This window comes from Myxine glutinosa, chromosome 5 (assembly GCF_964187855.1).
Source record: "Myxine glutinosa chromosome 5, kmMyxGlut1.1, whole genome shotgun sequence".
Classification (NCBI taxonomy): domain Eukaryota; kingdom Metazoa; phylum Chordata; class Myxini; order Myxiniformes; family Myxinidae; genus Myxine; species Myxine glutinosa.
In genome coordinates, this window is record NC_136265.1 from 207,597,069 (window position 1) to 207,718,996 (window position 121,928).

General features: G+C 46.2%; 3 protein-coding genes across 5 annotated transcripts; 2 read left to right on the forward strand and 1 right to left on the reverse strand.

The window, feature by feature from the left end:
* Positions 1 to 8,595: 8,595 nt before the first annotated feature.
* LOC137426451 (fos-related antigen 1) lies at positions 8,596 to 13,939 on the reverse strand. 3 transcript variants are annotated; one of them, XM_068114999.2, is made up of 3 exons: positions 13,511 to 13,939; positions 13,243 to 13,380; positions 8,596 to 10,490 (listed from the first exon to the last, which is right to left on the reverse strand). In XM_068114999.2, the coding sequence occupies exons 1-3, from the start codon at positions 13,637 to 13,639 to the stop codon at positions 9,789 to 9,791; spliced, it is 969 nt and encodes a 322-aa protein (XP_067971100.2). In that variant the 5' UTR covers positions 13,640 to 13,939; the 3' UTR covers positions 8,596 to 9,788. The 3 variants fall into 3 exon arrangements, with proteins under 3 accessions (XP_067971100.2, XP_067971099.2, XP_067971101.2); XM_068114998.2 differs by having other exon boundaries at positions 13,243 to 13,413; positions 13,511 to 13,719; XM_068115000.2 differs by having other exon boundaries at positions 13,520 to 13,718.
* Positions 13,940 to 19,060: 5,121 nt separating this feature from the next.
* Positions 19,061 to 98,416, forward strand: RBKS (ribokinase). Its single transcript, XM_068114997.2, has 8 exons — positions 19,061 to 19,236; positions 52,813 to 52,945; positions 57,921 to 57,984; positions 68,455 to 68,517; positions 69,107 to 69,271; positions 92,475 to 92,566; positions 92,761 to 92,949; positions 98,124 to 98,416. The coding sequence occupies exons 1-8, from the start codon at positions 19,172 to 19,174 to the stop codon at positions 98,295 to 98,297; spliced, it is 945 nt and encodes a 314-aa protein (XP_067971098.2). The 5' UTR covers positions 19,061 to 19,171; the 3' UTR covers positions 98,298 to 98,416.
* Positions 98,417 to 98,563: 147 nt separating this feature from the next.
* Positions 98,564 to 121,318, forward strand: LOC144892459 (uncharacterized). The gene is made up of 4 exons (XM_078779421.1): positions 98,564 to 99,302; positions 99,549 to 99,707; positions 111,985 to 112,078; positions 119,044 to 121,318. The coding sequence occupies exons 1-4, from the start codon at positions 99,172 to 99,174 to the stop codon at positions 119,053 to 119,055; spliced, it is 396 nt and encodes a 131-aa protein (XP_078635547.1). The 5' UTR covers positions 98,564 to 99,171; the 3' UTR covers positions 119,056 to 121,318.
* The last annotated feature ends 610 nt before the right edge of the window (positions 121,319 to 121,928 follow it).

The window sequence follows — 121,928 nt, forward strand, 5'->3', positions numbered from 1 at the left end:
TGGTGTCGTCCATTTTGTCCGGCTTTATCGTGAGAGCATAGCTCCACAACATGACCCACAGGGAACAATAAAACTGTTTGCTATTTTGTTGTTGTTGTTGTTGTTGTTGTATAGCCCCGGAGATTTCTCTTGAACAAGCCTGCGGCACGGAGACAGCCAATTGATCTCCCAGGAGCGACCCAGAAATCTCCCACATCAAGGATGGGGTACCCCGCCTTCACAAATTCAGCGCCACGGCAGAGCTAGAGGGAGAGGGAGAGGGAGAGGGAGAGGGAGAGGGAGAGAGAGAGAGACTTTGACTTTTGACGTCCTTTTATTCCAAAAATTATAAAGTGCATGGATGTACAGTGTATAAAATCACCAAAGCCAAAAGCAAGAGAAAACGATGAAGCGAGGAAACAATACAGATATATGCGTTGATCAGATCAACTTTTACCGAAAACAAATGCAATCTTCTGCAGCAATACTATGAATTGTAGAAATTATGAACAATCAAGAGAAAAATAATACCAACTCGTTTTGGTGGACTTCACAGACACTTTTCAAACACCATTTTTCCACAAATCCATCAATTTCGCCCATGCTCTTGGAAAACTCAAACTCATGTTTTAGCCTTGCAGCACACAGCGCATTGAAAAACGTCATGACCTTGCATTGATGAATGGGCTTACCAATCCGCTTCTCCTTTCTGGACAGGTAAGTAACAAGCTTTGCTGTAGCTACAAAAAAGCACAGCAGTTCATATTCCTTGTTGTGTTGCCGTCTCTTTTTGAGCCCAAAAATAAAGGATCGAAAAGTAAATCTGAAATTCATTTTGAACGACACAAAGTCTAACCATTCAAATAAAGGAAAAAGTCTTTCACAACCAATAAAAAAATGAAAAACATCCTCATTTACAGAACAAAAGGGGCAACATGCAGATATTGGGGCAAAATTCCATACATATGTATTACATGGGATGATCCAGTGGGCAAGGCGCCACTGAAGATCACCTGTTCTTTTGTTGATCAGCTTGCTATACATTGATTCCCATACAGGTTCACTGGGGGGCCTGGCAGGGAGTAGCCTCTTCCATCGTGCTACTCCATTTAGCGGAGGAATACCAAGAACTTGAGATAACCACCACCTATACAGGCTCTTGCTGCTCTCAGCATGCAATACACTTGTCCCTGTGCTAACAGGTGGAAGTTCCTTGGGAAAGCAGTCAAAAATCAGTTTCGGAAACGGGGACTCGTTGGGGTGTCCAAAAGTATTCCAAGTCCAAAGTTTCTGTAGCTGATGACGTTTTTGAACAACTTTCCTCAAAATCGTTCCAATTGTCCTCTTGGACCGAATCGCCATCAAGGTTGAAATTTCCTCCACATTCCTCCACCCGACACCGGAGTTTGGCCGAAGGTGCCATACTTTGTTTATGCCTGCCTCAATAAAGCGTTGGCACAAATGACGACTCTTGAGAACATCAGGGAAGAGAGGATTGAAGAACAGGGGTTCAACCTCGAACATCCCTGGGGAGTAAGTGTCCGCTTTACGGCTCACGGAAAGTCTTTCCCAGGCACTGAGAAGGCTCTGGTAAAATATGGGGAGCGTTGATGTATTCACGTACTTGAGGTGAGTCAGGAATACTTCGAGACCATAGCCGAGTCTACCCGCCTGCTGTAAAATATGGCAAGCCAAGGCATGGTTTGGCAGGTTTTCACCAAATAGGAGGCGTTGAATGGAGCACAGGCGAAAAGCCATGAGACGGGATCTCACGTGAACAAGGCTCTGACCACCTTCAGATGAAGTAAGGCATATTACACTTGGCCGCAGCCAATGATGGCCTCCCCAAAAAGTCCACAAGTTTGGCCTGTATCCTGTCCAGCAGCACTTCTGGTGGTTGCAGGCAAATAAAGCGATGCCACAACGTTGTAGCAACCAAGTTGTTTGCCACTAAGACTCGGCCCTTAAATGAGAGGTGCGGTAGAGCTCTTTTCCAGAGGTTCAGCCTCCTGTCTATTTCTCCAGTCACACCTTCCCAATTCCTTTTCTCAAATTGTGTAGAGCCCAGGGACACACCAAGGTAATCAACACCATCTGTTTTCCACTCCAAGTTTTCTGGAAGAGCAGGCAGATGTGTTGAGACAGGTAGGCAGCTATTAAGGTATGGCACCCAAAGAGCTTTGCTTTTCGTCCAATTAACCTTCAGAGATGAAGCCATGAAAAAGGTTCTTAAGGACTTTACAAGAGCAACAATGTCTTGGTGGTTTTTTATAATGACGCAAACATCATCTGCATAGGCCGATATAGTCATTGGTGGGCTTCCAGGAAAACAGGTCAGGCCAGAGATATTCTTTCTCAGTGTGCAAAGAAATGGCTCCATTGCTAACGCAAAAAGCAAACCTGAGACTGGGCAACCCTGCCGTACCCCCCTCTGAACCTTTATGGGGGGAACCAGTTCATTGTTCACCTTAATTACACTGGAGATGTCAGTGTACAATAAAGTTATAAAGGCCCTGAAAATTACCCCAAACCCACATGCTTCAAGAACATGGCACAAGAAAACATGGTCAATGCTGTCAAAGGCTTTTTCAAAGTCTAGAAAACATATTCCAAAATCATTTTGGTCATGGCGAGCATACATTAAATCCCGCACGAAAAAAATGTTGTCGTAAATCGAACGACTGGGGATGCAGAATGTCTGATCAGGTGAAACCAGATCACCAATGACTTTTTTTAAACGATTTGCCATTGCTTTCGAAAACAATTTATAGTCAGTACACATTATTGAAACCGGTCTCCAATTCTCCATCCGCCGGAGGTCTCCTGACTTTGGGAGAAGACTCACCACTGCTCTCCTTAGGCTTAGTGGCATTACACCTTTTCGCAAGGATTCTTGGATTACAATCAATAGTTCTGGGCCCAAAATGTCCCAAAATTCCATGTAAAACTCAGCTGGCAGGCCATCAATTCCTGGAGCCTTTCCAGATTCCATTCCAACCAGGGCACGCTGTAATTCATCAAGGCTTAAAGACACATCCAGCTCCAGGCGTTGAGTCTCAGTTAGGGTTGGGAGATGGGAGGTAAAACATTTTATTTTATCCTCATATATATCTTTTTTAGCAAATAGTTCAGAATAATACTTTCTAATAGTGATTTTTACCCCATCAGAACTTGTAATTTCATTCCCACTGGGGTCCTTAACTGATAAAATAAGCTGGGGAGGCTTCGTTTCAGCTTCTAAGTGAAAGAAGGCTTTGCTAGGACTATCTGATACTTTAATGCCTTTTACTCTCAGTCTAACTAGTAGTCCTGCAGCCTTCCCCTGTAATAGTTCCCGGAGTTGGGTCCTTTTTTCAAGGAGCAATTTATAATTTGTCTCATTTTCTTGCTCTGCCATTTTGTTTTGCAGTTTTAGAATTTCGGTTTCCAACCGTGCCAATGTGATTTGATTTTCATGAGTGATGTGGGAATTAAACTGTTGACAAAACAGTCGTATATGAGTTTTCATATTATCCCACCAAAGGTTAGTGGAAGCAAAGAGGGGCTTTTTTCCAACTATTGCTATCCATAGGATGCGAAAGGCTTCCTTAAACAGGGTATCATCCAAAAGACTTGTATTGAATTTCCAATAGGCGCTCCTCCGTTTGAATTGTGGGAAAGATAGGCCCATCGTGACCATGTGGTGGTCAGAGAAGATGGAAGGGGTAATAGTTGAGGAGGTTACAATATTCCTTAATCGTGGGGTGATGTACCAGCGGTCAAGCCTCGCTAAGGATACTTGGCCATTGGAGCATCGACACCATGTAAACTGCCGGTCATTTGGGTGCATCAATCGCCATACATCCAAAAAAGCCCCACCTGAAAGGAACTGGGAGAGGTCACCATGGGACTCGGGATGTGGTTCCGGTGAATTTCTGTCTATTTTGGGCTCTAGCGTACAATTGAAATCTCCCCCCATGCATATGCACTGATTTGGGTCAAACAAATTTAAATGGTTTATCACTTCAGTAAAGAAGGCTTTACGGTCAGTACTCTCGCTTGGTGCATATACATTAAAAATAATAAGCTTCAGGCTATTGATGACCAATTCTAGGGAGGCAAAACGTCCCCGAATCACCTCCTGAAAGAGGCAAGATTCAGGTACAAGTCCTGGTTTTAGCAAAAACCCCACTCCAGCAGATACAGATGACATATTACTGAAGAAACATTTACCTTTGAACATGCTGCTCACGTCATGTTCAACCTTCTCAATAATATGAGTTTCTTGCAGTAATATTACATCGACTTGTTTCCTTTTGAATAAACTATTCACTTGGATCTGGCGGACGTGACTGGCCCCACCACCATTTATATTGAGTGTTGCAAGATTAAGCGTCTTCATCACTCATTAGTAAATTTTGTCTGACACTGTGAGTACTCACTCTTTGCCTTTGTTATGATTTTCTTTAGTCGATGAAACTGCGATTTTGTTATGTTTAGTTCCTCAGATTTTTTTATGACTAGTTTTGCAGCCTGAATAAAGGGAGCCAAATCAGGGAAATGATCCCCAATGATGACATTTCGCTGTCTATACGTTTCATTGAGGAATGAGAGAACAATATGGGGAGGGGTTGGGGGTTGATCTGGCATTAATTGTGATAATGCTGTTACCTCCACCTCCTCTTCCGATTCTGATAAATCAGAAAGTGGTCCAATGGGGTCTGGGTCAATACCGTTTTCTTCTCCTGCTATGCAACCTAGCCTTCCCTTGTCTGGGGGGTCCACGCAGTGCTGTGTTTGGGAAACATCAGCACATTGATTACTGATTTCCTCAATTGGCATGAAATCGTTATTCCCACATTCCTGTGGATTTATGTTTCCGCCCTTTTCTGCTATATTGGCAGATTTATTATGGAAGTCAGCCTGTTCGGCGACATTCGCTTGGATCAATGATGCGCCATTCACGGTATCGTGGCCTGAATTATTTACATCATTAACGTCGTCTGTGTGAGTAATGGAAGCGCGTTGTTTTAGCGGCTGAACCCTGCTGCTCTTTTCTGGGTTTTCCTCTTTATTTATTTGGTCCGCGCTTTGCAGAGAGATTCCAGGTGCATCCTGAAGAGTTTTTTCACTAACAGCCTGCAAATCGAGCACAACCTTTTTACCTGCTCCAGATGAGTCACTATCATCCGGAGCCCTTCGTTTACTCGTCCCCACTTTGCTATCAGTGTCCATTTCAACATTTTGCTGAGGAGGAATAAATACGTTCACGCTTGGAACACTGGATTCACCCTCATTAGGAATTTTAGGCGGTGGCAATGCGATAACCTCCCCCCCACTGGGAATCTCAATTAGTGGAGCAACGTTAACCTCCCTCCCACTGGGAGTATTCATTAGTGGAGCAGCGTTTACCTCCCTCCCACTGGGCGTATTCATTAGCAGAGCAACCTCCTCCTTACAAACTATGGCAGTGTGACCTGTCTTGCCACACCTGACACACGAGGCTTTGGGACAAGAACGTTTTAAATGTCCATACGCTCCACACTGAAAGCATGTTAAGGTGGTGGACGATGCGTATAGCTGGAAATTTGCCTCTTCAAAATTAATTTTGAAAGTGATGTTGAGGCCTGTGTCGTCCCCACGGTCTGGAAGGACCATATACACCTGTCTGCGGAAGCTCATTACGTGCTTAACACGTTCATTCCGACACCCAAGAGGGATTGTTGAAATCCTCGATACCATTTTACCGTACCGTGATAGCACGGTCATTAACTTGTCGTTTGGGATAAATGGTGGTACGTTAGAAATAACCACTCTCGTCGCGGGAGTTAATAGCGGCGATGCCATCATAAAGTGACCGCTTTCCGTGGTTATTCCCGCACTTACCACGTCATGGACGAGTTCCTCGTCCGAAACGAACACCACCACTTTCTGGTTCATACGCGAAGCTGCACGTATATTTTCATCCCCTACAATGCTCCCCACAGCGAGGATGATGTCCTCGACAGGGACTCCATCCGGAGGCACGCACACAAACGCGTGCTTCCTGGTTAAGCCTTCAAAGTCATCGCGACGAGAGCGTGCATTCGCCATACCGGCGAAAATACCCCCCCCCCCTCCCCCCGCTTGTCCGAGCCGGACACGAGGGTATCAAACCTAAATAAACGAACTAAAGTAAAAAATAAACGTGCATTATAAGCACAGAAATGGCTTACAACGCGCCGTCAATGCCAGTAGGCCGCACCCAAAATGGGCCCGCTCTCAATCCTCTCTCTCTCGAAGGCAAAGGTGTAGAACAGATGAAAACAAATGCCAAGGCACACAGGGTGGAAAAGGAGAGGGAGGGGGGCAGGGGAGGGCAGGAGAGGGGGGAAACCTCACGACGGACTCACCAAAACACAGAGCAGTTGCTCACAGCCGCCATGACGCTACACCCAACGCACCGACGGCCGATAGGTGGCGCCAGAGAGAGAGAGAGAGAGAGAGAGACAAGAGGGAAAGGGCCGGTCCATGGGGACCGATCGGCACTCTGACCGTGACCGCGCTGCCCTGACAAATCCGGGCAGCATGGAAGAATGGGGAAGATTTGGCACCCGACTTGCATTTGGGGGGAGGGAGGGGGCAAAAACCACCACAAAGAGGCATTCCCGATAGTTGTCTGCTATTTTGTTGAAATATTGTTTGAAGATGTGGAACTTCTTTTAATTTCATCAAGTTGAAAATCATTTGAATCGACACCACACTGTATATAATAGGGTTACCGTACATCCGGTTTTTCCCGGACACGTCCTCTTTTTTGGTCCTGCGCCCTCTGGAGTCCACTATCCAGGAGGCGGTAATTGCGCGGTAAATTTGAATGCGGTTAGAGCCGATAAATTCGGCTTGTAGACATTTCGGCGCATGCGTGAAGCCGATAGAATCGGCTTGTAGACTCCAGAGGGTTAAATCTCCGTGCAGCCGGGTTTTTAATATCTAAAAATGTCTGGGATTTTGCCATGTTTCTGCTTTTGCATTTGCAAAGGGATACATTTTAAGATTTGGGATATATTTTTTACCTTATTTAAACGGTTAAACCACTTTTGTAAAAACTTGGCTGTTCGTCTTTTCTGGATAAAATCCAGTTTTGTAATGTTTGGATTTGGTCACTTTGGTACAAGTCTGTATCACTCCATCATGGCGTAATGGACGTGTTTGAACATTGACACTCACGCGTCCACTTCCTGTCCAACCTCACAATGAGAGAGTCCAGTGGAGTGCTCCGTCCGTGAGTCAGTATCTTTTCTGAGTCCGCACCGTACACACTTGTTTGATTCTCTTCAAGAGCTTTTAATTTGATTTAATATTTTACTGCTCCCAAACACAATGCCAAAACAAAAGTGTAAATTCACTGCAGAACTAAAGACAAAAGTTACGTGTTTTCAAAGTGGTCGAGAAGAGTGGCAAGCCGAGTGCTTGATACGTGGAGCTGGTACTTACATCTCTGTGGCAAATAGAGGTGCTATTCATTTACAATCTCATGTGTGCTCGGACAAGCACAATATTTCCAGTAATAATTCAGTATTTTGACTGGAAGAACGGCGGTTTGCAGTCAAAATTAATCGAGGTCTGGAACACACCTAACGAGACTGCTGATATGATTGCTCAATACCTAAAGAAAACCTTTGAAAAGTGTCATCTTTTTTCGGAGTGTCCCTCTCCGGAGTGACCTCTTTTTTGACAGTTCATATACGGTAACCCATATATATATAATTGAGGGAAAGTATGCTTGTTGTATCGACTCCTCAGAGGATTTGACCAAGGAAGCTGAAACTGATGGATTACTCATGACACCCTGAAGGTGTGTTTGCTGAAGTTTAGCTTGATTCCATAAAGTTTTGAAAAAACAACAACAATTTTCTGCCCATTTTGGCATTTTCTTCCTTTTGGTGGAGGTGGTGCAATTGGAATTATCTGAACTATATAACCATGATGTATTATATATGCGCATAAGCAGTATGCATGTGTTTGCTTCATGATGTAACTGGGGTTATTTTTATTTTCGGGAGCAATCGAGGCAGTGGTCTGTTGCAAATACACCGCCCAAATAACGGGATGCGTCCGAAGAATGTGTTGCAAGCGTGGAATAAGATCGCCCATAGGTTGGGTACTCTGCTATAGTATTAATAATAAGATAATAACATGACCTCCTCCCTCCCCTCTCACTCTGGCCGCTCCTTTGGGGAGAGGGGGCTTTTAGGTAATAGAACCACCTTAAGAGGCCATTTTTCCCCGCAGAGCAGATGTTGGCCTTGTTTGGGCACCGTGGTCCCCTTTTTGAAGCAATGTTTTATGGCCGGATGCCCTTCCTGCCGCCAACCCTGTTAGTCGCCTCTTACGACACACAGGGAATTACCAGTGAACTGGTGCTCAATTTGCCGACCTCGGAAGGATGACAGGCCGAGTCAACCCCCCTGGCGTTAATTCAGCGATCGCCCGGGATTTGAACCCAGGATCCTGGGATGGTTTGTTGCTTTTAAGTAATGTAATACAATATAGGTTCAGTTATTAAAATGGTTTGTTGCCGGAACAAGAAAGTGATTTTTTGTTAAACAATGAGAGAAAATGTGGTTTTGCACATATGACTCCAAACACATGAAAAAGCATTTCCACGTTTATTGGGAATGACAAGTTTTTGTGGCAACAGACTCAATACCAAACAGTGTTGACAATATTCCAGATATCTAAACTCATGCTAGACCTGAATGACAGACAGAGAAACTGAGTTGTCCTACAAAAGGAAGGAACAGACACGCAGGCAGCACAAGTATGGACATACAGACAGGAGGTAATTGAGTAGACAAGGAACATATAAGCAGACGCGAAAAAGCGACAAACAGGGTAAATGTGGAAAAGTGTGGACAGCAGGAGGGGAGTGTCAATGAGGAACTGGAATTGTGGATGGCTCACCATTTAAGGTCGTGGAGAGAAGAACATGATTGGAAATTTTCGTTGTAAAATGGCATCCAATCAGGAAGAACTAAAACATTACATCCAAGGTAAAGTGAAGAACATCCATATACGTGCATTTTTCGCCACCAAGCAATGTATCAGAAACTTGTTCCGTCTTCGTATTATTAAGTGATGATTATATTCATATTAGAGGCTAAAATACTGCATATACCACGAGTTTTTTTTTAATGTATATTATTTTGCTCCATGAATATCATAAGAAAATGGTGCGTAATAAGAAAGACAAGTGCTGGTTAGTTTCACAACCATAAACCTAAATCTGTTTGGTAATAGCAGCTTTTTCTTGATAACATTTTATCCATAAATAAACATTCTTTAAGTCGAAGTAAATCATTTACAGTATAATGTAAAATATGATATAACCCTCCTAAAATCCCCCCGTTTTAGTGTGACAATTGGAATCCTTGATCCATCTGGACACAATATCTCAGGTTAAAAAACATAAAATATAAAATGTGCATAATAACAGTGCTACATCAGACAATAACTAATGCACAGCATCGTAACACTAACTGCTTGAAAATAAACAGTCTTTCATGGACCCGCCTTCTCTTCCTCTTCTTCCCCAGCTCACCCCCACCCAAATAGCAAGCAGGGCTTTGGGTTCAAAACCAACAGGTAAGGCTGCTGTGTTGAACATCATCGGTTATTGGTTATTTCAATCCATGATATGACCAGAGCAAAGCTGAGCTAACATGTTAAAAATGAAATTGGTGGGCCCACAACAATGTGTAGGTACACTCATCAAGTGTTCACCATCGAGGTCTGTCTGCAGGTAAAGCAAGACCTGTCTGCAGGTAAAGCATAAAAAGTAAAGACTTTCACAGCGAAATGAATGCTGGGGAAACACCCGACTCGCCCGATAAGTCACCGCTGCTGCCGCTGCTGTAACGGCGATGTGCCGACGAGCAGGACAGGTCAGACATGCTTGGGTAGGTGAATGCCAGGGATGCAGACGTGCCTGTAGGAGTGAAGGTGGATGGAGTTTTTGTCACCACTGGGGTGTTGAGGGCATCTGACAGATCCAGGTTCTCCACGTTGAGGGAAGATGGACCAGGCAAACTAAGTTTCTCGGCAGGTGTTCTCGTGGAGACACCGGCACCCATTCCCTGGTCTTGTTCCAAAATTTCCCAGCTGAAGTCTTGAATTGTTAATGATGTCGGTTGTGGTTCCTCAAAGATTGTCAATGATGAATGTAACGACTCCACAACCTCTGTTGAAGTGGTAGCCTTGTGTACTGGTGGTGTTGCCTGCTCTAGCTCTGTAGCTGTAGGGACATTCTGTTCGTCTTTATCAGGTAGACAGCAGATGTGTGCATGGGTTGTAAGCAGGAATTCGAGTTGGTCTTTGACACGGGAAAGGCTCTGTATCTCAGACCTCATCTTCTCCTGTTCCATGGCGAGTTTCTGCGTCTCGTCGTCCAATTCTTCCGTCAGTTCTCGTCGACGATTCCGGCACTTGGCAGCTGCCTGTCGGTTTCTTTCTCTCCGTATCCTCCGCCTTTCTTCTTCCTCTGGTGTCAGCTGAAGAACAAAAAATTAGGGGCAATGATAATTCAGCCGAGGCCATTTATTTGTGAAACACCCTGCAAACTGTGCTTGCAGAAAACGGACTCTTTGGAACGCCGGCCGCATTTTCCATCCAATTATCATGCAACTTTGTTGAAAAAAAAATAATCCATGGTAGGTGCTCCTACGCTCAAGTGGTTGTGGAGAAAACGAATTTTAAATCGAATAAAGGTGAAAAAGTGAGGGCGGAAGAAAAAAAAGTGAGGGTGGAAGAAAAAAAAAGTGCGGAAGAAAAAAAAAGTGAGGGTGGAAGGAAAAACAAGGAGGGCCGAAGAAAACAAAAGGAGGGCAGAAGAAAAAAAAACAGTGAGGGTGGAAGGAAAAAAACGTGAGGGTGGAAGGGAAAAAAAAATGAGGGCAGAAAAAAAAGGAGGGCGGGAGAAAAAAAAAGGAGGGCGGAAGAAAAAACAGAAAAAAAAGAGGGCCTTGGCCGACGTTCAACATGGTCAAGGATGGTTGTGGACCCTATTACTATATCTTGTCCTACACTGAAGTGAAATCAATATTTTATTTCTGGCGAAAATGTTATTTATTGCAGCGAAAAATATAGTTATTTATTTCTTTATTTACAATGAAACCTACATGAATGTCATTGTCATTGCAATACGGGGCCTGCATGTATGGGTGGCCAACCCACCACTGAAAACCCCATGTTGCACCAAAGTAAACCCCCACCACCCCCATACCGAATGTGGAACTCTGTCTCCACAATTTAATAGCAACATGCCAGAGCATTCTCTACAGTTATGAAAGGGTACACCAGGAATAGATGTCCCCTAATAACAGAAGTGTGTTGCATAACAGATTTTTTTTAATTACAAAAAAAAGGATACCTGCATTCCCACAGGTGGAAATGAATACAATCTTCTTTCATACGCAGCACAAGGCTGTGGGGTATCATCATTGCAGGGTAGCATCGTGGCTGTGCCGCTAATGCAATGCCCTCTGCTGGTTATGGCAGGAATTGGTCATTTATTTATATTCTTCCCGAGGGACACCGTGGGATTTTTAACGGTCACCAACTAATGTCAGCAGACGGAACCCCGTTTATCGTCCATCTGAGGGTCGGCACACACATCGATGAATCACCCTGCCTGTGAAACACAGGGATGGTCGGGATTCAAACCCAGTGGGTCGGGACTCAAACCCAGTGGGTCGGGATTCAAACCCAGTGGGTCGGGACTCAAACCCAGTGGGTCGGGATTCAAACCCAGTGGGTTGGGATTCAAACCCAGTGGGTCGGGATTCAAACCCAGTGGGTCGGGACTCAAACCCAGTGGGTCGGGATTCAAACCCAGTGGGTCGGGATTCAAACCCAGTGGGTCGGGATTCAAACCTAGGCTCGACAGCTTAGAGGCGAGTCTTGGCCATCCTGCCAGCCCAATGGATACAATGGATATTGTTTTAATGTGACTGCTCACCGAGAATAGATGCGATGTGATAAAAAGAACACGTCACAGCTCCTAGCCTTCAATTTGGCGCATCACACCGCATTGCCTCATCTTTCAAAGTCGATTTCCATCCTTCTTGCTCTTCAGTCTCCGGACACTATAGAGTGCGGAGTGCTCGTGTCGTCGTTAAGACGTGACACTGCCAAAAAAATTCTTTCAAGTGATGGAATAATTTAGTGTCTTCAATGTGCGATTCTCAGTGACGAATCTTAAATGTAGGACAGGCAGATGTGCTTTTTCTCCACTGGCTGGTGTTCAACTCAGTAGCATATCCCGTGGTACTTTAAAATACCCAACACTTTCTCAGGAGCTCATTTGAATCCAATATGGTATGAAAACTTAAAATGGCGGCGATTCATAAGTACGCTGCCCACCCAACGCAAAAAAATAATGCACCCTGACCGTCAAGACCATGTGCGACCCGGCCTCGCGGTGCTTGCACCGCTCCACCCCGACCTCACTTTCCTAACCAACCTTTCCTAAGATAGGTGGGTGGTTCGTGTGCAGCCACCTGGCAGCTGGCTGCATCATTTTCAGTGGGTGCGTCTGCCGCTGATGCAAAGCCTCTCGATAACCAGTTATCTGGTACTCATTTTGCCGACCTCGGAAGGATGACAGGTCGAGTCAACCCACCTAGTGTTAGTTCAACGGGCTTCAAACTCAGGACCTTGGGATCCCAAGCCCACCGCCCTAACCATTAGGCAAACACCAGGTATCTTAGATCGGTAACTTGCGTCATAAATAGACGCTCTCTTTTTTATTTTGATGGCAGTGTCGGAGTTATCAGCACCAGAAAAACCAAAGTAGTGTCTTAACATGTTCCCATATTGGAACTTTATGAACCCGACCAATTCAGAAAAGATTGCGCAATAGGGTCGAATGATCACTTGGCCCTATATACATCAAAATCCAAATGAAAGATTTTTTTAGGATGGGGAGCGATCTCGAGTGAAATGAGCACGCGATCGATTCAGGGGACTTATTGCCATACCGGATTCCCGGTTCTTTCCCCCCATGGAATTCCTAAAGTACTGGCAGGAGGCCACGTGACGCGATATTAATCACGACTTCACGTGCTTCGTGAATCAGCGCCTCCGGGATGGCCACGGTCCAAGCGTCAATAAAAGCGTGTTCGAGGGGCCAAGCCCGAACCCACCCGATCCTTTTATCCCGGGACGGTCCACGACATACATCGCACGTGACGATAGAATCGCCGACGAAGTTTAGAGTATGGTACATTTTGAAGGAAAACTCACCCGTTCGTCGGAACCTCTGCGCCGGGCATGTGCCCTGCCGGACCCTGAGCGCTCGACGTGGCTCACGGTTTCACCTGCGGTCCAGGTAGTAACACCGGATGCGAGTTCCTGTGCGGCGGACACTCTGGAATCGGGATCCTGGGCACAAGAATTCGGAGAGGTAAAAACACCCTTTAAAATGATTAAAAAGGGGAAAAAGAGGCAAAATTGGTGTCAACATGCTTATATATATATATACACTGTATTTAATTAAATATATAAAACTTACTGTGCTTACTCCATGTGTCCAAGGGCTGGAAACTTCGGAAATGTTTACAGGATACTGGTACTCCAACCCGACTGAGGGTTCGACACGTTGAGGAGCTTCCCCCGTCTCCTGCTGGTCAGCTGGGTACATAGCACGTGCTCCGGCTCCTGTCGCACAGTCCAAGCGAAGACTCCTGCACTGCCCACGGCCGATACTTATATAAACGTATTACCCTAGGGGGCGGAGCTACGCACTTTCACTCGGGGGACGTCGGCCCCGCCCCCTCCAGCGGCTTCGTCGGATTTCCCTCGCAAATGGCGCCGTGTTCGGCCGAAAGCTGCTCGTGTGACCGTCTACGGCGACGACGTCGACCCCGAAAGCCCTCGGGCGAATCTCATCGGAGAATGGGCGAGGGCATCCCGGCACAGGGCTTTTCCGCCGTGGAACCTCGTGACTTGCGTGACGTAGGTGACCATTTCTGGAGTTGTTGATTCGTTTCTACGCAACGCGGTGACGCAATTATTTCCCATATTAGGAATTCCGTCTTCCGTGGGAAGTCTTGGAAGCGCTCGGCGTTGCCAGATTTTCATCACGTGCCTCAGTTGTTCGGTTGCCCTGGATTAAAATAACACGACGCCTTATATAATAATCGCTATTTACATGAGTCGGTATTGTCCATTACATCTTTTTTTAACAGTTTCAAACTATTTATATCGGGAATTCTTTTCCAATGACATTTCAGGAATGCATCAATTAAGCAGTCTAATATTAAAATGCCGAGTGCTGTAACTTTGATTTGAAAATGGTTTTGAAAAATATCCAATTTTATTTTTAATTCTCCAAAAAGTTTTGCAATATCAACACAACGTCTTATTATGTGTTCTTCTTCCTCCTCTTTCTTATTCAGCACAAGGCTGTGTGTGTCCTTGTGTCTATCTGGGCCGTAACTTTTTTTTACCGTTTAAGATATTTTCATCATATTTTGACCAAAGCTTTATTATGATAATATGGAGAAGACAAATTACGAATTTTGTCAAAAGGTGAAAAGGGTAAAGGTCAGCATCCCCAAAACCATCAATTTTTATCCAATTCACCTGAATTTTCAATTTACCATTTGAGTTTTGTCATCAAATTTTCAACACGGCCTTATTATGATAATAAGATGGCAATTTCATAATTTTGTCAAAAGGTCAAAAGGCTAAAGGTCAGCGTCCCTAAAATCCTCAATTTTCATCCAATTCACCTGCAATTAAAATTTACAATTTGAGTTTTGTCATCAAATTTTCAACAAAGCTTTATTATGAGAATATGGAGAAGTTAAATTAATAACTTGGTCAAAAGGTCAAAGGTCAGCATCCCTAAAATCATCAATTTTCATCTAATTGACCTGAAATTTAAATTTACCATTTGAGTTTTGTCATCATATTGTCAACAAAGCTTTATTATGAGAATATGGAGAAGTTAAATTAATAACTTGGCCAAAAGCTCAAAGGTCAGCATCCCTAAAATCATCAATTTTCATCCAATTGACCTGAAATTTAAATTTACAATTTGAGTTTTGTCATCAAATTTTCAACAAAGCTTTATTATGAGAATATGGAGAAGTTAAATTAATAACTTGGCCAAAAGCTCAAAGGTCAGCGTCCCTAAAATCATCAATTTTCATCCAATTGACCTGAAATTTAAATTTGCCATTTGAGTTTTGTCATCATATTGTCAACAAAGCTTTACTATGAGAATATGGAGAAGAAAAATAAATAATTTGGTCAAAAGCTCAAAGGTCAGCGTCCCTAAAATCATCAATTTTCATTTGATTTGCCTGAAATTTTAAGAATTTGCATATTTGGTCAATGAATTGGTTCACCAATCAAAAGCTAGAAGCTGATTGCTTTATTTTAGATCAAAAGGTCAAAGGTGAAGGTTGCGTAAAATCGCCAATTTTCATTTTTGGTTCACGAGTTATCAAACAGAGTGACCACTATATTCGTCATGGGTGTGTGTCTGTCTGTCTGTCCGCAGCATAACTACCCGATGATATCATCCGGTCTTGATGAAACTTGGGTGGGAGGTTGATATCATGATCTAGTTGTGTCCTGCCTAGAGTGGACATATTGCGCCCATTGTGGGCGGAGCCACGCCCTAAAAATATGTCTAGAGTGGACGTATTGCGCCCATTGTGGGCGGAGCCACGCCCTAAAAAAGATGTCTTTTTAGGGGGTAATTGAGGTCAAGCTACATCTTCTCCGAGGGAGTTGGTGGAATCTAACAGGAGTTTCGGTATTTGGTTAGGCCAATGTCATGTATCTAGCCCCACGGAGCTCGATTTTGCATTTTCGCCCCAAGGTCAAGGTCACAAGGTGACGAAATTTAGAAAAGTCGATTTTTGATGGTTTTATTACATTGTTCGCTTCCTGATAGGGTGAAATGTCGTACATGATCTTATATTATCACATACATCATGAAATACAAGTTTTCCAACAAATTTCAGAATCTTCAACCTTTGACCTTTAAAGGTCACAAAGGTCAAATTTTCAAAGTTGTCGGAGTCGAACCGAATTTTCGGTATTGTGTAGCTACCTACCCTCATAACTGATTATACATTATTTTCTATCTCATTTCAAGGTCAGTAACCTTCGTTTTGACATTTCAAGGCCAGTACCACACACAATTACGTACAGCTGGCTCTTAAAGGCCTGCGCACGCAGTGCATTGGGGCCCTTTGTAAATAGGCATGTACACCGCATGTCGGGGGCCGACACCTGCCACGTGGGCCCCCGACCCGCCAGTCCGGGCCTGTTTCGGTTGTAGTCCGTCCTTTGTCATTGAATACCACTCGCTCATGAACCATCGTCGTCTCCTGACTTGTGTATTTTTTTTCTTCTTGTTTTGGTTTTTTTATTTTTTGTATACAAGATCGAGGCTCATTTAAGAGCTAGCACATTAAACACACATTAGCACATAAAACACAAAAAACATAAATGGACACCTAAAACAATAAAGGGAGGGGGAGACAAGATGGGGAGAGAGAGGGAAGCACACAAGCACAGCAGTAGAGAACAGGCACATCGGAAGATCTGTGGAAGGCAGAGGGCTGGGGGTGAGGAGGGGGAGGGAAGGGGTACACGGTATAAAACAAATTGCATGAGAGAGAGCAACAAATTGACACTACTAGGAATTTCAGGCATGAAGTCGGAGATTGAAAGAGGTGGATTTGGGGTGTATTAACGGGGGTAGAAAAGATCAAGGTTTTGGATGGGGGAGGATGAGAGATGGTGGTGAACAGCTTTTTTAAAGACCTGGAGGGAGGAGAGAGATTGAAGAGAGTGTGGGAGTTTGTTCCAGAGGCGGGAGAAAAGAGGAATAAAAGAGTGAAGGTGAGCAGAGTCTTGATTTTGGCAGTTTCACCAGAAGAGGGTTGCTGGCAGTTCTTGTGCATCCTGCAGGAATAATTGGGGGAAAGAGCAGAGAGAGAGCTGGGGGAGCAAGGCAGGAGAGGAGTCGGTATAAGACAGAAAGACCACCAACCTACCTGCGGTGAGAGAGAGAAAGGCCCTCACAATCAGCTTCATCGCGGGAGATTCCAATGATTCTGAATGCTTTGGTTTCAACAGCGTGAAGACGAGCTAGGTGTGAGGCAGGAGCACCAGCCCAGAGGGGAGAGCAGTACTCCATTGAGCTGCGGATGAAAGCCTTGTATGTGGTGAGGAGCTCAGGTGTGCCTAGGAAGGATTTCGCACGACGGAGGATGCCCAGTCGGTGACCTGTTTTTTTGAACATACGGAAGAAGAAGAAGAAGAAGACTGAATACAAACGGACACACATTTTCTGATACTTTCTAGTTCAAATTATCTTAACAAATTTTCAGCATTTAAACGAAAGATTGGCAATTTCAGGGTGGTTAACCGTAATTGTTCTGTTCCTGAATGCAAATCGGACTCACGTAAATATAGGAAATACAGGAAATATCCTTGAATGAGAGGTGGTGAGTTCCTATCATTTCCTGTTAATCCAAGTGAGTGGTCACTGTGGATATATATATATATATATATATATATATATATATATATATATATATATATATATATATACCTGCAGATGCTGACCAGGATGCTGACTATGTTGACCTGCAGATGCTATTTGACCTTGACCTTTAACCCAAAGGGTTAACCTGTATCTTGGATCCGCTTGGGACATTCGGAATGAAATTGTGCATCAATAATGGGAATAAAAAGTATCCGGGGTTGACGATTTTTTTGACCTTGACCTAATTTCAAGGTCATGACCCAATTACAGACATTTTAACATTTTCAACAAAACACGACTAAAGTTTGTTTCCTCCTCGATTGTGACTACCACTTTGATCGTAGTGGGGAGGCTTGCGTGCTCCTGCGACCCTTTGGGCTATACTGGTGGGAGCTTTGCTCCTGGTAGGTCTTACCTAGCCAGGCAGGTCAATGGGTTGGAGCCAGACTAAGAGTAGTGACACATTTTTGGGGGTAGGAAAAAGTTTATTTTTCCGCCTGGCCAAGTCACCCCCACCTTCTCAGTGGTCCCGTGAAGAGGGTTTTTCCTGGTTTCAGGACTGGGTGAATTGCACCGGCCAGTCTTCTTCTTCTTCTCATTCCCTCTGTCCTTATGTTTTTCTAACCTTCTCTTAGTCCCTACTGAAGATGAGTATATTGAAGACTGAGGTGATGTGGGTTTTGACTGAGAAGCAAAAACTATAGCACTTAGGTGGAATTTGTTTCGAAAGTCATTAATTAGATGTATTGGCCGATGTATATTCCAAGTTTTTTCAGCTAGTTTCAATGTATATCCCTTGAGATATGAGCGCCAACACATTTTGGGCAGATGGACGGACGAACACCAACGTGATGTCGAGCGTTTGAAAAAGGCGAAGAAGAAGAAGAAGAAGTGTTATGGCCCGTTTTACAATCTGCCGATTTAAATAATTCAGCGATCTACTCTGGCGTCTTTATAAGACTGCGTGGAGTAAGTAATCTATGAATAGCATCTATATATAGTTTTGTAAGGTTTGGAAAATACCACGAAAATATTAGGCCTATTAGAAAACATTGCATACTTTAATTAAACGTTTAAAAAAAAATTCCACGTTTATGATATTAATTTGTAATATTATTATAACGTGTAAAATGAATGTTGTTTGATAGCGTTTTCCTCAAATAAATGAAGCCATTTGGCCTCATTACCATAGGCATGGAGATTGCCGTGCTGCACTCCGGGGTTAATTTTTGCTCCGACTCATCAACGATAAACACAATATTCTTATTGAATATTGAAGCTTCACTGAAGTCTAAATAACCAGCCATGATCGGGTGAACCGACGTTTGCTTTTATTCTCAAACACAAAATCATATATGTAATTATTTGATGCTTCCTTTTCCTACGTAATATTTTTTACTTTCCCCTCATAGATAATTGGGCGGTGTATGTCTCCGGCCCATTCCAAAATACGTTTTTTTTCATGCACCATTCATATCGGGTATCATTGCTTGGCATGCAAACATTACATGGTCGGATTATGTTAAAACGTACTTAGATGAAATAAACGAACCAATGACGAATACTTCTGAGGTGTACAAGTGATTCATGTGCGTAAACTGTAAATTAATTAATTAAAGGAGCGCCTTTCTGAGTCTGTATATTCAGGTGGATTGTCGGATGGCGGCCCGGAGCGGCGTGCTCGATGTGTTTGTGGTGGGTTCGTGCATGATGGATCTTGTGAGGTGAAGTATGATAAGTTGATTCGACGCTTTATGGCTCCCCTTCCTTCAGCTCCCTGTTCTTGCTGCTCCACTTTCTTTGCATGACGTCATTATCGACGTGCAGTGTTTGCTCCAGTGCTAGACCATGGTGCTTTGCGGGCAGACCACGAGAGAGTTTGGGGAAAGAAGGAAGCAGATAGATAGGCTTAGATCTGATGACTACGAATAAAAAGGAAGTTCTCCGTGGTGGTGATTAAGGGGGTATAATTCCATGAGCGAGATATGGAATTATACCCCCTTATGCCTTTGGTATTTACAAATCAAATGCCTCACAAGATTGGTGAGAGCTTTGGTATTTACAAAATTTACCTTATGCCTCACAAGACCCACCTTATGCCTCACAAGATCCCCTATGCCCATGGTATTTTTTTCTCCACATGCCTATGGTATTTTACCCTCTCCGTATGCCTATGGTATCCCCTCCCCCAATCCCCATTCCAATGGTATTTACCCCACACTCGACCCCCACACCGATGGTATTTACCCCCCCCCCCAATCCTCATGCCTATGGTATTTACCCCCCCCAATCCTCATGCCTATGGTATTTACCCCCCCCCCCAATCCCCATGCCTATGGTATTTACCCCCCCAATCCCCATGCCTATGGTATTTACCCCCCCAATCCCCATGCCTATGGTATTTACCCCCCCAATCCCCATGCCTATGGTATTTACCCCCCCAATCCCCATGCCTATGGTATTTACCCCACCCAATCCCCATGCCTATGGTATTTACCCCCCGCAATCCCCATGCCTATGGTATTTACCCCCCCCCACCCCAAATCCCCATTCCAATGGTATTTACCCCACCCTCAACCCCCACGCCGATAGTATTTACCCCAGCCCCCCCAATCCCCATGCCTATGGTATTCCCCCCCCCCCCAATCCCCAAGCCTATGGTATTTACCCCACCCCCCCCGATACCCATACCTATGGTATTTACCCCACGCCCCATCCCCAAGGCTATGGTATTTACCCCACCCCCCATCCCCAAGGCTATGGTATTTACCCCCCCAATCCCCATGCCTATGGTATTTACCCCACCCCTCCCCCAATTCCTATGCCTATGGTATTTACCCCACCCCCCCAATCCCCAAGCCTATGGTATTTACCCCCCCCCCCCAATCCTCATGCCTATGGTATTTACCCCACCCCCCCCCCCCAAAAATCATGCCTATAGTATTTACCCAACCCCCCCCAATACCCATACCTATGGTATTTACCCCACCCCCCATCCCCAAGGCTATGGTATTTACCCCACCCCCAAGGCTATGGTATTGACCCCCCCCAATCCCCATGCCTATGGTATTTACCCCCCCTCCCCCATCCCCATGCCTATGGTATTTACCCCCCCCCAATCCCCATGCCTATGGTATTTACCCCCCCTCCCCCATCCCCATGCCTATGGTATTTACCCCCCCCCCAATCCCCATGCCTATGGTATTTACCCCCCCCCCCCAATCCCCATCCCTATGGTATTTACCCCCCCCCCAATCCCCATCCCTATGGTATTTACCCCACCCCTCCCCCAATTCCTATGCCTATGGTATTTACCCCACCCCCCCAATCCCCAAGCCTATGGTATTTACCCCCCCCCCAATCCTCATGCCTATGGTATTTACCCCCCCCCCCCAAAAATCATGCCTATAGTATTTACCCAACCCCCCCCAATACCCATACCTATGGTATTTACCCCACCCCCCCCATCCCCAAGGCTATGGTATTGACCCCCCCCAATCCCCATGCCTATGGTATTTACCCCCCCTCCCCCATCCCCATGCCTATGGTATTTACCCCCCCCCCCCAATCCCCATGCCTATGGTATTTACCCCCCCTCCCCCATCCCCATGCCTATGGTATTTACCCCCCCCCCCAATCCCCATGCCTATGGTATTTACCCCCCCCCCCAATCCCCATCCCTATGGTATTTACCCCCCCCCCAATCCCCATCCCTATGGTATTTACCCCACCCCTCCCCCAATTCCTATGCCTATGGTATTTACCCCACCCCCCCAATCCCCAAGCCTATGGTATTTACCCCCCCCCCAAATCCTCATGCCTATGGTATTTACCCCCCCCCCCCCAAAATCATGCCTATAGTATTTACCCAACCCCCCCCAATACCCATACCTATGGTATTTACCCCACCCCCCCCCCCATCCCCAAGGCTATGGTATTGACCCCCCCCCCCCCAATCCCCATGCCTATGGTATTTACCCCCCCTCCCCCATCCCCATGCCTATGGTATTTACCCCCCCCCCCAATCCCCATCCCTATGGTATTTACCCACCCCTCCCCCATCCCTATGGTATTTACCCACCCCTCCCCCATCCCCATGCCCATGCCTATGGTATTTTGTAAGGTCCATCACCCAGAATGGTTAAAAAAATAGTTTTTGTCCGATACAGATGACGTTGACCTCTTTTTCTTTTTTCTTTTATTTATTTATTTATTTATTTATTTATTGTCGATGAAGTGATGGCAGTGGTTAAAGCAGAATGACGTCACTAACGAGTTTGTGAATGTTACTGCCAAGCTGTTTCACTGGCCAGAATTTATATGTGTTGAAACCACAAAATGTGGTTAGAACGTTTTGCACACGAGGAGGGACGTCTTTGTTGATGTAGCGAGGTGTCCCAGGTACGTTTTGCACACTAGGAGGGATGGCTTTGTTGTAGCTAGGTGTCCCAGGTACGTTTTGCACACTAGGAGGGATGGCTTTGTTGTTGTAGCGAGGTGTCCCAGGTACGTTTTGCACACGAGGAGGGACGACTTTGTTGATGTAGCGAGGTGTCCCAGGTACGTTTTGCACACTAGGAGGGATGGCTTTGTTGTTGTAGCTAGGTGTCCCAGGTACGTTTTGCACACTAGGAGGGATGGCTTTGTTGTTGTAGCTAGGTGTCCCAGGTACGTTTTGCACACTAGGAGGGATGGCTTTGTTGTTGTAGCTAGGTGTCCCAGGTACGTTTTGCACACTAGGAGGGATGGCTTTGTTGTTGTAGCTAGGTGTCCCAGGTACGTTTTGCACACTAGGAGGGATGGCTTTGTTGTTGTAGCTAGGTGTCCCAGGTACGTTTTGCACACTAGGAGGGATGGCTTTGTTGTTGTAGCTAGGTGTCCCAGGTACGTTTTGCACACGGAGGGATGGCTTTGTTGATGTAGCTAGGTGTCCCAGGTACGTTTTGCACACTAGGAGGGATCGGCTTTGTTGATGTAGCTAGGTGTCCCAGGTACGTTTTGCACACTAGGAGGGACGGCTTTGTTGATGTAGCTAGGTGTCCCAGGTCAGAATCTCGCAGTTCAGTATTCAAAATAGAGTTGGGAATAAAGCTGTGCCTGTGACCTTTTGGGCTTTGTGATACTTGCAATTGTCCGTTAACAAGAATGACCACACTGTGGTCACAACAACAACAACAACAACAACAACAACAGGCATTTTAACGCCATTTTCCCTGCTAGAGCGGGGGTTTGCCTTGCGGTCCCCATGACGATCTTCTCCATTTTGCCCTATTTTCTGCATCTCTCCTTGTTAACCCTCTTGCCCGCATTTCTTCTTCCACCATCTTTAGCCAAGTTTTTCTCGGTCTTCCCCGTCCTCGACTTCCTTCTACATTCATTTCCATCACTCTTCTCAACCAGTCACTTTCATCCTTCCTCAACACATGACCAAACCATCTCAACCTGTTTCTCTTCACAGCATCCATCACAGGTAGTGGGGCGGCTTAGCCCAAATATTCAAAAGAATTGTGCATTTTGTGATACAAGCACCAAATTTGGCACAAATGTACATTAATATGTTGCGAACATTTTCAGATATTGGGCCACTTGAAATTCCGTAATTTTTTTTTTCAAATTTTTTCAAATTTCGTAATTTCAAATTTTTCGGGTGACACCGTCACAATTTCGGTCTTCGAGGCCGGCCGATAGGCAAAGTGTGACCGGAAGGGACGAGGTTCTCCTGACCACGTGGCTCTCGATCTGGGAAGCGAGAGGCGTTCCATTAGTGGACGCGCCCCTCACGCCCGACTTTTGGGCGGCCCCGGCAGGCCGTTTGTTTTGACGTTCCGTGACAGGCCCCGCACCCCCACCTCCGGGCCCACCGGAAGCTTGTGCTGAGTACATCATACCTGAACAACTCAGTGAGGCAGAACACAGCAGTGCACACCAGGGTGACCCCTTCAGTGCATAAACCAATTAACCTGTCCACTGCAGGGCATATAGAAATGAAGTTATTTTCTGCATATAATAATAATATAAGTTCAGTTCTATATAACAATTTCTGTTATCACCACTACCACTACAACTACCACTACTACAAGCTTTGTCTGGAATTTTGTGGACTAACAGACAAACAGACATACAGACAAGCTGGGATCAAAACATTACCTCCTTCCACCATTGAGTGTAGAGGTAAACATCATGGAAATTATATCATGCCCTAGATTTAATTCATGCTTACCCGTGTATTTGCTTCACTGGTTCACAAGGTCTTTTGCATACATGTAATTCAGACTCTCGTCTTCATTGCTGACCACACAATGTTCGCAACATATTAATGTACTTTTGTGCCAAATTTGGTGCTTGTATCACAAAATGCACAATTCTTTTGAATATTTGGGCTAAGCCGCCCCACTATATCGGCCGGCCTCGAAGACCGAAATTGTGACGGTGTCACCCGAAAAATTTGAAATTACGAAATTTGAAAAAATTTGAAAAAAAAAATTACGGAATTTCAAGTGGCCCAATATCTGAAAATGTTCGCAACATATTAATGTACATTTGTGCCAAATTTGGTGCTTGTATCACAAAATGCACAACAGGTTTGCTATGCTGCTACACTAAGGCTCTATTCCCATCATCTTTCGCAATTCATCATTTGTCTTCCTCTCTCTCAACGATACTCCGCACATCCACCGAACCATTCGCATTTCCACCCTTTCCAGCCTTCGTTGCTGCTCTACGTTCATTACCCATGTCTCACTCCCATAAATCATAACACTTCTCACACATGCAGCATACACCTTTCCCTTTAGCTTCAACGACACTCCCCTCCTCGTCAGCACGCCACTCAGTTCCCGAAACTTCTTCCATGCACATCTCACTCTAGCAACCGTTGCCGAGTCTGATCCACCTTCTCCATTCAGCATGTCTCCGAGGTAGCAAAATGTTTTCACACCTTTCAGCTTCACGCCGTCTCCAAGATCCAACCCAACATTTCCTCCATCTGCAGCTCCCTCTGTGCACACCTTACATTTGAATGGAGCTGCCACACTGGTTAATGACCCTCTCAGACCACTACATTTTTGATGAACCCACTCAGCGCACATTGTATATTGAATGGAGTTCACTCCGACACCCTTCCTACACACAGCACACGGCCACTTCCCAGTTCTTTCCACCTCACCACATGCTTTACCACTTGCCATCACCTTCGTCTTTCCGATATTCACCTTCAGACCTTTTGTCTCCATACATTCCTTCCACTTGTTCATCTTTTCCTTCAGTCCATCCATACTTTCCGCAATCAACACCAGATCATCTGCATACAACAACTCCCACGGTAAACCCTCCTTTACGTTCCGAGCCAGCACCTCCATCACAGCTACAAATAGTAGTCGACTTAGTACCGACCCCCTGATGGTCACAACCTGCGACAAAATTCGTTAACGTCCAATTCGGAAACACGCATTTAAAGCGCTCTTAAAAGATTAACTCGACACCTTTTTATCCATGTAGTCCTGCAGCGTAATCTGATATTTCAGATCAATTGTTCAAATTTGCATAAAAGCACCAAAATCGGCACACATGTAGAATAATGTATTCCGAACAATTCCAGATATGGAGCCACCCGAGATTGTGCCTTGGACAGCTACGGCGGCCATTTTCCAAAATGGCCGCCATTCTACTTTAGCGAAATGGGCTATACTTATTTTCTTATTGTATTGGTGGTAGATATAAGGAACGTGTAAAATTCAGTAAACTGACCATGAAAAAGGCGTATTCAAATATTATGAGCCAGTATTTTCGATAAAAAAGCCATTATTTGATTTGTAAATGGCTGCTTTCCTGAAACTTTTCGCTGAAAAGTACCCATTATTGGAGAACATGAGTCAAATGATATTCATCACATTCAATGGGTTTGGAGTCAACAAAAATTGCATTATAGATCACATACTTTACTCTATTTTTAAAAGGGAACTGATAATCGTGATAATGACAAACTCAGAAAATGTAGTCAAATTATTGCACACTTACTTGACTTTGAAGCGGCTACGGCCTGTGTCTACTGGCATTCTCCTTCACAAGCACACAGTCCAGTGCATTGCAGATTAGCCTTCTTGCATTTGCAGCGGTTTCTACAGCCTTTTTTGCAGCCGCACGACACCAGCTCGAAGCAGCTTTTTGAAGCCTCGGAGTGTGGTCCAGAGCGGACCAAGGTCAGGGTTCCCAGTTTGTGTTGGATGGGCCAACAGACGCACGGTCCATGCAAGAATGCGCTAGCTGGATCTTCTTTGACATGGTCATGATTATCACTCAATATTCTGCAAAGACACAAAACACCTTGTTAACACACTAATACTACTACTACTACACCACTATTACCAATTACAACACCACTTCCACCACTACCACCACCACAACAAAATACTTCTGAACCTGTCACCGATGCTGTGTGCGAAAATGGATTTTCCCATAAAAATCACCATTTTTTCCCCCAATACAATGGTTGGAACTATATTAAATCAACACAAATGACATGTGTATTGTTTTTATTTGGAATTGCACATCACATGGAGTATTTATCACCTCTAAGAAACCTGCAAAGCGAATAACAATGACAGATATCCCATGTTGTTAAAGTAGAATGGCGGCCATTTTGAAAATGGCCGCCAAAGCTGACCAAGGCACAATCTCGAGTGGTTCCATATCCAGAATTGTTCAGAATACATTAGTCAACCTGTGTACCAGTTTTGGTGCTTTTATGAAAAGTTGAACAATTGGTTCGCTATGCTGCAGTACTAATGTCACCCTCTGCCACGGTTATATCAGAACGAGCGCATTTGTCACAGTCACGGATTGCTTAACCCCAATATGGGGCCATACAAAACGTACACATCCCTACTGTTTTTTTTAATTATTATTATTATTTTTTAGCAATTTGCATAACATAACACTGTATTACCTGTGCATTCTGATGGAACCACGCCTTCTGGTGGGCTCAATTAAATCTTGCTATTTTTCGCCATTGATTAGATTTTTCGGGGTACCTCATTGGGAATAGACGCTCGACCCAAACAAAGCCAATGGAAATCTGATGCAACAATCCCGGGCAGTATATAATCGGCAGAGGCCTACTGCCCACAGGCTTAATGTGTTAGGCCCACCTGAAAATCAAGATTGCCACCATATACATTTATGGAGGGTGGAGTCAAGTGACAGATGTGGGTGTAGTTTCAAAAATCGACCCCCCAACAAAGACTGACTGACAGGATGGCCTTGAGGTATGCAGACGTCATTTCTTCGAAGCTGTCTTGCCTGGGTTTGAATCCCGACCCAGCTATAACCTGTCATCCTGGTGTTCCATCAATGTGTGTGTCGTCCCTCGGATGTTCGTTAAACTGGGTGTCCCGTCTGCTGACATTACTTGGTGGACGTTAAAGATTCCACGGTGTCCTTCGGAAAGAGTAGGGGAGCTTCGCTATGCTGCTGAGCTTATGGCGAAGCTTTGATCTCTTTCATATACCCCCCAATATAAATTCTTCACTATGCCAGTACCTGTGGGGAGCTAGATTTGACCTTTGGCCCCAGGTGCTACAAACCCTAACAATGCCACTGTATTCAGTACATCATTATTCAAAGGGATTGGCAAACTCACGATGCTGAAAGTGTAGTGGTGACAAAATTTTTTAATTCCACCATATCATAAGCTGCTCATGGCTGATGTTATATTTAGTAATTTCATTTGTAGCATCAACAGGAGAGGGACAAAAGGTTGGCAAAAGGTGTGTGCGTGTGGTCGACATGACCTGGGAGGGGTTGAATTCCAGATTATCTGTCATTCTCAAGGAATTGGCAAAAGAACTCTCCTGGCACAGATTGGTATCTGATACATCCAGTATCCAGTATCCAGTATTCATGATTCTTACCATGATTACTACAATGAAAGGGACGAATAGAGGAATTTAAAACAAAGATAACAATTTCAAAGGGAACCACAGGTGGGTGGGTCGACTGTCAGCAATAGCACGTGAGTATGTACAATCTGGCCAATAATTTTATCTGGGATCCAGGTGTCCTTTATGTCATGCCACAGAGATTGGTTTTTGACGCATCGTATGCCATATTCCGGAAGAATGGTCAATCGATACAATACAAGCATGGGATGGTCTCGAGGCCACGCCACTCATACACCACCTCAAAATCCCATCATGCTTTGCCTGCTGGCTACCTCACCACACTATTGCCACGCACACTCGCTTATGAACCATGCCTGCTTGCTAACTATTACCTGACTTTCAAAAGGGTGGCAATTTCAAAATGGTTAACATAAGTGTTCTGTTCCTGAATGCAAATCGGACTCACGGAAGTGTTGTGTAGTTAAACGAGAAATATCCGTGGATGAGAGGTCTGGTTCATACCATTACTTAGTACAAATGAGCAGCAGCAGTGTATATATACTGAAACGCAAAAGAAACTTACCACCTTTGAAACCTCTAAATATCAACAATAACACTGCGTGTAGTAAATGTGTGAACTTATTTGTGGACAATAGTGTCCTCACTGTCAGACAAAACGGTCACGGATGGTCACTTGAACCTTCAATGGTCACTTCATAGCACAGCTGTTGAACAGCCGTTTTGACTGTCGGTGATTAGCCAAGGGGTACAGGATGATTTTAATGAGCTGCACGTGATGTCTTGATATTGGCTTTAAAAAGGCCAGTGCAAAATGGGCATTTCAATCAATATGCCACGATTGTCAAGGGATCAACGGCAGCGTGCCCTGGGCATGCTGCAAGGTGGACTGAGCTACCGTGAGGTGGCACGTCGCCTTGGCTGTTCACACCAGACGATATCGGCCCTGGTGGACAGAGACACCCTCCACAACTCTGCAGATGACAGACCTCGATCAGGGAGGCCAAGAGTCACCACTGCAAGGCAGGACAGGCAGATGGTCCGAAGTCACCTGCGGGATCGATTCCGTCCAGCATCCCTCACTGCGGCACAAACTCCGGGGCGTGCAAACCCACGGATCTCCAATGATACTGCACGAAGACGACTGCATGACTATGGTCTGACTGCCAGAAGACCATACAGAGGCCCCGTGATGACGGCTGCCCATCGCCGCAACCGACAGAGATGGTGCCAGCAGCATCAGCGGTGGACCTTGGCGCAAACCACTTGTTTGAAATGTAATAAAATTGTAACCGTTCAAAATAAAACAAACCAACAATTGCTAATTGAAACATTGGCATTTTATTGATGACATGTCAAGTTTTTGACCAAGATACACCATCTCATCAGTTTGTTCTACAGTACAGAACAGCACAGGGTGCAATGTCAGTCCCCTTTCAATAGCGTGTGTGGCCACCATTGTTTTGGATACAGGCAGTGCATCGTCGGCGTATACTACCTACCAGTCTTTGGATGGATTGCTGCTGCGCCAAGGCACCACTGCGCCAAGGTCCACCGCTGATGCTGCTGGCACCATCTCTGTTGGTTGCGGCGATGGGCAGCCGTCATCACGGGGCCTCTGTATGGTCTTCTGGCAGTCAGACCATAGTCATGCAGTCGTCTTCGTGCAGTATCATTGGAGATCCGTGGGTTTGCACGCCCCGGAGTTTCTGCCGCAGTGCGGGATGCTGGACGGAATCGATCCCGCAGGTGACTTCGGACCATCTGCCTGTCCTGCCTTGCAGTGGTGACTCTTGGCCTCCCTGATCGAGGTCTGTCATCTGCCGAGTTGTGGAGGGTGTCTCTGTCCACCAGGGCCGATATCGTCTGGTGTGAACAGCCAAGGCGACATGCCACCTCACGGTAGGTCAGTCCGCCTTGCAGCATGCCCAGGCACGCTGCCGTTGATCCCTTGACAATCGTGGCATGTTGATTGAAATGCCCATTTTGCACTGGCCTTTTTAAAGCCAATATCAAGACATCACGTGCAGCTCATTAAAATCATCCCGTACCCCTTGGCTAATCACTGACAGTCAAAACGGCTGTTCAACAGCTGTGCTATGAAGTGACCATTGAAGGTTCAAGTGACCATCCATGACCGTTTTGTCTGACAGTGAGGACACTATTGTCCACAAATAAGTTCACACATTTACTACACGCAGTGTTATTGTTGATATTTAAAGGTTTCAAAGGTGGTAAGTTTCTTTTGCGTTTCAGTATATATATATATATATATATATATATATATATATATATATATATATATATATATATATATATATATATATATATATATTGTAACGGTTTTGAGAAGTGTGTAACGAATTTGAGAAGTGTAATGGTTTTTGAGAAGTGTAACAATTTTGGAGGAAGTGTAACGAATGTAAAAAGTATGGTTTTGTTATGTGTAACACCCTGTTAATGTAAATAATGGTCGCAGCCGTCCTCCTAGTTAATTCCATGAAACTTACACGCAGGTCACGATATATCTTTTTAAATAGTGTATTTCCTTATTCTATGTAGGCTAAATATGTGTTTCCCACTAGATTGACTTTGCATTGTATCAAACAAAATAAGAGTAGGCCCTTGCAATTTCCCCAAACATCTCCGCTCTCCAAAGTTCCTTTCAAAAGGGTGCGAGTTGTGTTCAATCCCGCAAGCCGCCATTGCCCATGTGCTAATCTCGGAGAAGAAAGGCGTGTCTCCACCTCGTCATAGAGGGGAGGAGTGAGCCAGAGGGTCGCATGGCCAATCAGCACCGCGGTGAGCGAACCGGTAGGCGTGCCCTCGCAGCCGGCGGCTTGATTCCGCCCCGAGTTATAAAAGCGACTGTAAGGGACTGCTTTACGAGATGACCTGGGAGATGAGCGAAGAGGCGACACCAGGAGGAGCGTTGAGATGCGAAACGCTCCAAGCCAAAGAGGAGAGGTACTCGGAAAGGAAACCAGCTTTGGAGAGACGCGCTGAAAGGAGGGAGACGGCTCCACCAGAAGAAGAGGAGCAGGTGTGCCGAGCCAGCGCGTGACGTCTACAGCAGCGGATACGCGACGGAGGGTTTTCCCGCCAAAAACCGCGAGGAATTGAGAGCTGCTGCCTCCGACCTTGCCTCCCTCTCAAGCAATCCACCTCAAGCCCTACCTGCCTGCAATATCCCCTGTGTAAGTGTGAACGTCCTGTCCTACTCGTTGTCTTGGGATTAAGTAAATTGAATAGAACTAGGGCATGCCCGTACTATATATATAGGACGTGCCCGTAAGTGCGTGATGTTACCGTACAATGAATGTATCGTCCCGACGCCGCAGCTCGGATGGCGCTGCAGTTAATCGGGCCCCCAAATTCCTCATCGACGATAACTAAACAATATATTATATGAATCGCACCGTACATACCTCCTTCTAGATCTTGTTCTTGTCTTGATATACTCACTCAGGCTCACTCTATCACGACTGAGTCCTCCCAGCTCCTCCAAATGGCGCCCGCTAGCCGCTACGTATGTCCGGAAGTGACGTCCTCATTTGACTGTCCGGAAGGTCGCAAATCGCAGTTACGATGAATCGCAAATTAGTTTTAATTAGTTTTAAAACATAGTTTAACGGCAACATAGTTTGCCGACGGGAAATAAATGAATACGCTCTCAAATGTGCCATCCGAGGCAGAGTCTGTTCGCCACGTTCGGCACACGTGATAGCTCGCTGCTCTCTGATTGGTTGAATCGTTTTTTGGACATAGCTCGGTAACTACTTCTGCGATTAATTTAAAACCTTGAAAAGGCACATCCTCGGGTCCCCAGCAATATACCTGGCAAGTTTCAAGTATATCGGACCGGTAGTTGTCGAGAAACAGCGGTCACAGACAAACAAACAAACAAACAAACATACACACAGAGATTACTGGAATTATAGATAGATAAGTTAACGATTCGCTGTGTGACTGTTTCTTCCATCCATTGCTTGTGTGTGTATAATAAATCTGTTCTTCCTCCGTACTCTGTCTTCTTCTCTTTTCCTTCTCTTTCGGTCGCTTTAGAGGTTTCCCGATTGAATATCTGCGGTGCGATCTGGTCAACGTCGGGTGGAATCGGGTTCTAATCGGGGAGTAACTGTTCGGACGCGGTAATACCAACCGCTCGGTAAAATAACATCTTTAACCGCGTCTGTAACAATTGGTGTCTGGGAGTGGGATTCGAGGCCCGAACCAAATTTTTAAAACGTCTAGAAAAAATTTGGTCAAAATTACGAGCTGCCGAAATTTTGTTGTTTTATAAAACCCTGGTGTTGGGCTAGCGGCTAGGGTGCCGGCTTAGGATCCTAGGATCCTGGGTTCGAATCCCGGTCGATCGCTGAATTAACGCCAGGGGGGTTGACTCAGCCTGTCATCCTTCCGAGGTCGGCTAATTGAGTACCAGTTCACTGGTAATTCCCTGTTTGTCGTTAAAGGCGGCAAAAAGGGTTGGCGTCAGGAAGGGCATCCGGCTGTAAAACATTGCTTCAAAAAGGGGACCAAAAAACCAACAACAACCACGGTTCCCGAAAAAGTCCAACCCCCACTTTGCGGGGAAAAATGGCCTCTAAAGGTGGTTTTTTTTTGTTTTTTTTATAAAACCCGAATTTTGAGATCGCGCCATGGACAATCAAGGCGATCGGATGCCGGTGGGAGAGATAGACGGGGTAGAATCGACCCAGGACCTCGGGGAAATGTATGTGGAAGAAGGAGAGGAGGAGAACATTGGTTATGTGGTTGAGGGGGTATCAGGTGCACAAAACGGCGTCTTCGCGCACGTGGGTGTAGCGGCACCAAATTTAGCCGCAGCCGAGCCAGAGATGCCAATGAATTTGGACCTGTTTATGAAACAGATGATGGCCTTTATGGTAAAAACAGACGATAATTTCAAAGGGATGGAAAACAGGATAGGGGGCCAAATGGGGGTAATGAGGGACGAAGCGAGGGCTCAGAGTGAGCAATTGGGGGTAATGAGGGACGAAGCGAGGGGTACCGGTGAGGGGTTAGACAAGAAATTTGGGAAGTTAGACAATAATTTTGAGGGGTTAGACAACGGGATAAAAGAGGTGAAAAATGGGTTAACGGGGGTAGAAAACAGAATGGCTGCCCAGGAGAATCAGATAGAGGGGATGAAAAATGGGTTAATGGGGCTAGAAGATAGGATGGAGGACAAATTGCGGGAGATAGGGGAGCAATCCGCCAGAGAAATTAAACAAATGGGAGAGCAGATAGAGGAGGTAAAAATCGGGGTAGAAACCAAACTGGATGCTCAGAGGGATGAATTTGGACAGATGAGGGCGGCATCTACAAAAGAAAGGGAGGAGATGAAGGAGGAGATACAACGAGGTGTGGGTGAGGAGGTTTCGGGGCTACGCGAGGAGGTAAAGCGAGGTGAGAAGCGTATGGAGAAAGAAGTGAGGAATAATACGGCTAGGTTACAGGGGGGCATAGAGGGTCTGACGAAGGGAGTAGAACAGCTGACAGTGGGACAAAAGGAACTTGTGGACCAAGTGGAAAAGAACACTGCAATAATCGGGGGGTTAAAAGCGACACAAAAGGACATAAAAAATGAATTAATAGCGACACAGAAGGAATGTCAGATGGTACATGAGGGGTTGACGAAGAAGTTGGAAGAGGTGACAGAAGTAATAGAGACGAAGGACCGAGAGGTGAGGACGCACATAGAAACGGTTAAAGTGGCGTTAGAGGGGGCGCACAGGGAGATGAAGGAGGTAAAGGAAAAATTAGAGGAGGTGGAAGAGGGGGTGAGTGAAATTAAGAAGAGACGGAGGGAAACTAAGAGGGAGATAAAGGAGGAAGTCATGGAATATGTACAAGGTCTGTGTTCAAATCATGATGAGGTGCTCACTAACCAAATAAAAAGTTTGCAGGTGGCAGAGGAGGTGCGACGACGAGGTACGGAGGTGAGTGGCAATGTATATGATGTGAGGGGAGATTCAGTCGGCTTGGGGGGTGGTGTAGACCCGGGTGTTCGTGAGGGACCAATGGTAAGATGTATGACTGGTCCGGAGTGGATGGACAGGGGAGGTGTGCAAGGAGGTGTGGCTATGGGGAGTGAGGGGGGTGCTGGTGAGCAAGGATGTGGGGGTATGGCGTGGGTAGCGGGTTGCGGAGGGGCGACCCAGGCATCGACACCAGGAGGGGTAGTGTTTGGAGGGACGGGGGACGCGCGGGAGCCTCCCGGGAATAGCATACTGTGGGAGCCCGAACGGGTTGGTCCCGCGTTGATCCCGCAAGGAGTGACGCGCGGGGTCCGACCTTCGGGCGCCCACAAGGTCCCACTCGCGCCGTATGATGGCAAGAGTGATTTGAGGGCGTACCTGGCGCAGTTTGAGTACGTGTGTAAAGGCAACGGTTGGAATCCGGACGAAGGTGGAGTACACCTGGTGGGGGCACTGCGCGGTGCGGCGGCGGAGGTGCTGACGGCTTTACCACCGGGTGCTCTCACCCTGCCAGCTCTCCGTGCGGCATTAATTAATCGGTTCGGCATTGAACAGCAAAGCGAGCTTGTTAAAGTCCAACTTGCGCAGCGAAAACGCAAGCCCCAGGAGACCATCGGGGAACTTGCTCACGATATTCGCCGCGTGGTCGGGATTGCACACGCGGACATGGCAGCGAGTTCCCAGGAAAGCCTGGCGCTGGATCACTTTATTCAGGCCCTTCCGGATCTGGAGCTCCGGCAACAGCTCGCCATGTGGCGCCCGCAAACCATGAGTCAGGCGGCCGACGCTGCAGCCCGTTGGGAAGCAGCGAGGCCCCTGGCCCGGGGAGGCGAGCGCCACGCAGTGGCGGTGCGTCAGATGGGGCCCGTGATGGGGGGCGGCCCCCCAAGGGGGCCCGCCCCCGACGGGGGCCCTGACCTGGAGAGCATGGTCCAGAGGTTAGTGGATCGGCGCGGGACCTGGACCATGGCAGGCGGCCCCAGCGGTGGCAGTCCCCGACACCGACACCGACATGGTGGTCGGTAGTCCCCGACAGAGTACCCCAATTCGGACATACAGGGGGGGGAATTTGGAATACCGGAGGCAAGCACCTTACCAGGTGAGGTGCTATAATTGTGCTCGGATGGGTCACCGTGCATGGGAGTGTCGAGCTCCGCGCCGGGACGTTTCCCGCCAACCGATGCCCTCAACTCCGCCCCGTATAGATCGGCCTAGCCGACCTCAGACACCCCCCCGCCAGGGCCCGGGAAACTAGAACGTGCCGGGCATGCAGGGCGGTGTTCGGCAGTAGGGGATGGGGAGAAGCCCTCGTTGACGCGACAGGTCATTCATTGTGGCCGAATTGGGACGGGTAGTTTGACAATTCGGTGCAAAATTGCCGGCGTGGGGGTAGACGCCGTGGTGGACACGGGAGCCAGCGCCACGATCATCAGCCCCGTGGTCCTTAATTCGAGTGCAGACGGCTGGGGTAAAATCCAGCGTCTGGAAAATCATAGTTTGCAGTTGGCTACCGGGGCAACGGCTCCGATCATAGGGCGTGGTTTTGTGACCCTCAAGTTGGGATCGGTAAAGCAAGAGATAGAGGTTTGGGTGGCGGAGGTGTGCGACCCATGCTTAATAGGGTTGGATTTGTTGACTGCCAGCGGTTGTAAAATCGACTTGAGTCGGGGGATCCTGCGATGGGGAGTGGAGGAGCTACCATTGGAGGGGGTGAGCACGGCCGAGAGGGTGGAGCTGGAGGCTCCTGAGGCCGTGACCATCCCTCCAGGGGCCGAGGCCATCGTGCCGGCCCGATGGTCAGCTCGCCCGACATGGCAGGAATCCTGCGGCCTGGTCGAACCGGTGGCAGCGCTATCCATACCTGGTTTAATCGTGGGCCGTACCCTTGTAAAAACGGACGGGCCGGTGGTGGCCGTCCGAGTAATTAATATTAGCACAGAACCACGCACTATAGTGAGGGGCACGAAGGTAGCTGGCTGCACCCCAGTTAGAGAAGTCGCGTCAGTGAGGGGCGAGAACGTCCAGCCGAGCCGGCCCCAGGGGGAGCCTTCAATAAGTTCTAGGAATTGGCCCGATCCCATTTGCGAGATGGTAAATCGTAGTAGTGTAGAGTTGGGAGGTACCCAGAGGGAGGCCTTACACAAACTGGTTGGGTCCCATTTGGACCTCTTCTCCTTGTCCACCGAGGATATTGGACGTACTGGCCTGGTGAAACATCAGATCCACACCGGTGAGGCCCGGCCTATTCGTCAGGCCGCCCGACGGCTCCCTTGGAGCAAGAGGGCGGAAGCTGACGAGCAGGTTGAAAAAATGCTCGACGCAGGTGTGATCGAGCCCTCGGGAAGTCCTTGGATGTCACCTGTTGTGCTGGTCAAAAAGAAGGATGGGACCACGCGGTTCTGCGTGGACTATCGCCAGCTAAACAACGTGACACAAGGACTCATATCCCCTGCCAAGAATTGATGACACCCTCGATGCCGTTGCGGGCTCAAATTGGTTCTCGACTTTGGACCTCAAGAGTGGGTATTGGCAGGTGGAGATGGATAGGGCAGGGAAGGAGAAAACGGCATTTTCCACAGGTAAGGGACTGTATCAGTTTACTGTGATGCCGTTTGGTTTGTGTAACGCCCCCGCCACCTTTGAAAGATTGATGGAGCATGTACTAGGCGGCATGCCATGGCAATCATGCCTGGTGTACCTGGATGACGTCCTAGTACATGCCAAAACGTTCCCCCAGGCAGTAGCTAATTTGGACCAGGTGTTCGGGTGCCTCAGACAGGCAGGGTTGAAGCTGAACCCGAGTAAGTGCACTTTGTTTGCAAGAGAGGTGGCCTATCTAGGTCACGTGATCGGCCGCGAGGGGGTAAAAACGGACCCAGACAAAATTAAAGCGGTAGAGGAGTGGCCCGCACCACGTACCATCAAGGAGGTGCGGGGATTTTTGGGACTCTGCTCCTACTACCGGCGCTTTGTGGCGAAATTTGCGGAGTTGGCCCGTCCCCTCCACCGGCTTACGGAGAAGGGGACGCGATTTAATTGGACACGGGAGTGCCACGAGGCCTTCCAAAAATTGAAGGGGTGTCTAACATCCGCACCCCTTCTAGCTTACCCCACTAGTGACGGGGCATTTACCCTGGACACGGATGCAAGCCAGGAAGGATTGGGCGCAGTTTTGTCTCAGACACAGGAGGGCATGGAGAGAGTGATTGGTTACTATAGTCGGGCCTTAAGTAGGCCCGAGCGAAATTATTGCGTCACTCGCAAAGAGTTATTGGCTATGCTGGCTGCCATGAACCATTTCCACCCGTACCTGTACGGGCGGAAATTTTTGGTTAGAACTGACCATTCCTCCTTGCAATGGCTCCTTCGGTTCAAGGAACCGGAGGGCCAAATTGCAAGGTGGTTGGAAAAGTTGCAGCAGTACAATTTTGATGTGGCCCATAGGGCCGGGAAGGCCCATGGTAATGCGGACGCACTCTCTCGGCGTCCTTGTCTGGGGGAAAACTGTAAATTTTGTGCGAGACACGAGGAGAGGGAGCAATTGGGCGATTCCGCCCCGATTCTCGTCGTCCGGGCAACCCGGGTGAGAGGGCCAATTTTGCCACTAACCGCGGACGATTAATTTGGAGAGTTGGCTTGGAGCACGGCCCAGCAGGAGGATCCTGTTCTGGGGCCGGTGTTCCAATGGGTCAAATTGGGGCAAAGACCAAAGGGGGAAGAGGTCACCCCCCTCGGGGCGCAAACAAAGGCGTATTGGGCTCAGTGGCAGACCCTGGAATTGAAAGGCAGCATCTTGTATCGCAAGTGGGTGGAGGTTCCCTCTGATAGAACTTCCTGGCTGGTGATAGTCCCTGACAAATTCAAGAACGTCATATTGCAACAGGTGCATGGTACCCGCTCCGGCGGCCATTTGGGCAGGACAAAGACAATATCTCGGGTCCGCCGGAGGTTCTATTGGGTGAATATGGGGCGCGACATACAGGACTGGTGTCGGAGTTGCGACGCCTGTTCTGCCAAAAAGGGACCAGCACGGAGGATGAGGGCCCCCCTTCAATTACATCAGGTGGGGGCCCCCCTTGAGCGGGTGGCTATGGATATTCTAGGACCGCTGCCCCGCACCCGCCAAGGTAATAAGTATATCCTCGTTGTAATGGACTATTTCACCAAGTGGCCGGAGGCCTATGCCCTCCCCAACCAAGAAGCAGGGGTGGTAGCACAGGCCTTCGTAGAAGGATTTGTATGTCGGCACGGGATTCCACAGGAGCTGCACACCGATCAGGGTCGAAATTTTGAGAGCCAATTACTAAAAGATGTGTGCAGACTCCTGTCAATTCGGAAAACAAGAACCACGCCCTTGCGGCCACAATCTGACGGGATGGTGGAACGGTTCAACAGAACATTGATACAACAACTGGCATTGTTCACCACCACCCGTCAGGATGACTGGGACGAACATCTCCCGTACCTGTTGATGGCCTACCGAACTAGCCAGCACGGGGCCACCGCATGCAGTCCAGCGTTGCTTATGTATGGGCGGGAGTTACGGGCTCCCGCCGACTTGCTATGCGGTCCCGTGCCAGACACCACGGATACACCGCTGAGGGAGGGTTACGCACGTCACCTGGAGGAAGGCATGGAGCGGGTCCATGCCTTCGCCCGCCGCCAGCTCCATCTGGCGGGGGCCAAGATGAAGCGTAGATACGACGACCGGAGCCAGGGGAGTCAATACGCTCCGGGGATGAAGATTTGGTTCTTTAATCCCCGGAGGCGGAAGGGCAGGTGCCCGAAACTCACCTCCCCCTGGCAAGGCCCGGGAGTCGTCCTGTCGCAAATCTGTGACGTGGTCATTAAAATCAAAATGGGGCCACGGGCCCCCCCTCGGATCGTCCATGCCGACCGGATAAGACCTTATGCCGGCGAGCAGGCGCCCTCATGGATCGCCTCGGCTCTAGATGCCGAGGCAGGACCCAGTACCTCTTGCGACGGGGGCTCGTAGCGTCAGAGGACTGGGGGGGATGATAGTGGGAACGCCCCCATGTGGTGGGATGGCAACTCTGTCATCCCTCACAGAGTGGGGGCAAATGCGCAATAGTTTATGGGGTGGCTATGACAACCGAGCCAGGGAGGGCTTGGTTATATTGATAGGGATCTAGCGAAGATGACATTAGGTAACGTTAAGGTTAGTTAGTGACTGATACCTGTAGTGGGGATGCAGGTAGTTTAGTGTGGATGATAATGACGTGGGAGCGCAATAGTTTAAAGGGACGACTGGGAAGCGCAAGTTTCAGAAGGGAGTAGTTAGCTGAGATGATGCCGTGTGTGTGAAGATTGAACAGGTGAGAACTGAACAGGTGAATGGAGCAGTGTATGAGGGAGTAGTGGTGATTGCGTGTTGTGTTGACCAAATGGTCCAGGAAGAAAGGAGGGTGCAGGTGGCACCAGGTGTGAGGGCACAGGTGTGCAACAACAGGTGTATGTGGCTGTGTGGAATAAATGGTAGTGTGGACTATCTGGAGTATTGGAATGGATGGTCGTGGAGTGAGTATGGTGGAAATTGTGGAGTGGAGTGGATGGTGCGAAGGTGTGAATGGGGGAAGAGTGGACCCCCATCACGGATACCCGGGGCGGGTAGTGTAAGTGTTAGGTAGAGGGTACAGGTAAATTGTGGTTGGATATTGGCATCTGTGGTGCGGGTGAAAGAATGGTCTTTGGATGGGTGCATTAGTGTTGTGGAAATGGCTGGGCGTGTAGCCTGTTAGTGTGTGTAGTTGGTTGGGCGCTCCACCACTGTGAGGATGTCGGCCAGGTGAGGCCGCAGGTGGGTTCTGGGAGCCGGTAGTAGTTGTTGTGGATGGGGCCCGAGGATCCGGAGGACGGACCCGGGTAGCCCAGTGCCAGAGGGCACCAAGGGGTGACAGAGCCAAGAGAGGGCCTTCCCCAGTTAGTTAGGTTAGGGTGAGGAGCTAGGTAAGCTCGGGTGGCAACTGCAGTGGTGGAGGTGTGCAGGTGGGTAGACCTGCTGGGAGAGCTACACGTCGCAGCCCAGAAATTGTGCGAAGGCACCGGGAGATGAATCGGGGGAGTGAGACCCCAAATTGAGAAGCACCACAGTTTGGTCAATGGGAATTGGTTTTTAGAACCCATAGTGTAAGTGGCCAATGGATTGGCAGGGAAAGACCCCGGGTAGTGTAAAGTGTGTTAAAATCATTTAGAGGATAGTTAGGATGAAGGATCTCCTCGCACCATCTGCATCCACTCACCTGAGGTGACAGGTACTCCACACCATGCCATGTTTTATTATTTTTCATTAATGCAAATGTTTTGGATTGTGAGACGCATCATGACGTGGGTGTGACATTGTGCGTAATTCCATCTCTGCCTCCTTATGAGGATTGATGATGAATTTGGTGATGGCAAATTTTGAAGTAGAGGGATTGTGGAGACGAATTTGGTATAGGGGAAATATGGGGAAGACGTGACAGTAGTGACGAATTTGTAAATGGGTAGATTTTGTAAATATGGGGTAAGGGCAAGGGTAGTGTAGGTGACAGGGGGGTGACGTATGGTAGGGACGAGCTTTCTCACTTCGCCCTCCGTACGCATTTCGCCTTGCATTGCCTTATTGACGTGTACCCTTGTGACCTTACCCCTCGCTCAATTGTCTTTCTTGTGTCTCCCACATGACCTGTGCGCCATTGGGTGCCGAGGGGAGCGTGCGTGAGGTGGCCATTGTGCGCCCGAGATTCCCAGAACCAGCATGCATTGCGTTGATGTACCACTTTATGGACCGCTGTTCTGCGGCCAAGTACCACTTGATGGACCCCAGGTTCTGGGGCAGGGCACCTCTGTTGGAGACCGGCCATAGTGGCCAGGGAATCTTGCTTGCGGACCTCGGTAAGGTGGCACCTATGCCAAACAGGTGGACCACCCTTAGTTGGCCCCTGAGGCCCTAAATAAAAACGAACACAAGTTGTGCTTTTTATTATGTCCAAATAGGCCGCATGAAGCCAGAAGACGTCGGGAAGAACATCGGCCCAGCAGAGAAAGTGAAGACCACCACCAGTTGTTTTGTTGTGTTTATTAAGGACCATGGTGACTGCGCACCGAGTGGTGCTTTTGGTGCTTTGTGGTGCTTTTGGGTGCTTTGGTGGTATTGGTACTGGTGCATCGATGCAATGCGTGCTGTCTCCTCCCTCCCAACAGGAATTTCTTTTTCTTGTTCCCTAAGAAAAAAAAAAAAACACAGGTCCTGGGTTGCGTTGTAAATAAGAAATCACGTCATTGTAAATAATGCTCCCCACCGTAAATGTATAGTTTGAGAATAATTCCGTAATTCGGTTAGCTGTGGGCTTGAGTCTGTTAGACAGGGTGCAATGCAATAGGGGGACATACTTATTTGTGTTTTAAGATTGTCACACTCAGGGTCAGGTTAATTGTAGAGGGAATTACACCTACGTGTCGCACTAAGTTAAAGTTTTGTAGGCCCGAGCACGGGCCTGAAGAAAGGAGGGTGCAGTGTAACGGTTTTGAGAAGTGTGTAACGAATTTGAGAAGTGTAACGGTTTTTGAGAAGTGTAACAATTTTGGAGGAAGTGTAACGAATGTAAAAAGTATGGTTTTGTTATGTGTAACACCCTGTTAATGTAAATAATGGTCGCAGCCGTCCTCCTAGTTAATTCCATGAAACTTACACGCAGGTCACGATATATCTTTTTAAATAGTGTATTTCCTTATTCTATGTAGGCTAAATATGTGTTTCCCACTAGATTGACTTTGCATTGTATCAAACAAAATAAGAGTAGGCCCTTGCAATTTCCCCAAACATCTCCGCTCTCCAAAGTTCCTTTCAAAAGGGTGCGAGTTGTGTTCAATCCCGCAAGCCGCCATTGCCCATGTGCTAATCTCGGAGAAGAAAGGCGTGTCTCCACCTCGTCATAGAGGGGAGGAGTGAGCCAGAGGGTCGCATGGCCAATCAGCACCGCGGTGAGCGAACCGGTAGGCGTACCCTCGCAGCCGGCGGCTTGATTCCGCCCCGAGTTATAAAAGCGACTGTAAGGGACTGCTTTACGAGATGACCTGGGAGATGAGCGAAGAGGCGACACCAGGAGGAGCGGTGAGATGCGAAACGCTCCAAGCCAAAGAGGAGAGGTACTCGGAAAGGAAACCAGCTTTGGAGAGACGCGCTGAAAGGAGGGAGACGGCTCCACCAGAAGAAGAGGAGCAGGTGTGCCGAGCCAGCGCGTGACGTCTACAGCAGCAGATACGCGACGGAGGGGTTTCCCGCCAAAAACCGCGAGGAATTGAGAGCTGCTGCCTCCGACCTTGCCTCCCTCTCAAGCAATCCACCTCAAGCCCTACCTGCCTGCAATATCCCCTGTGTAAGTGTGAACGTCCTGTCCTACTCGTTGTCTTGGGATTAAGTAAATTGAATAGAATAAGTTAACGATTCGCTGTGTGACTGTTTCTTCCATCCATTGCTTGTGTGTGTATAATAAATCTGTTCTTCCTCCGTACTCTGTCTTCTTCTCTTTTCCTTCTCTTTCGGTCGCTTTAGAGGTTTCCCGATTGAATATCTGCGGTGCGATCTGGTCAACGTCGGGTGGAATCGGGGAGTAACTGTTCGGACGCGGTAATACCAACCGCTCGGTAAAATAACATCTTTAACCGCGTCTGTAACAATATATATATATATATATATATATATATATATATATATATATATATATAACACACACACACACACACACACACACACACACACACACACACACAATATGCAGGGTGTTTCAAAAAGATTGATACAACTTTGACTTCCTGCCATTTCTTTGTTTTTTGACCTATCCCGTTTTCCTTTTCAGGGTTTGGTGGTGTTATCCTGGTATTTGGTCCCTGGGATTTCTAGCTCCGTAGTTCAACTATGCTATTGACAATGGAGCAGAAGACAAAAGTGGTGGCTCTGTGGTATGAGACTAAATCAACAACCACAACAACATTTTCTGGAGGGCAGAACCACCTGAGGAAATCACTGAGAGTTACCTGAAAGGGCCTAATGTCACATTCTTCAGTGCCTTCAATGCCAGATGGGGAATGTTAGGGCCTTACTGGTTTGAGAATGACAACAGCAGGATGGTGATGATCAACGGTGAGCACTACCTGGCTATGCTTCAGAACTTCCATGATCGTAACCCAAGAGGTCACCCCAAACCAGCTCGGCATGACCTGGTTTATGCAGGATGGTGCACCCCCGCATACAGCTGGTGACACCATCACTTTCCTGCAGCAGCTCTTCAGAACTTCCTCGTTGCCCTCGGTATCGCTCTGTCTACGTCAACCGCCCTGCTACACTGGATGATCTGAAGCAGGAGGTGTCACATGACACCTACAGGAAACTTGGACAGAACTTTGGAGTCAGGATCAATGACTGTCTGAACCGCGGAGGGGCACACATCGAGAACGTCTATTACAAGGATTTTGCGTAAATACCAATTTCAGACCTTGGGCTCTCACTAACCCTAGCAGTGACTTACTGCAATAGCAATGAGTGATATAAAATACCATGCCATAAGCTTTCAATAAATGTTTGGTTCCTGTTCCTGAGGTTTCTGTTTCTATGTAAATAAATGTTTAAAGTTGTATCACTCTTTTTGAAGCACCCTGTATGTATATATATATATATATATATATATATATATATATATATATATATATATATATATATATATATATATATATATATGCAAAGATTTGCGGTTGGGAGTAAATCCAAATGACTCCATGGTAAGATCTCCAACCTTTAATTGAACAAACAATGACAACGTTTTGATTAACAACATGTGAAGCCACACGCCTCCGTTAATCTTTGGTCAATAACGTCTCCGTTCACGAGAGCGGTGTGATACGGTTTCATTGGCTGTCCAGCTTTGCCCACCCCACTTTGCATATACCCCGCCCACTTTGCATATAAGGGGATGTTGAGATGATTTTATCACTCTTGAGGAAGATTAACGGAGGCGTGTGGCTTCACATGTTGTTAATCGAAACGTTGAGTCATTGTTTGTTCAATTAAAGGTTGGAGATCTTACCATGGTCATATATATATATATATATATATATATATATATATATATATATATATATATATATATATATATATATATCCACGATATCCATTTTTCCGTTCTCCAACCTATAGCTTTGTCTTTAAAAACTCAACGTTTCGGCCAGCAACCCAGCGTGCGCCGAGCCTCCACTAGCCTTCATCAAGAAGCTTCTAGCTCTCTTGATGAAGGCTAGTGGAGGCTCGGCGCACGCTGGGTTGCTGGCCGAAACGTTGAGTTTTTAAAGACAAAGCTATAGGTTGGAGAACGGAAAAATGGATATCGTGGATATAATTCCCAACCGCCGTTCATTACTTGATATAGATATATATATATATATATATATGTATATATATATATATATATATATATTGTTGCGAATATGGAATTTGGCCTCCATATCCGCTTGTAAATATTCCCCTATTTTCTCCAATACTCCCCAACTTTCCCCGATCCCCCATTCCCTAGTCCCATTGCATGTAAATAACAATCAGTAGAGCCGACCTTCCCCTTATTCCCCCATTAAATGTCGTGCCCAGGTCCACCGCACCACACGTAGACAACTTTCGGACATCTTCCTAGTTATTCTTATTCTATGTCAGTTAAGGCCTCGTCTCCATTAATTATGACTCTTCGTTGCACCAGAATGTGATTATATGGCATCAGTAGTGAGTTTAGGACCTTTCCCATACCTCCTTCCATCTTCTTCCCCAACAATTACAACAACAACAGAGGAGATGGCGGCGGAGCGGGGGAGGATGCGTCCTCACACCGGCTCGATTAGCGCCATAGACCATGCGCTCCACGGGGTTACCACGAAGGGGCTCCTTGTCAGCTCCTCGTCAAGGGCGGAGCCTGGTAAACCCCCCGCACGCACCCAATGAGAAGCAACGTGCCGATTCCACGAGGCGGAGCTAACGAGCCGAGGGCGTGTCACTCCCCGCCGGATATACGCGGCCCCGCGCCGGATGTGACGAGAGATGCGCACCCAGCTTGGAGAAGGAAAGCCACCTGCGAGCGCTGAGTCAGATGCGCCCCCAGCTTGAGCAGACAAGACGCCATCCGAGCGCTGCGACCTCCCCGCATCTCTGGACCGGACCGAGTCGATTCTGACCTTTGAGCCCAGGTGCACCTGGAGCCATCGCTACCCGCCTGTCCTTTCCATCAACCCCCGTGTGAGTCAGCCTTGTCCCGTTTACCTGTCGTCTGTCCGGGGTTAATATAAGAGTGTGTCTAAGTGCTTGTCTTTCTATGCTGTCCCTCTTGTAGTTGTAATCTAACCTTCCGCCTTAATATAACCTCCTCCGGAGGTCTTGAGAACTGAACCCCTGGTGTCGTATTGTGTTATTGTAATCCAGCCGGGTGTCTTCTTTTTCTTATTGAGCCAGCATAGCGCGACTAGTCAACGTTCGGGCACAATCGGGTAACTTGTGCAGACGTGGTCATACCAATAAACCGCTCGGTAAATAACATCCAAGCCACGTCTGTAACAATTGGTGTCGAGGAGTGGAATTCGAACCCGGGACTAAATTAGTTAGGCCCAAATTTTGGGAGGGAAAATCGGTTCGGAGCGCGTACTGCGCTCGACAAAATCGAGCCGGAGCGCGTTTCCCGCGCGAAATTATAACGGCGAAATTTGTATTTGTTTTACGAAACTCGAATTTTGCAAGTCGCGCTATGGCGGATCAACACGGCTGGGGTCCGGTTAGGGAGAGTGAAGCAGGGTCGGTCCAGGACCAAATTGAGGGACATGAGGGACATGAGGAGAGCGAAACAGCGGGGGTAGCAGACGCGCGAAATGGCGCCTCGCACATAGCTACGGCGGCCGCACCCGCTGCACAAGTGGGAGGGATGGCCCAGATGCAGGTCCTCATGGAGCAATTTATGGCGCAAATGCAGGCGTCCCTCAAACTGCAGAGTAACCAATTGGGGAACCGGATGGATGCTCAGGGTGAGCGATTGGAGGGCCAAATGAGGGTTGATAGTGGGCGAATGGAGGGCCAAATGGGGGTAATGGGAAACCAAATGGGGGTAATGAGGGACGAAGCGAGGGGTACCAGTGAGAAGTTAGACAATAATTTTGAGGGGTTAGACAACGGGATAAAAGAAGTGAAAAATGGGTTAACGGGGGTAGAAAACAGAATGGCCGCTCAAGAGAATCAAATGGAAGGGATGCAAAAGGGGTTAGAGGGGGTAGAAAATAGAATGGCTGCCCAGGAGAATCAGATAGAGGGAGTGAAAAATGGGTTAGAGGGGTTAGAAAACAGTATGGAAGGCAAATTGAGGGACATGAGGGACCAAGCGGAAAGGGAAGTTAAACAAATGGAGCAGCAGATAGAGGGGGTCAGAATGGGGGTAGAAACCAAACTGGATGCTCACAGGGAGGAAATGGAGCAGATGAGGGTGGCATCTGGGCAGGAGATGCAAGTGATGGGAGAGGAGATCAGAAGAGGAGTGAGTGAGGAGGTCGGAGGAGTGCGCGAGGAGGTGAGGCACTGTGAGGAGCACATGGAAAAGGAGGTGAGAAAGGGGACTGTAAAGTTACAAGGGGGCATAGAGGACCTGACGCAGGAGGTGGAGCAGCTGACGGTGGGACAGACGGAGTTAGTGGAGCAGGTTCAAAGGAACACTGCGGTATTAGGAGGTTTAAAGGCGACACAGAAAGAACTAAAAGATGACTTGGTAGCGACGAAGAGGGAATGTCAGATGGTACGTGAGGGACTGACAACGAGGTTGGACGAGGTGATAGAGGTAATGGAGACGAAGGACCGGCAGGTGAGGACGCACATGGAAACGGTCAAGGTAGCCTTGGAGGACGAGCTTGAGGAGACGTACCGGGGAATAAAAGAGGTGAGGCACAAATTAGAAGAAGTGGAAGAAGGGGTGAGCGAAATTAAGAAGCGACGGAGAGGGGATAACAAAGAGATAAAAGAGGAGATAAAAGAATTGGTCCAAAGTCTGTGTTTGGATCGTGATGTGCTCGTTAACCGGATGAGGGATTCGCAGGTGATGGAGGAGAAGCGAAGAGGAAGAGGACCCGGTGTAAGTGGTGACCAATATGGTCGTGCGTATGATGCGCCAGGGGATTTAAGAAGCTTGGGGGTCGAGATAGACCCGGGTGTTCGTGAGAGGCCGTTGGTGAAGTGTGCGACAGGTCTGGTGTGCGAAAGAGGAGGTGTGCGAGAAAGTCCGACTCTGGGGTGTGTGAGGAAAAAGTGTGTACCAAGGAGTGAGTGTGCTGGCGAGAGTGAGTCGGTCGTAGCGCGTGTGCGAGGAAGCACGTGGAAGCGCGGTGTGGTGAGTGTTACAGAGGGTGTGACGGGAGAGTGTGCGCAAGAGTATGCGCGAGAAAGGTGTGTGACGGACAGGTGCATGAGGAAAGAGTGCGCTGTCAGAAGTAAGGAAGAGTGTCCACCTGTGGTGAGTGTTACAGAGGGTGTAACGGGAGAGTGTGCGCGAGAAAGGTGTGTAACGGACAGGGGCATGAGGAAAGAGTGCGCTGTCAAGAGTAAGGGTGAGTGCGTTGTCAAGAGTGGTGGTGAGAGTATTGAGAGTGACAAGGAGAGTGAGTTAGTTGTGACAGGTGAGCGAGGATGTACACCTGGGATGGAAGGATGCACACCTGGAATGGTAGAGCGTGAGTGGGAATGCACGCTGGAATTAGTGGTGAGGCACGTGGTTGGGTGTGCGAATGAGAGCACACCTGTGATTGTCACAGAGGAGGTGACTGAGGAGGGGGCGCGAAGAAGTGTGTTGGTGAGGTGTGCTACCAACGAATGTGTGCCAAAGTGTTCGGTGGTCAGGTGTGTGACCAAGGCTGTGAGTGGAATGAGGTTACCTGGGTGTGTAAGGAAAGGTACGAGGAGCATGGGCACGGCTGGATGTGTGAGCAAGGAACGGGCTGCGGGGTGTAAGCATGCAGGTGAAGCATCGACGTTACACGGGTTAGAGGTTAGAGCGACTTATAGCCGAATCGGGCCCTCGGTGCGTGCCGGGCCTCGCTTTGAACGGCCGCGTCCAGGCTCCACTAGGTGGAGCGGGCAGCTGGATAGGAAGGGTCGTCATGGCGACCACGTTTTGTGGAGACGTGCCGGCAGGTCGAGATCGGGACATTGGATGGCTCCACGCCGAGGGGGTGCGTGGGATCTCGGCCCGGGTAAGCCCCCGTCCCTGTCCCGAATGCCGGACGCATCCAGCCGCAGGCACAAAACAACCAGCATCCATTGCTTGGCTTTACGAAGCCGGGCTTTGGACAGGAATTGGCGCACCGAGAGGCAGTAGTGAGTAGACTGGGTGATGAGGTTAGTGTTTTGGACCCAAAATTAGAGAAGAACAAAATTTGATGATTGGCAAGGGATTGGCAGTAGTGATTGGCAGATGATGGGTAGTGATTGGCAAATTTTTAATTTGTTGGAATTTGATGTGCGAAATTGGTAGTGAGAGACCCCCGATGTGGTGGGATGGCAAATCCACCATCCTTCCCATGGGGGGGCAAAGGAGCAATAGTTTATGGGGTGTATGGCAGTGAAAACTAGCCCGGGTGGGTTAGGTTATATTGATAGGGATCTAGCGAAGATGACATTAGGTGACGATAAGGTTAGGTAGTGACTGATACCTGTAGTGGGGACGCAGGTAGATTAGTGTGGATGATAATGACGTGGGAGCGCAATAGTTTAAAGGGACGACTGGGAAGCGCAAGTTTCAGAAGGGAGTAGTTAGCTGAGATGATGCCGTGTGTGTGAGGATGGAACAGGTGTGATTGCACAGGTGTGCAACTGGACAGGTGTGTGGAGCAGTGTGTGAGTAGTGAGTGTGTGGATCAGCTCGAATGCGCTTGGGGAGAGAAGGGTGCAGGTGGCACCAGGTGTGAGAGCACAGGTGTGCAGGTACAGGTGTGTGGAGAGAGTTGGAGTAAGTGGTACGGAGTGGTGTGCATGGTGCGAAGGTGTGGATGGGGGAAGAGTGGACCCCTTTCACGAGTACCCGGGGCGGGTAGTGTAAGTGTTAGGTAGAGGGTATAGGTAAATTGTGGTTGGATATTGGCATTTGTGGTGCGGTTGCAGAATGGTGTTGTGGATGGGTGCATTAGTGTTGTGGAAATGGCTGGGCGTGTAGCCTGTTAGTGTGTGTAGTTGGTTGGGCACTCCACCACTGTGAGGATGTCGGCCAGGTGAGGCCGCAGGTGGGCTCTGGGAGCCGGTAGTTGTGAGTGGGTGCCTGAGGATCCCGGGTGTGGATCGGGCAGCCCAGTGCCAGAGAGGGCACCGAGTGGGGAGAGCGCCAGAGGGCCTTCCCCAGGTAGTTAGGTTAGGGTAAGGAGCAGGTAAGCTCGGAGGCAACTGCAGTGGTGGATGTGTGCAGGTGGGTAGACCCGCTGGGAGAGGTACACGCCACAGCCCAGAAATTGTGCGAGGGCACCGGGAGATGAATCGGGGGAGTGAGACCCCAAATTGAAAAGCACCACAGTTTGGCCAATGGGAATTGGTTTTTAGAACCCATAGTGTAAGAGGGCCAATGGTTTGGCAGGGAAAGACCCCGGGTAGTGTAAAGTTGTTAAAGTCATTTAGGAAATAGTTAGGATTGATGAACCTGTCGCACCATACGCAGCCACTTACCTGTGGTGATGATGATGACTCCACACCTGTGTTTTCTTTGTTTTGTTGCAGGAGATGAATCGCTGTGTGGATTTGTGAGACGCATCACGACGTGGATGAGACATTGGAGTGATTCCATCTCTCCCTCCCTAGGAGGGACTGATGATGAATTGGTGATGGCAAATTATGATGTTGAGTTGGAGATGGCAAATTTTGATGAGAGTTGAAAATGGCAAATTTGATTGGTTAGGAGGGAGAGAAGACGAATTTGGTATATGGGAGGAACGGGGAAGACAGTAGGGATGTTTGTTGATTTGTAAAGTAGATGTTTATGGGTAGTGTTGTGTTTTGTGGATACAGTAAGGGGTAAGGGAGGGGCCATGTAGGTTACCTGGTGGGGGGGGGGGGGGGGGGCGTACGATAGGAACGTACCTGTCTCACCTGGTTCCCATGTGCCCCCAGTGTGCATCACCTTACATTGCGTGCACTTTTGCGCCCTTACCACCTTACTCACTTGTCTGCTTCTTTTGTCTCCCACCTCCGAGGATCTGGCTTTGGGGTAGAGAGAGAGGAGAGAGAGGTGCTGGCTGCGCAGTTGTGGGCCTGCACTTTCGCTGTTTGCTGCCGGGATCGATACACCATATGGACCGCAATGTTTGTGGCCACCCACAATGGACCGCAGTTCGTTTGCGGCCAAGCACCACCCGGGGATGGACCTATGGGTCAACGTGGCACCTATGCCATACAGGTGAACCACTAATAGTTAACACCACCAAGTGCACCACAAGAAGAGCAAGAGACACCTGCAGGGTTAGGGGTTGTCGAATTTATTTTTATTCCAATGAACAATGGTGACTGCACCGATTGGTGGTGGGGTGGTGCTGTTGATGCTCGGGAAGGGTGCTCTGCACGTTATTAAAGGCCGTCGGCCACAGAGCACTCGTGGGTTGGTGTATCGATGTTGGCAAGCGCGCTCTCTCTATGCATAACATCTGCATGTGTTCCTCCAAAAACAGGTCCTGGATCGTAGTGTAAATAGCAGCGTAGTCTTGTAAATAATGCTCCCTACCGGCTGTATGTTTAGTTTGAGAATTCTTTCCGGATTCGGTTATCCTGTGGGTGTGTTTCTGTGAGGAGAAGGGTGCAACGTCGCAGGGGGACATATTTACTCATTTGTGAATATCTGTAAAACTGTCGCACTCAGGGTAGAGTTAATAGTAGAGGGAACTACATTGCGTGCCACACTAAAGTAGGTAAAAATTTATTGGGTCGGGACGCCCCGAGGGTAGAGAAGGGTGCAATGTTGCGAATATGGAATTTGGCCTCCATATCCGCTTGTAAATATTCCCCTATTTTCTCCAATACTCCCCAACTTTCCCCGATCCCCCATTCCCTAGTCCCATTGCATGTAAATAACAATCAGTAGAGCCGACCTTCCCCTTATTCCCCCATTAAATGTCGTGCCCAGGTCCACCGCACCACACGTAGACAACTTTCGGACATCTTCCTAGTTATTCTTATTCTATGTCAGTTAAGGCCTCGTCTCCATTAATTATGACTCTTCGTTGCACCAGAATGTGATTATATGGCATCAGTAGTGAGTTTAGGACCTTTCCCATACCTCCTTCCATCTTCTTCCCCAACAATTACAACAACAACAGAGGAGATGGCGGCGGAGCGGGGGAGGATGCGTCCTCACACCGGCTCGATTAGCGCCATAGACCATGCGCTCCACGGGGTTACCACGAAGGGGCTCCTTGTCAGCTCCTCATCAAGGGCGGAGCCTGGTAAACCCCCCGCACGCACCCAATGAGAAGCAACGTGCCGATTCCACGAGGCGGAGCTAACGAGCCGAGGGCGTGTCACTCCCCGCCGGATATACGCGGCCCCGCGCCGGATGTGACGAGAGATGCGCACCCAGCTTGGAGAAGGAAAGCCACCTGCGAGCGCTGAGTCAGATGCGCCCCCAGCTTGAGCAGACAAGACGCCATCCGAGCGCTGCGACCTCCCCGCATCTCTGGACCGGACCGAGTCGATTCTGACCTTTGAGCCCAGGTGCACCTGGAGCCATCGCTACCCGCCTGTCCTTTCCATCAACCCCCGTGTGAGTCAGCCTTGTCCCGTTTACCTGTCGTCTGTCCGGGGTTAATATAAGAGTGTGTCTAAGTGCTTGTCTTTCTATGCTGTCCCTCTTGTAGTTGTAATCTAACCTTCCGCCTTAATATAACCTCCTCCGGAGGTCTTGAGAACTGAACCCCTGGTGTCGTATTGTGTTATTGTAATCCAGCCGGGTGTCTTCTTTTTCTTATTGAGCCAGCATAGCGCGACTAGTCAACGTTCGGGCACAATCGGGTAACTTGTGCAGACGTGGTCATACCAATAAACCGCTCGGTAAATAACATCCAAGCCACGTCTGTAACAATATATATACGTATATATATGTATATATACATATATATATATATATATATGTATATATACATATATATTTACATATATATATACATATATATATATACATATATATATACATATATATATACATATATATATACATATATATATACATATATATATATATACACATACACACACACATCTTTTCGTAATAAATGCAAAAATCTGGGACATCATACAAAACTGGGACATCTGGGAACCAAACAAATAATATACAGTATGTTTATAACAGCCCTCACAGCTCCCATAGTTCCCACCACCCCAAACATGATTAATAGTAAATATCATTTAAAACTTATCATGCACATTCATTTCTCTCTGTACTCAGCAGGGCAATGAAGGAGAAATTTCCTCCTCCCAATGGGGTTTATTCATGCTCTATCCACTAAATGCTGAACGTCAGGCAAGGAACTTTGGTATGAGTCTTTGGTGTGGTGCGACTCAGCCGGGGTCAGAAATGAACAACCACCTTCCCTGACTAGAGCGAACACTTTAGCCATAATGTCTGGTTCCAGTGGAGCTAAAGCTAGAACAAGAATTATGATTCAAGCAGACTGCTAACCATTTGTTGCAATAATATTGACCATTTTCTTACTTGCAAAATCGAAGATTTTTTCAGGTATATTGGTTGGCCTTGTGCATTATGCTGTGTGTTTGTCTATCTGTCTGTCAATCACCTACAGGTCACAATTTTATACCGAACTTCACAAAACTTCACCAGATGGTAGAGTTGGTCACAAGGAAGAAGCCTGTTGATTTTGAGGTCAAAGGTCATCTTGAGGTCAAATTTCTAAAATTCATTTTCATCAAATTGAACAGCATTTGTATATTGAGACATTAAATTGGGAAACAAACTATTTTTGAGGTCAAAAGGTGAACTCAAGGTCAAACTTCTAAAAACATCAATTTTCATTATATTATCTTGAAGATGAAATAGCAAGTGCATAGAGCATCGCTGAATTTGGAAAACAACTATTTTTGAGGCCAAAAGGTCAAAGGTCAACTCGAGGTCAAATTTCTAATGTCAATTTTAATCTGAAAAATCATCAGTTTTAATCCGATTGACCTGAGCTTTGATTAAGATCGTCAACTATAATCTTAATGAAATGGGCAATTTTATGTATCCATGGTAACTTTTTATTTTGGGGAGGTGTAGATTTTGCAAGTATCGTGCTCTGCATGACGTCTTCTTGTTTTGTTTATTTTTATTTATTTATTATTATTATTTATGTACTTTCATTGCCTTTCCCTTAGCTTTACCCCACGACTTCCAAGACCTGGAGAAACAATCCATGGAAATCGATTCATTACTGGGTTTGGGGGCAAGGGAGCCAATCAATGTGTACAGGCTTCCCGTCTTGGTGCTACGACTGCAATTTTGGCCAAGGTATGCAGTCAGCAATTTGCATTACAAATGTGCTGCACAGTTTAAGAACTTGAGATTTCGCCTCTGTATCCTTGACCCTGGTGTTGGGCTAGCGGCTAGGGTGCCGGCTTAGGATCCAAGGATCCTGGGTTCGAATCCCGGTCGATCGCTGAATTAACGCCAGGGGGGTTGACTCAGCCTGTCATCCTTCCGTGGTCGGCTAATTGAGTACCAGTTCACTGGTAATTCCCTGTTTGTCGTTAAAGGCGGCAAAAAGGGTTGGCGTCAGGAAGGGCATCCGGCCGTAAAACATTGCTTCAAAAAGGGGACCGAAAAACAACAACAACCACGGTTCCTGAAAAAGGCCAACCCCTGCTTTGCAGGGAAAAATGGCCTCTAAAGGTGGTTATTTATTATATATATATATCCTGAGAAAAGATCCACTGCAATATTTCAAACCTGCCTTCTAGGCAAACTAGGTATTTTATACGCAATTCTTTTTTTTTTCTTTTTTTTTTCTTTTTGCAAACTAGTGCAATTTTATGTCTCAAAATATATGATTTTCAATTGCGCTCACAAAGCAAAAAGCGGTATTAAGCATTCAGTTACGTACGTGTGCCGTGTGCTGTACGAGTCTGCATTTTACAAATTCATTTTTTCGGCAAACGTTAGTCCTATTGACATGAAAATTTCACGATAGGAGGACCTCCTCCTGCAGAATATTTTAATGATTATTATGACGTCATAGCTCACGTGGTACAGGCGCCATCTTGGAAAAACCTCGCACTTCTATCTCTGAAACCACTAATTGGAAAAAAAAATTGAGACCTGGCTCATTGTCAAGTTCTCCCCATGGGGAATAAGATATGTTAATGATGTCATCAGTGCCTTCGTTATGACGTCATAATCAGACAAGTACAACACTTATCCTATCATTATTAAAAAAAATTCAGCAACTGTTGGTCTGATGGACGCAACATTTTCACCATAGGAGCATTTCCTCCCTTAGAATATTTTAATAATAATCATGATGTCATAGGTCATGTGGTACAGGCGCCATCTTGGAAAAACCCAAAAATGTTGCACCTCTATCTCCAAAACCGCTGCATGGAAAAAATTGAACCATGGCTCATTGTAAAGAACTCAATATGGGGAATAGGTGTTAACGATGACGTCATTGGTGCCATAATGATGTCATAATTCGACATAGAGGGGTCGATGTATGGTTGAACCCCCCAAAAATTTATTCAAAAGGTTTTTCAATGGATTCTGGTACTATTGGGCATGCTAAATAACATACTAAAAATCTAGTAACATCTGACTTCCGGAAAGGGGTCATTTTCAAGATGGCGTCCAAGATGGCCGCCGGGAGCTTAAAATGGCCATATCTCAATTATTATTCAACCTAGAAAGGTGGTTTTGGTGTCTAACCCTGGGTTTTAGGGCCCAAGGAATCCAATTGAATCAATAAAATTACCATCAGTTAATTATTTATTGATAATTAACTGTCCTCACAAATTTTATTGAGATATTGATGAAAATTACCATCAGTTAATTATTTATTGATAATTTTAATTGATAATTAAAATTGATAATGACAAGTCCAAGATGGCATCCCAAGGTGACATCCTGATCCACTAAAATGGCTCTGTCGAATAGTAGTCAACCTAGAGAGATATTTTCAGTGTGTATACCTAGGTTTAAGGCATCCAGGAAATCATCAAAATTACTTAAATAAGCACAAAGTAATCAGATAATCCAGTAAGCCAGGTTTACCAGCCCATTAGGCATTTGTTGTCTTATACAGTTAGTCGCTATTCATCGTCGTCCTCCGACTCACCAGCTAATGAACCAAGTGTGTGTTTCAGATTGGAGATAAGAGTGTAATGTGTCTACACCACTGCCACCTGTGACTCCAGTCCACAGTATTCAGTGATCATTACAGACAAAGGTTTGTACAAAGCTGGGTGCTAGGTCCAAGACAAGTCAATTGTGGCTGAATTACCAAAGCATGGTAAAAGTTGCTATGTCACTGATAAAGGCAGATCGAACAGGTTCTTGGCTGATGCACCTACGTGCCGTTTCTGACTGCATTCCGATATTCGCCGCAGCTGGGCATTACAGTTACCTGAAATCAGCATACGTCTATGTCCAAGAGATGGGTCAGCTTGATATCAACCACCCAGACATATTCAGAAAATTCGAAAAGGGTTTTCATGTTATCCATCGCAGCAGCCAGTTATGGGCAGGCCTCAGTTCAGATCTTGTCATTGAGCAGATGTTGATGAGGTCGTTGAAGACCACTGGAGGTCTGACACGCGGAAGCGGAATGTCTGAAGAGCAGAGAGCCCTTTGGACCATGTCAAGCCCCATAACATCAGAGTACAATATCGCAATGCAGGAGTTCACAAACCTGTCATACACGACATCTGAACAGCACAAGGATTTGACGGAGTCAAGGATGAAAAGGGACGCTGCTGACCTGGAGGAGATCAGTTCAAAACTTGTGCTCACCTTGTGCTCACCTAGGATGCTCACCTTTCTCGCCAGACTCTTCATTAAGGAACATTGTCACTGGTGTTGTGGCTCAGGAAGGTGTGAATGTGCATGAATATGAATATGAGTCTGTTGAATGCAAAATCATGCACAAAATGATTGGACAGTATGCATTCACATTCTCATTCAGTAGAAAGGATAAAGCCAGAACCCTTGGACAAACATCAGCTATAAAGGTCGCTCCTGATCGAACCATTGATTCTGCACTTCTTTTTCAACGTTTCCTGGTAGTCTCCCAAACTGGAGAGCTATCATTGCAGGAGGTTATGAGTTATGAGCTCAGTCCTTTCCCTCCTGCCCTCTTTGAAGCCAGAAACGTCTTCCGAAAGGCTGATAAGCCACAACTAGCTCACGCGATCTGTGATCATGCAAGTGATGCCATCCTAGATTCTGTACCAGAAACGGAGATCCACGTCCTTGATGGAGGTTCACTCCTTCACAGAATACCATGGAAGAGTGGAGAAAGCTATGGTGAAATAGCGCAGTCGTATGCTGACTTCACCATCCAGCATTATGGTTCAGCTACGACCATTGTCTTTGATGGCTATGAGGAAGGGCCGTCCATTAAAGACAACACGCATCAGAGAAGAGGACACAATATTCATCCCATTGTCAGCTTCACTGCTGAGACAAAGTTCTCAGGCAAGAAGGAGGAGGTCCTGTCAAGAGATATCAATAAACAGAGACTGATCGGGATGATAAGTGATGAACTGAGAGAAAGGTATTGCACTGTGGTCAATGCACCTGGAGATGCTGACGTAGATATAGTAAAGGCTGCAGTGGAGGCATCTCTTCTACACACCACTACACTGATTGGAGAAGATACTGATCTCCTTGTCTTACTCCTTTACTATGCGCAGGGAGACAGTAAGAGCCTTTATTTCAGATCAGACAAGTCCAAAGCTAATGGCAGTTTTAAAGTGTATGACATCAACCGTCTAAAATAAATCCTCGGACATGACGTGTTCTCAGTTGATATTCATCCATGCCATGACTGGTTGTGACACGACTTCTCGGATTTTTGGTGTTGGCAAAAAGACTGCTTTCCAGAAGCTTGTAAAAGGAGACCCTGTCCTTCAGTCTTGTGCCAACACATTCACCATCCCAAACCAGACCACAGAGGTGATCGATGACTTTGGATGCCGAGTAATGGCTATCCTCTTTGGTGGCAAGTGCAAAGATTCCCTTGCAACAATGCGATATAACACCTTCAGCAAGAAGGTTGTCTCTGCTTCGTCTTTTGTAACACCCGAACGTCTGCCCCCAACTGAATCTGCTACCAAACTTCACTGTCGTAGAGCGTACTACCAGATCATGGTGTGGATGGGAAAAGAAGAGGGTATGGATGCCATGAAATGGGGGTGGAGCCTGCAGGATAATCAGTTTGTCCCACTTATGTCAAGAATGAACGCTGCTCCAGACAGTCTCTTGAAGGTCATTCATTGTAACTGCTCCACTGCCTGCAAGACACTCCGCTGCTCTTGTAAACGATATGGACTACCATGTACTACTGCCTGTGGACCGTGCCAACTTGAAGAATGTGACAATCCACATAAGTTTCTTCCAGAGGAGTTGGAGGATGACGATGAATAGCGACTAACTGTATAAGACAACAAATGCCTAATGGGCTGGTAAACCTGGCTTACTGGATTACCTGATTACTTTGTGCTTATTTAAGTAATTTTGATGATTTCCTGGGTGCCTTAAACCTAGGTATACACACTGAAAAAATCTCTCTAGGTTGACTACTATTCGACAGAGCCATTTTAGTGGATCAGGATGTCACCTTGGGATGCCATCTTGGACTTGTCAATAAATAATTAACTGATGGTAATTTTATTGATTCAATTGGATTCCTTGGGCCCTAAAACCTAGGGTTAGACACCAAAACCACCTTTCTGGGTTGAATAATAATTGAGATATGGCCATTTTAAGCTCCCGGCGGCCATCTTGGACGCCATCTTGAAAATGACCCCTTTCCGGAAGTCAGATGTTACTAGATTTTTAGTATGTTATTTAGCATGCCCAATGGTACCAGAATCCATTAAAAAAGCTTTTGTATCAATTTTTTTGTGGTTAGGTGAGTTTTTTTTCGTATATTGACCCTACTAACAGGGACAACGCTTAGTCTGATCAGTTTGAAATGTATTGAGCGTGATCCATGTAACAATTATATTAGAGAATACAAATTTATGATGTCATCGGTCACGTGGTCTGGCAGCCATATCGGATCAAAAAATGTTTTTTTGTTAAAAAACAAGAGTTGGCTCACAACAAGTTGACTGCGCAGGGTAAGTATTCTATAAATACCATCTAGTTGAGATAATGTAGTTAAATAAAACAGCTGCTTCATTCTCCACATTCCAAGGTTCAATTCACCTTTGAGAGGTTGCAATTCATGTTGTTCTTATTCCGTGTTTTGTTTTTACTGGATCACCAGGTTGGGCAAGATAATTTTGGTGAAAGCTACATCAAGAATTTAAAAGAAAACAATGTCAATACAGGTGAGATCACCTTTGGAAAAATATATCATTTAAAAATCCTTGCTTTTGTCCCCCCTCCTTCTTTTATGGCTGCCTGAAAGACTCTTGGTGGCAGAAACTCAAATTCATTCCTTTTTGGTAATTCTGGAGGTGTATGGATCTGAATCGGTGGCATAATGGTTTGAGCGTCTACTCTGAGTCTGGGAGTCGGTGGTTCAAACTCCAGCTGAGTAGTATCAAAAAATAATAATGTGCTGCTTCCTTGGTTAACACGCAGCATTTATCAGGAGAGAGCATGGACAAAACGACGCTGGGAAGGCAATGACAAACCACCCAGTGTAATCCTTGCCAATAAACTGCTTCAGCAGCACCACTGTGCTTTAAAGAGTACTAGGGCATGCCCGTACTATATATAAGCTAGGACGTGCCCGTACGTGGGTGCCCGTTCCTTGCCAAAAAAAAAAAAAAAAAAAATTTGTGTAGGGGTGTGTGTGTGTAAACATCCTAGGGCGTGCCCGTACGTGGGTGCAAAAAAACATGCGTGCAAACAACAACAACAAAAAAAAACTTTGAAACCACGTGGCAGTAACGACCACAGAACCCCCCCCCCCTCTATTTACATGAATGGTTTGGTCCATTCGCAACGACCACAGAACCCCCCCCCCTCTATTTACATGAAATGGTTTGGTCCAAAGCGAACGGCTTGCGGTGTTTGGTAAAGAAATCGCCATAGCTCGGTAACTACTTGTCCGATTAATTTCAAACCTTGAAAAGGCACATCCTCGGGTCCCCAGCAATATACCTGGCAAGTTTCAAGTATATCGGACCGGTAGTTGTCGAGAAACAGCGGTCACAGACAAACATACACACATACACACATACAAACACACATACACACAGAGATTAATGGAATTATAGATAGATGGCATAGGTTTTTTGGAAATAGGCATGAAGCTGATTGTGAGCATGAATATTGCACTGATTGTGAGAACCCAAAGTTAAAACCCTATGTCCTACAAATTAATCTACACGTCCTACAAAATAATCTACACGTCCTACAAAATAATCTACATGTCCAGTTCTATGTCCATCATAACAGGCCAAATGGACGATAAGGCTGCAATATTAGTTGCAAATACGTATATTATAGTTGTGCGTGTGTATGTATAATGTGTATATATATATATATATATATATATATATATATATATATATATATATATATATATTAGGGTGGTCCTCAAATGTACGCCAAAAAATAAAATTGGACTTTTTTCAAGTGCTTGTTGCTAAAGTTGTTCCTTATTGTGAAAAAATGAAATGTGCCAAAGATGGTTTCCATACGACTTTATTTACTACTGTCACACATGGGTTGAAAATTACAATGTTTCAGTATCGACACACAAAATTGTTTTAAATAAACTAACACTCAGATGTAATCCCAAATCAGTAAGAATGTATGACAATCATCATAAACACAGAGTAAGAGTCCTCCAGACCATTGATTCCTCATTAATAAGTTCTGTGGTAAATTATTTCCTCCTTATCATCTTTGCGTCGGGGAACTGATGGCGATGCCACTCAACAACTTGCAACAGGTACTGGCGCTGCTGTTCATCCTTTGTCAAGACTTGATTGTAGTCCTGTATTAATGCTACACCACGTTCTGCAAAGTCGTTGACAGTGGCAATACCGCGCAAGACTTGCTGTGATGACTGAAATGATGGGTCATCGGCCCACTCACCAGGGTCCTTTTCTAGGAAGTCAGTATTGACTTTGAATGCAGTAAAAATTCGCAGTGAGGCAGAAGTAACAAAATCTGCAACAGTCTTGGCAGCGATGGCTTCTTTTGCTGTAAGATCCACATGTACCCGTGGTTGAGGATTCTCTTGGCATTCTTCTTTAAGAGCAGCTACTATCATTCGCTTGACATCAAGCTCAACACTATCGTCAAACAGAGCAAGTCCTGCCAGTTCTTCGCTGAGGTACCACAAGTGATTGGAAAGCTTTTTGCTGGTGGCTTTGGCAATCACTGAATCAGGATAGAAAATGAGTGCTTTTAAGAGAGCTAGGTCTCCAGCGGGAGCACCAATGGCAGATGGAGCGCTGAACCAGGCTTTGGTATACACTGCTCCAACAAATGCTGTAAAACGCTTTATGCCAGCGATTTCTTTGGGGTCAGTCGAAACTGATCACGGAACAAGTAGATCTTGATTCCATAAATCACACGGGCCATCCATCTTGCCCGATGCATGGATCCTGGCTGCATGAACCTGAATCCTCTCGGAGGACGCTCACCAAACAGAATAATAGTCAACTCAAGAAGTTCACAGTAGTCATCTCGTAGTTGGCCCGATTCCAGTTTCTGGATGCAGAATGAAATGACATCTTCTTTGCAACTTAAAAATACACCTGAAACTACAGAGTCCAGGTCATCAGGCATCATTGGCTTAAACTTGCTTTGGTCAATGGAATTCCAGTTTGACTGGAAACGCTTGAAGACGGCTATCTCAGGTCCTTTTGATGGATCAAGAAATGGTTTGAATGCTGCCATTGCTGCCTCTACCACTAGTTCCAGAATGTGATGCCGGCATGCAAAATGTAATAGTGGTCGTCCAAGCTTTTGCTGCAAAATAGTGCATGCACCAAGTGCTGAACCAGTGTTGCTGGCTGTCGTGTCAAAGCTCATACCTGCCACCATGTCTTGCAAATGCCATTCTTCGAGGCATTGCATAACAGCAGCAGCTGCTGCTAGTCCAGTTCCTGCTGGCAGCTTTGGCACACCCAGAAGCTTTCCAGTTCCTTGTGGGCCACTGACAATGACAGGAAGGCGATCAACTTTTTTAGTCCCATCGTCTGGAAGGAGCTTGCCATCCCAATGAACCACCAGACTTGTGTTTGGAGCATAGGATGCCTGAATGTCACCTGCAATTGTCTTCCGTTGGATCCGCCTGGATTTTCTGATCGATGTGTGGTTGATGGCCAACTCTGAAGGGTCGTGTCCCAGAGCAGAGGCTGCTCTGACAAGATGTGAACAGCTGATCGATCGCTAACCTTGGTGCAGTCGAGAGCTGCTGTTAGGTCCGGTGTAACAATGCTACTTGCACGCTTTCGGCTCTGCCTCTTTGAAGCAGATAGAACAGCAGAGTCGTCATGATCACTGGCTTCAGCACTGCTGTCTGTTTATGATGCTAGCTCAAGAGTCTCCTCTCGGGCTGCTTGCTTCTCTTTTTCATGCTGCTCTCTTTCAGTCAACACCTTGTCGCGTTGATGTGTCCGCTCCTCTTTTCCTGCTAGCACCTTGTCAACACCAACCATAAAGCCCGGTCGACCTGGCTCCCGTTGTGCCTTAAGGAATTCACGGTCCTCTGGTATTTTGATCAGATCAAGGACATCAACATGAGCAATGTCAAATAAGTCACGTAGACCGGTTTGAAACTGCTCTTATTTCTTTATCTGAGGGACAGATCGCCGGCTCTTTCCTTTCAGGATGGATCTGTATTGTTCTACTTTTCTCTCTAGTTTTGAAATGATATTCCGCTCATCTGCAGTGGGGATCCGTGCTTTCTCCCAGATGCATAATGTCTCACGAACAACAGTTGTTGCGGCACTGCTTATGTCCAATTTCTCAGCATGATGTAGCTTAAAGTATCGCTGCAGAATCTCTTGCCAAGATGGGAGCCGAGTTTCTGGTAGTTTTTCAATATGGCAGCCTATCAGCCACACATGGTTCTTTTTTCTGGTTGCTCTTCTTGAAGTACTTGCACTCGCCATCATAACTGAAACAAACCGAAATAATTTCTGAATAGTGCTGATTAGCAGATTAGCAGGGGCCATGTGACAGTGGTAAAAGTTTTCAAAATGAAATGAAATTTTACCCAATTTGTTCTCTCTACAGGTGTAATAAAAAAATGGAAAAGCACTTTAGAAAAGTTAATGTTTACATTTGAGGACCACCCTTATATATATACTGAAACGCAAAAGAAACTTACCACCTTTGAAACCTTTAAATATCAACAATAACACTACGTGTAGTAAATGTGTGAACTTATTTGTGGACAATAGTGTCCTCACTGTCAGACAAAATGGTCACGGATGGTCACTTGAACCTTCAATGGTCACTTCATAGCACAGCTGTTGAACAGCCGTTTTGACTGTCAGTGATTAGCCAAGGGGTACGGGATGATTTTAATGAGCTGCACGTGATGTCTTGATATTGGCTTTAAAAAGGCCAGTGCAAAATGGGCATTTTGACCGAAAAATTTGACCATTTTGACCAACTTCAAAAAGACCGAAAACGCAAAAGAAACTTACCACCTTTGAAACCTTTAAATATCAACAATAACACTGCGTGTAGTAAATGTGTGAACTTATTTGTGGACAATAGTGTCCTCACTGTCAGACAAAACGGTCACGGATGGTCACTTGAACCTTCAATGGTCACTTCATAGCACAGCTGTTGAACAGCCGTTTTGACTGTCAGTGATTAGCCAAGGGGTACGGGATGATTTTAATGAGCTGCACGTGATGTCTTGATATTGGCTTTAAAAAGGCCAGTGCAAAATGGGCATTTCAATCAACATGCCACGATTGTCAAGGGATAAACGGCAGCGTGCCCTGGGCATGCTGCAAGGCGGACTGAGCTACCGTGAGGTGGCACGTCGCCTTGGCTGTTCACACCAGACGATATCGGCCCTGGTGGACAGAGACACCCTCCACAACTCTGCAGATGACAGACCTCGATCGGGGAGGCCAAGAGTCACCACTGCAAGGCAGGACAGGCAGATGGTCCGAAGTCACCTGCGGGATCGATTCCGTCCAGCATCCCGCACTGCGGCAGAAACTCCGGGGCATGCAAACCACGGATCTCCAATGATACTGCACGAAGACGACTGCATGACTATGGTCTGACTGCCAGAAGACCATACAGAGGCCCTGTGATGATGGCTGCCCATCGCCGCAACCGACAGAGATGGTGCCAGCAGCATCAGCGGTGGACCTTGGCGCAGTGGAACGAGGTCGCTTTCAGCGATGAGTCAAGGTTCTGTGTGGACAGTCCTGATGGGCGTGAGCCTGTCTGGAGAAGAACTGGCGAGTGATATGCCGATTGTTGCGTGCGTCAAGCCAACAGGTGGGGTGGCCCAAGTGTGATGGTGTGGGCCGCCATATCAGGCCGGTGCAGGACGCCACTGGTGGTTGTGGATGGGAATCTTAACACCCAGCGGTATGTGGATAACATCCTGCGACCTCATCTGCTGCCATTCCTGCTAGACCACCCAGAACTGAGAACCTTTCAGCATGACAACGCTCGTCCCCATGCTGCTCGCTTTACCACTGCATTTCTCCAAGGCGAGAACATCAACACCATGCAGTGGCCTGCGTTCTCCCCTGACCTGAATCCCATAGAGCACCTGTGGGATGAGCTTGGGAGACGCGTAGTTGGCAGGGCCAGGACATGGGCAGAGCTGCTTCAGACATTGAGGACTGAGTGGGACAGAATCCAGCAGCAATCCATCCAAAGACTGGTAGGCAGTATACGCCGACGATGCACTGCCTGTATCCAAAACAATGGTGGCCACACACGCTATTGAAAGGGGACTGACATTGCACCCTGTGCTGTTCTGTACTGTAGAACAAACTGATGAGATGGTGTATCTTGGTCAAAAACTTGACATGTCATCAATAAAATGCCAATGTTTCAATTAGCAATTGTTGGTTTGTTTTATTTTGAACTGTTACAATTTTATTACATTTCAAACAAGTGATAAGTTTCTTTTGCGTTTTCGGTCTTTTTGAAGTTGGTCAAAATGGTCATTTTTTGGTCAAAATGCCCATTTTGCACTGGCCTTTTTAAAGCCAATAGCAAGACATCACGTGCAGCTCATTAAAATCATCCCATACCCCTTGGCTAATCACTGACAGTCAAAACGGCTGTTCAACAGCTGTGCTATGAAGTGACCATTGAAGGTTCAAGTGACCATCCATGACCATTTTGTCTGACAGTGAGGACACTATTGTCCACAAATAAGTTCACACATTTACTACACGCAGTGTTATTGTTGATATTTAAAGGTTTCAAAGGTGGTAAGTTTCTTTTGCGTTTCAGTATATATATATATATATATATATATATATATATATATATATATATATATATATATATATATATATATATATATATATATATATATATATATATATATATAATTATATATCTATATATAATTATATATCTATATATATATATATATATACTACCGGTCAAAAGTTTTAGAACACCTCAATTTTTCCAGGTTTTATTGAAATTTACGCAGTTTAATGTCTCGATGTTCTCTGAAATTAAACATAGAACAAATAAACAATTGGAGATAAAAAAGAAATCATAGAATCATTTTGTTCCACAAAACTTAATTTAAATTTTTGACTCGGCAAAGTAGCAACGTTTTGCAGATATAACCGCCGAACACACCTGTGGCATTCTTTCTACAATGGAAATCAAATATTGTTCGGGAAGTTCTTCCCAACACTGTTGCAGAAGTTCCCACAAATGTGTTGCACTTGTAGGTTGTTTTGCTTTCACCCTTCTGTCCAGTTCATCCCAAACCAGCTTGATGGGATTTAGGTCTGTAGACTGTGCTGGCCATTCCATGATTTGAAGCCTACCGTCTTGTTCTTTTCCTCGAAGGTAGTTTTTACATAGCCTGGAGGTGTGTTTAGGGTCATTATCTTGCTGTAGGATGAACTCCTGACCAACTAGGCGTATACCAGTGGGTATTGCATGGCGCTGCAAAATGCTGTGCTAGCCCTTTTGGTTCAGGGTGAGAGTCACTCTATGCAAGTCGCCGACTCCGGATCCAGCAAAAGAGCACCAGACCATCACGCTTCCCCCTCAATGTTTGACAGTCTGTGTCACATACTGAGGAACCATCCTTTTGTCGACTCGACGGCGTACAAAAACCCTGCGTGATGAACCAAAGATTTCAAATTTTGATTCATCGGTCCGTAAGACCTTCCAGTCTTCAGTAGTCCACTGGCGGTGCTTCATGGCCCAGGCAAGCCTCTTTTTCTTATTTTAAGCCTCTTTTTCTTATTTTGCCATCTTCGCAATGGCTTTCTTACTGCCACTCGACCTGTCAAACCTGCAGCTCGAAGTCTTCTCTTCACAGCTGAAACTGAGACTTGCTTACTTCGACCAGTGTTAAGCTGTGCTTGAAGCTGTTGTCCTGTGAGCCGCCTATCACGCAAGCTGTTGACTCTCAGAAACTTGTCTTCTGATTCTGTTGTGGCTTTGGGTCTGCCAGACCTCTTCCTGTCAGTGTCCTCCAGTTTCCAAGTGCCTTTTGATGGTGGGGGAAACTGTACTCACTGACACCTTGGCTTTCTTTGCAATTTCTCTAAAGGAAAGACCTACACTTTGAAGGGTTATAATGGTCTGTCTGTCTTCTTTTGTTAATTGCCTTTTTCTCGCCATTATAATAACAATATACTACTTCCTGCAGTGCAATATTGTCCAAATAATGCTTCAGAGGGTGTAATAACAGTCTGTTCCAATACTGCTTTTATACAGACAGGGGGGTTGTAATCAAGTAATCAGCAGAGGTTGGGACACCTGTAGGAATTGTTTGCATCAACTCCCAAGGCTTAATTTACTTACATTGCTGCAGAACAGCTGTAAGTTGTTAACCCATTACTTGTTCCCTGAAGAAGGCCTTTTTTTTTTTTAACATTATAACTGTGCAATTTACATTATTTTCCTGTTTTTGCTAACCTAAACTTTTTTTTGAACCTCGAGCAGTTTACTGCTTACCTTTGTACCATTTCAGGTTATTCACTGGACTTGAATTGCTTGAATTGCTTAAATTTCAATAAAAACTGAAAAAAATGGAGGTGTTCTAAAACGTTTGAGTGTGTGTGTGTGTGTGTGTGTGTGTGTGTGTGTGTGTGTGTGTGTGTGTGTGTGTGTGTGTGTGTGTGTGTGTGTGTGTGTATAAACAGTCGTTGCCCAAAAATATTGGCACCCTTGTACTTTTTTCAAATAATGCACCATTTCTTTCAGAAAAATGTTGAAATGAAAAAAATATTTTGGTATCCATAAATGTATTTCCTTGGTTTTCAGTGGAACAAAGCAAAAAAACTGAAAAAATTACTACATTTTAGCTTATTCCAGACAGAAATCCTAAAATGGCCCGGACGATATTATTGGTACCTTTTAGAAGTTGTTAGAAATAATTAGATTTCAAGCAGGTGATTCTCCTTCACTTCGGAATTAAACTCACCTGTGGTGAGTTGCAGGTGCCTGCAATATAAAAATCACTCGTTCAACCAGTTTGAATGGAGAAAAGGAGTTATTCTGCTGTTTTGTGTCATTGTGTACCGCAATGAGCATAGAGAATAGAATGAAAACCCGAGAATTGTCTGAGGTCAGACCCAAGATTGTAGCCGAGCATTGACAATCTCAAGGCTACAAGTCCATCTCCAGGGACCTTGATGTTCCTGTGTCGACCGTACGCAATGTTATCAGGAAGTTTAAGGCTCATGGTTCTGTCGCCAACCTCCTTGGACGTGGCCGCAAGAGAAAAGTTGATTGAATATTGCAGTGAATGATTGTTCAAATGGTGGAGAAAGCACCTCAATCAACTGCCAAACAGATTTAAGCTGACCTTCAGTTAGAAGGTACAACATTTTCAACTCACACCATCCGTTGTCAACTCGATGAAAGGAAGTTCTATGGTAGGAGGCCCAGGAGGACCCCACTGCTGAGACAGAGAGAGACAGAGAGAGACAGAGAGAGCGACATAAGAAAGCCTGACTGGAGTTTCCCAAAACACACCTGAACAAGCCAAAATCCTTCTGTGGACAGATGAGACCAAATTAGAGCTTTTTGGTAAAGCACATCATCTCTGAGCCTTCAAAGAAAAGAACACCTTCCCTACAGTTAAACATGGAGGAGGTTCAGTGATGTTTTGGGGTTGCTGTGCTGCCTCTGGCACTGGGTACCTTGAATGTGTGCATGGCATCATGAGATCAGGAGATTACCAAGGCATTTTGGAGTGCAATGATCAAACCAGTATCAGAAAGCTGGATCGACGTCGAAGGTCATGGGTCTTGTAGCAGGGCAATGACCACAAACACATTTCAAAAAGCACCCAGGAATGGTTCAAGACAAATCGCTGGACTGTTCTGAAGTGGCCAGCAATAAGTCCAGATCTAAATTCTATTGAACTCCTGTGGGAGATCTGAAAACAGCAGTTGAGAGAAGGCTCCCTTCAAATCTTGGAAAACTGGAGCAGTTTGCAAAATACGAGTGGGCCAAACTGCCAGTAGAGAGTGGCTCATTCATGGCTATAGGAAGCGCTTGACTGCAGTTATTTTGTCCAAAGGCCGTGCTACCAACTATTAAGTCTAGGGTGTCAATAATTTTGTCAATGCCATTTCTTTTAATTTTATGATTTGAAAGGATATATTAAGTTCTGAATCAAAAACAAAGGTTCTGTGATATTAACAGTGAAATAAATAATTGCGGAGACCAAAATACCCCCCCCCCCCCACCCCCTCTCCTTCTCCCCCTGGACGCCATACATTATGCATTGGTCTGAGCTCCCATTAACAGCCCACAACCCCTTACTCATTGTTTAAATCATGGATATGTAATCCCCAAAAAGCAATATATTATTGGTTCAATCATATATACCTCCTCCCACCCAGCATTGTGTCTGTGTCTGTGTCTGTTGTGTCGTCATCTCCTGCCCATCGTTTCGTCCCACCCGCCACCATTGGTCATCATCTCCACACATTTGCCCCAAGACTTAACAGAGCCTTCCCTCATCTTGAAGCTCCCAGCTCCAGCCCAGCAAGTAAGTAACCACGACTCATGACAAAGCCCTCCAGGCTGCACAGCCAGGCGGTGTCCCAAACGCATGTCTTTCAGTGTTTTAGCGAGCACCACGTGTGGCCCGGCCTCATCAAAGCTGCCACAGCTGCAGTCCTGGGCCGCACCACAAACACGCGTCGAAAGTCGCGACACTGTGTGGCATGTGTGCGGTTCTCTATCCCACCAAAGCTGCCGCCCTCGTCGTGGTCTTCGCTCTCATCGAAAATTTTCAACAAACCTTTCGTATGAGAATAAAGACAAAATAATTAAAAATTGGGTCAAAATGTGAAAGGGCAAAGTCATGGTGAGTATAAATGGCTCTTATTGGCTCCGCTGCAGCACGTCAAGCATGAGAAGCCCCATTTTTAAAATCCCTTCCGTGTCTCTTTAATTATTTACCATTGAACTTCAGTGTCTGTCCAGGCCGTAAGATTTTTAGCAACTAAGCTTTTGTCATCAAATCTTTATGAGAATATGGAGAACACAAATGAATAAACTACAATTTTTGTTAACTTTTGTTTTGAGTACGATGAGGATGCGGATGGGCTTTGCATTTTGAGCTTATTTCTAGTTTATTTAAAATTTTTAATTGTTTTTTTGTTTGTTCATCTTTGTATTAGATTTTGTGAGCCAAACTGATGGAGTCTCAACGGGTGTAGCTCAGATCACCGTTGATGAAGAAGGTCAGTGTTCAACATTAACGCTTTGGATATGGTTATACGGACATGCAATTGCTTAAACTTTATGCGTTCTTCACAGCAGTCCCAGAATGCCTTCGCAATTTTGGCTTATGTCATTGTGTGGTGTCAGCAGTTGAATTACACGAAATAAAATCTTGACTTTTCCAGCTTCACCGTGTGAAATACTTGTGTTGAGTATGAGAGGTTGTGAATGTGCATGAAACAAGGGTGACGCTGATGCTAAAGTAGCCAACCAGCTGTCATCACAAATAAGATTCACTTGAGAAGGGATTCTGCTTTGGGTGAACGACTCGCTGATATTTGTATATGTCTGAAACCTAAGCATTTCGTTTTGATTTTGCATACGATTTGTCATATAATGGGCTGAATGTGTTTCATGCAATAGTGCCACAGAGCTGGCCCTGGGCCCATTGTAGTTTCTTTCCCACATTATAAATGCCTTGGTATGTAGACTTTGCGGAGATAGTGTTTTGGAGAACATAAAATTGTCGACTCGGTATCTGCAAACACGAATGATGAAATGTGTTGGCAGTAAGATGGAGTTCAAGTGTATTGGCCATCGTGTAATCAGGGCAGAATTCTATTGTGATCGTGGCTGGCGCCAATCTCTTCTTGAGGCCTGAGGATGTGGGACGTTTGGAAGAGGCCCTGGTTTCTTCAAAGGTGCTTGTGTGCCAGCTCGAGGTGAGACCCGAGACCACAGCACGGGCCTTGCGGTTTGCACGCAGGCATGGTGGTGAGTACAAACTCTTGTCATTTAACTGGCCTTTTCAGATGTTGGTCATCGGTCATACAATCTCAATTGTAGTGCATTAATGGCTAAATGATTTACAAGGGAATGTGGAACAAGAGCCACACCAAATGACTTGGCCATCTGATGCAGAAACATGGTCAAATGGAGAGTTTTCAGAAATATTATTCTGCATGGGTCTGTGGACATTTAAAAACGACAAGACCGAAGGTCTAACAGCGGCATAGCAGGGCTTGTTTGATACTTTAGTTGAAGAGGATAGTATGACCTAGGTAGAGATACCAGTTAGCAAATAATGTAAATATGAAATTATTTTTAAGTACTGTACGTATTTAAGCTGTTTGTCACCACAAAAGTGAAGAGATTTCACTGAGACTGGTTTATTCTATGTTTTGAATCAACAATTAACCAACCATACACCACTTCATTCCAGTAACTTTGCAGTCATGACAAGGGGATTGCAGTTACGATTATATTTACTATGTCATTATTATTAACGTTATTATTATTATTATTTTTAAATATAACTATACTACTGTATTAAGAATCCTGGGCTAATTTGTCTGAAGCGGCCTGAAGGTTAGGCATGAAGGCGTGAAGCCTAAGGCCGATACGTACTGTGTCGTTGGAAGACCCATAACGCATATGATTTCGATACGAGATTATCATTTTAACAATCGGTTTGTTTGTGTTTCACACTGAATGAAAAAGGTAAAGCTAGATCATGCAGATTGTGATATGTGGCAGGTTCGACGACATGTTCTGCCTGAACGGAATATAAATCAAAATGGTGGTGTGTGGAGTCGGCCGTCTTATGCCATAATGACATCACAGAGGTAATCACGTCATATCATCCCTGTCATGTGACCAGATCCTCAGCTCTGATTGGTGTATGTTTGTGAGGAACATACATTCATTCATTCATTCATACATACATATATACATACATACATACACACATACAGCCAAACACTGTTCTAGACGGCTTTGCCCTCCGGGCTACGCCATAAAAATGTAAATGGTATTTGAGATTTTGCAGCTAATTCTATATTAAATCGATACATATAGTTGTGTTTAAGTATTATAGCTCTTTGAAGGTTCTTGTAACTTGAGTCAAGAGTTGAAGTTATTTCATCATCAGCAAAAGGAATGCATTATCACTATTGTGTCATGGGTGATGTGGCATGTCCAACCAAAATTTTTTTTTGCTTCTTGCATAAAATGACATTTGAAACTGGTGGCAATAAAGTTGGAACCAGTTTGCCTTTTCCCACATATGTAAATAAAAGAACCCTCTGGCCATTCTTGGCAGTGATGAATGCTGATGCAATTTATGTTTCAACAGTACAAAATTAGCTTCCTGTTCCAGTAATTTACTTGAGCAGTTTCACTTCAGTTTCTCTCACACCCACCCTTCCATTCTCCCTTGTAGAAACAAAGCAATTTCTGATTGGTTGTAATGTACTCCACCTCGATCTTAAGCCACAGTTTTGGATCTGTAACTTGCCATTATTTTACTCATCCATCAACCTTGTTTTGTTTTTTAGACGGGTCAATATATGAAAAATAAGGGCCTAACCCCAAAAAAAATTATAATAAAGGTTTTTTTGTTTTAGGTGTATCATTAGGTTGTACTAGACCCCTGAAAAAAAGTTTACCAAAATTTGACTCCGGGAAAGTGGTTAATTAGCATATTTTCAAAATGGCACCCCCAAAATTTTCAATGTACAGAAAAAAAAATTCTTGTTCAATTTAGACCCTATAAATGTATTACAAATAGATAGAAACATGGTTGCTTTACCTAATGAACACATCAGAAAATTTCTATGACGTCATTGTGACGTCATAATGACGTTGCTGTCTCAATTACGTCATATGATATCATGAATCATTACTGTTTTTCCTTACTACCAAGACTTAAATAAATATTTTTTGTTTCAGGATTTGAAAATGGATAACGGAGAGCTTGACGAAGACGTCTGCCCAATTTGCAAAGCGAGTTTGGAAGACGCCAAGGACACTGATGTTTCCAAACTTTCAAGGAAGGGTGTTGAAAAAATCAACAAATCAAGCCAAGAAAGGGGTTGTGAAACCTTGAAACAAAGGATCCTGCTGTATTCAGGAAATTTCAAGATGGATTCCATGTAATCAGGCGTTCAGACAAATTCTGGGCTGGCCTGGGTTCCGACCTTGTGATTGAGCAGACCTTGATGCGCTCGCTAAAGTCAACCGGTGGCTTGACACGGGGAAGTGGGATGAGTGAAGAGCAGCGAGCCTTGTGGGTGTTATCATCACCGGTTTGTTCTGAGTACAATCATGCGATGGGGGACTTCAACAAGCGTGCCTTTTCAACGAGTGTGCAACATAAGGATATGAGTGGAGCAAGGATGAAGAGAGATCAGGCCGACCTTGCAAAAATCAAAGAAAAGCTCGAATCATGCAGTCCATTCTCTGCTGATCCAACATTGAGGAACATCATCACAGGAGTGGTTGCACAGGATGGCGTAAATGTTGACGACTATCAGAAAGTCGGGAGACAAATCATAGACAAAATGGAGGGTCAGCCAATTTTCACGTATGCAAGCAAACGAAAGGATAAAGTGAAAACATTAGGCGATTCATGCTCAGTGAAAGTTTCGCAAGACAGATCTATTGATCCTGCCTTACTGTTTCAGAGACTTCTTGTCATTTCCAATGCAGGCGACTGTTCTTTAGAGGAGGTTCTAGAGTATGAACTTAGTCCATTTCCCACAGCCTTGTTCGAGGCAAGCTACATCATGAGGAAGCCAGAAAAAACACAACTTGCTAAAGCAATAGATGACTATGCCTGTAGCCTGTCAGATGAGGCTGTTACGAACGAAGTGCCACAGACCGAGAGCTATGTCCTAGACGGTGGTTCCCTCATGCATCGCGTACAGTGGACAAAAGGAAGCACATACGGTGCAATTGCGGACTGTTACGTTGACTTCACCTTACGCAATTATGGAATGGCGACAGTCGTTTTTGACGGATATCATGATCAACCATCAGTGAAGGACAGTACCCACCAGCGACGTCAGCAGAAAAACCATCCAAAAGTGAGCTTCACTCCAACAACTGTGTTCACAGGAAAGAAGGAGGACTTCCTGTCTCAAGGTAGCAATAAGCAAGGGCTCATCAATATGATAAGCGACAGACTCCGCGAGAAAGGCTGCACAGTAATAAATGCCGAAGGGGATGCCGATTATGATATTGTTCAGGCAGCTATTGCAGTTTCTGAATACAAGACCACGACCCTAATCGGAGAGGATACAGACCTGTTGATCCTTCTCCTCCATCATATGGACAGTCAGAAGAAAACTCTGTATTTTCGCTCAGACAAGAAGTCAAAAGATCAGAGGGTGTACAACATCAACACACTAAAGGAGTGCCTTGGACAACAGTTATGTTCTCAGTTGCTGTTTATCCACGCGTTGACGGGATGTGATACAACATCGCGGGTTTTCGGGATGGGAAAGAAAACATTCTTTGAGAAAGTTGCCAAAGGGGATGAACAGTTAAAATCCTGTGCACTTGCTTTTACCAAACCTGGCCAGACAGCGGACACAATAGAACAGCATGGTAACCAGTCGATGGTTTTACTGTTTTCCGGAAAGCAAACGGATTATCTTGCTTCTTTGCGACATTCGGTGTTTAAAAAGAAAGTGGTTTCAGCATCATCCTTTGTTGCGCCTGCTAGACTCCCACCAACTGCATCTGCGACAAAATTCCATTCCCTGCGTGCGTACTATCAAATAATGACATGGCTAGGACTTGAGAGCAATTTGGATGCCACTGACTGGGGTTGGAAAATTGAGGACAATCAATTCGCACCAGTTATGACCGCAAAAAACCCTGCGCCGGACAATTTGTTAAAGATTGTGCATTGCAATTGCACGACCGCTTGCACAACACAGCGCTGTACATGTAGGAGGTACGGTTTACCTTGCACCTCTGCTTGTGGAGAATGCCAACTTGAATCCTGTGAAAACCCAAACAACGTTCGTCCAATGGATCAAGATGACACAGAAGACAGTGACGATGATGACTAATGGTATGTGACAGTCATAACTTAAAGGCTCTTAGTGGTTTCTGACATTCAGTGTGTTATGGACGAGTTTGATTTCATTGCCTATTTCTGTAAGGACAACCAGCTGACATGATATTTCCCTTCATATGGTCATACGGTGATGCAGGGATTTGTTCCTAGGTTGCATGGTGTCATGACGTCACTACCAATAACCATGTATTATTCACAGACCTTTCAGAAAATACTGTATTGTATAGGCAGATCAAATTTTCAAAAATTTTTTTTCACAAAGTGTGTATTTGTTGAAAAAAGTTGATAAAAATGCATGTATTATTCATTGTCGTCATCATTGACGTCATAATGACGTCATAGAAGTTTTCTGATGTGTTCATTATGTAAACCAACCATGTTTCTATCTATTTGTAATACATTTATAGGGTCTAATTTGAATTATAAAAAAGTTTCCTGTACATTGAAAATTTGGGGGGGGTGCCATTTTGAAAATATGTGAATTAACCACTTTCCCGGAGTCAAATTTTGGTAAACTTTTTTTCAGGGGTCTAGTACAACCTAATGATACACCTAAAACAAAAAAACCTTTATTATAAATTTTTTTGGGGTCAAACCTTACATTGACCCGACTATTTGTTTTTTAAAGCATGAAAAACTTTTTTTTTTAAATGTAACTTCATTTCCTGCTCGTTTTAGTTTATTTATTTATGTGTACTTTTGTTCTTGTTTAGTACTACTTGATTTGGTATTCTGTTGGTAGTCAAACTGCCTTTTATTTGGCTTAGCTCTTTCACGAGCCTCGATTCAGTATACAAAAAAAAAAAAAAAAAAAAAAAAGTATTATAGTTGCTTTTTTGACCTCCCATTAATTCAGACTTGGCATTTAATATGGAATTTTTTTTTTGTGGGGGTGAACTTACTTTTCAAGATGACTTAGAACCAAAAGTTCATTGGAATTATGTTGAAATTATTCTAGAGTTTGTTAATGTGACCTTTAAAAGAAACAAAAACCATATTTAACATTTCGAAACAAATAAATTGATCCTTGAAAGTGATGTAAACTGATATAGAACTCAATTCATGGACAGTACTGTGTTAATACGTTTTCCAGAAGTATCTCTTTATTTTGCACATTAGCCAAAAAAATTTTTAAACAAAAACAAAGGTTAAATTACGACTGGGATTACGGACATTAAAATTACAGTTCAGTACTTTGTGTAACCCCCACGAGCATTCAGGAGAGCACGTTGAGGCATGCTGTTCACGAGATTTGCCAAGGTTTGGACAGGAATCGCTTGCCATGCAGTTACAATAGCCTGCTGCAATTCATGCACAGAGGTAGGCTGCTGGTCCAAGTGGTTGATTTGACGCGTTAATTCTGCCCACAAGTTCTCTATCGGATTCATATCCGGGGACATGGCAGGCCACTCCATATGCACTACACCATGGTCAGCAAGAAAGTGTTGGATCATGCGAGCACGATGAGGCCGTGCATTGTCATCTTGGAAGACAAAGTTTCCTCGAAATGCTGCACGAGCAAATGGAAGCAATGTTACTTCCAGAATGGCCCTGTACTTGAACTGGTTTAGGTTTCCATTCAGAACAACCAGGTCAGTTTTTCCCCCTGTCTGAAAAGCAGCCCAAACGGTCACCCCACCACCTCCAGCTTGGACTTTTGGCACTATACAATCTTTGTTGTAGGCTTCATGCACTTGTCTGCACACTCGGACGTGGCCATCTTGACGATAGACCAGAAATCTAGACTCGTCACTGAAGATCATGTGATTCCAGTGTCCTGGCTGCCATTGACGGTGCTCTCTGGCCCACTGCAATCGGCGCTGGAGGTGTTGTCTGGTCAGGCGTGGCTTTCTCAGGGGACGCCTGGCACGATAGCCTGCTTGAACCAGTCGTTGGTTGACTAGCCTTCTGGATACAGGCACATTTGTCAGTTGCTGCCACTCAGCCCTAAGCCGATTAGCTGACTTGGTACGGCCATTGCGGACTAACCGGTGCAGCTGGCGATCATCCCTCCTTGTGGTTCTGCGGGGATGTCCTGGCCTCGGTATTGGAGTAGGGACACCCCTCTGAGCATTTCGTTTCAGGATCTTTGACACCTGACCTTGAGTGATGCCATACTGCCGAGCAATAGTACGCTGTTTCATGCCGTAATTTCGTAAAGCCACCACTCCATGACAAACAGCATTGTCGAGTTGACGGACCATCTCCAGAGGAAGCGGCAATAACTTTTGGAGACGTGCAGCAGTTGTTTTCCACTAATACAGAACGCAACAACCCTTGTATACCCGACTGTGAAGCCAATCATCAAATGCACCTGTCTGTACATTTTGCCACGCCACCTGTGATATAATCCTGTTGTTGACTTCTTGCTGTGACAGACAATCAGTGACATGGTTCTTTTAACAAAGAAATCACCAAAGTGTAAAACAAACTCACCAGATTGATATACCGAGTTCAGAAAGTAAACCCAAGTCAAGAAAAAAAAAAATTCCATATTAAATGCCGTGTGTGTGTGTGTGTGTGTGTGTGTGTGTGTGTGTGTGTGTGTGTGTGTGTGTGTGTGTGTGTGTGTGTGTGTGTGTGTGTGTGTATCTGTATATATATATATATATATATATATATATATATATATATATACATATATATATTGTTACGGACACGGCTTAAGATGTTGCTTGACCGAGCGGAATGGCCGCCGTGTTCGCACAGTTTACCCGATTACCCCCAACTCACCCGATTCCACTCGAACGTTGGCCAAATCGCGCTACGCTAAATCAATGATGGAAAGGACACAACGACTGGGATAAATGAAACGACGCAAGGGGTACAGTTCTCAAGACCTCCGGAGGAGGATATAATTAGTGGTGGAGAAAAGGGGTAGATTACAAGGTAATGAGGTAAAGACACAGAAGAGATAGGCACTTAGATACAACCTTATCTAACCCAGACAGACCACAGACAAACGGAACAAGACTGACTTACACAGGGATTGATGGCAGGGAAGGACAGGCAGTCGATAGCACAAGGTGCACCTTGGCTCAGGGACAGGATACAGCACGGTCCAGTCCAGAGATGCGGGGAGGTGTCACAGCGCTCGGAGATGGCGTCCTTCTCTCTCCAAGCTCAGCGCGCATCTGACGTCACCTCCCTCTTCCTGCGCATGCTCAGCGGGGAGTGACACGCCCTCGGCTCGTTGGCTCCGCCCCAGATGGGATCGGTCCGCCGCTTCTATTGGGTGCGGGGGTTACCGGGCTCCGCCCTTGACGAGGAGCTGACAGCGAGCCCCTACTTGGTAACCCCGTCGAGCACATGGTCGATGGCGGCTCGTTGGAAAGGCCTGGTGCCCTCCCAACACCCCCGACCAACCAAGCCGGAGTGAGGACGCACACTCCCCGCGCCGCCGCCGCTGTTGTTGTTGTTGTTGTTGTACCGTGAGGAAGAGCTGCGGGGAGGTATTGGGAGGTCCTAAACTTCCTAACGGTGCCATACAATCACATTCTGGTGCAACGAAGAGTCAGAATTAATGGAAACGAATCCTTAACTGACATAGACTAAGAATAACTAGCAAGATGTCCTATAGTTGTCTACGTGAGATGCGGTGGACCTGGATGCGACATTTAATGGGGGAAATAGGGGGAGGTCGGGTCTACAGAGTGTTGTTTACAGAAAATGGGACCACGGAATGGGGGATTGGGGATAGTTGGGAAGTATGGAGGAAATAGGGGAATATTTACAAGCGGATATGGATGGATGTAAATCCCATATCCGCAACAATATATATATATATATATATATATATATATATATATATATATATATATATATATATATATATATATATATATATATATATATATATATATATATATATATATATATATCTATATATATATATATATATATATATATATATATATATATATATATATATATATATATAGTGTTGTGGATATGAGAATGTTTTTTTTTTTTTGTTGTTGTAGTGTAAATTGTTGTAAAGATCACCCTTTGTAAATGTCATGATCCTTGTAAATACCTCCGTAGTGTAAAGGTCAAAGGGCGTCTCGGTAGTTATTCCATGAAACACCACATTGCAGGACCCGGTAAAACCCTTGTTCAGTAGCTTATATCTTATTATGTGTCTTAGGGTAAGGCTGTGTCTCCCATTAATTTAAATACTCCATTGCACCAAGTGAAATAAGAGTAGATCCCCTTTCATTTCATTTCAATGGCCAACTGCATTTTGGGCGGTTTTCTTCAACCACCATTGGCCACGAGGCAGGGTTGGGGAAGAAAGGCGGGTCCCCACCTCATCAGAGAGGGGAGGAGTGGCCCGGCCCCGAACAACCAACCAAGCACGAGGGGTTTGGTTTGAGAGGGCGGAGGAAGAGCGATCGGGGAGGTTCGCAAAGGTTCAAGGGTGGGGCTATATATAACCCATGAGAGACGCCCCCAAGGGAGGAGTCCAGGAGACGAGTCCAAGGAAAGGGCTGGGTCGTCAGAGCAGGGCGCGTAGAGAGGTCCATGACAAGAGCTGAGTTGGTCGTCAGGGGTGGTCAGTGGTTGCGTTGAGTGGTTGCGTTGAGTTGTCGGTGGAGAAAGAGTGGTTGGACCAAGAAAGAGAGAGGAGAGAACCCGTCACACCAGACCCCCCACCAGCGCGTCGGCTCCACCAAGCAGCTCCGACCCGTGATCCCGCGCACACGACAGGCTCAGTGGCATCAGCGGCCGTCGAGGTCCAGCCCGACGTCCCGTGCAGGATCAAGCTCCAGCCAGCTCCGTGCCGTCCTCCCCCTCCAGCCACACACCTCCTTCCAGCCAATTCCTATCATCATTCCCCGTGTGAGTCGTCTTTGTTTGTTCTGTCCTGGGTAGTAATTAAGCCTGTTAGATAAGTTAATAATTTGCACTGTGTCACCTGCGTCTCATGTCCCTGTACATAATCGTGACTGCTCCTTTTTGCTTTTGTGTAAATAATAATAAACCCAGTTACTCTTCTGTACGTCTTCTTCCTCTTTGCATTCGGTCGCTTTAGAGTTTTCCAGATTGAGTAGCTGTGGCGTGATACGGCCAACGTTTGGGTAAATCGGGTGAATCGGGGAACAACTGTTCGGCCGCGGTTATACCTCCGCTCGGTAAAAATAACATCCTAATCCGCGGACCGTAACAATATATATATATATATATATATATATATATATATATATATATATATATATATATATATATATAATACATACATACATACATACATACATATATATATATATATATATATATATATATATATATATATATATATATATACATACATACATATATATATATATATATATATATATATATATATATATACATATATATATATATATATATATATATATATATATATATATATATATATATATATATATATATACATACATATATATATATATATATATATATATATATATATATATATATATATATATATATATATATATATATATATATATATATATATACATATATATATATATATATATATATATATATATATATTGTTACGGATTCGTCACTTCCGTTGTTGTGGTTTTCATCCACTGTAAACATTTTTGATTCCATGTACTATTATTGTTGTCGTTTTAGGGAGATAGAGGTTACTATTTTGCAAAAGGTAAAAAAGTTAATGTTTTAAATGAAACCGTAACCGGACGAAGAAGAGGAGGAGGGGAGGGCGGAGCGAGTGAGTCGGGGAAGAAGCCGAGCTGCTTCGAGGTCTGGAGCAAACGTTGACGAACGGAGGTCACTAGCGAACTTCGGGTTTCCCGGGAAAGGGATTCTTGCGACAGAGTTGTTATCGCTGTGACAGATCAACCTGCGTGTCAGGTTTTGGCGGTTGATTCCAAGGAGAATCATCATCGTGCCGTTACGCCTCGAGGGCGGGCCGTCGGCCATTTTGACTCGCGCGCTCTGCACATCGCGCAAGGTTTTTCGCTTCGCTTCAACCTTTTTCACCGCATCCAGACGTTTATCTGGTGTGTGTGTGTATAACGTGGATTTTGAAGGTAAATCTGCGGTTCGCCGGTTTGGAGCCGTGAAACGTCCATACCTGAGGGTGTGATTTCCCAGTCGCCTGGAGGGTGCCTTTGGATTTCCCCGTCGCCTTGAGGGCACCTTTGCGCAGCTTTGGCCGCGTGACTGTGACTGTCATCCGAACGGGATTCTGGTCTCGATTGGACATTGTTCTGACGATCGCTGGAGCGGATCGACTTGAGCTTGATGCCGGAATAGAGACATTGGGGAATGTTTTCTTTTCGCTCACTTGGAGCACAGTGAGTTATATATTACAAAACTGATGGTACCATCATCGGACATATTGATTGTACTTTTGAATACTATTGTTGTTGTACTGTTATTCTTGTGTGATCTTAATACAATATTTGTTTGTTGGTGACAATTGGTGTGGCTTCACCATTGATCTTTGACATACAGAATAACACATTTTTCTGCCATGACTCCACTCGGGGCTCGGAGGTACACCGTGACCAGGGGGTTTGGGGAGGAGCACGTAACAATATATTGTTGCGAATATGGAATTTGGCCTCCATATCCGCTTGTAAATATTCCCCTATTTCTCCAATACTCCCCAACTTTCCCCAATCCCCCTTTCCCTAGTCCCATTGTCTGTAAACAACAATCAGTAGAGCCGACCTTCCCCTTATTCCCCCATTAAATGTCGTGCCCAGGTCCACCGCACCACACGTAGACCACTTTCGGACATCTTCCTAGTTATTCTTAATCTATGTCAGTTAAGGACTCGTTTCCATTAATTCTGACTCTTCGTTGCACCAGAATGTGATTATATGGCATCAGTAGTGAGTTTAGGACCTTTCCCATACCTCCTCCCATCTTCTTCCCCGTCTACAACAACAGAGGGGCACGGCGCTGCGCGGGGGGGAGTGTGCGTCCTCCCACCGGCTCGGTTAGCCGCCATCGACAATGCGCTCCAGACAACGCGCTCCAGACCATGCGCTCCACGGGGTTACCACAAAGGGGCTCCTTGTCAGCTCCTCGTCAAGGGCGGAGCCGGTAACCCCCCCGCACGCACCCAATGAGAAGCAACGTGCCGATTCCACGAGGCGGAGCTAACGAGCCGAGGGCGTGTCACTCCCCGCCGGATATACGCGGCCCCGCGCCGGATGTGACGTCAGATGCGCCCCCAGCTTGAGCAGACAAGACGCCATCCGAGCGCTGCGACCTCCCCGCATCTCTGGACCGGACCGAGTCGATTCTGACCTTTGAGCCCAGGTGCACCTGGAGCCATCGCTACCCGCCTGTCCTTTCCATCAATCCCCGTGTGAGTCAGCTTTGTCCCGTTTATCTGTCGTCTGTTGGGAATAATATAAGATTGTGTCTAAGTGCTTGTCTTTCTATGTTGTACCTCTCGTCCCTGTAATCTGACCTTCCGCACGAATATAATCTCCTCCGGAGGTCTTGAGAACCGTATCCCTGGTGTCGTCATTTTAATCCCAGCCGTGTGTCTGTTCCTTCATTGACCTAGCATCGCGCGACTAGTCAACGTTCGGCTTCGGGTATAATATCGAGTATAATCTTGTGCAGACGTGGTCATCCCAAAACCGCTCGGTGAATAACATCCAAGCCACGTCTGTAACAATTGGTGTCGAGGAGTGGAATTCGAACCCGGGACTAAATTTATTAGGCCCAAATTTGTAACAGTTAGAATCGATTCGGAGCGCGTTTCCCGCGCGAAATTATAACGGCCGAAATTTGAATTTGTTTTACGAAAAAAAAAAAAAAAACCGAATTTTGAAAGTCGCGCTATGGCGGATCAAGACAGCTGGGGTCCGGTAGAGGAGAGAGAGGTAGGGTCGATCCAGGACCAAAATGAGGGACAGGAGGAGAGCGAAGCAGTGAGGGCGGCAGGTTCGCAAAATAGCGCCGTCACGCACGAAGAAGCGGGCGCGCAAAATGGCGCCTCGCTGATCACCGCGCCAGCGACCGTGGCAGCGCCCCCGGTGGATTTGAACTTGTTTTTTATGCAAATGAAGGCCCTTATGGACAAGAATAATGAAGAAATGGAAAGCAGAATAATGATGGGAATGAGGGCTGATAGGGAACAAATGGGGGACCGGATGGATGCTCAGAGTGAGCAATTGGGGGTAATGGGGAACCAAATGGGGGTAATGGGGAACCAAATGGGGGTAATGAGGGACGAAGCGAGGGGTACCGGTGAGAAGTTAGACAATAATTTTGAGGGGTTAGACAACGGGATAAAAGAGGTGAGAAATGGGTTAATGGGGGTAGAAAATAGAATGGCTGCCCAGGAGAATCAGTTAGAGGGGGTGAAAAAAGGGTTAGAGGGGTTAGAAAACACCATGGAAGGCAAATTGAGGGACATGAGGGACCAAGCGGAAAGGGAAGTTAACCAAATGGGGCAGCAGATAGAGGGGGTCAGAATGGGGGTAGAAACCAAACTGGATGCTCACAGGGAGGAAATGGAGCAGATGAGGGTGGCATCTGGGCAGGAGATGCAAGTGATGGGAGAAGAGATCAGAAGAGGTGTGAGTGAGGAGGTCGGAGGAGTGCGCGAGGAGGTGAGGCACTGTAAGGAGCGCATGGAGAAGGAGGTGAGAAAGGGGACTGTAAAGTTACAAGGGGGCATAGAGGACCTGACGCAGGAGGTGGAGCAGCTGACGGTGGGACAGACGGAGTTAGTGGAGCAGGTTCAAAGGAACACTGCGGTATTAGGAGGTTTAAAGGCGACACAAAAATAAATTAAAAACGACTTGATAGCGACACAGAGGCAATGTCAGATGGTACGTGAGGGACTGACAACGAGGTTGGACGAGGTGGTAGAGGTAATGGAGACGAAGGACCGGCAGGTGAGGACGCACATGGAAACGGTCAAGGTAGCCTTGGAGGACGAGCTTGAGGAGACGTACCGGGGAATAAAAGAGGTGAGGCACAAATTAGAAGAAGTGGAAGAAGGGGTGAGCGAAATTAAGAAGCGACGGAGAGGGGATAACAAGGAGATAAAAGAGGAGATAAAAGAATTGGTCCAAAGTCTGTGTTTGGATCGTGATGTGCTCATTAACCGGATGAGGGATTCGCAGGTGATGGAGGAGAAGCGAAGAGGAAGAGGACCCGGTGTAAGTGGTGACCAATATGGTAGTGCGTATGATGCGCCAGGGGATTTAAGGAGCTTGGGGGTCGAGATGGACCCGGGTGTTCGTGAGAGGCCGTGGGTGAAGTGTGCGACAGGTCTGGTGTGCGAAAATGGAGGTGTGCAAGAAAGTCCGACTCTGGGGTGTGTGAGGAAAAAGTGTGTACCAAGGAGTGAGTGTGCTGGCGAGAGTGAGTCGGTCGTAGCGTGTGTGCGAGGGAGCACATGGGAGCGCGGTGTGGTGAGTGTTACAGAGGGTGTGACGGGAGAGTGTGCGCAGGAGTGTGCGCGAGAAAGGTGTGTGACGGACAGGTGCATGAGGAAAGAGTGCGCTGTCAGAAGTAAGGAAGAGTGTCCACCTGTGGTGAGTGTTACAGAGGGTGTGACGGGAGAGTGTGCGCAGGAGTGTGCGCGAGAAAGGTGTGTGACGGACAGGTGCATGAGGAAAGAGTGCGCTGTCAGAAGTAAGGAAGAGTGTCCACCTGTGGTGAGTGTTACAGAGGGTGTAACGGGAGAGTGTGCGCGAGAAAGGTGTGTGACGGACAGGTGCATGGAGAAAGAGTGTGCTGTCAAGAGTAAGGGTGAGTGCGTTGTCACGAGTGGAGGTGAGAGTAGTGAGAGTAGTGAGAGTGACAAGGAGCGTGAGTTGGTTGTGACAGGTGAGCGAGGATGTACACCTGGGATGGAAGGATGCACACCTGGAATGGTAGAGCGTGAGTGGGAATGCACGCTGGAGTTGGTGGTGAGGCACGTGGATGGGTGTGCGAATGAGGGCACACCTGTGATTGTCACAGAGGAGGTGACCGAGGAGGGGGCGCGAAGCGGTGTATTGGTGAGGTGTGCGAGCAACGAATGTGTGCCAAAGTGTTCGGTGGTCAGGTGTGTGACCAAGGCTGTGAGTGGAATGGGTGTACCGAGGTGTGTAAGGAAAGGTACGAGGGGCATGGAAACGGCTGGATGTGTGAGCAAGGAACGGGCTGCGGGGTGTAAGCGTCCAGGTGAAGCATCGACGTTAGATGGGGTAGAGTTGAGAACGACTTATAGCCGAATCGGGCCCTCGGTGCGTGCTGGGCCTCGCTTTGAACGGCCGCGTCCGTGCTCCATTAGGCGGAGCGGGCGGCCCGATAGAAAGGGTCGTCATGGCGACCACTTTTTGTTGAGACGTGCCGGCAGGTCGAGATCGGGACATTGGATGGCTCCACGCCGAGGTGGTGTGTGGGATCTCGGCACGGGTAAACCCCCGTCCCTGCACCGAGTGCCGGACGCATCCAGCCGCTGGCACAAAACAACCAGCATCCATTGCTTGGCTTTACGAAGCCGGGCTTTGGACAGGGATTGGCGCACCGAGAGGTATTAGTGAGTCGACTGGGTGATGAGGTTAGTGTTCTGGACCCAAAATTAGAGAAAAACAAAATTTGATGATTGGCAAGGGATTGGCAGTAGTGATTGGCAGATGATGGGCAGTGATTGGCAAATTTTTAATTTGTTGAAATTTGATGTGCAAAATTGGTAGTGAGAGACCCCCGATGTGGTGGGATGGCATCCCTGCCACCCTTCCCATGTGGGGGGCAAATGCGCAATAGTTTATGGGGTGTATGGCAGTGAAAACTAGCCCGGGTGGGTTAGGTTATATTGATAGGGCCCTAGAAGATGACAGTAGGTAACGTTAAGTTTAGTTAGTGACTGATACCTGTAGTGGGGACGCAGGTAGATTAGGGTGGATGATAATGACGTGGGAGCGCAATAGTTTAAAAGGGACGACTGGGAAGCGCAAGTTTCAGAAGGGAGTAGTTAGCTGAGATGATGCCGTGTGTGTGAGAGTTGAACAGGTGTGATTGCACAGGTGTGCAACTGGACAGGTGTGTGGAACAGTGTATGAGTAGTGAGTGAGTGGATCAGCGCGAATGCGCTTGGGGAGAGAAGGGTGCAGGTGGCACCAGGTGTGAGAGCACAGGTGTGCAAGTACAGGTGTGTGGAGAGAGTTGGAGTAAGTGGTACGGAGTGGTGTGCATGGTGCGAAGGTGTGAATGGGGGAAGAGTGGACCCCTTTCACGAATACCCGGGGCAGGTAGTGTAAGTGTTAGGTAGAGGGTATAGGTAAGTTGTGGTTGGATATTGGCATTTGTGGTGCGGTTGCAGAATGGTGTTGTGAATGGGTGCATTAGTGTCGTGGAAATGGCTGGGCGTGTAGCCTGTTAGTGTGTGTAGTTGGTTGGGCACTCCGCCACTGTGAGGATGTCGGCCAGGTGAGGCCGCAGGTGGGCTCTGGGAGCCGGTAGAGTTGTGGATGGGGCCCGAGGATCCAGAGGATGGACCCGGGCAGCCCAGTGCCAGAGAGGGCACCGAGTGGGGAGAGCGCCAGAGGGCCTGCCCCAGGTAGTTAGGTTAGGGTGAGGAGCAGGTAAGCTCGGAGGCAACTGCAGTGGTGGAGGTGTGCAGGTGGGTAGACCCACTGGGAGAGGTACACGCCACAGCCCAGAAATTGTGCGAGGGCACCGGGAGATGAATCGGGGGAGTGAGACCCCAAATTGAAGAGCACCACAGTTTGGCCAATGGGAATTGGTTTTTAGAACCCATAGTGTAAGAGGGCCAATGGTTTGGCCGGAGAAAGACCCCGGGTAGTGTAAAGTTGTTAAAGTCATTTAGGAAATAGTTAGGATTGATGAACCTGTCGCACCATACGCAGCCACTTACCAGTGGTGATGATGATGACTCCACACCTGTGTTTTCTTTGTTTTGTTGCAGGAAATGAGAATTGCTGTGTGGATTGGTGAGACGCATCACGACGTGGATGAGACATTGGGGTGATTCCATCTCTCCCTCCCTAGGAGGGACTGATGATGAATTGGTAATGGCAAATTTTGATGTTGAGTTGAAAATGGCAAATTTGATTGGTTAGGAGGGAGAGAAGACGAATTTGGTTTATGGGAGGAACGGGGAAGACAGTAGGGATGTTTGTTGATTTGTAAAGTAGATGTTTATGGGTAGTGTTGTGTTGTGTGGATACAGTAAGGGGTAAGGGAGGGGCCATGTAGGTTACCTGGTGGGGGGGGGGGGGGCGTACGATAGAAACGTACCTGTCTCACCTGGTTCCCATGTGCCCCCAGTGTGCATCATCTTACATTGCGTGCACTTTTGTGCCCTTACCACCTTACTCACTTGTTTCTTCTTTTGTCTCCCACCTCCGAGGATCTGGCTTTGGGGTAGAGAGAGAGGAGAGAGAGGTGCTGGCTGCGCAGTTGTGGGCCTGCACTTTCGCTGTTTGCTGCCGGGATCGATACACCATATGGACCGCAATGTTTGTGGCCACCCACAATGGACCGCAGTTCGTTTGCGGCCAAGCACCACCCGGGGATGGACCTATGGGTCAACGTGGCACCTATGCCATACAGGTGAACCACTTTTAGTTAACACCAAGTGCACCACAAGAAGAGCAAGAGACACCTGCAGGGTTAGGGGTTGTCGAATTTATTTTTATTCCAATGAACAATGCTGACTGCACCGATTGGTGGTGGGGTGGTGCTTTTGATGCTCGGGAAGGGTGCTCTGCACGTTATTAAAGGCCGTCGGCCACAGAGCACTCGTGGGTTGGTGTATCGATGCTGGCAAGCGTGCTCTCTCTATGCATAACATCTGCATGTGTCCCTCCAAAAACAGGTCCTGGATCGTAGTGTAAATATCAGCGTAGTCTTGTGTAAATAATGCTCCCTACCGGCTGTATGTTTAGTTTGAGAATTCTTTCCGGATTCGGTTATCCTGTGGGTGTGTTTCTGTGAGGAGAAGGGTGCAACGTCGCAGGGGGACATATTTACTCATTTGTGAATATCTGTAAAACTGTCGCACTCAGGGTAGAGTTAATAGTAGAGGGAACTACATTGCGTGCCACACTAAAGTAGGTAAGAATTTATCGGGTCGGGACGCCCCGAGGGTAGAGAAGGGTGCAATGTTGCGAATATGGAATTTGGCCTCCATATCCGCTTGTAAATATTCCCCTATTTCTCCAATACTCCCCAACTTTCCCCAATCCCCCTTTCCCTAGTCCCATTGTCTGTAAACAACAATCAGTAGAGCCGACCTTCCCCTTATTCCCCCATTAAATGTCGTGCCCAGGTCCACCGCACCACACGTAGACCACTTTCGGACATCTTCCTAGTTATTCTTAATCTGTCAGTTAAGGACTCGTTTCCATTAATTCTGACTTCGTTGCACCAGAATGTGATTATATGGCATCAGTAGTGAGTTTAGGACCTTTCCCATACCTCCTCCCATCTTCTTCCCCGTCTACAACAACAGAGGGGCACGGCGCTGCGCGGGGGGGAGTGTGCGTCCTCCCACCGGCTCGGTTAGCCGCCATCGACAATGCGCTCCAGACAACGCGCTCCAGACCATGCGCTCCACGGGGTTACCACAAAGGGGCTCCTTGTCAGCTCCTCGTCAAGGGCGGAGCCGGTAACCCCCCCGCACGCACCCAATGAGAAGCAACGTGCCGATTCCACGAGGCGGAGCTAACGAGCCGAGGGCGTGTCACTCCCCGCCGGATATACGCGGCCCCGCGCCGGATGTGACGTCAGATGCGCCCCCAGCTTGAGCAGACAAGACGCCATCCGAGCGCTGCGACCTCCCCGCATCTCTGGACCGGACCGAGTCGATTCTGACCTTTGAGCCCAGGTGCACCTGGAGCCATCGCTACCCGCCTGTCCTTTCCATCAATCCCCGTGTGAGTCAGCTTTGTCCCGTTTATCTGTCGTCTGTTGGGAATAATATAAGATTGTGTCTAAGTGCTTGTCTTTCTATGTTGTACCTCTCGTCCCTGTAATCTGACCTTCCGCACGAATATAATCTCCTCCGGAGGTCTTGAGAACCGTATCCCTGGTGTCGTCATTTTAATCCCAGCCGTGTGTCTGTTCCTTCATTGACCTAGCATCGCGCGACTAGTCAACGTTCGGCTTCGGGTATAAGATCGAGTATAATCTTGTGCAGACGTGGTCATCCCAAAACCGCTCGGTGAATAACATCCAAGCCACGTCTGTAACAATATATATATATATATATATATTTATATATATATATATGTTATATATATATATATATATATATATATATATATATATATATATATATTTATATATACATATATATTTACACTACCGGTCCATAGTTTTAGAACACCTCAATTTTTTCAGTTTTTGTTGAAATTTACACAGTTTAATGTCTCGATGTACTCTGAAATTAAGCAGAGAACAAATAAACAATTGGAGATAAAAAAATAAATCATTGAATCATTTTTTTACACAAAATTTAATTTAAATTTTTGACTCGGCAAAGTAGCCACCTTTTGCAGATATAACCGCCGAACACACTCGTGGCATTCTTTCGACAATGGAAATCAAATATTGTTCGGGAAGTTCTTCCCAACACAGTTGTAGAAGTTCCCACAAATGTGTTGCACTTGTAGGTTGCTTTGCTTTTACCTTTCTGTCCAGTTCATCCCAAACCAGCTCGATGGGGTTTAAGGCTGGAGACTGTGCTGGCCATTCCATGATTTTAAGCCTACCGTCTTGTTCTTTTCCTCGAAGGTAGTTTTGACATAGCTTGGAGGTGTGTTTAGGGTCATTATCTTGCTGTAGGATGAACCCCTGACCAACTAGGCGTATACCAGAGGGTATTGCATGGCGCTGCAAAATGCTGTGGTAGCCCTTTTGGTTCAGGGTGCCAGTCACTCTGGGCAAGTCGCCGACTGGATCCAGCAAAAAAGCCCCAGACCATCACGCTTCCTCCTCCATGTTTGACAGTTGGTGTCACACACTGAGGATCCATGCTTTCGCCTACTCGACGGCGTACAAAAGCCCTACATGATGAACCAAAGATTTCAGATTTTGATTCATCGGTCCATAAGACCTTCTTCCAGTCTTCAGTCGTCCACTGGCGGTGCTCCATGACCCAGGCAAGCCTCTTTTTCTTATTTTGCCATCTTAGCAATGGCTTTCTTACTGCCACTCGACCTGTCAAACCTGCAGCACGAAGTCTTCTCTTCACAGTTGAAACTGGAACTTGCTTACTTCGACCAGTGTTAAGCTGTGCTTGAAGCTGTTGTTCTGTGAGCCGCCTATCACGCAAGCTGTTGACTCTCAGAAACTTGTCTTCTGATTCTGTTGTGGCTTTGGGTCTGCCAGACCTCTTCCTGTCAGTTTCCCTCAAGTTTCTAATATACTACTTCCTGCAGTGCAATATTGTCCAAATAATGCTTCAGAGGGTGTAATAACAGTCTGTTCCAATACTGCTCTTATACAGACAGGGGGTTTGTAATCAAGTAATCAGCAGAGGTTGGGACACCTGTAGGAATTGTTTGCATCAACTTTCAAGGCTTAATTTACTTACATTGCTGCGGAACAGCTGTAAGTTGTTAACCCAATTACTTGTTCCCTGAAGAAAGTCTTTTTTTTTTTACAATATAACTGTGCAATTCATTATTTTCCCGTTTCTGCTAACCTAAACTTTTTTTTTAACCTCGTGCAGTTTACTGCTTACCTTTGTACCATTTCAGGTTATTCACTGGACATTAAACTGCTTACATTTCAATAAAAACTGGAAAATTTGAGGTGTTCTAAAACTTTTGACCGGTAGTGTATGTATTTATATATACATTTATATTTATATATATATATATATATATATGAATTATCGTTTTCAGGCCATTTTTCCCTGCTAGAGCGGGGGTTAACCTTGCGGGCCCCATGACAATCATGGTTCCCCGTTTGAGGCAATGTATTTATGGCCGGATGCCCTTCCTGACGCCAACCCTTGGTCACGCTCTTATGATGCGCAGGGATACGGTGTACCTATTCTAAATCGGGGTACACATCATCCCAGCAAGCTGGTATCATTCATTCATATCATTCATCCCAGCAAGCTGGTACTCAATTTGCCGACCTCGGAAGGATGACAGGCTGAGCCAACCCCCTTGGCGTTAATTCAGCGATCGACCGGGATTTGAACCCAGGATCCTAGGATCCCAAGCCGGCACCCTAACCGCAAAGCCAACACCAAGCTTATATATATATATATATTTTTTTGTTTTTGATTTTTATTATTCTTTTTTAATACCAGATATGAGCCCACGGGCTCATATCTGGTATCGATATCGTAAAAAAAAAATTTCATACCGACGGAGCTTAGTTTTTCCCATATTGTGCAGTCATGCTCTTATGTATAATCGCATGCTTTGACACCTTCACAAAGCAGAACCTTGATGACTTTTCTCTGCTCCATAATGGTGCATCCTATAGTGGGGCACCCATCTTTACAGCACTTTTACGAGCTCCACATATGGGGAAATCGAGTACTTGGTGATTACCAAATGACTCGTACCTCGTCCTGCAACGTCGCATAAAAAGTACAATTGAATTGCATACATACACTAATAGTGATAGTAAAATTCACCTTATTGACTTATCCTTGTAGTGATGGCTGCTGGAGTAACAGTGGTTTCTGCAGACTTAAATAATCTTGAGTGGAACTGTGCTTGATGAGTTGATCTTTGACCCATCCAATGCTTATTTAGTGACTTTGCATATGCATATGTCCACTTAGTCTACTCTGTTTGAGACGGTCTCAATAACACAAATGTGGATTTTGACAATGGATGAATACAAAAACATATGAAAAGATGTTCCTTGGCACATAGTGAACTCTGTCTACTCAGAGAGAGAATTAGTTCGACATGAGAGAGGATGGGTCAGGCTGAATAAACTACAATTTAACTTTTCTTTTTCCACATCTGCACAAAGCTGGCAGACAAATAGGACATCACCATATTATGGGTAGAAGGCTGCCTCGTGTTGTGTGCAAGTGATTGGGGATTGCAAAGATATTCTGATGTTCATCTAGTCACCACCAAAGGAAAAATGCATGGAGTGATCAATAGCAGTGTTGCAGGCCTTTTCAAGCCATTATCTGTTGTATTGAAGGCAATTTCGAAGCAATTTTTTTTTTTAACCTCTGAGCAAAAATCAATTGCAAAGCGACTTGTTTCTTGTAAATTTATAGATGCCCTGGACACATCTAGAGGAATGTGGCAATGTTTGGCCTTTCAAAGTAATAAAGGTAGTGCATTAAAGGTAGTTGTGACATTGCTCACACAAATGATGCATTGCATAAGTTTACCAAGTATGAGTCGAGCTCCATTCAAAGTACACCACCCCCATGCCAAAGAAATAAATAACATCCTCCATCGGCCGGCGATGCCAAATTGCAGCACGTAGAGATGGTATTGGGAGGTAATGGTGTATTTGCTTTCTTCTCTGAAACTACACCGACAATTTCAATGAAACTTGACCACAACCTTCATCACCCGTGATGCATCAACGTTTGGTCATGCCATTTAAAAAATCAAAAAATCAGAGTTTAAGGGGGTGTGTGAAGTGGTTTGACCCCCTAAAATAGGTATTTGCTCTCTTCTCTGAGACTACACACACCATTTTCATGAAACTTTATCAAAACCTTCCTCACCTGTGATGTATTAAAGTTTGTTCAAGTCATTGAAACAATCGGCCCCTGAGGGGGTCTACTGCGTGTGTTGCCCCACCCCAAATATGTATTTGCTTTTTTTCTCCGGAAACTATGTACACACTTTCGATGAAACTTGACCACAACCTTCAACACCCATGATTTACCAAAGTTAGTTCACGGCTTTAAAAAAAATCGGGCCCTCAGGGGAGTAGAGGTGGTGCCCCCCAAAATAGGTATTTGATTTCTTCTCAGAAACTACACACATAATTCTGATGAAACTTAGACCACAACCTTAATCACCCGTGTTGTACCAAAGATCGTTCACAGCATTAAAATGTGTTGGAGTTTAAGGGGGTGTGCGGAGTGGTTTGACCCCCTAAAATGGGTATTTGTTCTCTTCTCCGAGACTACACACACCATTTTCATGAAACTTGACCACAACTTTCATCGCCTGTGATGTACCAAAGTTTGTTCATGGCGTTTGAAAAATCGGGATCTACAGGGGGTGGGGAGTGAGGGGGTGTGGCGGGGGGGTTGTGGCATGTGGTGGAAGGGGGGTGGCGGGGGCGGGTTGTGGGATGTGGTGGAGGCGGGGTGGGGGTGGGGCAGGGTCTCCCTCCAAAATAGGTATTTTTTGTGTGTTTGTTTGAAGTCTTGTGATTGCGTTATTATGATTCTACATGCTGCCTTGTCTCCTAGCAACCATTGAAATAAATTGGTTTAAAATACCTTTAATCAGTGTAGTATACTGTTTATTCTACCAGGTGAGCACCAGGGGTATTGGCCCCATTTTTAAAAGAATGTTATAAAGGACACAAACAGGCACGTAGAACTAATATAACATGTTAGATAGGGTAGTATAATAGACACTGAGTCAAATATGGGTAAAACCCGAAATGTATTTTTTGTTACACCTTTAAACCTCAATATACCTTTAAATTGAATTATACATTTGAACACTGTCGAACACAAATCATCTTCATAATGCTTCCAATAATCTCCAGTTTTGCAGTACTTGGACATGTTCAATGGGGTGGTGTATGTAATAGGAGCAGTCATGTGCAGCCCATGGGAGTGGGCATGGCATATGAGAGGGTGCAGTATCGGGGTGAAGAAGAGGCCGCCCATTATGGCTATGTACGATGCCGATTGACGCTGTTTTTTATGGTGATCAATAAAGCTCCCATATCCTAAACTGCGACAGTCTTATTACAGTGTATAAAAGTGGTCTCGGACTACTTCGGTGGTGCTAAACTTCGGATTTTTTTTTTTAAACGATCTTTAAAATCATTATTTCAATAAGAAAATTGAAGTATGTACTTGAACACTGCGCAGCGTGTCATGCTCTATGAACTCTGTATTTTATTTTGTTTTTGTTATTAAAATATTTGCTCCACCTTCTCTTCTTTGGTCCCAATGCATTTGTACAAAAGTGAAGACCATCCTGAATCCAGCTCCAGCCACAGAAGACATGGATCCCGAGCTCTATGACCTGGCAGACATTTTGTGTGTCAATGAAACGGAGGTAGAGTGAGTTGCGAAGTTTATACTTGTGGTCTTTGCTTTGTTATTGTATTGTTTGGTAGAATCACATTGGTTTGTGTCATGAGAGACGGGCAGTTTATGTTAGTGCCTTTAACCAAATCAAATGCCGTATTTGTAAACTATTTTGAGCTCATCAAAATTGTATCAACATACGTCCTGTTGTTTTTGAAACAGGCAGAAATTTTGGCCAAACAACCTGTGCGAAATGTTGAAGAAGCAGAAACGGTTGCGTTATCCTTCTTGAAGCATGGCTGTCAAGCAGCAATCATCACTCTGGGTCCCAGTGGCTGTGTTGTGGCACATAACGGAGACCCGACACCACATCATGTTCCCAGCCGGTCTGTCCAAGTAATAGACACTACGGTAAGCCATTTACCAAATGTTTCAATGAATTATAGTTTTTATTTAGGATTCAGCCCTCCCTGGTGTTGGGCTAGCAGCTAGGGTGCCGGCTTAGGATCCAAGGATCCTGGGTTCGAATCTCGGTCGATCGCCGAATTAATGCCAGGGGGGTTGACTCAGCCTGTCATCCTTCCGAGGTCGGCTAATTGAGTACCAGTTCACTGGTAATTCCCTGTTTGTCGTTAAAGGCGGCAAAAAGGGTTGGCGTCAGGAAGGGCATCCGGCCGTAAAACATTGCTTCAAATAGGGGACCGAAAAACAACAACAACCACGGTTCCCGAAAAAGGCCAACCCCCGCTTTGCGGGGAAAAATGGCCTCTAAAGGTGGTTATTTTATTTAGGATTCAGCCCATGAATGTCAAATGACTTTTGCATCTTTCTAAAAAGGGAATAAGATTGTATGTTATCTAAAATCTAGATGACTAGCTGAAGGGTCACAACCATGAGAAAGCAACCATGCTGAAGCCTACAGCTTCAAATATAGAAAAACTGTTTTTTATTTATTCACGAACAGATGGCTATTTGGCTAGCTCTGAACGTGGTCCGTGCTTTGGCGTGATCTAACAACATGTCCGCTGTTAATGAGGATTATTGTCAAGTTACCCAACACATGGTGTTTGCTCAAGGGTTAAGGTAGCTCACTTGAGATGTTAGGGTCCTGAATTTGAGCCCCTGTTGTGCCATTGAATTAACACGAGGTGGGTTGACTCGACCTGTCATCCTTCCGAGGTCGGCAAAATGAGTACCAGATAACTGCTTATCGAGAGGCTTTGCATCAGCGGCAGACGCACCCACTGAAAATGATGCAGCCAGCAGCCAGGTGGCTGCACACGAACCACCCACCTATCTTAGGAAAGGTTGGTTAGGAAAGTGGGGTCGGGGTGGAGCGGTGCAAGCACCGCGAGGCCGGGTCACACATGGTCTTGACGGTCAGGGTGCATTATTTTTTTGCGTTGGGTGGGCAGCGTACTTATGAATCGCCGCCATTTTAAGTTTTCATACCATATTGGATTCAAATGAGCTCCTGAGAAAGTATTGGGTATTTTAAAGTACCACGGGATATGCTACTGAGTTGAACACCAGCCAGTGGAGAAAAAGCACATCTGCCTGTCCTACATTTAAGATTCGTCACTGAGAATCGCACATTGAAGACACTAAATTATTCCATCACTTGAAAGAATTATTTGGCAGTGTCACGTCTTAACGACGACACGAGCACTCCGCACTCTATAGTGTCCGGAGACTGAAGAGCAAGAAGGATGGAAATCGACTTTGAAAGATGAGACAATGCGGTGTGATGCGCCAAATTGAAGGCTAAGAGCTGTGACGTGTTCTTTTTTTCACATCGCATCTATTCTCGGTGAGCAGTCACATTAAAACAATATCCATTGTATCCATTGGGCTGGCAGGATGGCTAAGACTCGCCTCTAAGCTGTCGAGCCTAGGTTTGAGTCCCGACCCACTGGGTTTGAATCCCGACCATCCCTGTGTTTCACAGGCAGGGTGATTCGTCGATGTGTGTGCCGACCCTCAGATGGACGATAAACGGGGTTCCGTCTGCTGACATTAGTTGGTGACCGTTAAAAATCCCACGGTGTCCCTCGGGAAGAATATAAATAAATGACCAATTCCTGCCATAACCAGCAGAGGGCATTGCATTAGCGGCACAGCCACGATGCTACCCTGCAATGATGATACCCCACAGCCTTGTGCTGCGTATGAAAGAAGATTGTATTCATTTCCACCTATGGGAATGCAGGTATCCTTTTTTTTGTAATTAAAAAAAATCTGTTATGCAACACACTTCTGTTATTAGGGGACATCTATTCCTGGTGTACCCTTTCATAACTGTAGAGAATGCTCTGGCATGTTGCTATTAAATTGTGGAGACAGAGTTCCACATTCGGTATGGGGGTGGTGGGGGTTTACTTTGGTGCAACATGGGGTTTTCAGTGGTGGGTTGGCCACCCATACATGCAGGCCCTGTATTGCAATGATAATGACATTCATGTAGGTTTCATTGTAAATAAAGAAATTAAAAAAAATTGATTTCACTTCAGTGTAGGAACAAGATGTAGTAATAGGGTCCACAACCATCCTTGACCATGTTGAACGTCCGCCAAGGCCCTCTTTTTTTTCTTTTTTTCTTTTTTCTTCCTCCCTCTTTTTTTTTCTTTTTCTGTCTACCTTTTTTTTTTTTCTTCTGCCCTCACTTTTTCACCTTTATTGGATTTAAAATTTGTTTTCTCCACAACCGCTTGAGTGTAGGAGCACCTACCATGGATAATTTACTGGTAAAAGAAAGCAACACGAGAAAAAAGAGCCAACTATGGAACCATAGAGACAATGATCATGCACGCAAAAATCTGGCAAGACATGGGAAGGCACAATGTGTAGATCTCAGGTGGTGGCAGGACTTGAGCGTGCAGTGCAAGACTGAATCGGATTCCTTGCATTAAATGGGTAGAAAAGAAGCGTGGACCTGTCCCACTGTCCCAGGTGCTGCGGAGTGAACAGATAAAAGTTTGACAAAAAAAGTACAAAGACTAGAATGGCAGTCGGTAGAGCACATAACATACCTCCGCCAGGTTGTACAGTTTGTTTTGTATCGCACCGATAAGCCGGATCTGCATCCGTACATTAAGCAAAATATAATCTGCTTGTTCTTGTCACCCACCCAACAAACCACCACCATTCATCCTAATCCTTTCACAACGTTTTGCAATATCATGCACTATATTGTTTTTGGCCCCATCTCTCAATGTTGAAGAATCACTAAAAATTCTAGTGTCCGGATCAGGATCTTCACCAAAATCGAATCAATTCATCCTTGGCACACACCCAACCTGTCTGTCCACAACGTCATTAAACTGGTAGAACTTTCCCCCCAAAAAAGAAGAAGTGATCCTCACTTTTCTTTCAGAAGTTTATTAGGCAGTTTGTGCAATTTATGTAATGTTTGGCGTTGGTGGAGGACCAAACGTGATTTATAATTGCACTAGTGAGGTACCCGTGCTACGCACTGGTGGGAGGCCAGAAGCAAACAGACAATGCAGAAACGGCGAATGCTAAAGCATGAAACCAATAAATTCCACATTCCTGTAGCACCTTCAGTCGCACGGCAGACATGGACAGCAAGTTCGTGAAGGACTTCCACGAAAAATGTACCTGTTTGCAAACAAACAGGTATGTGTGTTCCATACCCAGCCAATGGCGAATCTGCATATGGCGATCCGCGAATGTCATGTTTAGAAAGTAGAAACCGTCCTGGCATTTCGTCATTCACTTGAACTCGATATCTCTTTTTTCATTCCAAACAGCATAACTCCAATCACAAATTAAATAACATTAATATAAAAAAGAAACTTTTAACAACATTCGTGACATAAGCAAATATTTAAATCCTGATGTGAAGTTCCGTACGGTTGGGTGAACACAATTACGAATTCAAAATCGTAATTGTATTCACTCAATTCCAATCATCAATTGATACTTTAACATGCATTGATACTTTAACATACATTTTAGTGATACTTTAACATACATGCCTGGTGTTGGCTTAGCGGTTAGGGTGCCGGCTTGGGATCCTAGGATCCTGGGTTCGAATCCCGGTCGATCGCTGAATTAACGCCAGGGGGTTTGACTCAGCCTTTCATCCTTCCGAGGTCGGCAAATTGAGTACCAGCTTGCTGGGATGAATGATCCCGGTGTGTACCCCGATTTAGAGTAGGTACACCGTATCCCTGCGTGTCGTAAGAGGCGACTAAGGGTTGGTGTCAGGAAGGGCATCCGGCCATAAAAGCATTGCCTCAAACAGGGAACCATGATTGTCACGCTTTAGCGGGGAAAATGGCCTTAAAAACGATCATTCATTCATTCATTCAATTGATACTTTAACAAAACAATTGACACGATTAACGTTTAACGATTTAACATTACGATTGAATGACAGTTGTATTGGGATATTATCAAACCCGCGCATTGCCGTCATCTGTCCACTTCCGCATTCACAGCAGGTTCATAATTGTCATCAAAATCCAAACAGTATTTGTATAATTTCAACAAGTCAGGAGACGACGATGGTTCACAAGCGAGCGGTATTCAATGACAAAGCTCAAAACCGACATTGAAAATATATAAATAGGAATGTATTATCTGTTTTGAGACTAGTTAGCTACACAATACCTAAAATTCGGTTCGATTCCGACAACTTTGAAAATTTGACTTTTGTGACCTTCAAAGGTCAAAGGTCGAAGATTCTGAAATTTGTTGGAAAACTTGTATTTCATGATGTATGTGATAATATAAAAACATGTATGACATTTCACCCTATCAGGAAGTGAACAATGTAATAAAACCATCAAAAATTGACTTTTACTAAATTTCGTGACCTTGTGACCATGACCTTGGGGCGAAAATGAAAAATCGAGCTCTATAGGGCTACACACATGACATTGGCTTAACCAAATACCGAAACCCCTGTCGGATTCCACCAAACCCCTCGGAGAAGATGTAGCTTGAACTCGAGTACCCCCTAAAAAGACATCTTTTTCGGGCGTGGCTCCGCCCACAATGGGCGCAATACGCCCACTCTAGGCAGGACACAACTCGATCATGATATCAACCTCCCACCCAAGTTTCATCAAGATCGGATGATATCATCGGGTAGTTATGCTGCGGACAGACAGACAGACAGACACACACCCATGACGAATATAGTGGTCACTCTGTTTGATAACTCGTGAACCAATAAAAGCCACATCACTGTTCATATTGGTAAATATTATTCCATCGTGTTTGGAAAAACTGGAAAATTGGAAAAATTGGAAAAACAATATAGCCTATTTTACTCCAGGGAGTCCCAGGATTACCCACCCAAAATATCGTTGCGATCGGTTCAGCCGTTTTTGCGGTACCTGGGAATGGACAGACAAACAGACGGACATTTGGTGAATTATAGTAAGATTAGACTCTGATCTTGCTGCTCTCAGTTGTTTCAACCCGCAATATATCGGGCAATCAAGATTACAATTTGACAGACAGTAGATTAACGATGATTGAATTGAATTTTTATTTTAAAAATCTTTTTGTGGCAGAGAGGTAAAATCTACTGAACTTGTGTGAATGGATGGCAGGGTGCTGGAGACAGTTTTGTGGGGGCATTGGCTTTTTATTTGGCTCGGCGTCCAGATCTCGAGCTCGTCGAAATAGCCCGACGAGCCTGCATGGTTGCAGCAGTCAGTGTCACAGCAAGAGGCACGCAGAGCAGTTATCCCTACCGCTCAAGTCTTCCTGATGTCCTCTTTTGAAATGTATGGCTGTATTTTTATATATTTAATTATTGTCCATCATGAGAAATGGCTTAATCTCTAACATCTTGCTTGAAGAAGGTTGTTTGTTATTAATGCAATTACAAAAGAGAATCCGTTTCCTTTTTACTTCTTTTTTTTGTTTCCATATCTTAATAGTTGAAGATTGTTGTTTTGTCTCCCTTACCCCCATGATTGACCCTTCCAGTGTTTTAACAGCTTTTGGCTACCAACTATCAATCTGCTTTTGTCGTCTACCTCAGTTTACCAACTGCCTCACTCACTTTTTTTATAATAACAACTTGAGCAAGCCTGAGGAAGTATAATGGAAGGTGATGGAGTCATATTACCATCACTCTTGCAGATATTTGCCGATAGTGACTCCTGTACTGCAGCATCACACTTTTGGGAAGGAGGCTCTTGTGTATTCTTCTTTATTTTTGAATAGTCTTTTATTGACCAATGATCACTGCACATAATTAGTTGATCATAATTGATGGACTTCATATACACCCTTGTGACTCATCATTCCTTGATCACGTGGAACTTTCTTGATCATCATCACCACCATGTATACGCTCGTTGTACCAAATCTGTGAATGCCAGTTCTCCCATACATTTTACCTCATGTATGTCATTCCTTATTTATGGTTTTGTTTTTGGTTTTTTTTTTTTTTTTTTTAATGGTTTTGTTTCCACCTTCCCCCATGCCCCAATCTCATGAACTGTACTAGTAGTTATGCTTCCGGACCGACAGGATTGCCTAAAGGAACGCCTGCTGTCTAACCTGGGTTGGAATCCCGACCCAGCTATAAACTGTCATCTCGGTGTTTCACAGGTAAGGTGATTCATCAATGTGTGTGCTGTCCCTCGGATGGACGTTGCACTGGGAGTCCTGTCTGCCGGCATTTGTTGCTGCATGTTAAAGATCCCACAGTGGCCTTCACGAAAATATGGGAGCTATGCATTCTGTTACGTGGTCCTCCCGGTGACTACCTGGTCTCGGTGAGCCCCGGACCGTGAGAGGAACTCCGCCAGAAAGATCTATGATTTATACGCTTTCGTAACGCAATCAATATGAACTCCAGTCAATAAGAAACCCCACACCAAGGATCCGGAGTAATCAATAATATATTCCCCCAAGGAATCAACCACCATCAACAATCAACAATCAATATTACAAAGATGGCCATCTTACATATGTGTCCCCCCCTGTCCCCACTCACGACCACTTGGGTCACTGTCCCTCAGAATGTCTCTCTTCTCCGCACACGGGCGGTTGAACGAACCCCGGGCGGACGTGCTCCAAATGTGCACGTCTCGTACCGGGGACAGCTGCTGCAGCGCCCACCTTCTTACCAAGCAACGGGGCAAAACCAAGCGCGGCTTGCAACGCGCGCGAGGCCCAAGGTGCGACCCGTACGCGTCCTTGTAGACGGTGAGGCGAACTGTGCCGTTTTTCTCGTTGGAGGTATTGACTTATTTAGGGTTGGTTTTCTAAGGCTGTAGGCCGCACCTCATTTTGTCAAATAAAGTGGTATTCGGGTGGTTCCGGTATTTGGGACCGCAGGGACGGAAAGTGCAGGTACGGGGTGCTTGGCACTCCCCAGCCGGCCCGCTCTGAAGGTTCGGATCGGGACACCGGGATTCATTCCGGTCGCCCGGTCGGCCCTGAGGTGGGGGTGCGGGGCCTGTCACGGAACGTCAAAACAAACGGCCTGCCGGGGCCGCCCAAAAGTCGGGCGTGAGGGGCGCGTCCACTAATGGAACGCCTCTCGCTTCCCAGATCGAGGGCCACGTGGTCAGGAGAACCTCGTCCCTTCTGGTTGCCCTGCCGTCCCGCCGTGGGCGCTGGCAGGGTGTACTTCAAACTAAGCTTAAGTGTCAAGTGTTAAGTTCCTCCTTGCCCTCGCAAGGGAAAGGCTAGGGTCAAGCTCTTCCAAATTTCCAAACACTAGGAATCGGACATCTCAAATTAATTAATTAATTTGTTAACACATCTCAGTCGCCCGCGACCTCTCTAGCGCGGGCGTCGAACCAGTTCATTCCCGGTGCGGCCGGGCCGAATATCGGCCCGGACGTGGCTGAAGCCATTGATCCCGCCGTAGCCCGCTAACGCGTAGGCTCGCGCGTCCCCGGTCCGCCTGGGCTCCGCGGGTGCCCTACCGTGCCCGGCACTGCTGATCTCTCTTGCTTCCGGGAGTAGGTGCCCGGGGACGGAGTTCGCTGTCTAAACATGGTAGCGCTAGGCCAGTGGGACCGCCGGGACCCACGTGCACTCACAAGTTGTTCTGCGCGTGGGCGGCAGTATCAGACTGGGGCGCCCAAACGCTCCCCGGCTAAAGTTCATCCTGAAAGCGCCCACATTGTGCGGACAAACCAAGTCAAGGGCCACGTGGTCAGGAGAACCCGGGTGACACCGTCACAATTTCGGTCTTCGAGGCCGGCCGATAGGCACGTCCGCTTGGTTCCGTGCACGAACCCACGGCGACTTGACGTGTAAATGGGTAATTACCCCGCCCAGGTAACTCCTCTCGCCAGACGGGCTTTCAAACGCAGCGTTCCCCACGCTGCTCAATATCGATACCGCTCTTCTCGGCGCTGGGCGAGGAAGAAGAAGAGAATCGCCGCTTCTCCCGGACCTCGTGTCTTTTCTTCTTCCGTTTCCGGTCTCCTTTTCCCCAGAAGGGCTCCTGACCCTTTAATCACAACAACCTTTAATCGACTACACATTAATAAGCAAAGACCTGAATAGTAATTCACATAAATCCGTAACAACACCTCTCGATGATTGTTTATTAATTGGGCAGTGGAATACAAAAATGTAGAGATCTTCACAAGTCATTCATACATTTCATTCATTCATTCACACCTAAAAGGAGAATTATGCATTGGTCACATGGATTTTCACAAGTTATTGTGAATATCATTCTTGGAGAGCAGAATATATTTTTGAAAGACAAGTGATCAGATAAGTTGGTGCTTGGGCCTCAATATAAATAACCTGCTGGAAGCCCGTACCACGATATGAAAATAAAAAGAAGCCTTTTATTCTTGTGCTGGTTGAAAGAGCTAAATTTAGGCAGTTATAATTTTCCCATAGGTTTGGATAACTTTTAAGCAACGGCTGCGTTGGTGTCACTTTTACATAATTTATTGTCTCAAAGGAGCATTTCCGTGTTTCAGGGTAGAACAGACAGACAGCATGAGCCCATTAAAATACTGCATAGAGTACTGTATTTTGAGATTCCAAAATCATCATATTTCTTAACAGCAAATAAAATAAAATAAATTATATTTGGGCGCATTCGAAGCAGTGGTCTGTTGCCTTACGGCTTACACACAGCGCAGGTTCAATTTTTGGTCTGATTGAAAAAATAATTTTTCCATAGGTTTGGATTGATTTTAAACAACATTTCCTGAATAATTTCTTTCTCCTCGAGCAGCGTTTGTGTTTCAGGGTGGGACAGACAGACAGACGCATTAGCCTACTATATACCTGCTGTCTAACCTGGGTTCAAAAAGACAGAAAGTACACATGGAAGCCCACAGAATCTTGTTTCTCACAGTCTGAGAGTCCTTTAGGTGCTTTTTTGCAAACTCCAAGCGGGCTTTCATGTGTCTTTCACTGAGGAGAGGCTTCCATCTGGCCACTCTGCCATAAAGCCCAGATCGGTGGGGTGTTGCAGTGATGGTTGTCCTTCTGGAAGTTTCTCCCATCTCCACACAGGATCTCTGGAGCTCAGCCACATAGACCATCGGGTTCTTGGTCACCTCTCTTACCAAGGCCCTTCTCCCCCAATTGCTCAGTTTGCCCGGGCGGCCAGCTCTAGGAAGAGTCCTGGTTGTTCCAAACTTCTTCCATTTAAGAATTATGGAGGCCATTGTGCTCCTGGGAACCTTCAATGCAGCAGAGATTTTTTTGTAGGCTTCCCCAGATCTGTGCCTCGACACAATCCTGTCTCTGAGCTCTGCAGACAGTTCCTTCGACCTCATGGCTAGGTTTTTGCTCTGATATGCATTGTCAGCTGTGAGACCTTATATACACAGGTGTGTGCCTTTCCAAGTCATGTCCAATCAATTGAATTTACCACAGGTGGACTCCAATCAAGGTGTAGAAACATCTCAAAGATGATCAAGAGAAATGGGAGGCACCTGAGCTAAATTTCAAGTGTCATAGCAAAGGGTATGAATACTTATGTCAATGTGATATTTCAGTTTTTTCTTTTTAATAAATTTGCAAAACTTTCTAAAATCCTGTTTTCTCTTTGTCATTATGGGGTATTGAGTGCAGATTGATGAGGGAAAAATGAATTTGAACGATTTCAGCAAAAGTCTGCAACATAACGAAATGTGAAAAAAGTGAAGGGGTCTGAATACTTTCTGAATGCATTGTGTGTGTGTGTGTGTATATATATATACACATATACACACACACACACACACACACACACACACACACACACACACACACACACACACACACACACACACACACACACACACACACACACATGTGCTGTGTATAAGGTAACAGACCACTGCTTCGAATGCTCCCAAATATATTGTAACGAATGTGGAAACGTTACAATGTGAACGTTACAAAAGTACGGTAACACCCTGTTAATGTAAATAATGGTCGCAGTCGGCGTCATAGTTAATTGCATGAAACTTATACGCAGGTCACGATATATCTTTTAAATAGTGTATTTCCTTATTCCATGTAGGCTAAATATGTGTTTTCCCACTAGATTGACTTTGCATTGTATCAAACAAAATAAGCGTAGGCCCTTCCAATTTCCCCAAAACCTCCCTTCCAATTGCCTTCCGCATTTTGGCCGGTTTTCTTCAAACCACCATTGGCCACGAGGTAGGGTTGGGGAAGAAAGGCGTGTCTCCACCTCGTCATAAGAGGGAAGGAGTGAACCAGCCCTAACAGCCAATCAACACCGCGGTGAGTGACCCGGTAGGCGTGCCCTCGGAGTCGGCGGCTTGATTTCGCTCGAGGTGATAAAAGCGACTGTAAGGGACTGCTTTAGGAGAGGCCTTGAGAGATGACCCTGGGAGATGAGCAAAGAGACTGCACCAAGAGGCGGTGAGATGCGAAACGCTCCAAGCCAAAGAGGAGAGGTACTCGGCAAGGAAACCAGCTTTGGAGAGACGCGCTGAAAGGAGAGAGACGGCCCCACCCCAAGAAGAGGAGCAGGTGTGCCGAACCAGCGCGTGACGTCTACCGCAGCGGATACACGACAGAGGGTTTCCCGCCAAAACCGCGAGGAATTGCGAACTGCGGCCTCCCGACCTTGCCTCCCTCTCAAGCAATCCATCTAAAGCCTCACCTGCCTGCATTATCCCCTGTGTAAGTGTGAACGTCCTGTCCTACTCGTTGTCTTGGGGCTAAGTAAAAATGAATAGTGTAAGTTAACGATTCGCTGTGTTACTGCTTCTTCCATCCATTGCTTGTGTGTGTATAATAAAATCTGTTCTTCCTCCGTATTCTTCTTCTTCTTCTTTTTCATTCTCTTTCGGTCACTTTAGAGATTTCCCGATTGAATATCTGTGGGGCGATCTGGTCAACGTCGGGTGGAATCGGGTTTTAATCGGGGAGTAACTGTTCGGACGCGGTTAAATACACCACCGCTCGGTCAAAATAACATCTAAAAGCCGCGTCTGTAACATTTGGTAGTCAGGAGTGGGGATTTGGAACCCTGGACCAAATTTTGGACACCAAATTGTACAAATCGTCTGTAACAATTGGTGTCGAGGAGTTGGATTCGGACCTGGGACTGAATTTGTTAGGCCCAAATTTTGGAACACCAATTGTACCATTAGGGTAACAATTGGTGTTGGGAAGTAGAATTCGATCCGGAGCGCGTTTCACGCGCTCGAAATTATAACGGCGAAATTTGATTTTGTTTTACGAAAATATAAAACCCGAATTTTGAGATCGCGCCATGGACAATCAAGGCGATCGGATGTCGGTGGGAGAGATAGACAGGGTGGAATCGACCCAGGACCTCGGGGAAATGTATGTGGAGGATAGGGAGGAGGAGAAAAATAGCAATGTGGTTGCGGAAGTATCAGACGCGCAAAGTGGCGTCCTCACGCACGTGGGTGAAGCGGCACCAAATTTTGCCGCGACCATAGCAGCGCCGCTGGTGGATTCGAACCTTTTCCTCCTGCAAATGAGGGCCCTTATGGAACAAATGAGTGAGCAAATGAGGGCGGATAGTGAGCGATTGGAGGGCCAAATAGGGGTAATGGGGAACCGGATGGATGCTCAGAGTGAGCAATTGGGAGTAATGAGGGACGAAGCGAGGGGTACCGGTGAGGGATTAGACAAGAAATTTGGGAAGTTCGACAATAATTTTGAGGAGTTAGACAAGAAATTTGGGAAGTTAGACAATAATTTTGAGGGGTTAGACAACGGGATAAAAGAGGTAAAGAATGGGTTAACGGGGGTGGAAAACAGAATGGCTGCCCAGGAGAATCAGTTAGAGGGGGTGAAAAATGGGTTAATGGGGTTAGAAAATAGGATGGAGGACAAATTGCGGGAAATAGGGGAACAATCTGCCAGGGAAATCAAACAAATGGGAGAGCAGATAGAGGAGGTGAAAATCGGGGTAGAAACCAAACTGGATGCTCAGAGGGATGAATTGGGACAGATGAGGGTGGCATCTACAAAAGAGATGGAGGAAATACGACGAGGGGTAAGTGAGGAGGTTTCGGGGCTACGCGAGGAGGTAAAGCGAGGTGAGAAGCGTATGGAGAAAGAAGTGAGGAATAATACGGCTAAGTTACAAGGGGGAATAGAAGATCTGACGGAGGAGGTGGAACAGCTGACGGAGGGACAAAAAGAACTAGTGGAGCAGGTTCAAAAGAACACTGCGGTACTAGGAGGGTTAAAGGCGACACAAAAAGAAATTAAAAACGAATTAATAGCGACGCAGAGGCAATGTCAGATGGTACGGGAGGAACTGACAATGAGGGTGGACGAGGTGACAGAGATAATGGAGACAAAGGACCGGCAGGTGAGGATGCACATAGAGACGGTCACGGTAGCCCTAGAGGACGAACTTGAGGAGACGCACCGAGAAATAAAAGAGGTTAAACAAAAACTAGAGGAAGTGGAAGAAGAGGTGAGTGAAATTAAGAAGGGACGGACAGAAACTAAGAGAGAAATCCAGGAGGAGGTAATGGAATATGTACAAGGTCTGTGTTCAAATCATGATGAGGTGCTCACTAACCAAATAAAAAGTTTGCAGGTGGCAAAGGAGGCGCGGAGACGAAGTACGGAGGTGAGTGGCAATGTATATGATGTGAGGAAAGCTTCAGTCGGCTTGGGGATTGGTTTGGATCCGGGTGTTCGTGAAAGGCCGTTGGTGAAGTGTGTGACAGGTCAGGTGTGCGAAAAAAGAGGTGTGCGAGAATGTCCGACCATGGGGTGTGTGAGGAAAAAGTGCACGCCGCGGAGTGAGTGTGCCGTCAAGAGTGAGTTGGTCGAAGCGCGTGTGCGAGGGGGTACATGGAAGCGCGGTGTGGTGAGTTACGGAGGAAGTAACGAGAGAGTGTACACCTGTGGTGAGTGTTACAGAGGATGTAACGAGAGAGTGTACACCTGTGGTGAGTGTTACAGAGGATGTAACGAGGAAGTGTACGCCTGTGGTGAGTGTTACAGAGGATGTAACGGGAGGGTGTGCGCGAGAAAGGTGTGTAACGGACGGGTGCATGAAGAAAGAATGTGCCGTCGAGAGTAAGGTTGAGTGCGCGGTCAAGAATGGAGGTGAGAGTAGTGAGAGTGAAACGGAGCGTGAGTTGGTTGACAGGTGAGCGAGGATGCACACCTGGAATGGTAGAGCGTGTGTGGGAAGGCACATTTGAGTTGGTGGTGAGGCACGTGGTTGGGTGTGCGAATGAGAGCACACCTGTGATTGTCACAGAGGAAGTGACCGAGGAGGGGGCGCGAAGAGGTGTGTTGGTGAGGTGTGCGACCAACGAATGTGTGCCAAAGTGTTCGGTGGTCGGGTGTGTGACCAAGTCGGCGAGCGGAATGAGTGTACCGAAGTGTGTAAGGAAAGGTACGAGGAGAATGGGAACAGCTGCATGTATGAGCAAGAAAGGGGTAGCGTATGCATGTAAGCGTCCAGGTGAAGCGTCGACGGTAACCGGTTTAGCGGTTAGGGCGACTTATAGCCGAATCGGGCCCTCGGTGCGCGTCGGGCAGCTTCACGTGCCGCGAGGACCAGCGGGGATCCGAACCACGGCGGTTTCGAAAGAACCGCCGTACGCGATCCGCGCTGTGCCTCGCTTGGAACGGCCACGTCCGGGCTCCACTGGGCGGAGCGGGCAGCTGGATAGGAAGGGTCGTTATGGCGACCACGTTTTGTTGAGACGTGCCGGCAGGTCGAGATCGGGACATTGGATGGCTCCACGCCGAGGTGGTGCGTGGGATCTCGGCCCGGGTAAGCCCCCGCCCCTGCCCCGAATGCGGGACGCATCCAGCCCCCGGCACAAAAGAATCCGCGTTCATTGCTCGGCTGTACGAAGCCGGGCTGTAGACGTGAATTGGCGCACCGAGAGGATGTAATAAGTAGACGGGTGATGGTAATAGTGATAGTGAATTGATACGAAATTTCGAAAGGTGGGTAGAATTGGCAGTAAATGGAAAATCTTTGAATTGGTTGGAATCTGGACGAACAAAATTGATAGTGAGAGACCCCCGATGTGGTGGGATGGCAAATCCACCATCCCTCACAGGTGGGGGCAAATGCGCAATAGTTTATGGGGTGGCTATGACAACCGAGCCAGGGAGGGCTTGGATAATTGTAGGGATCTAGCGAAGATGACATTAGGTAACGTTAAGTTTAGTTAGTGACTGATACCTGTAGTGGGGACGCAGGTAGATTAGTGTGGATTATAATGACGTGGGAGCGCAATAGTTTAAAGGGACGACTGGGAAGCGCAAGTTTCAGAGGGGAGTAGTTAGCTGAGATGATGCCGTGTGTGTGAGGATTGAACAGGTGAGAATGGAACAGGTGTGATTGCACAGGTGTGCAACTGAACAGGTGTGTGGAGCAGTGTATGAGGGAGTAGTGGTGATTGCGTGTTGTGTTGACCAAATGGTCCAGGAAGAAAGGAGGGTGCAGGTGGCACCAGGTGTGAGGGCACAGGTGTGCAACAACAGGTGTATGTGGCTGTGTGGAATAAATGGTAGTGTGGAATATCTGGAGTATTGGAATGGATGGTCGTGGAGTGAGAATGGTGGAAATTGTGGAGTGGAGTGGATGGTGCGAAGGTGTGAATGGGGGAATAGTGGACCCCCATCACGGATACCCGGGGCGGGTAGTGTAAGTGTTAGGTAGAGGGTACAGGTAAATTGTGGTTGGATATTGGCATCTGTGGTGCGGGTGACAGAATGGTATTTGGATGGGTGCATTAGTGTTGTGGAAATGGCTGGGCGTGTAGCCTGTTAGTGTGTGTAGTTGTTTGGGCGCTCCACCACTGTGAGGATGTCGGCCAGGTGAGGCCGCAGGTGGGCTCTGGGAGCCGGTAGTAGTTGTTGTGGATGGGGCCCGAGGATCCGGAGGACGGACCCGGGTAGCCCAGTGCCAGAGGGCACCATGGGGTGACAGAGCCAGGGGAGGGGCTGTCCCCAGTTAGTTAGGTTAGGGTGAGGAGCTAGGTAAGCTCGGGTGGCAACTACAGTGGTGGAGGTGTGCAGGTGGGTAGACCTGTTGGGAGAGCGAGACGTCGCAGCCCAGAAATTGTGCGAGGGCACCGGGAGATGAATCGGGGGAGTGAGACCCCAAATTGAGAAGCACCACAGTTTGGTCAATGGGAATTGGTTATTAGAACCCATAGTGTAAGTTGGCCAATGGATTGGCAGGGAGAGACCCCGGGTAGTGTAAAGTGTGTTAAAGTCATTTAGAGGATAGTTAGGATGAAGGATCTCCTCGCACCATCTGCATCCACTCACCTGAGGTGACAGGTACTCCACACCATGCCATGTTTTGATTATTTTTTATGATGCAAATGTTTGGATTGTGAGACGCATCATGACGTGGGTGTGACATTGTGCGTAATTCCATCTCTGACTCCTTATGAGGATTGATGATGAATTGGTGATGGCAAATTTTGAAGTAAAGGGATTGTGGAGACGAATTTGGTATAGGGGAAATATGGGGAAGACGTGACAGTAGTGACGAATTTGTAAATGGGTAGATTTTTGTACATATGGGGTAAGGGTAGGGTAGGTGACGGGGGTGACGTATGGTAGGGACGAGCTTTCTCACTTCGCCCTCCGTACGCATTTCGCCTTGCATTGCCTTATTGACGTGTACCCTTGTGACCTTACCCCTCGCTCAATTGTCTTTCTTTTGTCTCCCACATGACCTGTGCGCCATTGGGTGCCGATGGGAGCGTGCGTGAGGTGGCCATTGTGTGCCCGAGATTCCCAGAACCAGCATGCATTGCGTTGATGTACCACTGTATGGACCGCTGTTCTGCGGCCAAGTACCACTTGATGGACCCCAGGTTCTGGGGCAGGGCACCTCTGTTGGAGACCGGCCATAGTGGCCAGGGAATCTTGCTTGCGGACCTCGGTAAGGTGGCACCTATGCCAAACAGGTGGACCACCCTTAGTTGGCCCCTGGGGCCCTAAATAAAAATGGACACAAGTTGTGCTTTTTATTATTTCCAACTAGGCCGCATGAAGCCAGAAGACGTCGGGAAGAACATCGGCCCAGCAGAGAAAGAGAAGACCACCACCAGTTGTTTTGTTGTGTTTATTATGAACCATGGTGACTGCGCACCGGATGGTGCTTTTGGGTGCTTTGTGGTGTTTGGTGCTTTTGGGTGCTTTGGTGGTATTGGTACTGGTGCATCGATGCAATGCGTGCTGTCTCCTCCCTCCCAACAGGAATTTCTTTCTCTTGTTCCCTAACAAGAAAAAAAAAAAAAAAAACACAGGTCCTGGGTTGCGTTGTAAATAAGAAATCACGTCATTGTAAATAATGCTCCCCACAGTAAATGTATAGTTTGAGAATAATTCCGTAATTCGGTTAGCTGTGGGCTTGAGTCTGTTAGACAGGATGCAATGCAATAGGGGGACATACTTATTTGTGTTTTAAGATTGTCACACTCAGGGTCAGGTTAATTGTAGAGGGAATTACACCTACGTGTCACACTAAGTTAAAGTTTAATAGGCCCGAGCACGGACCTGAAGAAAGGAGGGTGCCGTGTAACGAATGTGGAAACGTTACAATGTGAACGTTACAAAAGTACGGTAACACCCTGTTAATGTAAATAATGGTCGCAGTCGGCGTCCTAGTTAATTGCATGAAACTTACACGCAGGTCACGATATATCTTTTAAATAGTGTATTTCCTTATTCCATGTAGGCTAAATATGTGTTTTCCCACTAGATTGACTTTGCATTGTATCAAACAAAATAAGCGTAGGCCCTTCCAATTTCCCCAAAACCTCCCTTCCAATTGCCTTCCGCATTTTGGCCGGTTTTCTTCAAACCACCATTGGCCACGAGGTAGGGTTGGGGAAGAAAGGCGTGTCTCCACCTCGTCATAAGAGGGAAGGAGTGAACCAGCCCTAACAGCCAATCAACACCGCGGTGAGTGACCCGGTAGGCGTGCCCTCGGAGTCGGCGGCTTGATTTCGCTCGAGGTGATAAAAGCGACTGTAAGGGACTGCTTTAGGAGAGGCCTTGAGAGATGACCCTGGGAGATGAGCAAAGAGACTGCACCAAGAGGCGGTGAGATGCGAAACGCTCCAAGCCAAAGAGGAGAGGTACTCGGCAAGGAAACCAGCTTTGGAGAGATGCGCTGAAAGGAGAGAGACGGCCCCACCCCAAGAAGAGGAGCAGGTGTGCCGAACCAGCGCGTGACGTCTACCGCAGCGGATACACGACAGAGGGTTTCCCGCCAAAACCGCGAGGAATTGCGAACTGCGGCCTCCCGACCTTGCCTCCCTCTCAAGCAATCCATCTCAAGCCTCACCTGCCTGCATTATCCCCTGTGTAAGTGTGAACGTCCTGTCCTACTCGTTGTCTTGGGGCTAAGTAAAAATGAATAGTGTAAGTTAACGATTCGCTGTGTTACTGCTTCTTCCATCCATTGCTTGTGTGTGTATAATAAAATCTGTTCTTCCTCCGTATTCTTCTTCTTCTTCTTTTTCATTCTCTTTCGGTCGCTTTAGAGATTTCCCGATTGAATATCTGTGGGGCGATCTGGTCAACGTCGGGTGGAATCGGGTTTTAATCGGGGAGTAACTGTTCGGACGCGGTTAAATACACCACCGCTCGGTCAAAATAACATCTAAAAGCCGCGTCTGTAACAATATATATATATTTAAATATATATATATAGTAGGCTAATATATATATATATCTCGAACTTGCCTCCTATTCATCAATCTTGTCAAAACCAAGGACCAACTGAGATACGTCGAGCACCAATGTGTTTTCATCTTTGGTTTTGATGGGCATATTGAACTGGAGGCACACAAAAGACACTGTTCAATGAGCAGGGATTGAATGAATGTACCTACAATGCAATCAAGGAATCTACAGCGTAAAGGATCTGCTGCTGCCCTTTTATAAATTATACATGCAACCCAGACACAACATATGCTGTGGGAAGTGGGGGGGGGGGGGGCGGTAATGGGGGGTGTGACTGCCCAAGTGGCATTATATCCCAGCCTGAAGATGAAACGTACTCATACGGGGAGTGCAAGAGAAGGAATACTGTCATGGGTGTGTAACACCCCATGAGTAGTTAGGCAGAAGTGTGCAAGTGGCACAGTGCATGCTGTGGATGCAGTGAACTGGAGGTAGGGGCACGTCCTTGGTGCAGGATGAAACGAGGCACCACTTGAGGGTCGTTAATTCTTTGTCAGTGGAAAGTGGTTTACCAGGAAATCCGCATTTTCCAATTTATTCAACCAACATGATTAGCACAATGTTTTGTCAGGTTTCCCACAATGCACCTCTGCTGCTATAATCCCTTTCCCAAATCCTCCCTCGTTCAATTGCTCTCCTCCTCAGAATCCCCTTCAGGTGGATAAATATTGAATCGTAAGTGGTGAACCTCCCACGTGTGTGTCCTGCCTGTGCCTGGAAGATTTGTTGTGGATTTATTTCTTTCACCCCATGATTGTGGAGTTCTGGGAAGTTATTTCACAACTTCTTACTATAACGGAGCAAACATGGATGTTACCGAAACTCCAAAATGGACATTTAACAATTATTGGGCCTATGTAGAGGTTCCAAACCTGGTTCTACCTCTGGTTCCAAACCCCAAAGCTCACCTTAAGTGGCCACCCAATGCCAGTAAATGTGCACATCCTTCAGCCTTCCTCCGATGCACATACTCCAGGATGTACTCCGGCCTGAGCTCCGATAAACCCCGGGGCCTGGTAAGGTCCATGAGCCTGGCTTTGAGTACCAAAGCGTAAAATATGACAAAAATTATAAAGTGCATTTCCAAGAATGTGCCACAGCACATTGCCCACCGAAGGTAGTCCGAGAAGGGTACTCCGACCCGCAAGGTGGTGCTTGCTAATATGTCCAGAGTATCATGTAAATAAAATATTTAATTTAAATTTGGCAAATAATGTATAATCCATGGTGCTCTAACACCCCCAGCCTATAACCAGCTGTTGTGATGTATAACAGGAAACGGTTGAGTGAGAATGAGAACCCTGAGAGTGAGATTGGTGAAAAGAACAAGCATGCGCTGAGTGGTCCTCGTAACTTCCAGACAGTGAAGGTGAATCCAATTTAAATACTCGTGAAAGTGTCACCCCATGGGGTATTTCTGGGGACAGTAAAGATGACTAGAGACAGATGGCTTTTCGTGATGTTATAAAATAGAAATGGAAACGAAGCACGAGACGGACCTGTCTGCGATTTGAGTTTCCCAAAGATCTGAAAACGACTCCCAAGATTTCAATAAGCATCAAATTAGTGTCCTTAGACTTTTTTGTACACAATGTCGAGGCTCATGGAAAAGCTATAACATAGAACGGATAATGACGCAACAGAACAAAATGAACAGTACAAAGAGTGAGAGGGCACAATAGCAGGGTTGGGGGACAAAATATAGGGAGACTTGGACAAATGAGGGGTAAGGGAGGATGCATGGGGTGGACAAGATGGACACATAAGCAAACATAGGAGGGACAGGCTGGAAATTTGAGAGGAGGTGAGCTAGGGAGTGACGGGGTGGGGGATGGGTGTAAGTGGTGGGTAAATAAGATGATGCTTTTGGATGAGGGTTCATGGACTTAGCAGAATCAGAATATGAGAGATCTGTGAAAGGTTGAACCTGAAATTAAAGGATATTTAACAAAGATTATGGGCTTGTGGGATGGCCTAGAGCAGTGGTTCCCAAACCTTTTTGGTGGCGACCCTGAATGCAATCTTGTCCTGGCCTGGTGACCCTAAATGCTGTACATGCAATGGTAATGACCTATCATTTTGATACGTTGTGTTTATTCACATCGTTTTATTGAATTAATTACCAACACATAATGGTTTTCAAAGAGTTTTTAATTGGACAAAATGAAAAACTAACTTACATGAAAATGAGACTTTATTACACAATCAAAGATTTTGTCAGTGGCTGCCGTGATACTGCTTCATGTTGTGGGTAACTAAGCTCTAAGTAAACGCTAAGTTTGGTTTTATGTTGATGGACAGAGCACAACGCAAGTCATGCTGAGGATCTACTCGGTGATTGAAAACAAACCCAGAGTTCCCATGAGATGCATTTATATATATATATATATATATTTTTTTTTTTTGCTTTTTTTTTTTTTTTTTTTTTGTATACAAGATCGAGGCTCGTGAAAGAGCGAACATTAATCACACAGAAAGACAAACCGACACATAAAACATATAACATAGGGAGCGGTAGACAAGATGGGGAGAGAGGGGGAAGGACACAAACACAACATTTGAGAGCAGGGACCGAGAGACATGGAGACATCGAGAGATCTGAGAGAGGGCGAGGGCTTTGGGGGGTGGGGGGGGGGCGTGGGAAGGGGGCAGTGGGAGAGGTATAAAACATATGGACACTGCCAGGACTTCCAGGAAAGAAGTTGGAATTTCAAACAAGGTGGATCTGGGGTGAATTAGCGGGGGTAGAAAAGATCAAGGTTTTGGATGGGGGAAGATAAGAGATGGTGGTGAACAGCTGTTTTAAAGACCTGGAGGGAGGAGTGGGATTGAAGGGAGTGAGGGAGTTTGTTCCAGAGGCGGGAGAAAAGAGGAATGAAAGAGTGAAGGTGAACGGAGAGCCGAGATTTCGGCAGTTTAACCATCAGAGGGTTGCTGGCAGATCTTGTGCGACCTGTAGGAATATTTGGGGGACAGAGCACAGAGAGAGCTGGGGGTGCAAGGCCGGAGAGGAGTCGGTAGAAGACAGAAAGACCACCTACCTGCCTGCGGTGAGTGAGTGAAAGGCCCTCAGAGATAGCTTCATCGCGGGAGATTCCAATAATTCTGAAAGCTTTGGTTTCAACAGCGTGAAGCCGAGCTAGGTGTGAGGCAGGAGCACCGGCCCATAGGGGAGAACAGTATTCCATTGAGCTGCGGATGAAAGCCTTGTATGTGGTGAGGAGCTCAGGTGTGCCGAGGAAGGACTTCGCACGACGGAGGATGCCCAGTCGGCGACTGGCTTTGGAGGCCAGCTTGGAAATGTGGTTTTCCCAAGAAAGATCATGGCAGATAGTGAGACCCAAAATCTTGAGCGACAGAACTTCTTGGAGAGGATTGTTGAGAAAGTAGATGGGAGGGTTGTCCAGTCGATCTTTTCGGAGAGACATAGTAAGAGTGTGAGATTTGTCAGGATTGAAAGACATGTTCCACTTGTTTGACCAGTCTGTGATTTTGTCCAGGTCTTCAGAGAGTGAGGAGGCAGCAGACTGCCGATCTGAGGGAAGAGGAATGGAGCGGCAGAGAGTGGAGTCATCAGCAAAGAGATAGAGAGGATTTTCGAGAGAGTCAGAGAGATCATTGATGAAGACCAGAAAAAGCACGGGGCCCAGAACACTGCCTTGGGGAACTCCAGCCTGAACAGGAAGAGGAGATGAGAGAAACCCATTCAGGGCCACACGTTGACGACGACTAGAGAGGAAGTCCGCCAGCCATGCGTGGAGATTTCCATGGATACCAAAGGAGGAGAGTTTGGTGAGCAGAGCGGGGTGCCAGACCGTGTCGAAGGCACGTGATATGTCGAGGGAGACAGCTCTAATTTCCTGTTTGGCATTTAGGACCTCCATCCATTGTTGAGACAGCAGAAGCAGCATGTCCAGAGTAGAGTGACCTGGTCTGAAACCAAATTGATGATCAGAGATCAAGCCATTGGAGAAGAGGAAAGATTTCATATCAGAAGCAATGATGGATTCCATGACTTTGCTGATAATTGGGAGAAGGCTGATTGGTCTGTAGTTGCTAGGATCTGTTTTTGCACCTTTTTTGTGCAAAGCGGTGATGTTGGCTGATTTCCAAGCAGATGGCAGTTGACCTTGAGCAAAAGAGAGGGTGAAGAGAACAGAGAGAGGGTGAGATAGAGCAGCAGAGCAGGATTTTAGGACCCGTGGGCTGATGCCGTCGGGTCCAGTTGCAGAATCAGAGTCGAGGGTTGACAGAACCTTTGACAGTCGAGGGTTGACAGAACTTTCAATCTTCACGTTTATTTTATAACTAGCCGAAACCCGTGGAACATCCACGGAAGGGAGGATGTGGTGTATGGATAGAGTGTACCATTATGGATGGCATAGGGGATTTGCTTGTCCGAGTAAGAGTTAGGAAGAAAGATGAGAATGAAGAGTGCGTATATGAACAACGATCGCCGACACCGGCACAAATGCATGCTCTGGATTGTCCACTCAGTGGACGGCTTGCTTTCGCCTTCGCCTGTCCAATCAGCAGACGGCTTGCTTCGCCTTCGCCCAGCAGACGCCAATATGTTGGCGTCGTAAGATGGCGTCGTATCGGCAGTTAATCGGATGCTTTTGGGCCCCAACGTCGGCTAATTCAGATTTTTCGAGTATGGCTGTATGTGATAAACAAAGAGCGAGGTTCGTAGATCGTAAATCCATTAGTGCCGTGGGCATCGGGTCACTGGGTGCGGCGTAAAAGGGATAACAAAGTCGAGTCCTTACGCTATTATTATATAGACTAGCCGAAACCCGTGGAACATCCACGAAAGGGAGGATGTGGTGTATGGATAGAGTGTACCATTATGGATGGCATAGGGGATTTGCTTGTCCGAGTAAGAGTTAGGAAGAAAGATGAGAATGAAGAGTGCGTATATGAACAACGATCGCCGACACCGGCACAAATGCATGCTCTGGATTGTCCACTCAGTGGACGGCTTGCTTTCGCCTTCGCCTGTCCAATCAGCGGACGGCTTGCTTCGCCTTTGCCCAGCAGACGCCAACACGATGGCGTCGTAAGATGGCGTCGTATCGGCAGTTAATCGGATGCTTTTGGGCCCCAACGTCAGCTAATTCAGATTTTTCGAGTATATCTGTACGTGCTAAACAAAGAGCGTGGTTCGTAGATCGTAAATCCATTAGTGCCGTGGGCATCGGGTCACTGGGTGCGGCGTAAAAGGGATAACAAAGTCGAGTCCTTATGCTATTATTATATAGATTGTTGGAAAATTTTTAGTTTATTGGATGTATTAATAATTTCCCTTTTCTTTAATGTATGTATTAGTAACACCTGGTTGTGGCCTAATGGTTTGGGCAGAGGGCTTGGGGTCCTAAGGTCCTGAGTGCGAATCCCGTTCAGCTGTTGAATTAATACCAGGTGGGGTTGACTCAGCCTGTCATCCATCCATGGTCGGCAAAATGAGCACCAGGGTGTACTGGGTCCTCTCTCGAGGTTGGTGGCAGGATTTGCACTCCAGCCGCAGTAAAAACACCTCATTCTGTAGCACATACAGTGGTGTGTGTTGGGATGGTGCTGAGCAGTCGTCCAAGGACGCAGTGACGTGCTGAACCAGCGTATGCACACACGCACACACACACACACACACACACACACACACACACACACACACACATATATATATATACACATACACACACACACACACATATATAGATATATATACACACACACATACATGTATTTAGTCCATGAGCTACTTGGCCAAATTGTGACAATTGCTACCATGAGAGGGCACCAGACCTTTTTGTTATTTTCTGTTAGCTATATGTATCTGTAACACAAAACAACATGATGGACATTTCTGGAGAGTAGCGTAATGTCTGTAGAGCTAAAAATGTGAGATAGGGGTCGCAAAACAGAAAAAATCCTCAAACGAGTATGTTTAAAGGTACAACTTTATCAAACCAATCTAAATTGTTTCCGCGACTCGTGGTACATCGTGATATAAGGTTACACAAACTACAACATGTTAAAACTCAACTTAACATAGATTTTGAAGTTGTCTCAGAGTTTAACCATATTGTAGCTCATTATATTTTGAGCCAAACAGACACAACAATTTTCTTTCTTGCCCCTTTCATATGCACCATTTCCTCACATACATGACTCCAATTCAGAAGACAAACTAATGATGATTACACGCTAAAATGTATTACTATTGTTGCCTTCAGTAAATACAAAATATCCAAGTACTAAAGAATAAAATTGACATCTTGACAAACAAAATCATATAGTATTCAAGTATTTTTTGTTGGAAAGTCATTTGTATGTAGGCCTGTTTTCAGACATAATACTTCATAGTAACACATGCTCCGAATATAAAATGCTCTTCCAGCATAAATCCATGAATCAGACAATAACAAACATTACATACATATACAGTTGTACATCCACTCATTTATTCATCATCACTATCCGAATTGTCCAAATCGATGAAGTCATCATTTACATCGTCGTCCTTCATGTTGTCACATGTTTCCAGCCTGCAGGCATCCATACATTTCAAGCCTTTCACCATGCACTGGCACGATTGCAACTGGCAGATTCGTTTGCACTTGCATGAAAGGAACCCCAAGACCGCATCGGGTGCTATGGGACCAGTCATCCAGTTGACTATGAGCTGTCTCTCGTCGTCCAGGGTCCACCCATTACTGTCAACAGGACTCTGTATGCTGGCTTGCTGGTCAGGGATCTCTGCCAAATGGCTGCTTGGTAGTTTGCCCTCACAGCATGCATCTTTAGGGAATCCATGCATGGAGGCAACTGTGAAGAGTCTACGTTTCCGTTCTTGATTCTAAACAAGTGAATCCTCTTGGATTGCGCTGAGGTTCGGGCATGGAATTTCGAGCCTCGATCATGGTTCGAGCCTCGATCTTGTATACAAAAATAATAATAATAAGAACCTTGGGCCGAATCTCGCGCTTCACCAGTGCGCGTGCGCGAATTTACGTCACGTCGGCAGCGAGAAGGGGTTCCCCAACACGAACCAATCAGGAACTGCCACGTCACACTTATATGATCTCAGAATTCCTGTGACAGGAATTCGCGTTACACTGGCTGGAAGTCATTCGCTAGAGGCGCTTCCTCAGCGCTAATAATTGGTAACGCATTTCATTGACGTGTGCGATGTCTGTCTGTGCCACGTAAAGACGACAGGTGAACATCTCCAGATACGCCAGTAATTCTGCAGACAATGTCCAATCTTGCCCCAGTTTTGTGAAAGCTGCTTGGAACTGGACATTCTCCTTCAGAATTGTTCAGCTGTATCGCTCATTCTTGCTAATAACCAGATGATGTTTTTCTCCTGTGTGCTTTTCAGTTCTGGAGCATGGTTGATTGCAACAGGCCTAGTTGATGGTGGACCTTCTCTTAGCCCTGCATTATATTCGGGTGCATCAAGTGCTACTGGAGTTATGCTCCGGCCTTTCTTGCTGACAACAGGCACTTCTTTCTCAGGCAATCTGGCAGTGGAAACCTGTGGTTCAACAATGATGCCGTTCACCCTGTGGGATGTTCCTTCACCACTCAGTGTTTCCTCTAGTCCAGGGGTCGGCAACCTTAGGCACGCGTGCCACCATTGGCACGCGGCAGCATAATCATTGGCACACTGGCGAAAGCAGTGCCCTCTCCGCTGCATGCCAAATCTCCTCCTGAACAGCCATTGGCTGTTGCGCGTGTTGCACGATAACAGTATTCCGGTGTGATAGTGCAAGGTGATGAGGTAGATGGATCAGAGCAGAGTCACCATTCCAATTCCAAATTCTTTTACTGGAATAATAATCAAAGGTGCACAACATGAGATGCCGGCCTGGCGCATTCAAACACAATATTCACGGCAACCGGATGTGCTGTAAGAACAGTGGTGTTGTTCACAGCAGATGGTCCAAGGCTGCATCTCCACTCATTATTATTATTCGGACTGGTTTCTGAGTTTTAATATTAATCTCATCATTATTCTGAATTGTATAATAATCGCAGATATAAAACAGGAGATACAGGCTTGGAGCCTTCCGATATGCCGTTAGTTCGTGGCAACCTGAGGTGGTGTAAGAGCGATTGTGTGTTAACACCCGGTGGTCAGCGGCTGCATCTCCGCTCTTTGTTATCATTCAGGCTGCCTTCTGCGTTTTAATATTAATCTCGTCATTATTTTGAGTTTTTTTATGGGGTGGTAGTAATGAAAATGGGGGTAGTAGTTTTTCTCGTAACACGCGGCCTGTCTTATTTAGTTTGATTGACGGTACGGCCTCCCGCTCACATTTCCCACAGGAATTGCAGTGAAGCGGTTCAGGTTCGGTCGATGATGGCAACCCCGCTAGCTAAGAAAGCTGAAGTAAAGGTTCGGGCATTCCAGCCCTCATGGACAGAAGAGTGGGGTTTTGTTTTTCAGAAGGACCGTGCTGTGTGTACTTTATGTTTTGAAAATGTTTGTCGAACGTCGAGTGTTATGCGCCATTTTGAGACAAAGCACGAGAAAACTTTCAAAGATCAGGCAGACAAGGCAGAATCCATCAAACGTGCCATGTCCAGGTATAGGAAGCAAGCCAACACCCTCAAAATCTTTGCCATTGCTAAAAACCATGCGACTGAAGCAAGCTATCGCATTGCTCATTGCATTGTGAAACGCGGAAAACCATTCACGGATGGCGAATATATTAAGGAGGCTTTTCTCTGTAGCTCAGAGGTTCTGTTTGAAGGCTTACCAAACAAAGAGACAATCAAATCAAGAATAAAAGATATTCCCATGCCAGCTAGAAGTGTTGAGCGGCGCATCAAAGAAATGTCAGAAAATGTCAGCGTGCACCAAATAGCTGGGTTAAAAGATGCTGTGGTATTTAGCATTGCACTTGATGAGAGCGTGGACGTGAATGACATACCACGTTTGGCAGTCATGGCAAGATACTGTGATTCGACTGTAAGAGAGGAACTCTGCTGCTTAAAGCCAATGTCGGACACAACAAAAGGTGAAGACATAGCCAAGGTGTTTATGGAACATTTTGAGGAGCGATGGATTGACATCAGGAAGATTATTGAAGTGACAACAGATGGCGCCCCCGCCATGGTCGGGAAACAGAGGGGAGCTGTCAGATTAATTGAGGAAAAAGTCGGTCACACCATCATGAAACTCCACTGCATAATACACCGAAAAACTCTGTGCAAAGATGTCAAATTCAGATCTTAATAAGGTTATGGCTATGGTAGTAAAGGTTATTAACTTCATAGTCAAGCGATCTGCTCTGACACACCGACAGTTCCAGTCCCTGCTCGAGGAAATGAACTGCACATACAAAGATATCCCTCTCCACTTAGCGGTTAGGTGGCTAGGCTGCGGAAAAGTTTTGGAGTGGTTTGTCAGCTGCTTTGATGCCATCAAGGCCTTCCTGGCTGAATAGGGCCAAAACTACCCAGAACTCGAGGACGAGAAGTGGGTTGTGAAACTTATGTTTCTCATGGATATTACGGGACACCTCAACGAGCTCAATCTCCGACTGCAAGGTGCAGGGCAAACTGTTTTGGACATGTTTGACACATGGACGGCTTTTGTCGGCAAGCTAGCAATCTTTTCAAGCGATGTTGCTACCTCCACTTTCCGCTACTTCAGACACGTAAGAGAGCTGTCCTCGCAGCACAGCATCAGCACCGCTGAAATATGCAAATACATGAGCGAGCTTGAGTCGGAGTTCACAACACGATTTTGGGACTTTCAGAAGTATGGACCCATGTTCTCTTTCTTGATCAAGCCAGACAGCTTTGATGGACACGAATTGGATTTATCTCTGATAGACTGGTTGGATACACAGGACATGGAAATGCAGCTGATTGAGCCGAAGAGTTCAACACTGTGGGTGACTAAGTTTGCAGCGCTACGGAAACGACTAGAAACCACGGCAGTGCAAGATCACGGAACCTGCATCTTCACCTGCTGGACATCCGTGCCAAAGAAGTTCAGCTGTCTCCGGAACGTTGCACTGGCTTTGCTGTCAGTCTTCGGGTCAACGTACCTCTGTGAGCAGATATTCTCACACATGAAGAACGTGCTCAGCCCCTCCCGCAGTCGTTTGACAACCGACCACTCCGAAGCATGTGTGCAACTTAAAGTGACTAACTACGATCCCCAGATAATGGAGCTCAGCAAAGGAAAGCAGGGCCAGGGATCACACTGACTGGTAGGCATCTGTTTATTTGTAGTACACATGGGTTTGCATATGCAGCTGTTTGTCCATCTCTTTTTTCAAACTCAGATGTGGATGTTTTCATGAGGATGGCAGCATTCTTGTATAGTACTGGTATTTCTGTTTGATACACTCTATTCTCCCTTTTTGACATTTGTTTCCAATGCAATACTTTGTAAATGAGTTACTGAAAGCAGTGTTTTGAAATGGGGTCCGTGCATATAATTTGTAACCTCATGGGGGACAAATTTTACAATGATAAAATGATCATTACAATGTCCTGATTATGAGAGATAAATGTTTCTTTAAAATGTTGTTGCCATGCATGTAGCCTATGTGGATGGAATAAAATTCCATGTCTGTTGGAAATATTTTTTTGATGTGGTGTCATAATTAAACTTAATGTTAAACTTAATGTTGATATGGCACACAAATTAACAAGAACATTTCAAACTGGCACTTCATGTCAAAAAGGTTGCCGACCCCTGCTCTAGTCGATCAATATTGTCGAATGCCAAAGCAGTAGGGACACAGGGGTGACTGGTTGATGGCAAGATCACTCCCTTGTCAGCTTCCTGTGCCTGTTTTTGGAGACAAAGAGCAGTATCCAGCTCTTCGAGCTTTGAATATGATGTACTGTGTCCCAATCGGTTCAAAACTCGGATAAGTTCCACGTTCCCAGTCAGCGATTTGACTCCCCGTGGCAACAATATGTGCTTGGCAGGAATTGTTGCCACTCCACTTACAGCATGCCCACAATCTTGACCAAGAGAGAGTATCTCCCTCTGGAGTCGTGGTGTTCCTTCTGCCGAGTCGCCCATGAGAAGGTTTTTTAGAAACAAGAGTAACGATTCAGGCAGCTTTACATAATCTGCATTCAGTTCATCAGGTTTTGGAGGCCATGGCATCTTTGGCATGCATTTGATTTGGCCTCTGATGTGGACTGCCGATTGGTTGATGATATGTTTAATGTCGTGTGTG

Bases quoted from the DNA above. Each gene is read 5' to 3' on its own strand.
- LOC144892459 (XM_078779421.1), top strand. From the start codon at position 99,172: ATGGACGTTGCACTGGGAGTCCTGTCTGCCGGCATTTGTTGCTGCATG. The intron at 99,303-99,548 runs GTGAGCCCCGGA...ACTGTCCCTCAG, and splicing joins CCGGTGACTACCTGGTCTCG to AATGTCTCTCTTCTCCGCAC. The intron at 99,708-111,984 runs GTGCGACCCGTA...GATGTATAACAG, and splicing joins CAACGCGCGCGAGGCCCAAG to GAAACGGTTGAGTGAGAATG.
- LOC137426451 (XM_068114998.2), bottom strand. From the start codon at position 13,639: ATGTACCCAGCTGACCAGCAGGAGACGGGGGAAGCTCCTCAACGTGTC. The intron at 13,414-13,510 runs GTAAGTTTTATA...ATCATTTTAAAG, and splicing joins GGACACATGGAGTAAGCACA to GGTGTTTTTACCTCTCCGAA. The intron at 10,491-13,242 runs GTGAGTTTTCCT...TTTGTTCTTCAG, and splicing joins GCAGAGGTTCCGACGAACGG to CTGACACCAGAGGAAGAAGA.
- RBKS (XM_068114997.2), top strand. From the start codon at position 19,172: ATGGCGGCCCGGAGCGGCGTGCTCGATGTGTTTGTGGTGGGTTCGTGC. The intron at 57,985-68,454 runs GTGAGATCACCT...TCTTTGTATTAG, and splicing joins AGAAAACAATGTCAATACAG to ATTTTGTGAGCCAAACTGAT. The intron at 92,950-98,123 runs GTAAGCCATTTA...AATGGATGGCAG, and splicing joins TCCAAGTAATAGACACTACG to GGTGCTGGAGACAGTTTTGT.